Here is a 144,179-nt window from a genome sequence, read left to right on the forward strand (position 1 = left end):
TAAATAATAAGGACAACCGCTAAAGAAAAGAAAATTACTTCTTTATAAAATGAATTTAATAATTATTGGTGGACCAGCTAAAAAACACCCCAGATTTACATCCTTCACCCTTATTCATTTCTATTTTCAGATGATGTTAAGATTTGAAATAATGATTTTTTTTTGTTTTATTAGTGAACGCTCTAAAGACTAAAGTACTTTTTAATTATCCGAAAATATTTAATTTTTTTATCAAAATCCTATTATTATTATATCATTCTTGAGGAGAGAACATTTGTTCATTGATTTAAAAGAGGAACACTGAGGATTTCTTGGGGAATTATCTTCTATATTATTCAAACAAAATTGGTCTTTTAGCTAATGCCTAATTACTTCGGGTTTCATGAAAATGATAGTTCATGTAGAATACTTTTGATTCATAATATTTTTTTACTTCTGAATTCATAATCTAAAATAGTATTCATGTAACAAAATATTAAATTTTATAGACTATAAAGTATAGACATTCCTAAATCTTGGGAGAATTATAGTCAAATCTTTGGATGAGATTATGAATAAGATAAACTATTATTTACGAATAATAAAATAATTCGGAATTAAAATTTCTCAATATGTACTAGTCAAAAGAATTTGAATATTCCATTTTTACTCATTATTGGCCGTATAAAAGCGTTTGCTTCGTTGTAACTTACCCTTCTCTGAATTAAATCAAAAAATAACACATAATAATATCATATTTGTATTAAATATATCAAATATATATTTATATCCTATCAAAATCATGAAAATTATTTGATTTGTATAGATTTTACATTATTTGCATCTTAATGTTGGAATTATTTTTTATATATAAAAATAACATAAATTTTTAGTCATATTATAGTGGAAACCAGGAATTATTTACATTGACTTACATTACATTGATCTGGCTTTTTACCTCATATCAATGGGATATTTAAATGAAGAAATATTGTTCTAACTTGTCAAGCCAATTTTACAAAGCTTCTTAAAAACCAGTGATTTAGTTCAAAGAATTCCAGAAAAGTACAGAATCATTACAACGAGGAATGTGTGAACGCCTCTTTTATTGTTTAAAGCGATCCCATCTCCTATTAAATATTAATCATTTGTTTTCTTTAGTTATATTTAAATATTTTTGATAAAAATGGCTGAACCATTGGGATGAACAGGAAAAATAAAATACGTTCGAAGGTACCCTATATGTCTGGATACATTGTAAAAGGAGTAGTGTTTTTTTAATTTTAGATTGTGAATCATTGGCAAATCCATAATCTTTAATTAAAAAATATTAAAATGAAATCTACCACTTTTTTTTAAACAAATTTTGTTTATATTATAAGCTATTAAGAAACATCAGAGATTGTGCGAAAACACTACTATCAGTCTCCCTTATTCAATAGTGTAAAATTAAAATTTTATATGATGATAAAATACCATAAACTAGGCAAATTAGAATATGACATATATTATATTAACAATTTAGATTAACTATAAGTGAATTATATCATTTACAAATTGGCGATTCCTAGTTAAAAAAAATATGTACTTGTTAGATGAAAGTTAGAAAGACTGAATTAAAACGGCAATGCTCCTTTATTTATTAATATTTTACTAGTTAGAAATATTAAATGACATATATGCTAGAAAATAAATTATATGCTTTAGGCATCATTAATTTAAAGTGTACTCTATTAATATACTCTCCCTTAATATAGGCATATTTGATATCTCCCACTCTCCTTTATTAATATTTCAATGATTTTTTAACTGATGTCTTAACCACATTTTCCAAAACTTATTCATCATAAATAAGACCCTCCGTTAATTGACCTTCTTTTTATAATGCTGTTAGTGAACTTGGTACCCCGCCCCCCCCTCACCGAAAAAAAATGTATTTGATTGCATGATGAACACAAATGAGTCATTATAAATATTAAGTCATTACCTTTTTTTATTTTTAAAATAATTTTAAGGTCATGAGTTTTGAGTTTCAACAAGATACATTTTGAAATATTCATTACTCTATGGAAATTTTGCAAATCATCTTAATACCCATCATTTTTTGATGACGTTGCGTATATCGTATAAAACAATAGCCAAAATTTATTAGTTTTGTTGCCCTCGGCTTTATGTTTCATTCCTCAAATTGAAAATTATAGAAATCCATGGGAAAAATTTAGAATAAAAGTAAATTTGCTAAATTTAAATTAATTAAATCACGATTACAAATTACTTAATTTTGACGAGAGACTATCAAGATAAATAAAGCAATGCATTGAATTAGACTTAATGTTTTAAGAGCATAGTTTGCTATATTGACGGTAAAATGTAGATTCAAAGGAATAAGAATCATTTTTATAATTCTCTGATTGAATATTATTCCACTTCCCTAACGGTGGGTTAAAATAATTATAAATACAATTGTAAACCGAAATATCTATTTTGAACAGGAAAAACACCCAGATTATATACATATTTCAGACTCAATCATAGTAAATTATCCATAAAAAGTTTCATTTTATATTAACATAGTTTTAAAATTATTCCCAAATTTCATAATAACATTTTGTCAAAAATTCAGCGTTTCTCAATTGGTGGATTATAGACTGTTAATAAGAAATGCAAACAATCTAAAATTATCATCTTCGCTACTGATGAAATATTATCGTAACTTTAATTAATGTGGAAAAATTGAAATTGAATTTCAAATCACATTAATTATATCAATTGAATAATTCCGATGGTACCCGTACACTAAAAAATCCATGTGTCAGAGCAGGTTTGAAACTAATGGAGTATGTAAAGAGAGATTTCATTCTTTTTTTTTCTTTTTTTTCACAAATTCAAAGTTGGTAGGAATGTCCATATAGTATACGTTTGTGAGGGTGTCCTTTTTGAGCGTGGCCTGAAGATTTTAGAAATGTGTGATCACTAGACATAAGATTTGTGAGCCATCACTCAATTGCTCAAAAAATTGCTAATTTTGGCCTTGTTGGAAATAACTGCTCATTTATATCTTCTTGGTAAAACCGCTTATTCTAACCTTTTATCATTCAAATTGGTCATTTTAATATACTGGTATGAAAAAAATAGAGAAAATTTGGGTTTTAGTTACATAACACAACAGTTTTTGACAATTCTTTTATGTTGTTTTTGAGAAAAATCCACCTTTGAAAAACAATCCTTCATTAAGTTGTCATTTTGGAGGTAAAACTGTATATGATGTAATCAATGTTACGATTACATGATCAGATATGTTAGGGAGCAAGATTCGAATCATATCCTATGACAGGAAGGATAAATTTGGTGCAAAGTTGACAATCGAATAATCCCCCTTGAATATTGCAAGAAATGATAAATAATTTTGCGCCAAATGGCGAAATCCTGATCTTCCACTTTTGGAAAATGTTGGAATCAGGTGCGATGAGGATGGAGTGCATCCATCTACAAGATTTTTAAAGTTCCCGCCACTTCAAATTTGCTGTAACTTCTAATGTGAACCTTGAAAGGTCTTTTAGTATGTTTTAAGCTATAAATATATAATTAGCTGTTGAAAAACTTTTAAAATCTTTATTTGTCGATTTAATTAGTGAGAATTAACAACAAGTTATGGTAAATACAAAAAAATTACACAAAATACTTTAAATTATAATTATGAAAATGTATTTTTATTAAAATTCAAATTGCTCCATTTTGATACATTGGATGCTTATTTATAAAAAAAAAATTTTTTTTGCTCATTTTGTCGAGAAAAATAGATCAGAAATCCTAAGTCTAGTGATCACATATTATTTGAAATAACAATGTATCAACGAGCGTGTAGGTAAGACTCAGCATTTCATATTGAAAAAGAAATAAAAAGTCTCCTTTTGCACTCTGGCAACACCTCATGAAGTTTTCACCAGGAATTAATTATAATGATGAAATTTATGTACGAATGATTTTAATTATGTACATTGTATAAGTATGTCCACACCTCATATTTTCTTTTTCTATCTAAAAAAATGGAGAAAGCGACTGCAAATCCATATACCTTTTAATAATAAGAAAATAGCTTTGAAAGGCGAAGAATATATTATTTGATTAGAAAGGGAGAGATCTCAACTTTTTTAAGATATTCTGAGAATTTGCTCTTTTGAGAATAGTTTAAATGAATAAAAGGTCTCAATATGTGTAAGAGGTTGTCAGTTTATATCTTATGAAGTATTGAGAGTGGAGAGAAGGGATTCTGAGTTGATCCGTGGAATGAAGAATGAGACCAGAGAGGATGAAATCTTATTAAGTAAATACCTACAACCTAATCATTTATTTTTAGACTTGCGATGCTGTTTCTTTATTATTCAAAGGTTGTGAGAATTGAATTTCAACCATCTGCTGTCGCGCTCACCAATTTTGAGATAGAAAGAGAAAGGCTGACGTGTGGTCAATCTTATACATAACATGTACTCTTTTAATCAATGAGCTAATACGTTTTTTGGTTAATAATATGTTTTATTGTTTACTTTATTTAATCCAAGTGAGGATATACTTACAAGGCAGCCTCATTTGTTAGGGGGAAATTAATTTGTTAAATACTACGAGTTCTTCATTTATTAATGTATTAATTTAAATGTCAAGCTTTTAATTAAAAAAAAAAAAAAATAGGATTATGTAAAAAACTCTCAATAATATATTTTAATATAGTATTATACAAATCCATTTTGTTTGTTATTAATGGTATAAAGTAGATCCAAAATTTATTTAAAATTAAAATGGAACGTTCCACTTCAAACTCATACGATGAGTCAGTTATCTTTAAACTTTAAAAGTAGATTTTTAATTGGCAATAGAAAAGGGCTCTACTACCCCTGCGCTTGATTGCAAAAATTGCTTAAGATATTCAATAATCAATCAAGAATGAATCTAATGAATATGTTTGTACCCATAAGAGGAAAAAATTTATAAAACTCATCAAGCAGCAAGAATTAAAACACGTCGTATAAACGTAACAGTAGAAGTAAGATCATCACGTCTAAGCAATAAGAAATATAAACTGTTTCTAATAAAATCAAGTAAGTATAATTAAACTGCAAATCAACGCCTAAAAATTTAGATGCAATGTTTGACGAGAGAAAAAGCTCAAAAGCTTAATATAACTTTGAAAAATAAATTTATAATCGTACGTGGAACTTCGTCTCGAGAAGGATCGGATTAAACTGGTACTTCGATATAATGTCATTCATTTCATAGATTTTTCCAACATCTGATTCATGGCTTAATATTTATCTCTGTATTTAAACCGTAATTGATGATTGCATAGAGTATCTCCAAGTCTGAGGTACTCCAACTAATTCTCTCGAGAAATAATCAAATTTATAAAGATTTGCTATACATTAATCTGTGAAAATACTAAATGAAGGTGAGTGTAAAATATTATTGTTGGTAACTTGCTTTTCTTGAGTTAATTTCATTTTTTTATTTGCTATTTCCGTCAAATTATTTCTTAGTCTACAACTAATAAGATAACGAAAATATATTCTTGTAAAAAGATGGTCATCTGAAATCAAAATAATTCAAAGATGCACAACTTTAATCATTAATTTTACAGTAATAGCTATAATTATTTGGTTTTCTCTTCAATGTTGTAGTACTTAAGTCATTTTGTATGATATTAAACCAAGTGGATTCAATAGAGCATGGAATCGTTGCAAGGGAATTGCAGTTAGTTGAACTTTCAATCGTCTTTGAATTAATGATGAAGTTTTTTTTTAGAACAATACAATATTTCATTTAAGAAAAAAGGAAGTTTTTTCATGACCTTGATAATCTAGAAGATGTACTGTGAAGTTTCGGTTGGTAATCAATTATTTCTAACCGGCATTCATGTTTTATTGTCTAGTACTTCGAGAGTCGTTACAAAATTTATTTATTAAAAATAAATGTCATCTAAAATTCCAATGAACTACGTATATTTTCTTTTAAAAAGATAATGAAAAACTAGCTTCTTCCCCTCCCTAAAAAAACAATTATGATAATAAAATTAAGTACTTTAGTTATGAAACTGTTTATTTCCTACTGAACTCCCAATTTTTTTCTCTAAAAACAACAAAATCATCCAGGAGTATATGACTCTAATTCAGTGACCGGGGCTCCGCAGGGAATGGTATGGGGCTTTTGCAATATAAGCAATACCCTCAAGAAATTATTGTTCTAAAAATAAGTCATTAAAAATTCCACAAAAATAAAAAAATTTTAAAAATCATACAACAACAAAATGGTTTTAATTATAAAGTTATAAAGTTAGGGATCACTGCTTTAATTAACAAAGTTACATGAAAAATTTTAATTTTCCCTTTCATATATTAGTAAAAAAGATGTAAAATTTCTTAACTCTACCTATATCCAGTAATTTTGTCAACGACATAATTTACATCCATAGCCCTGCCGCTTAAGGATGAAGATTTTGCCTTTTTATGCTGATGTATCGAACAATATATGTCAAAATTTCGTTATAAAATAGAGACTGCCAGAGTTTTGGGGTAACATGATAGCGAATTCTTTCTATTGAGTTGTAAAGCAAAAAAAAAATTACGTCTCAATCCCAGATTTTGACGATTTTATTGTTTTCTACGATCCCTGTAAGGATTGTGGAAAGTTTTTTTTTGAACATTTTTCATACTTTCGCCGAGTGCCCTTGGTTTCCTTTTTATTTGTATTTGTTTTTCTTAGTAAGTGGGGAAAACGTCAACACTTGAGAGGCAACCATTTTGTTCGGCTTCATGGATCTATGATCTATGAAAGTCGTATAATAAATTTCATTCTTTTGAGTGCAAAAGTTATTATTGCCAATAATTTGAATTGTGGATAATCAATTCATAGGAAAAGCTTGAGAGCAACAATTTTGTCCTCTGGAACTAGATATGTTGCTTTATCATTAAAAATACCAAGGAGGGGTAGTGATTCCTGGTATTATACTATTGACAATCTCAAATACAATCTGTCAAATTCAGGTCGATGCATGACTAGTTTTAAACAATTATTCGGAGATATAAACGCTTTCATTAGGTGTGGCAAATGGATTGATTACTATGTTTTGAATTATTTAGTGTGTGATTCTTCAATATAATTTTGTAATCGTTTGAAAATTTGATTGTTTTTAGGTAAAAGTCTTGGCTAGGAAGTCTAATTTTAAGCTAAAAAGCTTATTAATGTTAATGTAACGCAATTTCTCCTAGCAATTTATGTTACATTATTTTATGTTTACATGTATGATATGAATAAGATAAAAAAATGCTGAATGAAATTATTTTTGTAATCTTTTGAGAGAGCCCCATTTGGGAACAACTGCTCCAGATTTTCAAAAATTGAGCAAATACGAACATGGAAGAATAAAATTAATTGGATAAATTTTATTAGTTATGTAAACGATCCTCAGCTTATATGCAGCCAAATCAATTACTTTTTATTTTATGAATAATATTTGTAACCATAGGCTTGTAAAGGATAATTTTGATGATGATTGATGTTGTATGTATACTACATTTTGGCATCACAGTTAATAAATTTTATAATTGATATAAAAAATACAACTATGCATGTGTCAAAATTTCAACATTTTTAATATGTAGCAATTTAGGAAACCAACTACAGTTCTATGTAGAGCTGTAGAACTCATTTCCAGATTATGAAACTATATGAGTTTGAATATAGCTACAAATGCTAAGGATGAGAGTGAGTAATTTGAGAGTTCATTTTGTCTTTCAGAGAAAATACATACATATTTTAAATGCTTGCATAGAATAAATCCAGTTGAATCATGTTTGACCTACATCTATGTATAAGGAATACAAAATGGATGATAAATAAATAGGTCATTATATGAATTCCCAAGTTAAGAAATACTTAAAAGATAAAATGGTTTTTCTAAATATAGAATTTTGATAACATTTCGTTGACCCTTCCCATCTTTTTTTTAATTTAATGTTCCTTCAATTGGTTAGATGGAGTTGCACTGATTAAGTATAGGTAAACATTATAGTATTACATTTACTCAATTTAACCTAGAAATATTTTGTGAAATCCACAAACAGATAACAGGTGGCCCATCTAGCGGTTGCATTTTGAACCACAATTTTTTTGACTTTTAACAGCTGCTGTAACATTCTCATTGTGTTTAATATTTTGTAAAAGATGTCCGGTTTTTGAAATGATTAAGTTTACGATCGAAAAAAATTGGGAAATACTGAAGACCTACTTCCAAAATGGAGAGTCTTGCAACGAAACTGCAAGAAAATTACGTCGGTCGAAATAAAACGCCTTCCAAGCAGTTTGTGGATAAATTTGTGAAGCGTGTGCGCGAAACTGGTTCGTTAATGGATAAAACAACGTGTTTCCGTGTTCGTCCAGTGCGCTCAATCGAAAACATTGATGCTGTTGCCCAAAGTAAAAAAACGAGAAAACGAGCAATGAGTTGCCGTTACGGTCAATGATGAGCGCTATTGGGCCATGTTGGAAGATTTTTTGTTTCCTCAAATGGAAAAGGAAGTTATCGGCGACATTTCGTTCCAACAGGATGGCGCTACGTGCCACACAGCCAACGTTTCAGTGGATCTTTTGCGCACTGTCTTCGACAATCGCATCATAAGCCGAAACGGCAACGTAAACCGACCACCTCTTAGCTGCGATTAGACTCCGTTGGACTATTTTTTTTTTGTGGGGAATCGTCAAGGATAAATGTTACGCCAACCATACAGAGACGATTTGAAACACGAAATTTGAGTTGCTATTGAAGCTCACACAATCGAAAATGTATTGAAAAATTGGGTCGACAGAATGGGCTACTAAAAGGCCAGCGACAGCGGCCATATGAATAAAGTGGTGTTTCATTATTAACCGAAATGTTGAGGCTTTCAAAAAAAGAAATTATTGAAAAATATCCATCCGTCTTTTTTTTTATAGCGATATCAAAAAGAAAAAGTTTCGTGGCCATTCTGTAGTACATTTTCTTCTCTAGGAATTACGTGGGCGCAAACTTGCGCAGTTTGTGTCCAAGAAAATAATTTCTCCGGAGCGCTTTGTCCATGAGCTACGGCAATTCCATCCAAAATTTGGACATCAGGATGAACTAGAATATTAACTTTCTATATTTGGGTGTCAATATATTGTATATATACAAAAAATCTTAAATTCCGAGCTTAACTTTGTTATCTGTTTTTTTATGATAAAGTTTACAATACAACAATGTATAAGGATTTATGAAAGTAAGGGATGATACATGCAGCAAAAGCATTAGTGAGCAGCACTCAAAATTCTTGACCAAGAGCTCCTCCCTCATCATTTTAAAAGAGCGGTAAAATAGCTCGAATTTTTGCTTCATTATGTAAATTTGTATTTCTTTCTTTGCTTCTACCACTTATCATCAACAAAATTGAAAGATGAAGAATACTTTTAAAGATTCAAAGAATAGACTGGTGAAGTTATGCCTGAACATAAGCTAAAATATTTTTCCCCATGCTGTATCTGTGATTCTTTGTTATTTTGGTCAACGAGTTTGCCTCTTTTGAAGCTGGCCATTCTAAGATGACTCAGATATCGATTTCCTCAGAAATACTACCTGCTCCTTCATGTGGGGAGATACCGCTGGAAGATAAATCTTTAATTTTTATATCCAAATTTTCTTAACTTATGTACGATCTTCTTATAATTTTATGTTGTAAATTGACAGAAGATCTCAAAATCTCGCGTTCAAAAAGTTGAGAAGTATTTGTTCAAGCTAATTTTTAGTTTTAACTGGATGATAGTGTACAAAACTTCGCCAATATATGTCCCTTAAGACAGTGGTTCCCAAACTTTTTGTTCCCAAAGCACACTAAAATACGAATAAAAATTTCTCGACACACCTACAGGGAGAGGGGATCAAATTGTCGCCTACTTTAAACCTTGATAACTTGAAGACGACATTATCAAATAAAAAACCGGTTACCAAATAGGAAAGCTATTCTCGTCAGCTGACGATACGTAGTTCAGTTAGCATCATGCCGTCATCATATGAGGAGATAAAGAGCTACAAGTGGAACGAGGAGCTATCGAGGTCCGCCGTAGTCATGGCATTGGTTAATAATGGAGGTGAAATCTCCAATTCAACGATTGCTTCAACCTTAGGAGTGAATTGACGGACTGTTCAGCGTATCCGTAAGAAGCTAGAGGACACCTGGGATGTTGATGCCACCATAAAGAGGGCACCCAAGGAGGAGGGCGCCGACAGGAAGGTCAGGGACACCGACTTTGTCGACAAGGTGAAGAGGATGGTTGAGGATGACCCTACCAGGTCCATGAAGGCCATGGCGAGGGATATTAACCCAAAAGGCAAAGGACAACAGGCTGATGAAGTCAACAAAATTGCTCAACATGCTCAAGCACCCAAAGGAGCCCGGGATGCTGTGGTTTTTCTCTGATGAAAAGAATTTCTGTCAAGATCAGAAGGTCAACAAGCAGAACAACAGGTGGATAGCCACCTGCACCAGCCATGTGAGGAAGGTAATGAAGACCAAGTTCCCTGCAATGGTCATGGTGTTCGGGGTGGTCAGCAGTGAAGGTCATGTTATGCCTCCCCACATGTTTGAAACGGGTCTAAAGGTCAATACAGAGGTCTACCTGGATCTTATGGAGAAGGTGGTTCCGCCCTGGATCCAAGGGGTGGCCGGAGACAGGCCCTGGGTGTGGCAACAGGACTCATCACCCTGCCATGTGTCCAAAATCTCCATGCAGTGGTTAACCGAGAACTGTTATGACGTCGTAATCAAGGATTTGTGGCCTCCTAACTCTCCTGACCTTAATCCTTTGGACTATTTTGTCTGTTGGTATGTGGAGATACATACCAACAGACATGAGGCCGTTATTGATGCCGGTGGTTATATCGAATGAATGGCTACTTTATAATATTTATTCATAGCACAATTTGATCCCCATCCCTGTATTTTTATTGACCCCTTTATTTGGGTCATTAAAGCTTTATCATATAATGTATGGTTGTCAAAAATTTTACGACACCCTTGAACTTACAATCAAATTCATTTTATTAACATCATAGAGAGTTCTCAAATTCAAAAAGACGTATACGAGCGAAAAAATAAGCGCTGCTCATTTTTAATGGAGCAGGATCGTACTCATTGCTTTTAAAAAAACATGAGGAAAGCTCTTACAAAATAAGTAACTGAGCAGGAGCTCACTCACGGGTTTTTCAGCGGACTAATACTCTGCATATAGCTATTGAAGTGAAATATTAGAATAATTATATTTATTAAAAGCTAAAAATATGGACTGCAAACCGCTGCAACTAATAGTCACAATATCTTTGGAGGAATACAACACTACAATGTATATAGAACTGTTAAAGCCACATATGCATAGCATGGATTAGCACTGAAAAGATTCTTAGTGTTTTCAGTTATCATATTTTCGCTTCTGAAATATTGAAAAATATTGACTTTTGGGGAAAAACAAATTTTTAATATAGGGTAACCTCTAAAAAGATATTAAACTCATTTTTTTATGTTTGCCAGTTACTATGTGTTCGCACTGGATCAACGATTTCTATTTTTCAACCAATTATTGTCAATTTTAATCAACAAGCTATTTTGATTAATCATATGCAAATTGCTTCACTTCAATAAAGGCTCTAAACTATTGAAAGTATACATTTAATTATTAAGTATCTTAAATCTTTTATGAAGTATCTTTAGCTTATTAAGTGTTTTATTTAATTTCTACCGAGGCGTAATCATTTAATCCATCATTACATCTTAAATTTCAATGCCTCCTAGGCAAAAATATTTATGAAAGAAACTACAGGTAGAAGATAACAAAGCTTGCGCGTATGTGTAGTATAAATGATGCAAATAAAATTAATCGAACAGTAAAAGAAGAGTAGCAAAGTGCATCAAAAAAGTGTCATCAGACCTCCCATTTTAAGCAAAAATGTGAAGGAGAAAATTTTGAGTTTTAATTGATTAGATCATATTCAGATAGTTCTTCATTATTTTGTAATCTGATATTATAATTTATGGGCTTGTGTGAACCTAAACAAGGGAGGACGGATAGGAAAACTCAATTCCAAGTGCGCACCATTTTGGCCCAAAAGGAGTTCAAAGTCTTGATTGTTTTAGCGAATTCTACTAAACCCATATGAGTTATTTCGTTCAACTTATATATTGTCCACAAAAAGAAGTCCTTTTTTTATCCTTAGAGCCCAAAGGTCTTCACTTTCCACCATCCTTGAAAACTGCGATAAGCTTAAGGATTTCCACAGGGATTCATTGTTAAAACAACCCAAACCGTTTCAGAAAAAAAACCCAGAAAATTCTGACCATATAATAACATATTTGGCGTTATTCAGCAAAATCATGAAATTCCCAATTATTTATCTATAAAGGAAAGTCTGTTTCACAACTGTGAGTTAAGCCACTGAAAGTAGGTCGATCACAAAATGGATTGCAACTTTACATTCCTGTTTTGTTAACTTTTCGGTTACACCTATTACGTTAAAGGTGGGTTACCAAATCTATGTCTCTATATGATTCATTTATTGTTTTTTATTTTCTTGCGATGTGTGTACAACGGTAACCACAAAATTGTAATATTTGGTAGTATTATTTTATAAAATACTGACTACCTCATCAAAAACTCATAAGTACTAATTTGATCCCCAAAATTTAAATATATTAAAAAAATATTTAATTTAAATTTTTGTCAAAAATAAAAATTTCAGGTTCTTCTATAAGATTAACAAATTACATTGCGTTGAAACCCCTGGAGTAAGAGACCATTTGAGAATCAATCCAATAAAGAAGTTAATTTAACTTTGCAAATACTATCATCCTCAATAAATTTACTTTGGTAGTTATGATATAACTTTTCTCTCTTGGGTGATGATAATCTTTCAATAACGTTGGACAATAACAAAAAATATATTATATATATATGGTGCATCAAGAAAAAAAACTAGATTATCAGTATAGTACTGCTAAAGCCAACCAAAATACAGAGTAGGGTTCCAAAAACTTTGAGTAGCTTGGTTTCATTACCAAAGGCGTAGTTTTTATTGAATCAAAAAATGAAAACTCAAACCAAATTGTGATGTGTCAAATATCTGATAAACTAAATATTTTATTCGGTATCTCTCCTTCACAAGGAATAACAGTCTCAACAGATTGGGCAGCTCTTCACGATGAAGACTGTCGTGACCATAATTTATCATGTCATGATGACAGCTTTGAGTGAATCCAAGAGATGGTGGAGATCGTACAAGCGTTGCCATGTTTGCTGTTGCTCCAACATTTTTACGCTTAGAGACATGGAATAAAAACAAAACATGTCTTTTGTTTGTTTCAGCTGTCGTTCAATTGTATAATGAAACCTTGGGATCAAAATTAATGGGGAACCAATTGAAATTAAATGCTATTGCAAGCTTTGGGCCCTTTCTCTATATATGTGATGTATCAATATAAAACCATTTTGAACAAAAATCACAAAAAGGCTAACATCCAGATTTATACATACAGCCCAATATTGAATAAACATATTTGACTAAATTATAGATACTGCCTTCAAATTTGTGGTTACCGTTAAAATACTAAAGAATGTAAACCATAGTTTAAAACCTTTATTTGATTTATAAAACTTAATTTGGCCTCCATACGGCCTTTCAAATTGGCCATTGTTTTTATTGTGACGATTTATTTTGACTACTTTAAGTGCAATTTGCAGCGTCTCCAAAGGGTTAATTATAATATGAGTTCACAGAAACTGAAGATAAGTAGTTGAAGACTACAAATGTAATTGCCATTTAATTTTGAGAACAGTACTTCTTTCTTGCTTTTGCATTGACAAACAATATATGACATTATTTTTCATCTGCATTTTATGTTTTATTTTTTCTAAAGTGAAGAAAAAATATAGGATTTAAAGTAGGAAAACTAATATATTATGATATTGATCATGAATTATCACTACTAAGGAGAGAAAAAAACGTCAAGAGAAAGATAAAAAAATACGATTTATATTAACGTTTGCCACGGTAAAATATGTGTATATCTGCGGGGGTGGTTACCATACATAGAGCATTAGATTAATACTTGTGTGCTTCTCTTTTTCAAGTCACATATCTCTCTTTCTCACTCTTTCCTTCCTTCCTCCTTTTTTTCCTCTCTATGTATGACGGTTCGAAAAATCCTTTTTAGCATAAATAACTTTTATCATGCGTGATTTTTTTTTTTCAAATGCAGACTTAGTATATTTATCTCCGCCTATGGGAGAAGGCTTGTTCTTTTTATTTTAATAAATATTCGGCTAGCACGCGTTGTGTATCGTTCTATTTATTATTGTTGGTTGTTGTTCATAGTTCATTAAATCATCATCCACCATTCATTGACGAAATAATGAAGTAGTTTCATTAATATTGTGAAGTTTTTCTTTTTTTTAAATAAAAAAATAATGAGTTTTTCACGAAGGATTTGTAAAGGCTCTCGACGATTTTTAGATCGTTTAAGACGGGGAAAACGTAAGGACTTTACAACGGAAGAGGATGATGATGACGACGAAAAAGACTCTGGGATTAAAGAAGATGAACCTATTTTGAGTGTGGAGGATCATAGGGAATTAAATGAACTTCTTAAAGAAAACATTTCAATGGATTTTATTCTGGAAATGAAGGAAGCCTTTCAGCTCTTTGATAAGGTAGGACCTTACGGATATTTATGTACCGTAATTACAAGGAATAGGAATTGTCGGGTTACTCTTTGAATCATCTTTTTTACAATTAGAGACATAAACTGACATTGTTTTAAATTAATTGTTCATTTAAGTGGCCAGATGGACTTACACTGATTAAGTATAAGTAAATACAATAATACTTCAATTACTCTATCTGACCAAGGAATCTTCTTTGAAGTCCATATACATAATGTATATTTGCTTCTCTAAGAACGAAAGTGAACGAACCTACAGGCATTGAGTCCAAGAAAATTATTCCCTCCAAACGCATTTTCCATTGAGCCATTGTTCCATAAAACTGACATCAATTATTTATAATTACATAATTTTTTTTTGAAAACAATGAATTATTTATAATTATGATGACAATTAATAAATATTTTGACAACATAATTTCATTTCTTGACTGTAACAACTCCTTTTTTAAATTTTTAACTTGAAATTTTGGGGGCCAGACCTGAATTATACCAAATAACCTTTAAAAAAATCAGAGGGATCATTTTTGGTTGATGAAGATTAACACTTGTCCTTACTTGTTAAATAGTGGAACAATCAAAGGACCTTGATGTAAGACTACGGATTCCTACCTATAGGGGTCCCAGATGAAATATATATTGTTTAATTTAATATTTAATAAGTACAACAATAATAGAACTGCATAACAAAATTAAGGTCCATCCATTATATATGGAAGTCTATTTATTACTGCAAGCAATATATATGATCCAACCCGAAATAAGTTGACTTATGAGCATCGAGAGGAAATAATTTTGTAATTGATTTTAATTGACAATTATTTACAACTAACTATAATCATAATAGATAAATTTATACTTTTTCTTGTCAAGCCCTAATTAATAAAAAGTTAAACATGAAACAAAATAGATCATTTTTTATTTGTTATTTTATACATAATATTAATAAGGAATTAGTATCCAAATCGTTCATATAGATGATATCGGAGTCAAAATCTAAAGTTCAGAGAATCTTATACAAATTCATATTCACTAAAAGGACATTATCTGATAATTATGCATAAATTATCGCAGTTGTATCAAAAGACTTCGATGAGGTTGTGACTTCCTTTTTGTTCTATTTAGGTATGAGTCACATGAAATTAATGAAACAATAAGTTGAAATAAAATTTTACTTGGATAGAAAAAATCAAATTATCTTTGATTTTTATAAGGCGCAATTTTTGATAATTGCACCTTGTCTGGCCTCATAATAATTATTGTTATCAAGCCTGAAAATATGCAAATAAAAATATATTTAAAAAAATAGTTTTCACAAATACATTGCCATTTGCACAATATATGTATAATGCCTCAAATGTTAATAAATCAGGGATTTAAAAGAAAACATGTACTTATATTCACTATATGATTATAGTTAATTTTCTGAAATACGATTTGAGAGTGGACCTTTACGTAGCTGCTAGCGATTATCTTCCACCTTGTAATTATTATAATTTTTAAGTACTTCTTAACACAAAATTGCACAAGGATCTTTCAATACAATATCAGAGATTTTGACTATTATATTTTAGTGACATTATGTAAATTACTTGAGATATTCGACAAATATACATCCTTTACATTATAAAGCCAACTAGGTTATGGTAGTGTCAAAAAATTCGGATGATTTGAAATTATAACTGTTAAAAATTTCTACAAACAAAAAATAATTCTTCTCTGGTTTTAAAATTGATCAAAAATGAAGATTTTTTGATTTTTTAATCGAGATTTTTCTGTTTTGGGTTAGACAGCCTGTTTTCTTTTAAATAAAAGAAACTTATTATTTTTGGATAAGTAAATAAAATAATCCTTTTCACTATAATTTTAAAGATTATAATAGTAATTTGTCAAAAAAACGAGTGGTTTTAGCACTTTATCGATGAGGCAATACCTTTTTTGCTACAAAGGGAGGTCATAAGTCAGAAATTTGCAATTTTTAACTCTTTATTGATTATATTTTTTACAATTGAATTTATGATTTTTGTTTATCTAAAAAACTTATTAAATTGCTCAGATGCAGTATTGCAAAAAGTTATGTTTAAATAAAATACGTATTTGTTGTTATTGGCCACAAATAATAGTCACAAAAGGGAGATCAAAAATTGTAAAAATATTCGGCAAGTATCGAAATTGTAATTAATTTTTATTGGAATAGTTATTTTGCTTTTTTGTAGAGTAAGAAAACAAAGATAATTATATACAGCAGAGAAAATATGTATTTGATTCCTTTCCCGATTTCATAAGTTTTCCCACTAACAAAAAAAAGTTTAATTTATAATTTTAATGGTAGATTTATTTTAACAATGCGATGAATTATATCAGAGATTACCAACAGTTGGTCCATGAGCCAAGTCTGGCCTGAAATTGTTGATATAGTTAGCCTAAATTGTGTTTGTAGTGCAAGACTGACATGTACTACACAATATTCTCGGGACGGGGTGAAAAAATGGACACCAAAAGCTTCGACTGGTGTCAGGTAATATCCTCATTTTCTTGTCGCACTTCTTTACATCAACACAAAACTACCTCTACACTAACTTATTCAAATCTAAAATTGATCCAACTACTCATGTCAGTGTTCTTTGGTTTGATCCTATACATATCAATTTTTTAAAGATGCAAGAATGTCTTCTCTGGGAGGAATGTGGTTAAAAATAATGATACTACTTAGATCAGGTTATGAACATTGCCACAAACAGTCTGGACGGGAACTTTAAAAAGATAGCTCAGAATTCACAAACAAATTACAGATATTAATATGTACAAAAAATAATACTGAAACGCAAATAACTTTTATCATGTTTATACTCATTTAAACTATAGGAAATGTTTCAGTACTATTACCTGCGATATGATCTTTTCGTGTCACTATGATTAACACCCAAAATCTACTTATAACCACTGCGTTATACCAGATGGTCCATTGTAGTCTGACCACGTACTAATTTAATAATTAATGAAGGTTGCGTGATTGAAATTAATTCATATTTCGATGTATTAAAACATAAAAAATTAGTTACAAAAAAAAAAAAAAAAAAACAACGCTGATCTCTCTAGCTTACTTACAAGTTGAGAAAATGACACTTGAACCTGTTCGACGAATATATTTTAGAGATTTTCCTCTTCTAAAGGGAAAGGACGACTTAAATGCTAGTATACTTAACGATTCTACGGGAAATCAAGGATAAAATCTTCTTTACGTCAGAGTAGTGGGCTGATAGTGGGCTGTGTTACGGATCTTCCTGCACGACAATGATCCATAACATAAGGCCAAGGCAAGAAAGGAGTGGTTCAACAAGAAACACATTAAGGTCATGTAGTGTTCAATTCAGTCCCTGGAATGGAATACCCAATAAAATCTTTAGTATTGTGCAAACTAAAAAAATAGTCAAGGGATCAAATACTTTTTCTCAATTTTTCTCCTTTGCTTATGTTTTTTCATACACATATTGAAACATGTATATGTTTTTTATACATACGTATTGAAACATGTGTCAGTCAAATAGGGAACGACACCAATCACTTGTGTGAATCAAAAATACTCCTAATGACGTAATATCAAATTTTTATTCAAACACACGAAGCAACATACATTGATCACTCGGTATATTATATTAATAAAAAATATGTATAATAATTTTTATTTTAGGAATTTACAAAGAAACTGTTAAACAGATCAGCTGAAGTTTGGAAAGTGAATACTTAATTCCACTATTTATAATTTGATTTTAAAAAAATTGGACCTGTTTTGCAAGCAATAAGCCCTTCAAATAACAGTATATATATTTTTAAATGTGAATCCACAATTTTATTAAATAAAGAATGAACAAATTGATAATAATAAATATAATTAACTGTTCTTTGTAGATCCAAGTAGCCCTAAGGAGGGTTTTAGAAGACAAATTAGTTTATAACAGAGTAGTCATCATAGTTTTTTAATGAAAAAAAAAAAAAAACAATTAAGATTTTAAGCAAATTTTGTTTCATTCGATATTTGATTTAGGTCCTTTTAATGGACTCGAAATTTAATAAACAAATGAAACTTTTGCCAAACTGGAGATGTTCGAATATTTATAAACATATGTATATAATAAAAACAGTGTACATTTTTAATTAATGTTCAAAAAAATATACACAGATTATTAAACGTTTTACACATGTGAATCAAACTTCTTATCAATATTTCATTTTTTAAATACATTATTTATGCTACTTGTAACATTCACTTGTTTCATTAAAAAAGTAATCATCATTCTAATTTTGATAATGTGGATACCAGGGATCACATACATACGAGGCCAGTCCAGACAAAAACAAGCTAGAAGGAGTTTTCCTAAAAATTAGAAATGGATTACATTTGTTGTCTTTGTGCAAGCTTTCGTCAATTTCTATCAATCAATTGTTTGTAGCACGGTAAAATTCCACTTTAAGTTGGTTAAATTAATAAAGTAATTAATGACAAATTGAAAAAATAAACTGGGATTTTGTCCTTTTCTTCATGTTTTTTATGAGATTGTTTTTATATTGACGTATCACATATATGTATACAAAAACAACTAAAAAAACTACACTAAATAATTCTTCAAATATGCGGTCAATCCCATATCATGTTTTAAATTATTTTAGAAATCATGATTTTTGTGTGAAATTTATTTATGACCTTTTATCGTTATGTTTGCATTTTTTTAATGATAAGGAACTGATTAAATGCCAAGATTACAGTAATTGTCAAAGGATTATTGTGTATGATGATTTTGCGCTAATTAATTGCATGTATTTGTTTATGCAATCCCTTTGTGGACTCCAACCTATTTTTGAAAAACTACTATTTGATGAAACTTATACAAATCCCTCACTAATAAACAATTTGTAGCTAGAAAGAAATATTGAAAACATTCATTCCCTAATTCCTTACATACTTGAATATTAATAACATGAATCAAAGGATATAAATTCTTGTTCATAGCAAATTTTACAAATTACATATTTTATATATATGTGATGAGTTAACACAAATCCACATTGAACAAGAATTAATTTACATTTATAAACTAGGAATTGGTGATGGGACATTTAATCAGAATTGAGATCAGCATCGGCATTGGGAGAATAATGGTTAATTTGCAATTCTATGTCTTATTTATTATTGTTATTTAACTACTAATTACTTTTCTATGTTATGAAAAAAAAACAAAAAAAAAACAAACAATTACCTTTTCCAAAATTAAGGCATTTTTATTTTCTAATAGAAATTTTCAATTTATAATTTTTTTTTTTGAAAAAATTTATTTAATTTTTTTTTGATCTTTTTACCATAAAATGCAATAATAGAAATATAATTTTCCAAATTTTTCTACAAAAATTAAAAGTTTTTGGATTTTTATTTTTAAATTCCAAAAACCAAACACCCTCCCCCTCTTAAAATACTATCCTGTAGACACTCCTGATAGCAAAATTGTATTTTTTAATCATTATTAAAAATATTAAAAATCAGAATCGCCTTCAGAAATTTTTACTAAAATCGCATTAGAATCGTCCCATCTTTTATTATATGTCTAAGGGCTGTATCTGTTGCTGTTTTTGAAATAATACCCTATCTTATGCGTTTTTATTATAGAACGGACGGACATACATCAACTATTTCAAAAAATGGAGACAGAAACAGACTTAAGACATAACAAAAAGTTGTTTAAAATTCTGAGTGAAATACCTGATCAGATCAGATTTCTGGGTTCTGGAGAACAAGTTTGTTTTTGCTAATAAGTTGATTTTTTTTAATAAATCAAAAGGATTCCCCGTGTCTCAAAGTTTAATAAGGTAGGGGTTGTACATTCAAAAGGGCACCAAAAATTAAAAAAAAACAAAAACAATAACGAATTATTGTACAAACAAAAAAAAAGAAAATGTATATTGAATAATAGGGAAAAAAAGGGAATTAGGTACAGTAATAGCAAATTAGTATTTGTATGTATCTTCTTTATGGTTGAAGGAGGAACATATTTTGAATTATGTTAGTTATAATGTTCAAAGGGATGGAAGAAATTCAAATGTTTTCGATCGACAAGTTTTACAAAATTCTGGAGTTATTTGAAGCATTAATAAAATAATGAAAAATATAATAAATAATACGGGTGCGTCCTCATAGAATTAAAATATATATATTTGAAATATACAGCTCAATAATTTCTATGAACTTGGTCAATTACGAGTTTAGTATTCAAACCTCTGGGATGCCTTGAAATATTTAAGAATATTGAATATGGCTTCGAGTTTTCATTTGATATATGAAGCTTAAATTGATCCTGATATGGTTTTAAACAGCATCTATCAATTATTGGATTATAACGATGAATTTATATTTCATTTAATTGCATATTTTGGTCATTGTCAGGCATTGAATTCAAATTTCTGATAGAAATTAAGATGCTTATAAGTGTTAAATAGAGTATAATATCTTCATTTCATTATACAACTTAGTTTGACTTTGATATGATATTTAATTAAAATCTATCAATTTTAATTATTGAATTATGATGGTAGTATTTTACTATTTTAAGTACATATCTCGATTATTTAAAGACTTTGTTTATAAATATCTAGGAGAATTAATATACCTAAGAATGTTATATATAAAGTTTAAAACTTTTATTAGATTAAAAAAAATAATTTGGCATCTATCTAGTCATTTGAAGAACTTATTATTATTTTATTAAGATGATGAAATTTTTAAACTTTAACTGCAATTTGAAACACCTCCAAAGGAAATGAACGATAATTATTCGTCCATTAAAGATGATGAACAATATTTTAGATCAATTTCGAGAAAAATCATCATAGCTTGCTTTTTTTGTGGACATGGCTCATAAATATAAATGATTATAAGCATTGTTGATCACTTAGAACAACAATAATTAATTTTATATGGTGATATCAATAAGATTTATTGATGTTATTTATAGTCGAGCTTTCTCTTCGATTTTTCAAATTATTTCATAACATTTTACTAATAGCCTCTTGGAATATAAATTCAACCTTTTCACATTATAATCCTTGTAACGAACTGTTCATTACATAATGATCCAAAATGCCACGCCAGCCTTCTCATGTGAACTTTTAATCATAGTACATACATAAAAAATAATCATAAATTCTTTGGATTATTAAATTAAGTCAACTGTGAGCTGCCTTGCTGTATTATTATTGCTTTTGGAATTAACGTTCCTAATTTATAAAATAAATAGAGCGAGATTTGTTTGTAGTAGTGATTCAGTTAATCAAATTTTCCTTGGGATGTAGACATACAAATACAATGATTATTTTTTTTCTTGCAAGCCAATAAATAAAGAATAAATAAAAAGCATTTTATAAATATACGTTTGTTTCTTTGTTAGCAAAAAAAATGTTTATTAACTTTATAAAAGAGAGAGAGAAAAATAATATTGCATTGACCTGACTAACAAACTATTAAATAAAATATTATAGTAGTAAAAAATCAAATAGAAATCTATTGTGCGTACATTTTTATAAGTGCATTTATTTTCATAGTTGAAGGTGCAACAATGAGCAAGTTTTAGTAGAATACAACCCTTATTTTTCAAACATAAAGAGAATATTCAGTCTTTGTGGATACTAATAAATTAAACGGCATTATCATTATTTTATCACGCAGCCTTACATAGGAAAATAAACAGAAAGAATACCCTGATAAATCATATTAGTAAGCAAATTCAGGACCAGTTCTTTCCAACTATAGATTTATTATTGAATAATTATTGAGAATTGTTCACAGCTTAAGAAGAAATAAGTGGAATCTAACCCATCAACGTTCAGAACACTAGTACGGGGAAAAGAAGTAGACGCATCGAAATACACTGTCTATTGTAAAGTAACACCTTGTCATATCTGTAAGGAGAGTTAAGTCTAATTAAAAATAGTTGAGAAGTGTTCATAGCTTATCAAGAGGTAATTTGAATTTAACCTATCGACGAGGGTTAGCGGGGACATCATCAGTTGACAGCTTAATAAATATATTTATGTTAGTAAATTAACGTGGTGATTAATACATAATGTATTTAAATTATAATAACTTGTCCTAAATGCTCTATTTGAGAAATTGTTTTTTATCTAAAAAATTGCACACAATGTGAAATATTGACATACTAAATATAGCATTTTTGGTATTTATTGAATATGTAGTTCTGTTGAAAATAGTTAATCTCTAACCTGGAGTAATATTACAAAACCTTTTGATTTGTCATCAATTATTCTACGTGATAACGAATCTTTTGTTTAGTGAGTATAATTAACAATCACCTTTCATAAAAAAGCCGCGAGAATGAGATAAAAATTATTAAAAAAGTTAAATATATTTCATTGCCCATATTTGAAATTGGTACTCCCTTCTGTCCAACAAATAATTTCTAATAGTGCTTCAAAAACAAAGTGTAAAGAACCAAGATTTCTCTTAAACATATTCATATAACTAGAATATAGTATAATTCACCTATTTCAAAAGTAATTTTTAATTAAATTATTTTTGCAAAAGATTTTTCCAAAGTTCCAAAGGGTAAAACTTAATAACGACTTCTTTAAGTGTATAATAGTAGCGAAATTTTTTCTATTATATGATGAAATAAAAATACAACGCGGAAAAAATGACAATATATTTAAATTGTATTGTTTGGCTAGTTTGATTTGTAAGAATGTCTGTGTGGAGTATCATGACAGTAAGTCGAAAATTGTGCAAATTAAAATCAAATACTCAACACACTGGATTTGGCAAAAATTGGTTAAAATGAGATCAACACATCAACTTTTTCTAAACCTTTACTCTCCATTAAAAATATATATCTTTAACGTCCAGCTTTATTTTATATAAGATCCTAGTATGTTTTTTTAGAGTATTTTTATTGACAATATTAATTGTATCGTAATTGAAAAAGGCTGCATCTTGGGGACTCAAAGTTACAAAATAGGAATAAACAAAGACTCAACATCCGCATTGAGTCCAATTTGATGCAATTCATTAACACTGATATTTGAATAAAATCAATGTCCTATGTACTAAAAATCCCCAAAAATCGATGAATTTGCGCAATTTTTTTTTCTTTTTAGATCGATTAGGGATGAAAAAAGTAAGGAATAAAAATATCGCATTCTTTCTATTGTAATACTTAATTTTTATCTAAAATATGAAAATACGATTGTGAAACGACGTAATAACATATTTTGAATACATTTTCACATATGATATATAATAAAACTAAGCAATAGAGGAATATTTTTTTATAGACAGGAAGGTTTATGTTCTTTTATTTGTTGGTTAACATTTTTATATCCAGTAATTCACTGATTTCCTTAATATTTATTAAAAAAAAGTTTTCAATATTTATATAGAACTTGATTGTTTGGCCAACAAAATGGCCGACATCAACACGGGAAAATACTTTGTAATGTAAACATCAAACTAACTACTAAACATATATTCAAAGATCCAATATTTTTCTTTAATGACTCAGACAGATACGGAGTGTAGGAATAAAGACAAAATTAATTTTACAAATATGGCGAATTCATGGGAATTTTCAATAGTTATTTATAACTTGATTTATTTCAAATATAATCGGTTGATTTTGTCACATGAAGTTGTATTCAATAAATACTCATTCAGTATTATTTTATTCTTTCATTTACAATCAAAATTTATAGGAATCTTCAACAATTGAATTCAATCAAAGCAAGAGGAGCTAAAAATCTTTTTGAAACTCCTAAATTAGTCATTCTTTGGTGTGGGCGGGGGGAGGGTAGAGAAGGGAATTGATTAAAGACAGGAAAAGTAGGGTAAGTTGAGAATATACCTTATTTTTTCAATTGTGATTGAAATTTACTGTCTATACTATAAAATATGAATGTACTATGATGTAATTACACATTTTAACATTTAAAATCTGATAATAGCAGTCATCGGTACCCAAAACTTGAACTAGTGTTTAATAAAGATTAATCTCTATTATTTAAAGAAAAAAAGGTTTCATTAAACCCCCAAATGACAGCTCAAACAAAATCAACCACATTTTGTTTGTATCTCATGTTTTTAATAAAAAAATGTCGCAGCAATAAAACAAAAAATGTGTGCGTGATCTCTTCTGTGCCGGTGTCAGTGACAAGAAGGCTGCAAAGACCGTTGCCATATGCATGTCGGCTGCCTAAAACATCAACAAATCCATTACAGCAACATATAAACAAAAAGAACCAAAACTTCTGCAGAATTAATATAGCTGCCTTAAGATCTAACTACATACGTCAATCCTCCAGCCCTAAACCTCAACTCCCTGGACTTTGCAATTTTAAATGTGTTAGAGAAAAATATCTGCCACACCTCTCTTCGAACTTTGTATTCCCTCCGAGCTTCCATCTTGACAGTGTGGTACGCAATGGACAAGGCCTTCATTGTCAAAGGGCTGCTAATCTGTTCACTGGCGTGTCGAGGTGGTTATTAATTGAGAAGGACATATTGAATAAAAAATATAGGATTTAAACATATAAAAAGTTGGTTTTGAGTTGTCTGTTCTTGATTACATAAAGATCTCATTTTTATTAGTTTAGTCATGCAACTGTAAGCTTTGGGTCTTCACTCTGTATACTAAATTATATAATTTTTACTTCATATAAACTATCAATTTAAGTGATTTTCCATTTCCATTCCAATACGATTCAAGGGATTTTTTTGATCTTTTTGATAATTAGTCAGATGGAGTTGCAATGATTAAGTATACGTAAACATTTACCCCATCTACTCTAGAAATGGGCTTTGAAGACCATATACAACATTAAGTATATTTCCTTCTCAAGAAACGAGAGAGACGTAAACCGACACACACTGAGTTATTTATTATAAGTCGTTCCGAGCGTGTTTTCTATTAAGCATCGTCGCTTCATTTTAAATGTTCAACGGAGATCTAATTTATTTATTATTTAGAATTATAAAACGCCCTAGCGTCTTAGCTATTTACTAATACAGGAACACTAAATCCGATTTTTTTTTTCAAATAATGACAATAAGTTTGGTTTAGAAATTAATAAAGAAAAAACTAGTATTCTTCTAATGCTGGAAGATTAACCTTATAATAAACCCATTAAAGGATGTAGGGCTATTTTTTTATATAATTCAATTAATAAATTGTTTGCACCAAAAGAGCTCAGTTACCTTTTAGATCTTGGCTTCTAGCTACAAAGGTTAAAACAACTCCAGTTTGTTCATTAGAACATTCAATAACTTTGATAACTGCTGGGGTTTATGTGTTAATTAGTTTTTATGATGGATTGATTATGGTATAGTGTATTAAGATTTAGTTTACTCGTAAGTTTTCAACAAGAGTAAAAGCAACTTTAGTAGCTATATTTCAACGACGTATAGGTCTAAAAAATTGTTACTTTATAACCAATAAAGCATAGAGGGATTATAGTGAGAACTACTTTATCTTTTGGACACTTTTTTATTGTTTCTATTTAAAAGATGACTCTATATAAGGGACATTTTCTTCTAACTGAAATATCCCTTAAATCGGAATTCGACCTTACTTAATTTTCAAAGCATTTATAATTTACTAATGAGATTCTGCTCAACGACAATTTCCTGGGAATCATGAAAAACATTATGTCAAAATAATGCAAGTAATATATGGATTAGAGATATTATGTATACTATATACGTAGATAAGTAATAATTCGTGTTTACCTACAACCCCTTAGGCCTGAATAAAAACGCATATCAAAACCATACTCGATCTTTTTGTATATTCAGTCAGAGGGATCGCTGGTGTGTCTCCCCCAATGGATCTAATTTTTTTTTTGTATATTGTAATGGTTACTTAATTTGCATGTTAATACTTGTGAACCAACAATTTTTACATCGGTACTTTGTCTTAATCTTCCTTGAAGCATTGCTTAACTTTTATACCCTCTTAATCGATTTATATATATATATATTTCTTTAATCATTAGAAATTTCAGACATTTAAGGCCAGATCTGTCACAAAGTGATTGAGTTTTTTTGAAGTTCCTTTTACATACTATGTAAATAAAAGAGTCTAAATATTGACTTAATGTCCTAATTTTCTTCATAAAAAGTTTGTATTTTATTATGTCACGTCATTACAGAGTGTAATGACGTCATTTATACATACTTTAAAAATATTTCTAAATAAATAAGGAATAAGCAAGCAAACAAAAATATGTCAACACTTCCGATGAAACAGTACTTGTCAATTGTTTTAAGGCCTTTATGATAGATGACCAACTTCCATATTACACATTGTTGTTCTAAATCAGCCATTTTGAACAGGTTAGGTTGGAAATATCATAAGGGGCGTGTAATATTAGTTAGAAATACGTATTGAACAACAATATACGTCCCGCTTCTATGTAAAATTAGAAGGAACGTGGTCTCCTTTTAATTTGAAGAATGTTTGCAAAGAGAGCAGCTTAGCTGTCATGACGTTTTATTAAAACAGCTGTGAGAAAAAGGAAATGAACACCAATCCCATTTTCAATAAAAGCAAGGACATTTCGGCAGTAATGATTCAAATGTTAATCCTTTGATGATTTGTCTTCAAAAATTAAATAATATTACAACAGCTTTTGAAAATAATGAGCATAATGTATTGACGCGTTTTCTATTTTTACATACCCAATGTTTAGACTTAAAAAAACAAAACAAAAAAAAACAAAACACGAGTATTCGATTAGTTATGCTAACTAATTCAATTAATGAACTGATTTATTTAAAAAAAATCATTTTTATTAACCTGCATTTTCCCCCATGTATTTCATTGGCTATAACAGATGCACCTTACGAATGCAAAATCCGAAATGATTGAGTCAGGAACTAAATGCGATTTTGCTGTATTCATATTCTTTATATATTTTTCTTGTATCTATGAACAAAATATGTATATATATTCACGAGATAAATTGGGAAATTAAATCTCAAAGTAGCCACCTTTGGCCTAGTCGTATTTTATATTAATTTGGTAGTACTTGAGAATTTTTTAAAAGTTAAAGCTTGGGAAAATTGGATCACTATTCTCAGGGATACGCAAAATATAAATTTAATATAGAAGAAGACTATTTATAGTCAAATAAGAAATTCCATTATTCATAACTCCTTGAAAGAGTATATTAACCACATTATTATGGATTGTAAGATATTATTTTATATTTAAAAAAAGATGTTGTCGTTATCTTTTGTTAAACACCTATAGAACTATTTTTATACCTTTACTTTTATAGTATGTTTAACAATAAGTACATAATCAATAGTTTAAAAGTGACTCTCCATAAACCATAATAACAATGCTAGTCATATGATTAGACAGAATAAACAAAAAGGTTTGATTTATATTTTTGTATTTTCAATCACATTAAAACGAGCTGGAATTTGCAAAATACCAAATATAAAACTGTTTGAATATAATTTACATTTTTTTAAATCAGAATAATGCAAATATGAAATGTGTAAATAATTAAGCTTTCAGTCATGCACTTTGTTATATTTCAGCCAGTCTTACTTTCTGGACATAGGTGAGACTTGAGACTTTTTATGTAATAGAAATGGGTCGATTAATTAGAAACAAAATTTTAATTTGGATCTTTCATGGTACTTGTAAATTAAATCTTGACCAAAATTTTAGAATATGAGAAAATGCAAAATATTTTTTTTTAAATGATTATATACATACCCCCAAATATTTGAAAGACATATTTAAGACAATATAGGGCTCATAATAAAATTTATGGTATAAGTTAATATACCCAAGAATGATGATTAGGTATAAATTACAGATTTATTTATAAAACCTATATTGGCCCTGATATTATCCTTCAAATAAAATTATTATTCTGATAATCTCTTTTGCCTACTTTTAATAGTAATTTACGATACAACCCTGGAGTTAATATGAATAATTTTTAAATAGAAATTGAAGATAATTCGTCAAAGAGTACAAATTAAACTCGATTTTGAGCAAAATTCTAGTTTTTTTTTGTGTTGACGGGCTATATCTTATATATCTTGTGCAAAAGTGGTAACTGATACATAAGGAAATTGTTCAAGTTACAACCAAAAAGTAATAATTTGCAGAACTTGTTGTATGAATAATGCAATAATGGTATAATATTTAATGGATGATCGATATATTAATGATTAGTGATGTGCCTGCGAGCTTAATTTGACTACATGAGTATTTTCGAGTTTCTAAAAAAATAGTTGAAAAAATTACGAGCTTTACTTGTTACTCGCCAAAATAATTGTTACTCGATTGAATACTCGTTACTTACCTGAACACTCGTTACTCACCCAAACACTTTTTGCTCCCTAAAAAACTCATCAGTCAAAAAAATCATATTTTTAATGGATTATTGAAACTTGCCATTCCATAATTTGTGTACTTCTCTAGAGGACTCTGTATTGGTAATTGAATATATTATATATGTGCATATAAAATGATCTTATAATAACAATAATGCAAGTACATATACCAAAAATACTATTATACATTTAATATAAGGTACTGATGCCCATACAAAATTGTTTTCGTAATTTATGTTCTACAGATTCATCTAAAAATTAGTTTAACTTATTTTGAATCGTGGTCATAAGCGTAATTCAACAGTGTATTTAGTCAATAGATCAATATTTTAATATACTCTGGTTATAACGTGATAATATATAGAAAATTAGATAGCTAAGTACATAATTCCACTAGACGTTAAAAATCAAACAAAGATTATTTTAAAAACAAACTGAGATTATGAGTACACATAATATTTACATGTTGTAATGGGCTCGAAAAAGATAACAAAAAATCCCAAGTTTTGACTAGTTTCGAGTAATACTCTGCGGTTTTTGCACATGAGCCGAGTTTTTGTGTCTTTCTTTATTTATTTCAAACAACTAGAGTACAAATTTACGAGTTATGATCTTAGCACATCACTATTAATATTGCAAATTTTTAATTTTTAATGAAAAAATACAAATTGATATTTATTCTCTGGTACATTTATAAAGTTAACATATCTATAATTATATTATTTGTGAATACGTAATTGGCAAGTAATTTTAGTTGATCAAAATGGCATCAATTAGTTGTGATAAAATTAAATTGATAAATGTTGTTATTATATAGGGAATATATGTACATTCATTTAGTACAGCCAATGTGGTAAATATTTATATTTTTAGAAATCATCAGTAGCATAACTACGGTGGCAGAGGGGGTGGTACACCCTGGGGGACACAATTTTTCGGGCGGCATTTTGGGGACCCAATATTTTATTAACTAATACATTTTTTCTCATTCTTCTAACATTTCATTATTTTTTTGCATTTGTCAAATCTCGGTATTCGAACTACTCTGAAATTCTTTAATAGTCAATAATTGCAATGCAGTACCATCATCCTTTGTACATCATGGATATTATTCTTTAGACGTTTATAGATGTAGTTTTATACAAAAAGTCATTCGATATTTTTGGTGATATATACTTTTGGTGAGCTTCACTCACCTACGAGATGTGGTTAGAACTTATTATATTTGTATGTTCTAATTGTACATCCTTAATTTCTTCCAATATTTACTGGTTTTAATCACATAAACACGTTCTTCCTTCCACAACTTTTAGTTATTCTATTATTTTGTCTTCTTTTATTCTTTAACCAATAAATTGTACATCGTATTAATTCTCCATCTATAACTAAGCTAAGACCAGGATCAACGGTATGTCAGTGTGTGGAGTTATAGAACAGGTTACATAAAATTGGGGTTTTTTATTTGATCAACGATGGCCTACAGCCGCAGAATATTTGTTATGGACAACTGTTCATAATATTAAATTATTTACTTATTAAACCTAATTTATTATTGTTAAATCAATGATTAATTTACAAATTAAAATAATTGTAGGTATTTTCAATTATTTATGTAACAAAGATTCGTGTATTTATTATTTATTTAATTTATTGTTAGTTATCACAAATAGATTACTGGAACATATCTTATTACCCCTTCACAGATGAAGTGAACGAATTAGGAGAGTGGTGCAGCATTCCGAAGAAAGATGAAAACGAGAGAAGAACAGAAAAAACGGAATGAAGGAGCCATACTTAAATTTCTCAGCTCAGCCCATGTAGACGAAACTAATATTACTGCAGAAGTTCGTGGAAATGTTATTATTGTAGTTAATGGAGATGAAGTTGGTGAAGTTCATGGAGATGATCATGATGATGTTGATTAAGTGAAACTTGAAAAGAAGATACAATATGATCATGATGTTGATGAAGCTGACCCACCACAAATTACTGAAGAACAAAACTCAAATGTTGATTTGAAAGATATGGGGATGGGGCCTGCAATGTCTAATTACATTATTCGGGAAATGCTTATACAAGAAGGATCGAAGGGTGTGCAAAATATTGACTGTGAATTCAAAAAAGTTGTACATCCAGGACAAATATCAAAACTGAAAGAGGGAACAAGAAGCCTTTCAAGAAAAGGGTTTTTTCGAACTTTACAAAACGGGGAAAAACTTGAACCCCTGGATGATATACTCTCCATCGAAAGAACCCATATTTTGTTTTTGTTGTAAGCTTTTTTTCAAAAGTTTCAAGTTCCTCCTATCGAAAGGACTGACCCTACAACAATGTGCCTTTAAATTATCAGCCAAGAATGGGATTCGAAGAAAGTGTCGATGCCACTCAAAGTTATGCATCTGAACTAAGAAGAGAAATGTTGTCAGTGATAGATCGACTAGTTACAGAAATATCTTCTAGATTCGAAAGCCTCCAGAATATTGCAAAGAAATGCATTTTTCTCAGACTCTCCAAATTGTTAGATAAGCAGTATAATTGTAATTTAGATTATCTTGATGAGAATATTCAGAGAAAAGACATCCTCAATGAGTGGGTAAGACTGTAAAATTATTTTGCAGCTGCTGAAGAAATGGAAAGGCCTTTACAATTTCTTCAGTTTATTCAAAAATATAATCTTACTGATTCAGTGCCGAATATAATAATACTTGTAAGAATCTTTCGTGGGATTTGTGTTGCTAGCTGCAAACGGTCGTTTTCGAAACAAAAACTAATTAAGAATTACCTCAGATCATCAATGAGTCAAACAAGGTTGACTGATGTACCAATACTTTATATAGAGTGTGACCTTGTAGAAAAAATTGATATTGATCAGGTCATTTACGATTTTGCGAATCGCAAGGCACATAAAATCAATTAATAAGCTTTTGTCTTTAATTAATTCACCTTCTTTTCTTCAACATAATATTATAGTTTTTTATGTATAAATATTGCAAATAAATGTAAGTGAAATACAGAGCTGCTACGTTTTTTTCTTGCTTGGCATACCTATATATCTGTATTATTCATTTTTCGGTTTTTTCAAGTTTTATTAGAATTTTTACGGCGAAATTAACATGCGCCCCCTGCAGTACATTGGCTAGTCACGCCACTGGAAACTAACAACCTCTTTTTTGTATTAGATGATTTTGTTAGAAAACATGTTCAAAACACAAATTGAGGACCTAAAACTTGCAGTAGCATAATTAATATGCGAAAAAAAGGCGATTTTTATTGAATCAAGAAAAGACAGATCAAAAACAATTTGAAAATGTTCAAATAATATAATTAGCTATAATTTAATTTTATATGTCTCCCTAACGAATTAATTAGAGCACGGACACACCGGTAAAGTGATGTACAGCTCTTGACAATAAAGGTTGTGATCTGGCGTACCACGATGTCATGATGGAAGATCGGAGCGAATCCAAATTTGGATGAGAGGTGTGGCAGACATCCTTATCCAATTGGATTGGCTTGAGATCAGGGCTTGAGGAAACCCACTAGGAGGCAAGCCAGATGTCAGTTATATTGTTGCAGCAGATTTTTTTGTCTTTATTGGTTGTATGGGGCTATCTCTTTTGCCTTATCGGCACCTTGCACAGAGGACATCGCACACGCGTTTACACTAAGAGACATATGATAAAAAAATTTTTTATAATGTTTAATTAAAAACAATGGCGATAAAACCGTACCTTAAGGAAGCTACAAGTTTTGGCCCTACTCTGTATATTGAAAAAAAATTACATATAATAGACACATTTATAAAGGCCGAAATGTTATTGAATTTGTGTCAAAATAAATAAAAATATTTTATAAGAAAATTCTAAAAATTTTAAAAAACCAAAAAATCATTTTTTTTCTTAAGAGTTTCAAAATTCAAAAAATTATGTGCACACATTACATTTTTTAGAATCTCAAATTTACGACTATATGAGATACAAATATGCACAATCATATAATACAATAATATTGTTAAACCAAAGAGATGAAGCAATAATGCAGTGAGTCAAATTTACACGATAATTAAAATGTTGAAGACATCAAAATCAATAAGATAATTGTTTAAACTCTTTAACAACGACAAGTCAATATGAAAACAATATTGAACACAAAAAAAAGAGAACACTGTAAAATATTTTTTCATTTCATACATACATACTTGGATATTTAAGTCAATTATGGGCTTTGTATTCAAATTTGTAAAGTAAGTTAAGTGAAATAAAAACTACTTTAATTTATAACTTTTATTTGATTTAAGATAATTAAAAATATTTTTTTGATTGTGGAAATTGCCGATAATTCATAGACTTCAATTTTGAAAAGGAAAAAAAAATTATAACAGCTGGCTTTCGCAGGGACAGGCTACATATCTACATAGTTCCCTCACCAATATAATCAGCAATTTTTTGAGTTACACACTTATATTGTTTTGTGTCAGCATCAAATAATATTGCACAAAAATTCAAGAAAAAGAGCAAATTCCATTTTTTTTTTTACTTCATGCATAGAAAAAGCCCAATATTTCATCAATTACATGAGTAAAATTATTATCCCATTAAGAAACTGTAATAGTCTTGTAAGACAATATTCTAATAACAAAAGAAATTAAAATATGTTTTTACTTTTTCAATTAAAGTTATAATTCAAATTAACAAAAGTAAATTAGTTTTTTTATATTTAAATAGAAATGATTACTCAATTAAGAATGTGACTAAATACATTTTTGCAAGAAATATTAAAGCCGTGTGCACAAGTTTTAATAGAAAAATAAATATATTTCTTTTTTTTTTTTGCCAAAAATTTTCTTTTATAGATAGAGTATAAAATTAATTATATACTTTTTTGTATCAAAAATTACAATTGAATTGTTCTTCTAAATAAATGCGTAAACGAGGGTGGTCTGGAAAGTATATAACCTCAATGTGAAGATGGCAACATTTGTAAATAAATTAGTTACATCTGCCTAGCATATGTGTACAGTTAATCACAATATTTTGAGCCTTTTATGTTGTTATATAATAGTCGTTTGAGTGAGTTGATATGACTTTATTTTTGTGAAAATGTACAAAATTGAGTATCAAATAGGGTTGCCCCTAAAATTAAAAATCCTTCTCAAAATCAGCATGACCTTATTTTTAGTACTGCAACTAGATAAGTAAAATACAAATACAAAATTTGTGTAAATTTGGTTAATGCTTACCTCAAGCAAATTTGCAATTTCTAAAAAAGTATGAAACAAAAAAAAATGTGTGTTATTTTAAAAACATGTTTACAATATAATATTTCTATGAACAAAAGAAAAGATTATGATATATTATAATTTGTTTGTGACTCTAATTTATTTGATTTTAGAGAGCAATAAGTTATTGCACCTCGACGGTTTATTAAATACAAGCTAAGGCTTAACCTTGGCGTTGCTCAGGCTAAGGAGGAGAGGGAAATCACATTGAAAATTGTCAAATTAATTGAGAAAATTAAAGAACTATTCAGAAAATACTTCCATATACTACATATACTAATTATTATCATATGAATGTTTCGTTGTTGTCGAAAAATATCCTGATAATTATCATTCTCTTGGATTCTTTACATGATATCAATCCGGTTAAGTAAGGTAATCTACAAAGTCTCATCATCACAACTCCTCCATCTTCCCCCAAAAAAAAAAAAGAAAAAAAAACAACTTTTATTATTTCCTATTGTAACCTTAGTAGTATTATTATGAATATAAAAAAATAATATGTTATAAACTTGAAATAACATGCCAACATATAGGCATAAAAAAAAAAATTCTAGATGAGATGTACATTTTTATTTACTTAAAAAATTACCAAATCGAAATTTATGAAGAAAATTGCAAAAAACTTTTTTATACTAATTTTGTAATAAAATAGTTAATAACATTTATTGGACTTGTAAAAGAAACACAAGCACTCCCAATATTTTTTACGTACTTGCAAAAAAAAAAATGTTATGAAGAATAATAATATCGAAAAAATAACACTTGATAACTGGCAAATGACTTAAAATAATGTAATGAAATATTCCCGAAATTGAAAATACTCCGTTGTTGATGTTGCGTCCACATTTTTTTGTACAAAAAGTCTTGTGGCATTTTTTCTTAAAAAACTGAAAATGGTAAAAAAAGGGAGAAAAAATTGAAAAATTATTCATAAAAGGACATATATCTCAGTTAAACATCTGGACGATAGATTAGAAGAAAAGAAGAAAATATCTTTCAGCTATACAAACCGTTGTCCACTAAGACTTATGTTTGAGGGGATTGTAAGGAACTGATAAGACTGGTAATTCACTACATAAGTGAGGGAAAGGATAAAGGTTTCGACCGTTCATCTAACCTGTGCCTTACACAAAGCATAGTAGATGTCTGAGCTTCGTTATGCTATAAAGATAGATCTGCTTAGTAAAAATATAGTTCAAGAATTACCTAAGGGGACTGTTTTTGTGACTGGACAACAGCAAAACTAAATTGCTTTGTATGCTTGTTTATTTTTGGTTTCCCATTTTTGGTGATTTACAGCTCAACTTTTATCTCATCCCAGTCAATCACTTGATCAGTTATATGAGGACAAGTACAACTTATGTAGATGCATCAATCTCGGCACATTTGAGTTACCTAACTGAAGAATTCGTACAAATAGAAAGATTTTTTGATCAAGATAGAAATGACATCAAAACATACATGGTGTCAAAATCACTGACTTTAAAACAAAGACTCTGCGCATGGCTCAAGATATTCCCGTCCAAATCAAAGACACAGAAAACAAACAAAATAGTTGGTGTTTAAAAATTGACAAATTATCCATGTGTTTATATTTGTAAAGTAGTTACTAATTTAATTATGATTATAAATTTATATTATTATGATATAAAGATGATAATTGGTAAAAAAGAAAATACCTAAAAAGGAAAAACTATTATTATTTTTCTTCTTCTTTTCGGAACTGAAGGTTAGTAATGTCTTTTTTATTTAATAAACGATATGGACGTGATCACTTATTGCTTGATACAATCAAAGAAAGTGAATTGACAAAAAAAAAATTTACAAGATAATCTTTATTTGATTTTATAAATATATTATTTTTCCAAATGTTTTTATTAAGCCCACAATAAAAAGTGTTGCTTCATACACGTTTAGAAACTGCAATTGTGCTAGAGGTAAACGTTTACCAAATTTGTTAAAATTTGGTAATTATGTTCTACTACATAGCTGAAGTACTCAAATTAGGTTTTGCTGATTTTGATAATGTTGAGGCAACTGCATCCCCCTCATATTGAGCTATCATTAATTTTTTTTAAATTTAAACTTTTAAATAGAATGAAAGAATCACAGATGAATAAAGGCTTATTGTGTTAAAATTTACCACTAGATAAAATTAATCTTTATTTTGTTTCCTTTCATATTTTTATGGTTATAAAGAGGTGTGTCTTTTAAACTTTCTTAATAATACTATCTATCAGTGTTTAATATTTATATAATTATTAATACATATCTGACTGTTTTTAAAAAAATGAAAGAATATTTTAATTCATTTACATTTAGATAACTTTATAAAGTATGTTAACATAAAATATAGATATTAATATGTACACATTTAAATTGAAAGTTTTGTACAGGTAAAGGTACCTATATGATACCTATACCAATATAATAAGGATACAAGCCTACTTAATATTCCTTTTGAGTAAATGATTTGACGATCTTTATATATTCATAGATTCGAATGAAATGTGTTTGATGTAGAATTGTAGCGAGCGAACATTTAATAACATATAAAATGCTGCCAAATTTATGACACAAGGCCTTGACCCGTATTGAAACGGTGTTTGAAATAATTATTCCCCTAATTAAACGGAGTTTTAAATGATTATTCATTAGATGAGCTTCAAACACCGTGACTTTTATTCATTTTTGATGTTTCAGATATGTCTTTAAAAAATGGGAATCAAACTTAGTAGCATCGATGGGTTCAAAATCGATCCAGTCATACTAGATATAACAACAAAATCTGGGGCTTTTTGATCGATCTATTCTAAATTAACATAAAATGATCATTTGCTAAGTTTAATAAAAACAAACTTGGAAGCCAGAGCTTGATGTCTTGTATTACTGTTACTATTAGGGACTTCATGGTGGTGAAGGACCTGTGTTGACCTTTCACTCAATGTAGCTCCAGATAAAGTAACCCATCAGATTTAGGCTTGGGAGAAAATATGTCAAATATACTAGCAAACTCTTTTGTAGGAGTGATCTTTGGGTCCTTCGTCTCCATTTGGGCATACCTACAAGATACAATCCTTCTCTTGTCAATGTTTGTCATCTTTGATTACAAATATCAAGATTGTTGTTCACCAAAAACATCACAACACTGCTCCTGTATTATCCCTCAGAAAATGTAAAGGCTCGAAATCTTCTGTTGTTGACTCCATAGCGGTGTTTTGGCTACTAATTGAGACGTTTATATGGATAAAGCTTGTGCAATTTTGTTATCACATGTATCGGAAAAATCCGGAAATAAGAAGTGCCAGATCTTGTGCTTCTACCGCGTTTGTTCATTCATAGTCATTGAAATAAATGTTGTTAGCTTTAATTAGGCAATATGGCGTCTCTTGTATGTATATTGAATCTTTATTTTGCAAGGATCACGTTTTTCCGGAACAAAAAAATAAGGGAATGCAGATTATGACACAAGAGTACAGACAAAAAGACGACAAATATTTGTAATATGTGAAAATCATTTGTAAAAATGTTAGAGGAAATCTTTTGAAAAAGTGTTGGCGGAAAATAATTACAATTACTTCCATAAGGATATTTTTGATTTTTGATACACTCCATCTGTTCAGGAGTTGTTGTTTTTTTTGAAAATTTATTAAAGCGAAGGTATCCATTTACATATGTACATAAATATATAAAATACACATACCTGAGTACATATTTATTTACATTAAGGAAGTTCGAATTTAGAAATCGATGATAAAATATAATGGGAAATGAATAATACTTAATGACTATTTCATAACAAACTTCAGGACAAATGAATATTTTTTTGAGGATCCTATATTCCGTTGAAACTTTATTTATTCATTTTTTTGTATATATTTTATAAATATTTATTCTATTATTAACAAATATGATTAGAAATTTGATTCCTGAAAAAAACCATTATTTTTAATATATTATAACCAAATGGGTTGTTATGTTTCGTACTTAATGAAAAAAAAAAGTCCCACAAATCACTTGATATATTAAATATCGTGCTATTTGAATCATTATGCATCAAGAGAAAAATAATAATACAGAATAATTAATAAATATGTTAAAAAAATAGGAGATTTTAAGATCGTCCTTCTACTGTACTAGAAACTAGAAAGATTATTTAATTTTCCAAAGGTGTCGTCATATTTCTTTATTCTTAAAGAGAGAACAAAAAGTATAAAGTGATAACTAGTTTGTGAAACACGAAATTTAACAACTATGCCATTTTTTTTGGAGTTATAGGTGCTAGTCCTTGTTCCACTCGGAGTAAAATTGAGGATAGATATCGATGAAAGCCTTGGCAACGTCATACGCTCAATAATCTAGTTTGGTATACGCCCGGAATGTAGGCACAGCGTACGTATTCGGAGGACATCTAAAGGATTTTTTCTTCTACAGCTTAATCATTTAAATTTGTTGAGCATACTTCTATAAACATAGATCCCAGGGTTGGCAAGATATAGGGGTCTAAACTTGTTTTGGATTTAAAATCCCTACCCTATATATTTTGATGAACTTTTAAAACCCGCTGCTCCTTTACGGTATTTGTATACACATATACAAATTTTCCCGCTAATCTGTTTTTAACATTTGAAAAAAATGTATCCCGTCCCCCCTGAAAATAACCCACCCTAATGAACTTATTATTATATGTTACCACTAAAGAATGTACGTAGGTTATGAACTTTAAAAAGAAATACACTTCTGGTTTTCTATGTATTAATGTGTCCTGTTAGTAGTCAGATAAGTAATTTGATATTTACCTTACCTTATTGTAAGATGTATTGAGCACCACGCCTAGGTTTAATTACCTACAAATTAGACCTGTGTTTTTATTATTATTCTCTCTTTTCATTTTTCTTCTTCATTCCTCACATTTATTTATCATAACAATGTGACTTTTGGTGTTATATGTATATACAAGTAGATAATAAACTCCAGGCCATTGGTGCAAACTGTATACATGCCTATATATACCTTTTCAACAATTTCAATCAATACTATTTTAACAAAGGTATTTATTTTAATGTATCATTCATTCAAAGTGCTTAGAAATGTTGTGAAATTATTCATTCCAACGTAAAGGTATGTTTCGCTAAATTAAATTAGAGAAGCCTTGAAATGATTTAACCTCATGGCAAAATTGTATTTATTCCTTGTAGTAAGGCAAACGGGTTGTTGTAACTGACTGAATAAATTCATAATCTGTTTAATTTGCCAATTAATCTGCATATTTGACTTTTAAAGATTTTTGAATGAAATTTTCAAAAAAAAATCTTTTATGGATAAAAAAAATTAGAGCCAAATTAATTTTTCAATGGGGAATATGCCTTGATAATATATATACATTAGTTTGCAGCGAAATAATATACCTCCATGAATGATAATTATATTTAATACATAGATGGCGCCATAAAAAAAATTCTTCGCATGCGCCATTTTTTTATAGAACAAGCTACAGACTCTCACACTTAATTCAAATTTGAATTATGTCCGTATAAAGAGATACTTTTAACAAAAGCTAACAGTACATTGAGTAGGGCATGAATTTGAACATCATTTTACAAATGAATGTAATATACGTATATCTATATAGTTGTAACTTTTTTTTATTTGTATATTATTTTTTGAAAGACTTTTGAAATTTCTGTTTGCAGTTTCTAAGTATGTATATTGTAACAAAAATCTACTGAATATTATGTAACAGCTTGAAACATAAATACTAGATGATGAATAATTATCCTACAACTTTTTATTTATATTTTGAGAAACATAAAATGTTCCATGAATACTACTTAATATATAACAAGAGAAATATTCAAAATGGTTTCCTTTTGCAGAAATGACACAATTAAGTTTGTTAGGGAAGACGCACTGACCACCTTAATGGGAATGCTCATGGGAATGGGGCTCATTCCCTAATTAGGGAGGCTTTAATTGCATCCAAATATGACTAGGGCTTCTTTTAAACCTGTCTCACTAAATGGGCGAGATTCCAAAAAAACACTTGAGGTCCGAGGTCATAAGCCAGAAAGATGTGTCTCTCAACACCTTTGTGTCATATGGAGCACCATCTGGTTGAAAGGTCGCTTGTTTCTCAGTGAAAAAATCTACTAATGGAAAAATAAGGTTCTCTAAGATAGCGTTCACGCACTCCAGGGTCTTAGTTTCACACTGTCATCCAATTAATCCCGGACTGTGATTTTTGGCGTACTCTAAATCCTACAAGCGAATTCAAAGCATTTTTTGGGTTAAATACCGATCATTTAGTGAAGTTTATTTTGATCTAAAGAAAAAAAATATAAGTACAAATTATGTTTTGAGATATAAACGTTTCTTGCTTCAGTTAATTATCGGTTTTCTTACTATTGTCTGAGATGATAAAAAAAGTTTTTAAGCCAACTTTTTTAAATCAATTTTTGTTACATGGTAGATAAAAAAACTATATGAGCTACATAAGTTTTTATATTTTACTCGAATAAGAGTTCCCTCTGTGTAAAGGGTACATGGAAAGTCGAGTTAAATTCACTTTCTTTTATATAATTATATGTAAGGTTGTGATGTATAATATTGAAACTATGGTTGGGTCGAAACTAGATCAAAACCAATAGTTTGGAATAAAATAACAGTTTTGCTAACTACCATGGAAGCCAAGAGAGAGGCTATAATCAAGGCATACCTGAAGTATCCCTAAAAACCTGGAGGTCAACCCCATGCTCATCCACAGAACCATTGAGAGGTACGATGAGACCCAGATCAGGCTGACCAAGGTAAAAAGGACAAGAGTCTTCTAGGCTAGGATTGTATTAATCCCAGCAGGAACCTCACCCAGATGTCCTAGGATTTCAACATGGATGCAACAACAATGAGAGACCTTATCTGAGATGACCTTGGGATGTATCCTCGCAATTGGAAGAAGCAAAAGCTCCTGTCAAGCAAAGGCAAGGCTAATAGACTTGAGAGAAGCAATGTTTTTCTTCAGAAGCTGAGGACTGGCACGGCTTCCAACATTGTGTTCACAGTAAAACAGGCTTTTAACCACCAAAATGATCAGATTCTGGCCAAAAAAGGTGAGCTGGGTTACCATGGAGTCAGCAAGATGGTGCCCCTCCCCACACACCCAGAGAGATAAAGCGGGGTGTGAGGCCAATTTGTGTGGCTTCAAAGACAAGAAAGTCTACTCCCATCAAGCCCCGACCTTAACGTCATGAATTACTCCATGTAGTCCATTTTTGAGACTGTGACTCCAACCAAGAATTTGGACGACCTGAAGGGTAAACTGGTGGTTGCCTGGGACTCCATCTCCGTGGACATGGTGCATGCAGCATACAAGTATTTTCTAAAGAGACCTCGGGCTGTGGTCAGGACTAAGTTGGATCATTTCGAAAAAAGATTATGTCACATGTTTTTGAAACTTTGTCGACCTTTATCTATAATTATATGCAAATTATGTAACTATTTATATCTATTGGTATTTTAATAAACATTTAATTGAACTTTCTACGGACCTTGTATATAATGGTAATGCAATGGAATGAAATAAAGCTTTTTGATTATAGCTAAGAACAATATCCCTTATCAAAACGACTAGGAAAGATAAAAAACTATATATCCTTACAATATTTCATTTCTGACATTATAATGAGATAAAAAGGAACAAAGATTATTCTGTAACCATGTTATTACATTCCGTGATTTTTTAGATAATCTATTTTTTTCTCTTTTTTAATTTTTGATTGATCTTAGTTTACCCTATTATGAATTATTTTAGCGGATATATATGTACATATGAAAGTATTTTTAGAACAAAGGTCTATATATGTCATTGATAACAATTCATTATGTGGTAATTATGTTTTAACCAAGAGGATTCTAATTATTTTATAAATTTAGGAGACAAATATAATTGTATTATTGTGAAACGAATAGATTTTATCCAAAAAAATTTTACAACGGAATTAAAATTAAATTAATTATACTGCATTAAAATGTTGTAGTCTGACCATTTTTAGAAATAAGCCTGTTCATCATTTTCTCTATCATCAAATCAAGTGGTTCCACTAAAATTAACCTTGTTCAGAAATATGTAGCTACATACAAAGGGGGAACAAAATATGTTATAGGATTTGATTACAAAGTTTCGTTAAGTAACCAAATGACAGCTGAAACAAAACAAAAGTCTTTATTTTATCCTATGTCTCCATGTGTAAAAAAAAAATATTCATTCTAACTGCAAACAAGATCAAGAAATCCAAAGCTTCTTCAACAACAATATGGCTGACTTTTGCTCTGACTCCAGCCCTGACCTCAACTCCCTTGGAATTTGCAGATTGAGATGTCTGAGAAAATATTGTCCGCCCTTTTCATCCAAATCATGACAGTGCGGTACGCCATGGACATATCATTCAGCGTCAAAAGCTACCAATCCTTTCAACCGCGTGTCAAGACTATTATTGGTTGTGAAGGAGGACATATTGAATAATAAATATAGCAAAATATAGTATTCAAAAAATAAATCAAAATTGTTTTTTTGTTTTTTTATTACAAAATTTAAAAGAAAATCACGTTTTTCTGGAATTAAGTCATGCTATTTCAAGTTTTGGGTTACCATTCTATACAAATAGTGTATTTAAAGACTTATAAATGTTGTAAGAGATGATATTTTTTTCATTGTATTTTTAATTTTAATTGCTATTTTTACCATGCCAACTTTTGTTTTTATATGAATAATTCCAATCAAATTAATAAAATATTTTCCTAATAATTTGGACTTGATTCATTTTTAAATGAAACTACTATTGTAAGCATTTTCAGTATGTATTTAAAAAAAAAATAGATGATAACATGTTTTGGTGGAGAGAAGCTAAGATAATATGACGTTTCATTAGACTACCGACAAGTAGCTATGATACTAAGGAAATAAAAAACAAAACTCAAATTTCCAACTGGAAAAATATCACACGTAAAAACATACTTATAATTCACAATCCTTCATATGGCCTATTATATATATGAAACATCAGGGATTCACTCAAAAATGAAGTGAAATATAGTGTTCCAATATGGGAAAAAAAGTTGTACAGTCAAAAGCAACCCTTCAGAATAGAGTACTTATTTTTTCACCTCAAGCGTTTTGTCTAAAATATTACCAATATTTGTATTGAATTGCCTTGAGTATAACATAAAGTTGCAAAAAATTGGGATTATTTGTAAGTGCCTGAGGTTTTGGAATAATATTTATATTTTATGTATAGTTTTTAAAACTTTAATTTATTAACCCATTATTAGACAACAAGGCTGACTTCAGCTATTAGATAAGTAAACGTATGTTTAGTTTTTATTGTATACAGTGTAGATAAGATAAATCTAGACTATATTGATAAATATTTAAATTGTACAAAAATATATAATCAACGATAAATATAGACCTTCATCCCTGATATTGTTTTTCCTGACTCACGAGAGTCATCATTGAGAAGGTTGGAAACTTTGTTCGCATCAAACCTAACTAAGTTTGAAAATACTTGCAGGCAAGATTTAAGGTAAATAATTATATCTGTCTCAGTAAGATATTCTGCTTTTTATCTCAAAACCCTAACCATCTATAAATTTATTCAAATGATAATTGATCTGACAATGTTGAGGTGAATAAAATAAATGATAATCACCGATGAAAAAGACCAACCCAATTCTGATAAAAAAGTCTCTTGTATCCTTTTGGAGATTATTTTTTTCTTATAAAGTATATATATATATTTGGGTATTCATCTTCATAAATTTTGGTTATGTTTGTATTTACATATGCATTGTATTTATACAATGCATAAGTATTAAGTACGTAAATATCAGTGCGGGATTTAAAGGACCTTAATACATATATATTAAGTATAATATTTTTAGATGTAAAGTGAATAAAATATGAAATATTATCATAATTTGTATTCCAAAATGAAAAATGTATCCAAAAAACTGTACATTTAGTATTGTTTTGGTACTTCTTTATTTGGTCTGGTACAGTTTAGACTTAGGACTGATACTATCGGGACTGATCTTTAGGACGTTCAGTGCTAGAACTAATTTTAAAAAAAGAAATAAAAGTGACCGAACTTAAATTTTGAATTAAAAAAATTTCCCCCTGGTGTGTTATTACATTTTTTCTTCCGTACCAAAATATTTTCTATTACAAGAAACAAAAATTACTCCATGGGGAGGGGGGCTACAAATGCATATACAAGACTGAACTGTATCGACCGAAGATAAACTACACAGTCTTCAGTTCTAAGTAAAAACTGACCCAACACTAAGTATATTAGATTAGTTCATAAAACTAGAACAGTAATTATACCAAAATGGTATCCCTCATTTCTTTAACACCAAATATGAAACGAACTATTTTTTTTATTGAGCTGCAATTTTATGACTTTTCTTATTATATATATGGTGTATGAGCATTATTCACTTAAAATAGTTTGTAAACAAAGCGGCAGATTGTTGTGGCACTGTCTTTCAGCAAAATAGTACAACTTTTTGAATGATAATATTATGTAAAATAAAGTATAGGCATTTAGTTCAAATAGAGAGGGTGCGAAGAAAAATTTATGTTACGTCCCCAAGCTACAGACTGTCCTTACAAAATAATATATATATATTAGTCTATTCATGTCCTATTACTTCCATTTTTATTAAGTGCTAACCCCAAAGACGTCATCTTAAAGATATTTAATTAAAAAGATTTTATTTATATTTAGCTTGCTTATGTTAAAATTCTGAACTAAAACTTTAAACTATATTTATATAATAGGTAAATTCCTATTGTAAGACCTCCTAATATACAACATTTTTTGTTGTTTACGTCCATTTGATGTATATATAATCAAGCCTGCGCAACCCCTTCAAATGTTTGACTCTGTGATTTATTTATTGTTATTGCCATTGCTGACTTGCCATGCTCCTTCTTCAACCATAATGGGGATTGAAGATATATCCAAAGATTAACTCACTCAACCTCTTCCTAATTCCCTTTTTTTAATTCGTATTTAAATACGTTCTGTTAGTACAATAATTCGTTTTTTGGTTTTTTTAAATTTTTAATTTATTTTGTTGCATTTTCGAATGACCAATCCATACAGTTGAAACTTTGGTGAGTAGCTATCAAGAGATGCTAAATAGATGTAACTATCTTGTATTTACAAGTGTGCAGACATCTTCAAGTTGAGATCGGAAACTTTTCAGACCACCCTCGTAAATACCAACCAAATAACTACAAGGATGCATGCACATATGCAAATTTCACGAAATATAACTAGATAAAATAGTTGTATAGGTTACCCTAAAACATGATGTTACAATTTTACTTGTGATAAATACAATTCAATAACTATTATAATAATTCGATTAATTATTCTATATTATAAAATGTTTACTAGACGTCACAAAAGTTATATAATGTATAAGGGTGGATTAGGACTCAAGTCCATAACTTGATTGTGGTACACGACTAGATAACACAATCAATCAAAGACTCCAGACTTGACTTGGACCCAAACGACGTCATTTCAATTTTTTCACTGGATAGAAAGTAATTATTTAAGTAGGGGTTCTCAACAGTTTTTGGCTGTTAACAAAAATGATATGAAAAGATCATCTCACAAATCACAATAATGAAACATCGGCTTTAATTGTAATGACACAGTAAATAATATAAACATAATAAAGTAATTGACGTTTGAATATTTTTTATTTATACATACTGCTGTTCTAATGACTCTAACTTATTAATAATTTCTGAGCTATCTTTTTAAAGTTCCCATCCAGACTATTCAAGGAATTTTGAAGCAAAGACTTGAGACTCGACTTATAGTAAAATGACTTTTTTCCACCTCATGTAAAGAGCAATAAAGATTATAAAAGTATTTATCAAAATCAATGAAAGGTATTTTAAGAGGATTTTGTACCTCAAATGAATGCACTGAGTCCATATGATTCCGAATACAAGTCCATTTCAAGCCCTCCGGTCCAGATTCGAGTACTACGCCTCTGATAATATTCAAGAGCTCTTTGTTTCATTACTTCTAATGTATCTAATGCAATGATGACATCAATTTATTGCAATCAAATAAATGGCTGGTGACATGACTTTCAATTAAACGTTATTATAGAACCAAATTACAGAGTCCTACAATCTTTTCTTGCACAAAACTCAACATAAATACGTGTATATTTAATATAAATGGCTATCCCTGGAGGGAATACCTTAACACTTAAATATTCATTAATTTTTTTATGTTTTTTATTTTATGGATTGTTTAATTGCATTTTAACACGATTTTACATTTATTATGTGTAAATATGCCTATTTTTTAGCGGAATGTAACTGTGAGGTAAAATTAGTTTTATGATGTTTTATGGCTATTTCTAATTTATTCATTTAAACCTACAGAAACAAGGCTATTTTTAACTTTCCATCATTACTCATGGGTAAATTATGAGCATTTGTTGTAAAATCCCTCATAAAATCTGTAAAACAAAGGAAGAAACAAAAATACCTAGATCTGGGCAACCACGTATCATAATTAGTTCGAATTTTGCATGATTTTCATAAGTTCATAACATCTCAATCATGTCCAGAATTTTGAATAAATAGGCATTGAGTTGACTTCTTGTAAAATTTACTGTAAAACAGTTTTGTTTTTTAAAAAAATCCCTTTTTTCGTAATTTACATATGAATTTATGTGAGGTTGGGAGTTAATAAGTTAATAACATCTCAATCATGTCCAGAATTTTGAATAAATAGGCATTGAGTTGACCTCTTGTAAAATTTACTGTAAAACAGTTTTGTTTTTAAAAAAAAACCCTTTTTTCGTAATTTACATATGAATTTATGTGAGGTTGGGAGCCTGCACACGGAAAATATTAATTTATTTTATTATTAATATATTATTTAAAACAATCCTAGTTCTAAATTTTTATATTCTTTTGCTTTTTATGTGAAAGCTTGGGAATTTAAGATTTTTGTGATATTATTTTATCTGAAGAGGTCTCCAATGGAGACTAAATCGATTAAATGTAAGTGATCTTCTAAAAAACTTCCTTTTATTGAGTTGGTCGAGTCAAGTGCGTCTTCTTCAAAAATTTAAAGAGTGTTTCACATAATTTATTTTTACTTTTGATTACCAAAAGACGTATAACCTTTTTATCTCTCAATTAAAAGAAAACTAAAACTAATAATGCCAACTGTATGGACTGAACATGTGTACCAATATTTTCTTTTTTATCAGACCTGACTTAACTAAGAAAAATTATCGTTAAGAATAGTTCATTATGTTAACAAAACATTTACAAATTAATGTGAATGTACACATGTACAAAATTGGAAACTCCTCTTCGAAAAAAAACCCTTTTCAGATGATTAAAAACTGTTTGCCTCCCCCCTCCTCCCCCCATTAAGGAAGTATTTAACATCCATGTACCGAATAGGGCGTTGTATTATTAACCAGACAAAACCAAAACACATTGACATTTTTCATGTGTGTGCCTACATACAACGTACACTTCTTCGTTAAGATGACTATTAGAAATAAATATTCCATAAGGAACAGTCGTGATAAGAGTGTAAAAAACCAATATTTCCTTTAACTCATGAACAATGTACATATGTAGGAACAAAGGTACATATTAGACTGTCCCGTTTTTGGGTTAATATTTTTCTACCCCTCCACAAATAATTTTTCTGCTTGAACCAATAAAAAAAATGACTGTAGAAAAATTTAAAAGAATTTTATGCCTTTTTTGCCGTTGTTTTAGTTAGAAAAATCATTGTTTCAAATCTAGTCATTTTAGGTCTCCTATACCGTTCCAAATATGATGTAATGAGTAAGGACAAGGTTGTTGATACAGGGTGCAGCTACATAACTTCTTAATTTATTGTGTGTGGAAATCAGCCTCTAGAAGTATAAGCAAATTGATTGTTGTTTCATTCTAGTATACGGTATTTTAAAGTTTTCTTGCAGATACGGTCAGTTGCTATCATGCCTTGAAGTTTTGAATAACGTTTATTTGCTGTCGAAAATATCCATTTATAGTTATTGAATCTAAGATTTTTCGCACGCTGTTGTGAATCAAACAAAGTATATTGGAGGAGACAACTCCTCAATCATCAGCGATGAGTTCTTCGACGGCTAAACGTGGCGAGTTTAAGCTGCAGAAAGAGGATTGAAGGTGAACAGACTTGGATTGTAGGAAAGTGAACTTTGCCACTGATTCATTTGCAATTTCTTCAACGCGGAGCCTACAACCTTATCCAAGTTCGGACAGATTAAAGGAGCGAACCGGGTTTGGTGGGAGTTTAATTGGCGTTAAAACGTTAAATATAAGTTGTATGACTCACATTCCAATTAGTATGATGACATTGGCAGGGAGAAAAAGAAATTTCGTGGAATCACCATACAGCCCAATGAATTATAAAAAAAAAAAAACGGTTGGAAATAATATTTTATATCAAAATAAGTTAACTATTTCAATTCCTACTATACAAAAAAAATCAATTTTTAATATTCATGTCCATAATTTGAAAATTGAAAAATTATTTTGATGCAAATGACATCACAGATATTAATGTTGAAGAGGTAAAGTTAATGTAATCCATCAGATTTGGAGTTATGAAAGAATTATAAATTGATGCACTCGGTTCAAATGGAGGAATTAAAACTAAAATTATTCCGAAAATACAATATTCTTAAGACTTTTGCGGAATTGCAACTTACTAATTATCAAATAAACTAATGCTGTATAAATGTGTTTATATCTAAATATATGTTGTTAATTAAATGTTGCATCTATTGCAAAACTATTCATATAAAGTCTTTACATTTGAAGAGATTAAAAAAGTGAAAAAAAATATCGGGTATTGTCATATCGAAGTTTGGTGTATGAACAATGAGGGACGTAAACCTATCTATTGTGATTTTCAAAACTGTGTACAACGAAACTTTAATTTTTTAATATTATTATGGAACAAAAATATTTTTTCTTTATGATTTATAAACCTTATTTATTTCCTCTTGGAAAAAGGATGTTGTTTTGTAAAAAGAATATAGTTTTTTTAGTATACTAATATTTTGTTTAATAAAACAAAGAAACTGTAAAACACTGAGCATGTCCTAGACCCCTTAATTTATTAGTAACAAGATGTGCAAGGTATTTTAACTGATAAACCGAAGTCTAAATATCATAAAGCCTTCATCTTTCGACTCGTAGTATCATACTATTTGGGACACTGCAAGAGGCTGAAAAATGCCCAATTTTGACTCAAAAATATAATTTTACCGACTTAAAATTGGCCATACCTCGCCAAAAATAGCCTGAGAGGCCTCTTACGCCCCCAAATAGCATTTTTTGATTGGCCCCTCCAGAGAATGTCTTTGTGCAGAAGAAGAAAAAGATAAACCCAAAAACAGGACAGTCTCATATATATCTGTTTAAAATACCTATTATCTCATAAACATACACAAGAAAAAAAAACCTCACAGAGAGAGAACATGAATAATGTTCGGTACAGGGTTATTTTAATGAAGTGGTTTTAAGAAGACGAAGGCCAAAAAAAAAAAAAAAACCCCAACAAAACAATGAATAAACAAAAAAAAATTTATTCAAGGAGTAACACAAAGGATCTTCAAAGATTAATTAAGATCCTACTTACATAAGTAGGACTTAATAAGATTATATAATCTTAAAGATACAGGGAATATAATAAATGAGCTGACAAGCTTTTCTGAAATAATGTTGGCTCTAGCTCATGTCTATAAAAGGTTTTTTATTTTATTTTACTCATTTTCTTGAATTACAAATCTATGAATGTACAAACCACAGAGACTTCTCATGTACCATCATATATTTCATGAAAAGAAGGAATGTATATTTATTAAATGAGGTCTGAGTAGGGTTATATCGGTCGGTGGGCCTTGAAATGGGTTCTCATCAGCAATAATAAAATATATAGAGGTGTTCGATGCGCAACAAAATCTACTCACAAAAAGGGTATATTATGACGTCACACATATATATTTTTTTCGACAGTAATAGAGAGTTTTCAATTTGATATCCTCCATTTGGGGGACTAAACAACCAGGTTTTATAACAATGAACCCCTTTTTTCATGAATATTAATGAAAATAGTGAACTATCGGATGTCAAATATATAAACCTTACTGTTTATAAAAATTTTTATTGCTCAATTGTCTTGTTTTATTGTATATATGACCCTAAAATCTATTAAAAATAGGTTATTACATCGTTATACAATTAAATTTCTGTGTTGTAGATAAAAAGTTAACTATTATTATGGACAGAATAGTTTTACCTAACTATCCTACTTTTTTCGTCTCTAATTTTTTTAAATTACAAACATAGCTATTGGTGGCATTTTCAGTACATATTGCTTCGATTAAATTCAAATACCACTGTTTATCAGTGGCATCAAGTAGTATTCAATATAGATGTTAAGGTTTTTTTATTATCATTAAAGCCGTTTGAATAAGTTTGACGTTTTGACGTTGAAATAATAACACAACTAAATAATAGGAGATAAAATAATATACAATAATACATTCAAATACGATTTTAATTAATTCATGCTTCGGAGGTTGTAAGTTAAAGCAGTTGATCCCAAATAAATAAAGCTTGAAATCACCAACTCTAGTAAGTTGTGAGACTCGTAATGCAAACGATTTTACTGTATCTTGATCATAACTGACGCTCATTGCTGCAGACTAAACATAATAATGACCTTGATATGCCAAACTGTCATTCCAAATCCTTTTTGTCATCTCCCTATATTTATTTCTCTATGGATCTCATCCCTATTATTGGTCCTTGAATAACGTATAGTAGGCATCATTTTGACTAATAAAAGTTTTTTAGTTTACCAATTGAATCAGTAAAGTGAAGTTTTAAGTATATTTTATTTTATTCTAAGCTTAGTCCTAATTTTATAAACATTTCTGAAAATTGATTGATGATGACATTACATGCTGATTTAAAGGAAAACGGCATTAAACAAACATTTTCCTATGATAAATTTTTTTCGCCGGATTAGGATGTGCCTTTTAAGATTTAGAATAGAACATAATGTCAAAACTGTGGGACTGAAACGCAATATGAATTTTTATTAATATAATCGAACTGGTCAAGAGTTGGCAACTGAACATGAAAGGCACTTTAAGTGCGAATTTTCATATTTATTTCTTATGGGATGAATTGCTTTGACTTATGAGTTCCGTCCATAAGCTAATTAAACTCCTATTTTACAGTATTACTATATATATTGAAACCAATAACTTTACCTCATGTTTATGCTCTTATAATATAAGTGAGAATTTTATCTTAGTTTTTACTGTTGTATCTCACCTGTGAATCAGTAGAAAAAAGTAAAATATAGAGAAAATTTAGAAGGAATATTATTTATAAGGACGTAAGAGTACAAAGTTCGGGATCATGGGTCTATTTCGAAAAGATTCATTGACTGGTGGAACCTTATTCATAGTTATGATATTGGTTGAGGATAGAAGAAATGTAAGAAACTCCCTGCATAAAAAAATATATATATTCTAACAATAAAGATTAAAAAGGAAGTTCGAGCCTAAAATTATAAAAACATAAAAAAGCGGCAAAATTACCTAGAACCTATATATACAAAATGGTGACATATTAAATGTATTCGTAGGTAAGTCCAATCAATTCATATGTTTTGCAGGTAGGTCTAATGAAAATTGCCCACATTCATTATTTTTAAATCGTTTAAAAATAAGTATAGGGAGAGCTTGTAAATTAACATTTTACGTGGGTAGAGGGACATTATTAAAAATGAAAAAAGATAAATGTAACCAGGGTTACTTTACCTTCAATCACCACACCTCTTTAAAAAATATGACCAGAAGAAACACCACATATTATGTACATTAGAGTGGGTCGAAATTCATAGTTACATGAAAACCAATGTTTGAGGACGTTTGAACGATTTTTGGATAATATCAAATTTAATTTTTTCCATTATTAACAATTCTAGTCAGAAGGTTGATTCCTGGAGAAACTTAAAAAGTATTTTGAACTTATGAGAATGAAATTTTTAAAGTTTTGTTATTATTGAAAAAAAAATGTTCCTACAAATCAAGGCTTGTATTTTCTATAAAATATTTTATTACTTTTATTTTTATTTATAAATAGTGAAAAAATACCTAATAAATAGTTATTTTCTGTGCAAATAAGTTCGGTGATTTTTCCTCAACGATGGAATTAATGATCCTCCTAAAAAAATCAATTATATAAAAAAATACATCATTTAAAAGTGAATATGTATTGGGGGAACCTCTGAAACCACCTTCCGTGTTATTAAATTATTGGTATAGACATACACAACTTTCTCAGATACCCCGATATAAAAATTCTAAAGTGTGGATCAAATCCCCTCAAAAATACCTACCTTTATATAAATAGATAAAATTAGAAATTCTACAATTATAATAATTGTTAGATACTGTTTACTTATATTACTCTGATGTATTTTTTTTTGTCTCACAGTGTGGATATAAATTGTTTAATAAACCATTGTTTTTGTTAAATACTACGACTATTTCAATATTTAATATATATTTATTAAGATTCTTAATGATATTGTAATTACGGATTCTTTAAAATAACTTTTTATATAACCTTAGACCTATTATCAACGACCTTAAATATGCGATGGGAACATATATTTAAAAATATTAGTGTTGAATTCAAATTACAAATATCAAGTTCGAGTAAAAGCATAATAAAAGGAAAATATTTTTTTTAATGAATTGATTAAATCCTTATTTCAAGATTAAATGACTTTTCCTCATGTTAGACAAATTTAAAGATATCTTCTACAACAAAGATCTCTAAACTTTTTAAGCTTTCGGACAATACGGATTAAAAGATATATGACAGAAGTTACAAGAGATAAAACTGCTTTATTTATCCTACTATTAAACTTTCCATTGTACGTTTCATTTTATAATCCTATACAAATATAATTATCGTGGGCTGGATTAAACACATTGGGATCATATTATGAATGCTAAAAATGACGGCAATATATTTTTTTCCCAAAATTAACTAAGTAGGAAAACCAGCTGACAATTAGACTTAAGAAAGAATCTCTCCCCAAAAATAGGACAACGAAATCTATAAGCACTAACTCAATAAAAATGTAAAAACAAATAAAGATGATTTTAATTTATTCTCAAATATTTCAATTTTTGATCATTCGAGCTTTAGTTGAGTGAAGTTTTCAAATAATATTTCAAGAAAATTCGAGTAATTTTCATAAAATTGTGGAATTTGGTACAGTCAATCTTTTTTAGAGTTAAAGTATTCTCTAATCATCACTAAACAATATATACCTTGAAAAATAAATATATACTTTACTCTGCCACAATTTCAATAATTATCTATTGTAAATAATGAAATTGGATGTATCCAATGGATCTGGGAACTCCTAAAGTAGATTATCAAAGAGAAGCTTTATATAAAAAGATTATTGAAATATTTATTATTTGATAAATGAGGTCATTAAGGATAGTTTGAAGGGTTTCCTTCCTTCCATAACCTAAATAAATCATTTTTATTTTTAAGGGTTTTTAAATGGTGTCAATTTGATCATTATTGTAATATTTATTGGTCACAAATAGAGTCTAATATTATTGTCTTCCATGTTACAATCTTACATACCATATACAAAAATAAACTTTTGAATCTTCCTCCCCCTCCTCCTGCTTTGTCGTTATTTCGAATACAAAATTTTTTTGTTATACAATCTACTATTCAAAATTAGAACGGAAGGGAAAATCTTATGAAAGGTGGTTGAAAAGATTTCAATCAACATTTATAAGAACTCAGCCGTTTCAATAAAGTTAAGTTAGTTTTGTGACATTGGATTGAACAGAGTTTAATTTACATAACATTAGTAAACAAAGGTTATTATGATATCCTTTGTGATAAAATAAACTTTTTTATTTTTAACTAAAAAAAGAAACATCAACAAACAAATCAAACAATATATTAATCATAAATTGGGTTTAGTAACATACTGAGTTGATTATTACCTAGAAATCTGTTGACTGTTTATTGTTACGGACTATTTGATTAACCAAACATTATTAATTTGTATCTAAGTATTTTCACTTTTAAAGTGGTTCACGTTTTCAGTCATCTTCAATGCAGGCGTAACTGTGGGAGTATTGCCGTACACAATACCCGTTCAGGAGTAATTCTGACGAACTTGTTTTTTTTTATCAAAACAAGGAGGCCACCACACAAATTTTTTAAAATAGGCTATTTTTCTGGGTTTTATTAATAAATATCTTTGTAATTTTGAGTTTTTTAATATTATTCTGGAATGAGTTAGCTATTTTTACATTCAATTTAAATAGACAAACATAAATATTAGATCACATTATTTCTTTGAATTTTTAAATTACTGGTCAGACAAAAAAATGCCTTTTATGTCCAAATGCGTCCCCCTCCCCATGCGTCCGTGGAATGGACAGGCTCATACTAGTCTGTCTTCAATTTAAAAATGAGGACTGCTTTGTTATGGCAATGAAAAAATTATACAAAGCACTTAGTTACTTATATTTGCATTATTATCTTAACTTGATTTTCAAGGTTATATTTACAAAAATAAATAAAGAGATAAATCTTTAACACAAGCCAATAAATTTTATTTTTTTGAAAAATCTTTCACTATTAAATTGTATTCAAATATTAATCTTTAATTAGTTTTTTCGTATTTAATCTATTTTTGAGATTTTTCATTTAACTTTTGTAGGTATTTTATACTTTTTATAGGTTTGAGCAAACTTTTGAATGAAAAAAAATAAAATCACCAAGTAAAATTAATTTAATTTTTGCAATGTTTTTTATTAATTTTAAAAATGTACAAAAATTTTATATACGATTATCCAATTAATAGAAAATACTATTGAAATGCTGAAAACCACCTTATTTTAAGAATTTTCTTTGATAAGGAATATTCACAAAGTTTAATTGAAGTGTCGATAATTAAAAGATTGATATGATAATATTTAATTACTCAATTAGTCACTTCTTTTTTATTAAATGTAATGAAATCAATAATGCTTCTAAACCAGACATTGTAAAACCAAATACTCTGACGGTAAGGAAACACTAATAATATTTTCCTCAAGTAAATTTCTTTGGTTTAAAAGTAATTACAAATTGAGATGCTATTCCTTGAAAACCAGATTTGATATGAAAATACTAATAACAGATTTGTAATATTAAGGTCAAATACTCTTGGGATTGAATACAGAAATTCAAAAGATTTTTTCTTGACATGGGGAATCTGATCCCCGCCAAATAGTTGATATTCAACAACAAAAAATCCCTACCGTTTGAATTTTAGTCTTTGAGTGTTTTAATATTAATTTTACTATTTAGTTAGTAGTATTGGATTCACATATTACAATCCTAGAACGGTCTAAGACCCGTTCAATTTGAATTAATTCAGCCACACTTTGGTCTTGACCGGTCTCTTAATAAAAATCGATCAAAATGGAACGACATAGTTCAGTGGACAACGCACTCGGCAGAAATTATTTTCTTGAACTCAATGTGCATACTCGTAAGTTCGATTCACGGTCGATCCTTGAGAATAAAATATACAATAGTCATTGTTATATATTGACTTCATAGACAGTTCCTACGTAAATTGAATTAAAATACTGACTAATCGATCTTAAACCCGTTCCACAAAAATGGAAAAAATTTAGCAAGGATAATTTCGGTCCAGCATTTCAAATTGCGGTAGGGTACATAGTTTTTATTTGGAGGTGAAAAAGTGCTAGTGATTTCCTTATTATAAAAAGTATTGGATCAAAATGAAAAAAAATAATGTCTATGAGATCTTTTGAGAAAAATGATAAAATACATATTGAGTATTTTTTTTCCGAAGATGTAGACTGTTTTTTTGTCTATATTGTATGTATAAATAAGTAAATCCATTAAGGAACTCATTATTAAACGAACGAACGAACCAAAATATAAAAGATTTATGAAGGTTATATTAGACACTAAGTATCTATATAATCCTTTATTTGCATATATATATTTTTACGTTGAAATCACGATCATTAAAATTTGCATACTAAGTAATAATAATTTCACAGCATACTTCAAATCGGTTTTATTTTTGTCTTCTCATCTTTTTTTAATGCTTATTTTATAAAGATAATTTTTTATAGTACGTAGTCATGACAAGAATAAATATAACCCAATTTATTGATTGACTCTCTTCTTTTATAAAAATACAAAGAAATCAATAAAGATATTTAAGACATCGTTTATTCAAGTCAAAGCAATCTGTCTTAGAGCTTTTATAAGCTCAATTTGTAAGTCAATCAATTATTATCTATCTTTTTGTTGAGTAAGATGATTGTAAAAATCAATTCTTTGTGGCTATTTGGAAGACTAAATAGAGTTCCATTTTTAGTGATTTACTTTTAATGAAAAGACGGTGGCTTTGTGAAATAGATATCTTCTTTTTTCTTACAATTAGAATACACAACTAATCTATGTTTTGAGTATTCGAATAACCGGCTTCCACGTTTTTAAATTAAGAACATTTGCACAAATGATAAATAAGCTAATAACTCTTCGGCCTAAAAAAATAAAAATCTGATGGAAAAAATTTATTGAAATTAAATCTTTATAACCTTTTCTTTTAGAAAATGCTTACATTTTGTGATTTATAAATCTTTTTCAGTAGTTTAGCGAACTTAAAGTTTATTTGAGTTTCATAAATATTATAAGATGTTGGTGAAAGTTATATTTTTAAAATAACATTTTAAAAATAAATTCGCGATAAAATCAAAAAATCAAATTGAAAATGATTACTTATGAAGCTACGCCACCAATTTTTAATTTTAAATTTATTTTTTAGAATATATATTTTTTTAAACTAACATTACGAAATATCAATATTAATTTATTAGACTATTTTGGTGAATGAAGAATATCAATTCTATAATTTGAATGAAATATTCGAAATTAATAAAATATTAATTATTAACTTCTGTAATCTGCTCACCCAAAGTTTGATTGACCTCTTTTAATTTTTATAGACTTTTATTCAATTAATTGCATTTCTCCATATTAATATTTTATAAATTGTTAGTACACCCGACAGACTACAATATCCTTGTAATATTTTGTGTCTAAGATATGTTTGCTTCATCTTCAATATAAAACCTTTATTTATCATATAAATTGCGTATCCAAATGTTTTCTGAGTTAGTAAAAAATTATGGAATTATTTATCAGGTTTTATATAATGTATTTAATGGATTATTATTATATATTCACTCTCACATTGAATATGAAAAAAGAGATGAAAGGGAATGGTAAATTTCTAATTCTGAAAAAAACATTTGTTGTTGGATAATTATGTAATAATTTAAAAATAATTCATTAGAATAATTATAAATTTTATTTTGTCACAACTATTTTCGATAGAGAATTCAGAGGTATAAAATCGAATGGTTTATAAAAATATTCAATTTACTGATACTAATACATCATATTTACCAGATTATTAAGGGTAAACAAAGTTTAACATTACTAAAATATCCATTTTGATGCGTAGGTGGTTAAAACTCAGAGAATCACTTAACTTAGAAGAGGGTTTCTCAACAGTTTTTGAATCTTACCAAAATAAATAAAAAGATCCTCGCGCTGGCCGTAGCAATTACACATGGTTGTAATTTTACTCGGATATTAAATTATATAAACATAATAAAGTCATTTAATATTTGTAATTATACATATTATAGCTTTAATAACGGTATTTTTTAGTAAGTTCTGAGCTATTTTTTTAAAGTTCACACCTAGACTGGCTGTGATACTTCTCATTATCGGATCCAAGTGCTCATGAATGAGTTTTGTATGATATTTATTTTTCATCTCATAAAAAATAAACTTGCACAACCTAGTTGATCCGAACATTCCAATAACAGAACGATAGTTTTTGAAGCTCAAATTCTGATAGGAATCAAATTCAGAATTATTTAGTAAAACATGACACCTGGAATACATTCTCCATTTCATCTCTTAATTGCAGGTTAATCAACTCGATTTGCAGTCCAAAAATTTTAGCATTTTTATAAACTTTTCCATCCTGCATTCCATTTGACAGACCGTACGAAAATGAGTACTTAACCAGTTGAAATACACCATCAATATTATGAAAGATTTGAAATGTTTGATCAAAATTTCTGATCTCACAAGCATATTTTTGTAATTTTTTTAATTATTATTATATTTTTGATATTAAATAATTTACGCGGACTGTATGAAATGCACTCATGTTCCGGACTTGGCACGTGGACCACCTGTTAAAAATCCCTGAGTTTGGAAGTGACAGAGGGAATATTAATTTAACCTTGTTACTGTTCAGACTCACTGATGCATAAACAAGAAGCTTAAACGATATAAGCATATATATATTTAAATATAATGAGTACAATAAACTTATAGGATATGCTTTGTGTTGTAAGCTAGCCATATTTTTGAGTTTTTCTTTCAACTCTTGATTGGCGTTACAGCAGGATACATTTGTGTATAGACTTCCTTCTCTTGGCATATGTCACTCAACTCATATTTAAAATATGTTCTCTTTTTTTAAAAAGTGACATAGTCATGTATAGTCAGGATTTACAAAAATATAAGTTTTATGATAAGTTGTTAAGAAACATTTAATATATAAATATATATGTGGGCGAGACCGGGGAGGTTTTTGACTAGAGATAAGACGAGTTTTGGATCCGGATCCGATATAACAAGTTACAGCATCAATAAATTGTAGTATTAAAAAAGATCTAAGACCCAAAACGGCTTCGGGTACTCGAGCTTTTACGGTTCTTCAAAAGATTAATAAATAATCTTAGTTTAAAAAAAAAAACTTTATCATCTATTTCAAAAGTAGCATCTCTATTTATCTTGGAGTGGTTATTCCATGCTGTGTTACCTCACTGATACAACAATATATACTATATTTGATTGTCAGCTGTAGATATTTCTTCTTCTTTTCCTTTAATTCTTATCATTAATTTTTTATATTATTAAAGTAACAAAAAATAAATTAATAACAATGGGGGTTTCTCCAGTTATTTATAAGATCATGAAAGATTTAAAAGTTGTTAAAAGATGGGGACAAGTCCTCTTTATACAATAAAAATATAAAATGTATTACAGTTTAAAAGTCAATTGAGCTTATAAATCTCATGATTGCTGTCTTTGGCCCTTCAGGAAGAGAAGTCCTTATTGATCTTCAAGCATGAATTATTGTAAGAGTCTTTGCTTTTATTGCCTTCATTCTAAAGTAATTTTCTTCTCTCATTGTCAGAGCAATGAGCTAATTTGACACTTTGAGGCTTATATCAAACCTTGTCAGTAATGATACTCTACACCATAGAGATCACAAAATTAAAACAAACAGAACGAACATTCCACTTCTTATTTGTAGAAAAAACATATACAGTCTGCTTTATTTGACTTGCTAGTATATACCGAGGATGTTGCCAACCTGTACCGATACCACTTATGTGACCATGTAGTAAAAGGGATTGAATGTATTATTTATGGGTTCATAGCTTCTTTTTCCATATTAAGGTTCTTCAAGCGCTTTACCACCAAAAAATTTGGAATTGATTTTGTTGTATTTTTTCCTTTCCACCGAACCCATTCCTATAAAAAAGGGGATTGGCAGGCTTTATAATAGGAAATTAGCAGTACGAGTAGAGCAAGTGCCCTTGCATGAAGAATCCAATTGACAATGTTTCTGTGAATTTTTTCATCTCGCCTGAATTATTAATTAATTGTATGGAGCGTTCTGTCGTTATGCTGGGATAATATAAGAAAGGGGAGCAAGTCTACTCAACTCCTTGCTAAATATGCTCCGTGGGAGAACTGCCTAAGGTAGAAATAATTGGAGGGGCATCACGAGCTACCTTCTCAAACTTCTTCAGAAACCTCTATCTAATTCTACGATAAGGTTAAAAGAGATAACTATTGATTGGCCAAACTCGGAGCCCTTCAACATAGATGGAGGGACTCTGTTTGTACCAGGCCGGACCAATGAACTGAATCTTGTTGACCTTATTAGTTTACCAAATTTTCTTAATTTCAAACTCAAACTCAATTCTTTGTAACTGCTACAGTTATTTTTTACTACGGAGACAGTTGTGTCATTTGAGGAGTCACATAAATATGCAATTTGGGAAAAACTAATAATTGGTATGATCATTAAATAGATTTAAAAAATGTAAACATATGTAGCTATAAATTATAAAAATTTATTGAGTCTAATTCCATGCAACTCTGAGTAATATAGACGAAAACCATAATTATCCGTCTTCGGTCTACTTTAATATTAGGGAGAAAAAAATAACAACATTCGTTTATGTACGTGTAAAAAAATATGAATTTGAAAGAGAAAACTATCTGCAAAGAATATTATCTACTGAATTACTTTTTTGAAGGAAACATATTTTTCCAATTTAAATTTCCCAAAAATGAAGTAATTGCAAAATTAGAATTTGTTTGCATTGTAATTATGTATATACAAAGAATATTTAAATATAAATGAACATTAAAAGGTGGGTTAATGACACGAGTTTTTTAAATGTAGATTTAATAAGCCCTAGTTCGACCTTTGAAAAAATAGTAATTATGCATAATTGAATGACTGCTAACACAAATAACAATTATGCGGTTTTAACTATAAACCAACATCCTTATAATTGCTTTGAGTATATAAATATCTTATATTCTTTTAGGCTGTTTACTTGAGTCTATGCAAAAAAACAACACAATATATTTAACTTTTGAAATACATGTAAATAATTATAGGTAAAAAAACCGATAATATTTGTTTAGTAGTTTTACATTAGATAACCTCATTAAGTTAATTAGTATCCATAATCAATTACATAATGTAACAACATTTTTTCTTACAGGCTGAAACACATATTTATTATTGTTATTTGAGCCGTAGAGCCCGAAAAAGACCATTCACACTTTTAACCTTAAAAGTCTTTTTTTTAAATCAAGTTTTTATATTATTACTACGATTCAGTGCCACATTTTGACATGAAGTAACTATATAGATGAATATTAAACAAAATAAAAAATGAATACAAACATTTTAGCATTTAAAAAATTAATTATTTATTTCTTTATCTTGATTATAAATAATAAAAATGTACATAATCACCAAAAAATCAAGTAAAATGAAGTACCTTACTTAGAAGTGAATATCTTTTATTTTATCTTCAAATGCCTTATATCTTAGCTGAAGTTATATAATAGACCTGCATTTAAATTAAAAAAAAGTTAAAACCTCGTAAAAAATTAATTTTTTAGTCGGAATTCAACGCAACATAACAAGTTTATGAAAATTCCTCAATAAATATTAAAAACTAAATTTACCAAAATTCAATCAAAAATGACATTTTTGAAAAGCATTTCCCAAAAAATTGAAATGTAAGGTCTATTCTATATCTTCAGCTAAAATATAAAGAACTTTAAGAATAAATAAAACTCATATATTAGCTTCTAAGTAAGGTCCTTCATTTTACTCGATTTTTTTGTGGTAATATACATTTTTTATTAATTTTAATCAAGACAAGGTAGTAAATAGTTTGTTTTCATTTGCTCTTGTTTTTGCATTAATTTTTTATTTCCTTTGATTTTCATCTATATAATTATTTCATTTCAAAATATGGCTCTGAATTGAAATTGTATCTTAAAAAGTTGATTTAAAAATGAAAGTCTTAATGGTCATTTTCGTGGTCCACGGCTTAAATAATGAAAATAAGCCTGCGTTTCAACCTGCAGCCGCTCCAAGACCTTCATTTTGTTGCACAGTGTAATTATATATGTAGACTTTAGATTACTACATATTTATATTCAGTAATGCTAATTGAAAGTATTTTGGACATGTTAAAAAAAGAAAACGAAAATTAACATGGTAACTCTGATAATTTAAACAATATTTTGTATGAGAGAAGCTTAGCTGTCATGACGTCTCCCTAGATCGTCTACAATCAGCTGTGACGAAGAGGAGAAGGAAATGAACAAAAAGGACTCCGATATTGATCTTAAATTCTACTCCGGGTCCTACACGGAGTTATAAGTATCACTCTGTATCTAATATTCAGCGTTATTATCCGTCTTTTATGAGCACACGTAAATGTTTTACCATGAGCAGTTGACCGGAATATGTTTAATTCTGTGCAAATCTCGCCTACTTTGGCATTAATACACAGCATGTCTGATTTTATTTGGCATCTAGAGAAAATGTGTTGATATATATTAACACTTTTTTTATTTGTAAACGTACAATAATAGGAAAATGAATATAATAGTTATTTTCATAACTTTTAGAGACTTATAAATCATTGAAAAATATGTGTTGGAATTAAATTTACACAAAGTCATTATGCATAATTAGAGACTTTAGTGTTACGACTCTATCACACTTGGAGGAAAAAAATCCATATATATATATAGAAAGTCATTATAGTAATTATGGTATTTGTACAAAATATCAATTAAGTCATTAAGACCACAAGTAAAAAAAACTATTTTGGTTTTAATTCTGCATTTGTATACATATTTAATGATTTAAAGAGAGATGTATTTTTTAAAGAAGTGATATGAAAAGGAATAAGATGTCCTTGGATGTCATATTTTCTTCCAATAAACAACTGTTAAGTATTTGTAGAAAAATGTTATCTTTTTCCGTTTATTGTACATTAATTAATCACATTTATATAAATAATGTAGATAGAATACATATATATATGTGTATTTACAGGAAACTAATCTATTGAATGGATTTCCAAAATACACACATTAGGGTGGAGCAAAATGTTGAAATTGTAAGGTTTTAAAATATTTTCTTTTTTTTAACAGGAAACAGAAAAATATGAATCCAATTCTGTTTTACTTTCATAGGAGACCGGCGATCCTATGCACTTAAAACGATTTTATTATAATCATGTTTAAAGTACATGGAGTTTTAGACTGTAATAATCTGACAACGGTATTTTTACAAGATTAATCGGACAATGGTTTTTTTAAGTGTGGAGTAATCTGACAATGTCGGTTATGAGTAAAATAATTAATGTAAGTTGTAATTTGTAACTTTTTAAATTTATAAAATAAACCTTAAACTTTACGAAAATATATACAAAACAGCTGAAACAGAATAAACAAGTTTAATAATAGAAGAAAACATTTTATGCAGAGGACCACATTACATTTTGAACGTTCTTTTCAAATTGTTTTTTTTATTGTCCCTTACACCTTCTCCGACTACTTTCTTGAACAAGATGGCCAACATTGTCAAATCTAAAATCATTTTCTCCTGGTATAGATGTAGATTTTCTCCCATATCTTTTTGCATTACATTGGTATCTTCTTAAGTAACTCATTGCAACAGATATACGAAATTCTAATTGGCCTTCTTTTGATCCTTTTTTCCTTCCTATTATCCGTGAATTTTGATTGGAGGCATCTATCATCCAAGTGAACAAACTCCACCAACATTTCTTTCCTTTAACTCCAATTCTATAACAATTAATATTTTGATCCATTCTATCTGTTCCACCCATTGACTTGTTATACTCTTTGATTCCTGATAGCACGTCAATTTCGATAAATTTCTTTGCTTTTTCACCATCTCTTCACTTAACCGGTAGGATGCTGGCCAAAAACCGTTGAAGCAACAGTTATCTTTCATACGACTAATTTTCACTTTCAAATCTTTCGATAATCCTGCAGCACATTCCGAATATCCCCTTTCTTCATTTATAAATAATTTGGGAAAGGATATTGGGCATTTTTTGTCATTCTGTTTGATCTAATGGTGCCCGTTCCTTCATATCCTCGTTTCTTAAGCTCTTCTAATAAAGGAATTGTTGTAAAAAGATTATCGGGGAAGAGATGATAAGGTAGTGATTTTTTATCATCTGTATAGTTATTCAAAAGTTGAAGAACGGTTGCAGCACATTTTCCTAATTGATTTTCAAGATCTTCATCTTCAGTGTGTGATTGTCCTTGGTAAGGATCAAATGCAATTAAATATCAGAGAACTTTGTTTCGGCACCAAATTTTGTACCCAAAATGAATGGGTTTGTTGCGTATAGACTGCTTGCAGCAATGTTTTCCGAAATATTTTACCATAGCCTCATCATTAGATATTATTTTTTCAAGAATGAATTGTTCGAGGAATTTTTCTTGAAAATGCTTGATAAGAGGCCACAATTTATGGTATTTATCTTTCTTATTTGAATTTTCAGGAGAATTGAAATGCATGCTTCTCATTATTTCTTCAAATTTGTCCCTACATATAGTGTTGCTTATGGTTTCATTTTGAACGTCAGGGTCTTTGGATCAATCAGGCATTTTACGAGGTAAATCAATATATCCACACACAATTAAAATTCCAATATAAACTTTCAATTCTTCTTTTGATGCTTTAACATCATTCCGATTTCTAAAAAGACAATATTTGCTCATTTCTTTGAATATCCATTCCAGAATAGCTTTATCAAAAAAACTTTAAGAAGGTCAGTATTTGAAAAGTGACTATATCTAGCATAATCTCCTTGTAAAAATTATTTTGGTAAAATTTCATCATCATTCTTGGCCGTAACTTGACTTAATTTACTAATTTTCTTTCTTTTCCTTAGTGGTAAATCATTTTCGATGTGATAATCTTTATATTTTCTTTTCCGTGAGCGATATTCGCCTGATGCAAGAAGTTGATTTCGAGATAGACTTGAGGGACCCAACTCCGTTCCTTCTTCCTCGTTTCCTGAATCCTCATGTGAAATATTGTCTTGATCAGGTGGTTCAATAAATATATCATACTGACCATCATCATCGTCTTGTAAAATATCAAGAATTTTCGTCACAGTAAGATCTTTTTTCTTACATAAATAAAATGTATATATACTCATATATGCTTAGTGTGTTCATATGACTACGCTAAATTGAAAGTAAAAATTCAAGAAGAATAAATTAATTTTACTCAAGTGTTTAATTACATTAAGAAGTACTAGAGTCTCAAAAATACAGGGTTTTTTTTTTCGTTTGGCTAAAATGTTTTTCAAATTTTCAAATAGAATCAACTACCTTCCACAAGAATCCATAGCCCGTTTTTGTTGTTTGAAGGTGCACCTCAATAAGGGTATGAAAACCAAATCAGTGATTTTTTTTGTCAAGTGTTGTAAACAAAAAGAATGAAGAAATATCCAAATTACATAATCTATACAAGTTTATTCAGAATTATCTTGTTAATACGAATTCAAACATAAAAACGTGTACAGTGATCATATTAACACACTTGGCGTTAATGGGCTAACAAACTTAATTCCATATTGTTGTACTAAGCATCAAAATACAGCAAACTACTTTGAGAACCTTAAATTTTGAAAAGCTTTTAAAATAAGGTTCACCCTAACAGTATACATATTATCTAATTTTGAGCAAAACAACTTTGTGTTAATATTTAGAGCTTATGATTATGTTAAATATAACATAAAATGATTTATTAATCCATTTAACACATTAGTCCCATTTACAATATTAGTATTATTACTATCTATTAAAAGTTTTTGAGACAAGAGTAAATATGACAATGGTGGATATGAGATTGAATTAATATGATATTTGTATGTTTATAAAAACAATGTCTGTGATTTTATCAATTTATTTAGTTGTTCCTTTCCATTATGAAACAAAATAATAATTTTTTTATGATAAAATATGTATTAATCCTCTGTTACTTCTCTTTAAATCCTAAGGCCAATACTTAACCATGAAATTGATATTTTAGCGATATTTAACATTATTTGCCCTTAATAATTGTTACATATGGTGATATACGTATTGATAATTTTTTTTTACCTTTATATTTTATACATGTATAGTGTCTTTACATAATCTTAAGGACTATTTAGGGAATAAAATATGGGTACACTCTATAAGTTGGCCCGTTTGATCTTTCTTCCTCGAAATTGGAGACAACGACTGGAGAAAGATGAAATTCAATTATCGAAACTTTTTAATAGTAAGGCCAAGTTAAGCAAAGTTACATGACACTAAAAAAACTCAACTTTTTCTATATATTTAGACAATTAGTATTTTGGAGGATCATGAAAGAGGGAGGAGAGAGACTCAGATTCTATCCGTTGACTAAGGGATGAGGCCATGATACAAGAATAAGTCATAGTGTCTTGTATAATGAGATGTGATCATATCTGGCCATATCCACAAGTCCACATCTAGTCCCTCACTTCTTATTCCAAGATATTCTATTTAAACATTTTTTTTTCTTCAAATAAACCAAGTAGAATTTAATAATACATAATTTTGCTGAGTCAACATAAAAACTATTTTTTTTAAATCAAGAAAAAATTAAATAACCAATATATTTTTTTTTATTATCTATATAAATATATAAACTAGGTGGGTGTCCTTTATGGCTGCCTACACAATTGGACCTAAAAGGTTGAAATTTTTTTATGGGTACCTCTTTTAAACTTGGTTAGACTAAACGGAGCAGGGGGGGGGGAAGTCTTCTATGGGGGATTATTCTATATCCAAAGCATAATAATTCTGTTTTTGGAGCACAAGGAGACTAGATAAATAAAAAAACAACAATAAAAATTAAAATGTTCTGTAAATTTATTCAAATTCAAAAAGTTATAAGGAAAATAAGAAATTGGTAAGAATTGCACTATAGAGTTTGAATTGTCAATGGAAGATTGTATTCTTAGATAAAATAAAGTTCAAATAAATTTCTCTGGAAATTTGCTTCTATATAAATTTAACATACATAAATTGATGTTGAAAGGAAATATTTGTCATTTTTTTTAATTTTTAAGAAGAAATGCCAAAAAACGATGCATTTTTACAAAAAGTTGAACAAATCAAAACTAAAATTTATAATTTTCAAATTTCAGAACACTTAATCACATCATTTTTGCAATATTTGCAAAAATCAGCAAGTTATCAATGGAAAATTTCTCGAAAATATTATTTTCCATAACTTTTTTTGTTCTTAGAAGTATAAAAAAATCTTTGAAGATGTGTGTTTCTCTATTTCATGCCAATAAATACTTATAACTACTTTTTTGCAAAAATTTTGTTAAATAATTTTCTGAATAACTTTTCCATTTTTTTCTCTTTTTTTTCATCTAAAGTCGATTTTGCATTTTAAGAAGAAAGGCCACAAAACGATGCATTTTGTACGTTAAAACCAAAATTTTGAATTTTCATAATATTTTATTACATAGTTTTTGTTATTTTTACAAAACAGTTATTGATGCTTATTTTTAGATAACATTATTCAACAGGTTCCTTTTGTTTCGAGAAGTATAAATAAATCTTTGAAGGTTTGTGTTTCTCTATTCAATGCAAATAAATACGTATTACTAGTTGTTTTTTTTACAAAATTAGTACTAAGTAATTTTTGCAATTTTCTTTGCGAAAATCGATTTGACAATTTTTTATCAAAAATAAAAGACGTAATTCTCATATAGATTTTTTGTTTCATGCATACGTTGGTATGTTATTTGAAGTTTATTAAATAATTTTGTTAATTAATAATAATACTTATTTTTTACATCTTTAAACATTAAGAAGAAATATTATTGACCATTGTCAATGTGATTTTCCAGTCCGTCCTTGGCCTGATCAACACCGGATAAACCTTTGCTGGTATAAATATGAAATTTTCAATTCTGTAATAGAAAAAGAAAATAACTTGCTGGCAGTCTTATACAATGTACCCCCTGGAAATATAAATGTGTTATTTTTATTACAAACATAAGGTATAGGTAGAATGTATATAATATTATTTTTCTTTGTATTATAGAATCACCAATTATCATTTTTCCAATCAAACAAGACTAACAAATAATAATAAAATGATTTGGCAAATTTAAAATCATTTTTGCAGCAGGGGCCTCCATTTCTCCTGGAAATAAATCAAGTATTTATGAAAATATTTCCGTAATTTTTATTTCCCCAAAATTGCCTGAAATTTATAAATGTTATATTGTACGCATATTTGAAGAGTTATGAATAGTCTCCAAAATAGAGATAGGACGGGTATTGAACCCAGATCTAAAGTACTCGGGTACAGTATAAGTTAACTTGTATTATTCAAAAAGATCTGAGCCCAGATCTAAAGTCGGTCGGGTGCAGTATTTATTGTCCAAAAGATCTGAGACAATTTCGGTGTTGTTTATTTGAAATTTACAGATCTTAAAATTTTTATGGGTATTGTTCAATAATTAATCTTATTTAAAAGAAAAAGGATACTATTTATATCGATCGTAGTATTCCTATTTAACTTGATTATTACTCTATATAAAAAAATTTATTTTTTGTTTTTCCTAAGTTATTATAACAATAATTACTAGGTCTTATGTTCTAATAGTAATGACATTGAGTTTTGCATTATTTTGCCATTTGCAAAAATGTAACATTAATCCTGATTCTATTTTATTTAGCTCTGAAATTGTATAAAAATCCCCATAAAATTCAAGCCAAGTATCCGGTTATTTTTAGTTTTGGATCTGGATTCCACAGTTTGGGTACTCAAATATTTGTGTATATAAAATGATAGTAACTGACCTGAATCCGTTCAATGTTTACTCCAAAACAATTGGACTTAAAATAGGGGGAATAAATTCTGCTTCATCTACTATGCTGTCTTTTAAGTGCCAAAAATATACATATACTTTTGTTCAATTTTTGCATATTTGTTACTATTTAGCTTATTCAAAAATGTTTTTTTTAGATCTAGGATTAGGTCCTAGAAAATAAAAATAAAATTTTTAACTTTAAAAATAAGTTCACTTGGAGTTTATATAAATATATTGGCTTTATAAAAAGGAATTCATGGCAAAATAGAGCAATTAAATGGATTATATCATAAACTAAAAATTGTCCACCCTATATGGGCAAACAACGAATACCACTGTTGTTTTCCTCTTAAGTACCAGTTTATATGACTAACTTTTTTATGCAACAACCCAAGAGTCTTGAATAAAGTTGCATAACAACTAATTTTTCAAGAAAAATTATTTGGGTTGAAGCAAACAATTGAAAGTAGTGGCCTATTTCAAGCACATTAACAAAAATTATGAAATAATAAAAGAAAATAATTTAATTATTTTTTTTTAATTAAAATTGAAAGGTCTTTATAACTAAACGTGATATTTAAAAAACTAACTGCATAAAAGTAATTAGTTAATCAAAGCATCATTATTTATTTTCATGACTTGTAAAACTCATTAACAATTTATTTATATAATAAATGCGAATGTCTGTGGGTGTGTGGTTGGGACAAAGTAATGAATGGATTTTGCTCAAATGTTCTGTTATCATTAATATTTAATGTTTGAGGAGTGAACTTCCTTTTAAGTTACATACAATACATATATGGTGGATATAAACGAAACCGAATTGCACATATGGAGAGCTTATAAAAAATGGAGAGTAACTCGGAGGATTGGTTATGGAATCCTAATTGTAAGCCTTTGTTTAACTTAGACTATTGAGGATCAACATTGGAGTAATTCTTATTCATGACCTCGCTTATTTCCATCTCCCCATTGTTACAGCTGCTTGTAGCTGATTTAATGAAACGTCACGACAGTGAAGCTGTTTTGTTCCAAAACATGTTTAGTTAATTGTGAGTGTTGCATTGTTGAATTACCAATTTGTTTTTTAACATGGCCAAAATGATCCCAATTAGCATCACTGGGCATATGTATGATGACTAGGATTGTAACTTTTGAACACACCTGCAACTGGTATATGGTTCTTCTGATTCATTTTATGATTTACTATTGTTCAATAGTAAGACTGATTAAATTTATAAAACAAAGTGGTGAAAAAAAACTTAGATACCTTGTCAAGTTAACATCCTTTTCTCACGAAAGATGTCGCTTTTTATTGTACCTTAGATGACGTCAATATATCATTTACGGTAATAACATATGCATTTATTTCTTCCCTTCGCAGAATTCATCTCAATATGCCAGTTTAAAAATGTGAACTCACAGAGTTAGCGTAAATACTTATAAAGTAATATTTAAGTGGAAAAAAGTTATTGCGTTGATAATCACGTGCTCTTTGTTTCGCCACTTGGTGTATAACTTTGCAACTGAAATTCCTACTAATTGATACTTTTTCTTTCTTCCCTCAAACTCAACAAAAAACTTCACTATTGACTATGAGACTACTTTCAATTTATTTTTTAATGAGGTACATATATAAGTAAACTATCTTCATTATCCTATGTTCACAATAAGAGGCAGTTTAATAAATATGAGATTAAATTGAATATTATGTAATATGAGTTTACACTTCTTTGTTTCTTACAAAGGTATTTAAACATCATTTGCTATTTAAAGCGTATTAATTATTTTTGTAATAGCAAAGAATGACATTTTTTTTTCAAAAAAGCACGCAACACATTTTGTTGTAAGTTGATTATTATAAAATATCCTTCTAATTGTATGATTAAATTTCAAGTAGTGTTATATATCAACTCGAATTCATAAACTAAAACAAGAAAAAATATATATAAAAAGAATTGAGCCTTTTACACCTACTTCAATATTTTCAAAATAAAACATCTAAACATTTAGTGTGTCTGGTGTTGTTCGATACAAGGATAAAACAGTAATGAAGAGTGGGGACCCAAAACTTGCAGTATCATGACTATGAAAACCTGATTTTAATTTAATTTGTGATATATTTAAATGCTATATTTTTTATTCAAAAATGTTTTGTTTAACATGTAATGACAACTTTGACACGCACGCGAACATATTGGCAGCCCTTGACGATGTGGCCTTGTTTATGGGGTACCATGGAGTTTTGATGGGAGCTCAGAGGGAATCCAAATTTGGATGAGGTGTATGCCAGACATTTTTCTCCAAGACGACTTAATTTGCAAAGTCTGGATGGGAAGGGCTAGAGGTAGGCCAGACATCAGCCAAATTGTTTCTACACAATAATAGACCTTAGCCCTCACCCCGATTTATAACCCAAAAATATTTTCATGTATTGCCGGTCCCAAAAAGGATGAAACCCACCACTGTCAGATAAGTTACCTTCAAAGGCCACATCCAACACTTTCTGGCGGCACCCCAACACAGCTCAAACATTTTGGGTCTAAATAAGAGGTTGTGAGGGGCTCGAAGTGGTTGCTTAAATATTGGTGTTGGGTTTCTTCCCAATTTTGGGATCCTGCCTGTACTCAAAAACAACCCTATCATTTTGGGTCTAAATAAGAGGTCGTGAGGGGCTCTAAGTGGTTGCTTAAAGAATGGTGGTGGGTTTAATCTCATTTTGGGACACGACAGTACCCAAAAACAGCTTAACAGCTTATAAGTTATAAAGGATATTTGGAGGAGCCTCTTATTTTATATTGTAAGGTCGATATTCCGTTAGTTGACTTTTTATCCGCTATACGTTTAGTCTATTCGACGTTTTGACGGTCAATGTTTTGTCCATGCAGCTTATTTTACATCCATGTTTAATAAACGTAATTTATTCCTTACTGGTAAAATTTTTGATGATCATAGTTATTGATGTAAATCCTGTGATTTTTTAAGCTGGCCCATTTTCTTAGAATTGTACATCTCAAGGATTAATTTTCTTTTCCTTAGCAGTTGTCATTATTATTTAATTCCCGAGTAGGGAACATCCTTTCCCTATTAGATACAATTATATTCAAAACCTGATTGAATATTCATGTGTTCTATTAAATGGTGGAGTGTAACTTTGAAGACTTCATGCAGAGTTATAATTGTAAGTCCTTGTTGACTTAGATTATAATTGGCAGTTGACATTGGAGTAATTCTTACCAATTTCTTTGTTTATTTCCTTCTCCCTCGCCTCTTGTCACAGCTTATCATAGCTGATCTCCTCCAAAACATTCCTCAAATTGTTAGGTTACCATGTTGTTTTTAGGTTTACTTTTCTTTATCAAGCCTATTCTAATTCATCATTACTAATCACAGTAGTCAAGTGTGTTTTAGAGAAGAAGAGAGAAGAACAGACTACAGGTTGACAGATGCTCGACTTTTTGTTAGACAATTACAAGTTTGGATTAAATAATAATAATAAAAAGGAATATAAACTATTTATAATTATGATGTACATTTCTCGAAACAAAATTTGTTTTAGCACGTCATCTTAAAGTGTTGATAATAATCAGGCTTGTTAATCGGAGTTTTTTCTGATCGGCGATGAATTGCAATATGTCAATATTATTCGCTGAGCGAAGTATTGCAATGGGTTCTAATTTTATATCGCTATATCGCAACAGAAATAGAAAAAAAAATTGTATCCATTTGTACAAAATAAATATCATGTAATAGTGTTGTTGTTCTCGAGACTGGTCTTTGTCTTGTGACTCTAGTCTGCTTTTCAATAGTTTCAGCCTCGTCTTGGTCTCGACATATCAAAGTCTTGCTATTGATTATAATAAACTCGGTCTTTGTCTTCGTCTCGAACAAAAAATACAGCTCTTGGTCTCGGTCTTGATTTTGTTTTCAATTATTATATATGTTTTGGGAACTGATTTCGGCCGATATTTACAAAGATAATTTTTGGGCACTCAAAATACTGAAGAGTAACGTCTTTACCAAATGTCCTAAAAGATTGATACGACCAAGTAGGAAGTAGAAATATACTTGGCTGATGACTTTGAAGGTCTGGAAATGATCTTGGCCTCAAAAAGGTATTTCAAAGATACAATGTCGTCCTTCTCAAAAGTACCTACAGCTAGTATTTGTTTTCCGAGGCCAAACCGATCCTGAGGAGGACTAGACAGAGGTTGAGAGACAAGCACGTCGAGAAACAGCTTCTGTTAATGTTAAATAAAATGCTAGAGGAGAAATAATTTATGAAGATATTTTATTATTCGCCGGCAGACTATATTTTAGTTTTTTCTATTTATATTTTACTTTTTATTATAGTAAAATGTTATAATTAAGTATAAATATATATAAATAGTTCATTTAAGTTAAAAAGGTATAAATATATAGGTTTAATGATAGGTTTAAAGAAATTGTATATTAAAATATGATCACAATTTAACTGATCAGATTGCTGTTCACAAATGTCCCTGATCGTTATATCGCAGTGAATTTCTGATCACCATTTTTTCCCTGATCGCTTACATGCCTGCTAATGATATGCATTTTATTACTTTATGGGTAGTAATAATATTAAAAAAGGAAGGCAAAAAGTTGAATAATTATAGAGGAATATCAGATCTATCCATTGAATTAGTTAATTTATTGCATCTCCATTCAAATAAGATTATATATTGATGTTAAAATATTTTTTTTAAATACATATTAGGATTTGAAATATAATTTATCAAGACATGAGTGATATATTTTTGATTGACAGTAGCGATTTAAGTCATGTTATTTATTTTTCCCATCTTGGAAACCAAATACAAAGATTTAATTAATCATTTTTCATTATGATAAACTTTGATTGTTGAGGCTCCCAAAAAGGACAACAATTACAATGTTGACGTAACATTAAAACACTCTATAAGAGATATTCAAAGGATTGAGGAATTTGGCAGTATCCTGTAATTATTGTTACATCCATAATTTAGGAACTATGGTTCGTTAAATATGGTAGAAAAGTCAAAATGTCGACAGACAAAACGTTGACCAACAGGAAATTGACCGACAAAATGTCAAATGGATAAAATATTGAATAGACAAAAAGTCGACCTTACAATAAGTCGACGGCAGAAAATTGACCGCAAAATATTATATTTCAAAATAGTAAAAACAGTTTTTACAACATTTCACTCCAGACGTTTCCAGCCCGAGATATTTACCCCACTACCCCTACATAAACGAATATTAAGGAACCCTCACAAACCTCCATTTATATTTCCAAATTTGAGGTACCGCCAGGCCCAAAAATGAGATGAACCCCACTGATGTTTATTAAACTACTTTAAAGGACACCTTCCAACACCCCAATTTATTTCACGAAAGTTATTAGTTTTAATGTTAATAAATATTTAATATTTAGTTTTTTGATTATTATTTCCTTATACTTATAAAATAAACACTACTTGCATTAACTACAGTAATAGCCCCTCAACTGTTTCACATACCACCCATTGCAAAAACACGATACAACACAAATTAAGGGACACCTTTGGGGGTAAATGTAAGTAGTGAAGGTGGGTTTCATTCCACTTTGGGGCTAGACAGCAACCTAAAAAAGCCCTAACATTTGTGGGTGTAAATTAGAGGCGGTGAAAGGCTCTTAGTGGTTGCTTAAATAGTGGTGGTGGTTTTCATTCCATTTTTGGGCCAGGTTGTACTCAACAACATCCCAACATTTAAGAGTAAATAGGGGTTATGAGGGGTCCTTACTGGTAGTAAAAATAGGAGTGTGGTTGTAGGTAAATGTTTCAAGCGAGAAATGTCTGAATAGGAAATTCAACACCACATAAAGGAGCCCCTTTTTTTTTATTATCTACGGTTAACGTTCTCTATGTCGACATTATGTATATAGGCAGTATTATATCCATTTTGTCCATGAACTATAAAATTAGTTGTTTATTTAATTTTTCTCCTACACCTCTCATTGAAAAGTAATTGAAAGTGATAAAAAAAATTTCGAAAATCACGGGGTATTAAAGTATTAATAAAAACTTGAAATAATTATAATCATAATGAAATCAAAATATTTTATTTATTTTTACTTATTTTATTGCCGTCTGAGAAAAGAAATTTATGTTGTTGCACTCTTAATAAGAACATTAACGATTCAAACTTCACAATTAAAAAAAAGTAGGAGGTCCGATCTTATTGTAAATGATCAGAAAATAAAATATACTTTGAAGCAAAAATCTGGAGACTTAAACTTTGAATTAACTATCATAATTAGTGAGGAAGATTGAGTGTTTAAATATCAAATCCAATTCAAAATAATGAGTCCACTTGAAATGGATTTTCAATTTAAAAATTGAGTAGAGTAAAAAAATGAACGACTCATTTTGAGTTGGATCAGTAATTTTACAAAATTATGTTGAATAAATTCCTTAAAAGGAAATATTTTTTTTAGACCAACTGAAGGTGATTTTTTTTTTTTTTTAACTAGAAGAATAGTAGTTAAATGAAAGAGATAATTGAATTAAACCATTCGTGTAATGAATGTTTTAAGGAATTAAAAGATTTTTTTATTAATTATTATTCTGATAATTTAAAACATAAAGATTGATCCACAAATATGTGGTATATCTTTTTCTTTTCTTAAGACACGATTATTTTCTTTCCAATTTCTTCCTATATTTCCTAATTATTCCGCTCTAAAAAACACCCTTATTTTTACCAACAACATAGAAGGAAAATACAAACATTAAGAGAATTCCTCGCCTTACCTATTTAGTGGCCAATGTTCATTATTGGGATCCCGATTTGAAACTTTTTATTTATCCATGTAAGTAATTTAGTTTTGAAAAACAATTTCCTGTCGTTACATTTACCAAGTTGTACTGAACATTCAAATCTGAACACTTTAAATCTTAACATTAAGATAAGATATAATTTATTAATTAACAATAGAATTTTTACAAAATTAATACTATAAATAGATGTGTGTTTTAGCCCTCTTAATCATTAATATACCTGCCCTTAGTAGCAATGATGGATTCCAGGTGGTAATGGAAGGCCTGGAACCCACTGCAGATGTAGTCCTCTTTCCCGACGTCCCAGTATGGGCTAATAGTGGCTTTGATGGCCTCGGTGTTTTGATGAAGGACACTGGATCTTGTAGTGAATGTCGAGGGAGGTTGGCATAGGGGGGATGAAAATGTCAACAATAAATACTACATTTTCTGTGCCTTGGCGATTGAAAATTTAGAGTGCCTGTGGAGCAATTAATTAACAGAGTGGAGAAGAAGGTTAAAAAACAATGGTCTAGACACCAAGAAAAGTTCAAAATAGAAGCATAAATACTGTCTCTCATGAACGTAGCAAGAACTAATGAAAGGACAATACCTCGAGGGATGGAGATGTTGGTCAAAAGGTCAATATCAATGATGGAGAGTTTTGATGATAATGGACTACTGGTTAAATATATATATATATATTACTAGAAGAGCAAAGTGTCTTCCACATGAAAGGAGGGAGAAAAAGAAAATAATGCTATAGTGTGTTGAAATTTGTGTATTAAACTTTTTTTTATTTTAACATAAATTTTAAATAAAGATACTATTTTCTTAGTTGAAATGTTAATTGCTGTTCATTAAATTAATGACATTATGGTTGGATGATTATGTAATACGTATTATTTTAATCTATAATGTTTATTTTAAGCAAATAAATTTAAGCTAAAAAAGAGAGCCAAAACTTATGTAACAACATTATAGCTGACTTTTGAACTGTATCCATGTAGCCCTTCTTTAGCCTTGACCTCAACCTTCTGTAATTTGCAGTTTAGGGGTCTTGGCGAAGTATACCTGACTCACTTCTCATAAAAATTTAGAATAGCGCCGAGCTGCCATCATGACAATATGGTTCTGCATTGTCACGGCCTTTTTTGTTAAGTGCCGCCAATCTGTATGCCAGGATGTAGTAGGGCCTGATATTTCTTGTAATTGAGGACATCTATCATAAAATATAGTTTTTAAATACATCACAAATTGATTTTTAGTTGTCTTTTCCATAAAAATCACTTTTTTTCCTAATTAAGTAACACTATTACAAGTTCTAGGTCCCCACTCAGTATAATAACGGCCTTTCCCAAACATTTTTCAATTTCATGTCTTATACCAGCTCGTTTTTAAGTTTTGGGACGGATCAGAGAGTAAATGTTGGAACTATACACATTTCTAATTTTGAGACAACAGACACAAGAATGTATTTGTCTTAAAGCAATACCCTAAAAGACCCTTTGTGACTATTATTTGAATAAGAAGAGGATGACAAGCAAAATAATGAAATATTAAAATATTTGCAAATCTTTTTATTCCATTATTAATAGCCTGTATAACGTCTTGAAGGCAATTGTCTATGTACATACATTAATTTTTTTATCAATTAAACAATTATGTATCTAAGATATTATGTGATATTTAAAGGTGAAATAATTAAATGTCTTATATTATATTCCAGAATGGAGATGGCTACATCAGTGCCAAAGAATTGGGTGTGCTAATGCGTACTATGGGTCGTAATCCTACAGAGGATGAAATTTTAAATATGATGAATGAAATAGACATAGATCATAATGGAAAATTAGACTTTGCTGAATTCACTATCATGATGCATGAAAGGCTCCGAGGGGACGATATGGAGCAAGAAATCAAACAGGCATTTAGGTAACAATATTGATTGATATTCAATGCATTAGAGAGTACACTTAAAATTTTTGAACGAGAGTGAGACTCTGCTCATTATTTTGAATAACGAGCGCGACTGGGATGGTGCTCTTCATTTTAGACAAAAAATAAAATTGCTTAAATTGTCTCTCATATGTATAAACTTGTATTACTTTTTCTGTTTCTACCTCTTATGAGATAACATCATTTAAATTTGAGAATTAAAGAATAATTTGAAAGATTACAAGGAAAGAAGGTTGAAGTTATGTCTCAAAATAAGATAACATCTTTTTTCTATTCTGTATTTGTGGTTCAAATTAACTATCAAGTTTTAACTGAATAATAGTGCACAAAATCTTGTAATAACATGTGGTCTAAAGCAGTGGCTTCCAAGCATTTAGTGCCAAGGCACATCAAAAGACAAATTAAAATTTCTTAATACACCTATTTTAATAAAATGAATTATTTAGATTATTATAAGTTATTGTAAATAATGTATGGATGTCACAAATCGTGAGGCACACTTAAACTTTCTTCAATGACCCCTATTTGGGTACCACTACCCATTATCACTTAATATTTTCTGATTTTCATATACTAATATAAACTGGGGTGCATTCATTTGAGCAATATTTATTTTAGGGAGAGTCATCTTAGCAACATTCATTTGAGCAAGTATTCATTTGGGCAGGCTTCATTTGAGAAACGTTAATTTCAGCGACATTTTCATGTTATTGTAAATATTATGAAATAGATTACGTCATTATTATACGTCATCTCTCATCACCCACCAGTGTTGTGTTCAAAATCAAATGGGAGAAGTCTCGAAGGAGTAACTGAGGCTCTTATATGATTTCGTCTAAACTCCGTAAGGTTATGTGGAGGGATGAATTTACAAAAGATATTGACTTTGATCGATGGGTCCTCTAGAAGTAGGATCATTAAAAAAGGATGTGTATTCTCTGATCATTTTCTTTCTCCAATATTATAACAGTAAACCTTTGATTTATGAACCATTTTTGACTTGATTAAAAAATATATTACTTGTATTTAGTTTTTTTTAGGAAAAGGCTTCACAAGAGTTGGGACGGATCTTTTTGGGTGCTCTTTCATCACTCTGCTAGCTTCATTGAATGCATAAATATTCATTATTTTTAAAGGAAGAAATAAACTATAGATAGTCTCTATTGAAGGCTCTGTTTTTTTACCAACAAACACTAAATTTTCCTATTTTCTATTTAGTATCAATTAATAAAATACGAATAACCAATTAAATATCCCTCTTGGAAGAGGGAGAAATTCCAAATGTTATGTTGGAACATAATCTCATTCCTACTCCTGAAAAAGTACTGGTAAAAAAACTAAAATGAAATATTAAAAGTATGGGTTTTTCCTCGGTAGAGCCTCCGAGAGCTCTTATAAGGTGTACTCTTCAATATTGGCGATGAAGCTTCCATTATCATTAGGAAAAATTTTAATTTAGCAAAAATCACAAGACAAATAAGGAGAAATAAAAGTGCTCCTCCATTGCCAGCGTCTAGGTGTGAATTTGAAATCCCATCCAACCTTAGATTTTCAAACTCAAGATAATCAATTTTATTATTTGATTCTGAATCGAAAATCGAATAATTATTTATTCAATTAAAGAATGCTTAGAAATAATGAGCAGATACCAACATTGGTTTCTGGATGGAACTTTTAAAGTTAGTCCGATTATATTTTACCAATTATTTACAGTAGACGTACTAGTCATGGCCACAGTAATTTCATGTGTATATGCACTTCTTCCAAACAAAAGCCGTGACACATACAGCAGATTTTGGGATGGATTAATGAAGCACACATACGGAATTACATTTAATCCTATCAGTGTATTAGCTGATTTTGAAATAAATACGATATACGATACAACAAAGGAGGTGTTTCCTTTGACTAAAGTTGTTAGATGTTTTTTTTCATTTGGGCCAATCGTTGTGGACGCAGGTTCAGAAGGCAGGACTACGACAAATTTATATTGAAAATGGGGATATACGAAATAAAATAAAGAGTCTTATTGCATTGGCTTTCCTACCTCCTGATAGAATTATCAATGCTTTTGAGATCCTCACAGAAACCTTTCCTGAGGATCTCAGAGTCTTTGCCGATTATTTTGAAGACAATTACATCGGTCGATATATGGGAAGAACTGGGAGAGAGCCACGATATCCACTAGCTTTATGGAATATACGATCAGAAGAAGGTTTGCCTAGAATAAATAACTCTATAGAATCTTGGCATATGGTTTTCCAGCATTCCATGCAGTGCAAGCACCCTTCACTTTGGAAGTTTCTCCAAACCATCATTAAGGAAAATGGGTTACAAGAAGTTATCTTCCAACAAATTATATCAGGATAAGTTCCGTTGCCAAAAAAAAAAATTATAAAAGAATAAATGAGATACTAAATAATTTAATTCAAAATACTAATAATTGACCAATTCTTGATTTTTTGCATGGATGCACGCTAAATATAGAAATGAATATATAATTTGAAAAAAGAATTTGTCTTGAATTATTTTAATATATAATACCACAAAAGAACTTGGAGGTAAATATCAGGAGTTGTTACCTAGAAATGGGGGGGTCGTTGTGGACGAAAGTAAATCAAAAGATGGAGGTCTAAACACATGAAAGATGTATTATTATTGCCGAGATCCCTCTGCACACTAAAAAGGTAAAAGGGTACGTACAAAATGATAGATAAATAAAATTACTATATTTACAAGTTGCAATTAATATTAATATGCCATGATATACATATATCCAAGTAAAAATACTTAACATCAGCTATTATTGATTAATATTAGACCTTTAACCATTAAATGTTTTTTATTGGACACATGAAACATATCAACCAAACCCCTATTTGATATAATATTCAACCAGATTGTGTCAAACTGAAACACCATGTTGGTAAGTGTGAGTAGATATTTGTATGATATTGATGTTGCATCAGCACACACGCTAAATAGTTAATTAGTCAATGATAAAAAAAAACATTTTAGGGTAAAAGAATTTTTTTATATCAAATTCAGAATAAGTGTGACAATTTATTTTATTCTATAATTCGTAACTTCTATAAATACCAATCCACATTATAGTCAATTAAAGAACATCATCATTTGGAACAATAATTTAACAATCATCCACGAATAATCAAGTTTCAAGAATCAAGACTGTCTATGGTTTATTTCTTCATTTAACAATGATGAATATTTTTGCATTCAATGAAGCTAGCAGAGTGATGAAAGAGCACACAAAACAACCTGTCCCAACTCCCGTGAAGCCTTCTCCTAACAACAACTAAATGCAAGTAATATAGTTTTGAACCAAGCCAAAAATGGCTCATAAATCAAAGGTTCATTATCATAACATTGGACAACGAAAATGATCGGAGGTCCTTTTTTAAGGATCTTATTCCTAGAGGACCCATCGATCGAAGTGTTTGAGAGCCATCCCACTCAATATCTTTTGTAAATTCATCCCTCCACATAAGCTTAAGGAGTTAAGACAAAATCCAATAAGAGCCTCAGTTGCTCCTTCGAGACTTCTCCCATTTGATTTTGAAAAAACTCTGGTGGGTGATGAGAGATGACGTATAATAATGACGTAATCTATTTCATAATATTTACAATAACATGAAAATGTTGCTGAAATTAACATTTCTCAATTCAAGCATGCCCGAATGAATACTTGCTTAAATGAAGCACATATATTCCTTTCTGATTTATACACTGGTGTCATCAACTACTATTGTGAGAGTATTTTCTAAAGGAGTTGAAATATTTTATCTAGCGGGAGCGCACTCAGGATTTCTTCATCAACTAATGTTCTGTTTCTATTGTTTTTTTTACTGAATTGGTAGAGGATATGCTAAACAGTACTACATTGAACAGGCAAAAGAAATCAAAGAAAATAACAAATTGATATAAACATTTCAGTATTTGAAAAATTGATTATTTATTATTTTATCTTGATTACAATTAATAAAAAAATGAATATAACCCCTAATAAATCGAGTAAAATGGAGGACCTTACATAGAAGCTAATGTCTTTTTATTTTCTCTTCAAAAGCTTTATATTCTACCTGAAGTTATACGATATACCCTTTAGTTTAATATACAAAAAATTGCCTATAAAAAATGTCATTTTTGATGGATTTCTGGTCAATTTAGTTTTTCAAATTTATTTAGAAATTTAATATAATAAGCTGGTTAGGTTGTGTAAATATAAATAACAATAATATTCCGGGAAAAATTGAATCGTTTATTAGTTTATAACTATCAATAAATCAATTATTTTGATTATGAAGCATCCATAAACTTATTTATCCTCTTATATCTAAATTCTTAATTTAGATAGTGTAAATTTCTTAATAAATATTAAAACTATAGTCACCAAAAATCAATCAAAATTTACCCCTTTTTAATGTAATTTTTTATTAAACTGAAATATTAGATCTATTCATTAACTTCAGCTGGGATATTAAAGTACTTTAATAAGAAATAAACAAATCTTAACTTTTATGTTAGGTTTAATTTTTTCGATTTTTTGTTAGTTATACACATTTAATATAAATTATATTCAAGATAAAGTAATAAATAAGTCATTTTTTAAATGTTGAAAGGTTTGTATATAATTGTTAGTTAATTTTATTTTTATATAGTTGTCTAATGTTGAAATATGGCAATGAATCGTACTTATACAATAAAAACGTGAATTTAAATTAAAAAAAGGCTTTAAAGGCCAAATGTTTTGAGGTAGAAAGTTTTAATGGTCATATTCGTGTTCTACAGCTTAAATAACAATAATAAGTGTGAGTGTCAGTGTGCGGGGGCTCCATGACCTTTATTTTGTTGCATAGTGTAATTTATGTCTGTTATAACTACTAAATTTATAAAAGATTTATACTAGATCGTACATTGTTGCAGGCAAAATATCTTAAATTCACTCTATTCAGGCTAAATGTTTACAGCATTAAGACTCAAAAATTAGAATCATCTTCGAGGCCATGTAGCCTCAGTTCTAAAAGTATATAAATTTCTACTTCGCACCATTGAAAAGAATTGACAAAACGCTACTATTTGATGTTTGTTTTGTTTTTGTGCGATCAAAAATGTCCGAGCAACAAGCAAAACGGCAGAGGGTGTGCGATCTCATCCACGCACAAGTCGACAAGTGAACACTGTTCTGAACGGGGAAAATGATCCAGTCATGGCTGACTCAAGCATACATCGAGTGAACTTTCAAGACCAAACATCCAGCTTAGGTCATGGTCCTCGGCGTTGTGGCATCTGACGGCACCAAGATTCCTCCATGCTTCTTCCAGGCCAACGAAAAAGTCATCACGGACGTCTAATACAAGTTCCTTAGGTACCATGTCTTGTCATTATTGATGACTACCTTCCCCAGGGACAGCTATGTGTTTACATAAGACGGCGCTCCGACACACACGTCCAAGAAGGTGCAGCATTTCTGCCAGGAGAACATGGCTCCCTTCTGGACCGTAGACTTCTTCCTTTTGCCTATAGCCGACGTGAACCCCCTGAACTTAGTTGTTTGGTGTGTGTCTCGGAGGGCAAGACGAATACAACTTCTCACACGAATGTTGATGCCCTGAAGGCCGTGATCATGGAGGAGTGCTTCTGTTAGTCTCCGTATTGAAGCCATCATTCAGATTGGAAGGGGATATATCAAATAAAAAGTGTAGAAAATTGTTAAATTACCAATTCAAAAAGTTTGTCATGAAAATGGGACAAAATAAAAATATGTAAAAGTGAAAACGGTTTTTAAAATTGTCTAATTTTTGAGTCATCACCCTGTACCCTCGAGCGTGTTGGCCCAAGACAAAAAAAAAGGTGGTAGTCACTTGATTCAGATTCGGACTGTAGGTTCGATGCATCGAACCCCATCCCATCGAAGCTCCCAGAGCTTATGCCGCGTCATTCTTTTTTTATCCAGCTTTCTATAAATGGTTCAAAGAGTTATATGATCAATTTTCAGCTCCTGTACGATGCTACGACTACTAACGTGACATTTTATCTCGATATTTCCATAATTTTATCCACATTTTCGACGGCAGGCCTCCAAGTGCGTGGTACATATTTCTTTTCCATTTCACTTGATTGAAATTGCTTGTACTACTGTTGTGCAATACAAACCGAAAGAGTATTGGCTGTGTATACATCACAAACATTCTTGGTCGCTTCGATGCATTTTTCTCTTTCAGATAGTAAATTTTTCCGAAGTTCTTCTATATAAAATCTCTATACTCGACACACGATAATTCACGATTGAACTCGCCAAACACTAAACTGTTCAAAAAAAAATTAGAGTATACACTCACACCTTCACAACAATATCGTATGATCCGATGTGATCAATAATGATTAAGATATACTTAATAAACTAAAAAAAAGGTCAAAATATGAATTTACTTTTTTCCCCAACTATTACATTTATTTTATTAGACATTTTGAAAATATTTACACAAAAGATAGGCGAGGATCACCAAACTTGAATTTTTTTTTTAGTTGGTGCCAAAATAATATAATGATGACGTCTTCAAGGGCGGTTGCAGTTTTTATTTTTTGGGGGAGTACACCTTTTTGATATTTTTTTTTCTTTTTTTTTTCAAATACCATATTTTGAAGTATCAATTTTTTTTTTTTCATTTTAGAGTTAAAATTATTCAGAAAAACTAAATTAAAAGGAAGAACAATTTTTACTTTTTTTGAACATTAGGAATTTTTTTATTGTCATAATTATACAATTTCCACCAATTTTCCATCATGATCACTCTGCTCCTATTGTTCTGACACTACTACGGAGAATGCTTACTTCAGAGGGAGAAATTAATACGACGACAACTTATTAAGTAATAAACAAAAAAGAAGAAAGATTACACGCACCAACTGTTTTTCCTTTTCTATTTCTAAACTCATTACAAAAATGTCAACTCTGATCTCTCCCATCTCCATACATTTGGATCTGCCTACTTATACATTTATTTTAATTTTTCATAATTATCCTTCAACTCTTATCACACATAATGGTTTATTTGGTATTTATCCCCCCCCCCCAATTCTTTCATATATTTTTCTAATGTGATATTTAGGCAAAAAGTGCATTTGAGTATCGATGAATATATATTTATTTATAAACTTGGAATGTCTGGTATGCGAATATAATATTCAATATATTAGGTAAGAAAAACAAGCATATATAAAAGTGAAAAAAAGGGCAGAAATTCTTCACAGTCAAGTTATACTGATAGTTAAAATAATAAAAAATATAAAAATACGACAACTACAAAGGAATGAAGAACTACTGTATGCTATTAAAGTAGTGTATATTAAGGGTTATCTCCCAGGAAACCGGGAGTTCTCGGGAAATCACAAATTGAATTATTTCATTATGATTCTTTTAACTATTATAATTGTATGTGTTTACATACAAAATCAGGGGCGTCTGCATGGGGTGGGATTGAGGGATAATAGGTCCCTCCCCCCCCCAAAAAAAAAGAATTCTTGCTTTAATTTTTCAAAAAAAAATTCCATAAAAGTTTATTAATTTAAATTTTCAAATTTTTTTCAAAAAAATTAATTCATTTAATTTTTCAAAATATTTTCCAATAAAATTAATTCTTTTAATTTTATAATTTTTTCCCAGAAAATAAATTAATTTTATTTTTTAAATTTTTTTCAAAAAAAAAAGTTTTTGTAAAAAAACTATTTGTTTAAGAAATTTTTGTGAACAACCTTAAATTTTTTGGAATTTTTTTCCTAAAAATTGAATTTTTTGGAACTTTTTTAAATGATCATATGAAGACAATTATAATGCATGGGTTACACTAAGGTTATACCCTTACGCGTGTGCGACTGATTTTTAACTGCCACGACGCTTTTTAATCTTGATGTCACGGTGTATGAGTAGTTGTGTGTTTTGTAAAAATCTCTCTTTCTTACCCAATAGTTGGTATGATACATCAAATTGAAAATTGTAGCAATAGTGATGGCATAGACTATGATTCATTGCGTGTTTTCTAAATATCTGTCTGTCTTACTCAGCAGTCGGTACGATACATCAAATTGAAAATTCTAGCATGGTCAATCACGTGATGGCCCAACCATGTATTTCTATTTTGGGTAATACTAGATAGAAATTTAATCAAAATATAGTTTTAATATATAAAAATTAATATTTAAATATCTTAGTGTGTACTTAGATAGTACTTTAGTCTCCAAAGCACTACCAGGATAAGCTTTAGTAACACACACTAGATGCTATATTCAAAATCCCTGTAGAACGTCATTAATTTGACTACATTTTTATTTCTATGATCAAAAATATGAATAAATTATATTTCAGGATCACTATATTAATGCTCTTTGTATACACGCTTGATACTACATGCAAAAAACCTCCAAGATTTTATTAATATGAATATATAGTTATTTCTTAGGTCATAAAGGACTATTGCTCATCCGCATATACATACAGATTAACTTTGTTCCATTAATATAGACTAACGTTATTCTGTTATTTCCTAGCAACCCGCTCAACGATAAATTCCCGGGAAATGAGAAACCTTTGTACGAGTATGTAGGTATAAAAATATAATATACAATGCAACACAATTCAAAGTTCAATTATGCTCATAAGTGTACACAAGTGTTTTTACTCAATATATAACAAGTATATAAGAACGTTTAATATATGTAGGACTATTATTAGATGCATATATATGTATGTGACGATGTCCTTTCTTGTGGTTTAATATCAATTGGTATCTTTGTAATGGTTTGATTCACAACTACTATTTATTTTTACTATGAAAGATAATTGTTGAGGCTTAAAGTTCATAATGTACATAGAATAATATATTGTTCATTTGTCCGCTTAAAATTATTGATCGTTGTATACTTTCCGTTTTCAGGACGCCATCTTGAGGGCTCAAAGTTGATATTTTTCCATAATTTAACATGGACAATTTTCCAATAGATCTTGATGAAATTCAATCAAATGACTTTATGAATAAAAAAAGTCTAACCATTTACATAGAATCATACTTAACGACAAAGATAAACAGTGATATTTGAATATGACCAAAGAAATATGTACTGAAACCCCCTGTGAAATGTCTTAATTGGTACACTTATTTTTTTTTTTTTTTTTTTGATCGATTAGTGACAAGAAAAGTAGAATGATAACAAACAACTTATTCTTTAGATTGTAATTGTTAATTTTTATCTCAAATATGGAAAAAAGTAAAAATATTATTTTAAAACATTTAAGGTTCAATATATACACATAATAAGACTAGGTATAAAATATATATATTTGTATTGAAGAGTGTGGTTTTGGTCTTATTATTTGTTGGTCCTATTTTGATATTCAATAGCTCACTATTTTTCTTAATATTAATTAAAAACAAAGGGGTTCATTGTTCTAAAATTTGGTTGTTTAGGTCCCCAAAATGACAGACATTAACAATATTGACGTCATGTAAAAACGCTTCTTATTTGTTCAATGGTTGGCGATTTCCATGTTTTATCAAATATAAGGTTTTGCAATGATTGATAAAAGAGGGAAACTGTGAATTAATGAGTACATCATAGTACAAGAATGTCCAACCTTTGAAAATAATAGGCCATATTGTCACTTGAAATATTTTAACAGGCCACAAAACCTATTATTATTTTTTAATGTCCCTTTAATTTTTCTTTCGAATTCAGTATTTACATAAAGTATTATTTTTATCCAGTGAAATTTTCCTTCAATTTACATAAAATTAAAATTAAAATTCATGAAAAATGGCTTTATAATACAAACCAATTTCATACATACTTATTTCAAATTCAGGCCAAATATAAAAAAAAGACTACATATAATTTTTCGAGGTCAAAATTCTTCAAAAAAGGCCAATCTGGCAACTCTGTTCAGGAGCGTCTGTAAGATTATATTTGGGGAAGGGGCTTGTTTCTGTTCATTTTTTAATATTAATTTCCTTGCATGATTTGATCGAATGACCTTTTTTTTTAGAAAAAAAAAATCCTACCTCTAGGATGGGATATACTCCTTCCAGTCTCTCACCCTATGGACACAGCTCCTTTTAGAGTCTCAGGAAACAAGAGATAACGTCAAATAATTTCCAAAGTTTGTACTTATTTTGTGCTTTCTACATGTTTTGAAAGCATTGTGACAATTTTGCTAAAAATATACTACTTGAATTAAGAGTTAGTAGTGAGGAACACTTAAGCATTTAGTGGGGCAAAATGTGACCCTTGGGCTATAGCCTGGACATTCCTTTCCTAGACTTCTTAAATGATTACACACAAGTATTAAATTTTTTTTACTAAAAAAAACTAAATACCAAAAAATATGGAAAGCGCAATTTTTGAATCATAGCATCATATTCGGGAAGGTTGTACAAAAGGCATAAAAGTGGCCTATTTTAAATCAAAAATCGAATTTTATTCAATCAAAAATGGTCTAAGAGACCTCAAACATTACCAAACTCCGGTTCTATAATTGTCATCAGCAGAAAACCTTTTTTTGTCTGGGCAGAAAATAAAACATGAAAACAAAACTCGTTCGTAAACGTTCGATAAATGTGGAAACTGTGGCACCAGAACCAAAGGATACATTGCCCGCTACTTTACATAACTTTTATAGTTATCAACAAAAAAAAATCCTCTTGAAATTGTCAAAAATCCCTCCCCCTGTGGTATCTGGAAGATCACCTACATCGAATTTCTTACAGTAACGAAATTTAATTCCAGTTCAAACAATCACCACATAAAACAAAAATTATCTAGAAGAGAAAAAGTATATATCTTGATATTAGTGATAGGATACTTTATTTGATTTTAAAGCTATGCTACATTCAGAGAGCCACATTCAATGAATATTGCCTTGATTAAAACATGTCCATCATTAGTAAATAACTTTTTCCATAGTGTTATTATTATTTTAGTGGGGATCTGATAAAAATTATATATACTAAAAGAGATATGTATCAAAAATATAAATAAATTAGACTTGAATGCCACAATAATGCTCCTATTCATGGATTATAATCAAATTTGTTTTCTTTTGAAGTAACTGCTCAATAAAGATTAAATACATTGATTGAAATGCGGTCTATGGCATTCGTTGATTTTAACTACATGTACCTAATAATTATTATATTTTACCAAAAAAACCAACTACTATAATATATTATAAGTAGAATGAGACTATGTATAAAAAAATTTTAAATTATAAATACAATCTATAACAATGTAAAAAACATTACTTGTATATGAATATATTGTACAAGTTGTGAATTGTAAAAGGGTCGTCATTGATTAGAAATTTTTCATTTTCAAACATTTTAAATTATAGATTAGAGTGAAAGTATTATAGATTTTGGAGATGTGAGAGGTTTTATCTAGTTCATATAAATAAATTTAATTGATAAAACTTCATATTAAATGGGTTCTAGAAGTGTAATGCTTATAAAAAATTTGAAATCTTCGAGTTATACTGAATGAGGGATGGCATAATTTTGTAGTTTTATTTATTTTTTGGTTTATTAACACAAGCAATGGTTTCGTTAAAGCATTATTTTGAATAAGAAATATATTAAAACATAAACTAATTATGATAATGAATATTACACCTGAATTAATTTAACATTATAAGGTTTCGACATAAATCCAAATTCCTACGCTACAGATTGGTGACAACGTCTGTTTTTTTAATGTCTGGAAATGCCGGATCTTGTAATATAAGAAAATAAAGATATTTTTTGATTTTGTGCCCCCTTTCGCTTATTTTCTGTATTTTTTTAAAATATACTTATTTAATATATATATATATATTTTTAAAAAAACCTTTTTCATGGGATATATTTTCCTTCTATTTAATATTTTTTTTACTTTTAAAAAATGACTTTTTTTTTAATTGACTTTTATGACCTTTCAAAATGATTGACCATTACTACAAACGTCATTTCAAGGAAAATCATTTTTATAAACAATTTACATTATATGATATTTTTTTCTAAATTTCAATTTTGCCATTCTCTAAAATATTCCTCACCAAAGGGGAAATGAAGGGGAGTACATGACACCGTGGCTCTCCCTGCCACTGATCCACCGATTAGGACAAAGAATAAATATTAAGCTACGTATCTTAGTAGTGACGCAGTCGGATGAAATTATACTCTTGAACTCAGTTTATGTAGGTTTGATTGACGGTAGGCTCTAAAAAAGGAAATATATATACTGTAAGTCTTATTGAGTAATTGAATAATAATAATGTTACCTTATACTTAGAATTGACATATTTGTAGAAAAAAACACTACGTTAAGGAAAAAAAACCCCCAAAAAATGGGTTTTGCGTGTACTCTTTCTTCTTTGTAATTCAATACTTAATTGATCGTTGTGATGTTAACTTATCCCTCTGAATTAAGCCTTCTCACGTATCTTTCATGTAAATTGTTTAAGAAAATGCATAATAAACTAAATATATATGTTATAATTTTTACCCTACACTATTGCTATTTTAAATGTAGACGGTTCTCCTTTTTATATCAGTAATTCATTCTCACACTTAAGTCAGATAAAAAATAGCTAATATTTACAAAGGTCTTATGTAGTAGTATCATATGTATTGGTCCTACCTGCTCCTTGCGTTTTTTGTTTTTTTTCATAAGAAAAATGTTAATAACTCATCATCAATACACCAATAAAGACTACTACTACTACTAAAAGCATCATGAGGGCCATATTGGTAATTAATAAAGCGTATTCTGTGGCACATCATAAATTTCTTGCCCACTATTATATTACTCATAAATACATGATAAATAAGTAATTTGAACGGATCAAAATGAAATAATGTTATCAATGAATAGTTAGTTATTACAATGACTCATGTTATAATCAAAAAAATCTTATGAGACATACAAATTTTGCCTTGTACACAACAAATAGACCACATCAGTTTCTTTAAACTAGTAATAATTATCTTGGAGGCACTCAAATAATATCTATAATATATATGATAACATCAAATTTATCATGATTTGCAAAATGGATGTACAAATAAAGCCCATTGATTTACTGAAGAGTCAGTCGTTTTATATTTTATCTGTAATCTATCAATTATTTTAAAGAAGGACTGTACTTTTTAATTTTACTAAGCTTTTTAATTTGCCGGTAATATCTGGCATAAAAAGTATCACAGTGAGATGATCATCTAAATGAGGAAGTGCTAACGCCCCTATGAATGTTTCCGGTTTTATTATTATCCATATTTATATTATATTTTTATTGTTTTGTTTAAAGAACATTTACATTGGGATGAAATTAAAAAAAATATATATTAATATGAAAATTATCATCAATACAAACAATGCTTTAATCAGATAAATTATTTACGAACAACAAAATTATTACAAAAATTCAAAGAAAACCGATCTACAAAAGGACGAAACACAACGTTTTGTCCTTTTGTAGAATTACAAAAAAGTATTGATTTATTGTACAGTGATATCCTACTCATTTAAAAAAAATGTATCTCGGCCACAGTCTGACATAGCTGTATAAACGTTATTCACTCAAAAACTTTTTTTTTTTTCACGGTCTACATTACGGAAATGCTTAACTTTGTGTAAGGAAAACAGGGATAATTTAAAAAAAAAGTATTTTAGGGACTAAAATGGTTTTTTAAGTAATTTGCAAATTTATTTATCCGTCATTTTTTTCATTTTATCCATTTTTTAGTTTATTTCTTACTTGAACGCAATTTTTGTAACTATTAGAACATTTGGGAAGTGACTTTAGTCGAAAACTACTAACTCTTACAATTTACATATATATTAAATAATAGTAAACGCACATACCTCTGTTGTTGTAATTTTTTGGCAAGCATTAGTTTGAAGCAGCACCGAGTAATTGAGACAAATAGAATGTCTCCTGTCTACCTTACTATTTATATTAATTCGTAGATTTTTTTAAAATATCTACATATGTTTCACCTTTTATAATACTATGTAAAAAAAATAATTATTACCGGGATTTAAAGGTTATGTTATATTTGCTTTTGTCTTGAAAAATACGAATATGCATATTTAAGGTTGACTATTTTTCTATTGTGTTAAGTTAATTGTTTAATACATATAATAGATTCAAACTAAGATTTTTAATATGTACTAAAAAAAATCAATGAAAATAATGTCAAATATAAGTTTTTGAAACTTTTGTCAAAATTTTGTATTTAGTTTTTAAACTTGAATAAATTGTTTGAACACAGATGAATAAAGTATGACCATATTTTCCAATAACTTATTTTTTTTAAAGCAATCCTCACGAGTATATATAAAGAAATATATCTATTTCTTTTTCTTTTGAGAAAAAATAATTCCGCTGACATACTGAGATATCTTTATAAACTATTGTTAGAGCTGTAAACTCTAACCATTTTTGAAAATCAATAGTTATTCTGCCCATTTGAAGAATGTTTGAGAGAAGAACAGCTTAGCTGTCATTAGATTTCATTGACAGCCATGGCGGGGGTTGAGGAGAGAGGAAATGAATTAAAATCCTTCTCTGTAACTATCAAGGACATGGGTAGGAATTATTTTGATGTCGATCCTCAATCTACTACTTACCCATCAAATACCTGCACTCATCCATAATTGAAGAATAGTTATGACAGCTTAGGAAAAAACTAAACTTCACAAGTTCCCAACAACAACAACAAAATTAGCACGCTAATAAATGCTTAGAATTTTTCAACTTTAACGATAGTTCTCTTTGCTTGCTAATATCTTTTAATTTTTAAAATAGGGAGGAATAATTATTAATTTCTAGGGTTGCAAATCGTAAGCACTTTCAGTATGTTTAAATAAAACGAAAAATTAATAAGGTAACGTTGACAGTTGAGAACTAATGCTTCAATAATTACTTTATACTTAAATGTTATTTCCTAAGAATAAATGAATAGTGATAATACCTTTAGAAGAAGAAAAAAAACACGGTTCAAGCTGTCAACTAAAAATACCAGTACGTTAAAAAAAGTTGCAGCTTTTGCAATAAATACTAATCTATGGAATTGTAGAAAATATGATTTACGGTTGTGCTAAAAAAATAAACCAACAATAAGAAACATTGTGATTCAGACTATTTGAAAAGTGTTTTGATGAAAAAAATGTAATCTTCATGACTAGGGATGTAAAATGTTCTAAATCCTTTTAAATGTAAATTAAAGAGAAAAGTACATGTTGGTTACTTTGGTGGGTGGTAAATTTTCTGGCAAGGAACCTCAGGGATGCTAATTGCTTGTATTTTGTAGCTCTTCCGTTTATAAGGTGTTGTCGACCTAAAAAGTGAATTTTGTTTTTCTAAGATGCTATCATTTTTTCTTTAATTTCTGAGGAGTTAACTTCATGGTTCAACTAAATACATTCAATGATATACATATACAAAATTGAAATAAACATTTGTTTGTCCTCATAAAAGAAGAAGAGTCACCCTGTTGATTTGTTCCAGAGTTATAATTGTAAGTCCTTGTTAGACTCATTGTAGAATTGCATATCGATATCCGAGTATTTATTTGTTTATTTCCTTCTTCCCGTACCCTTTCGTCACAACTGATATAATTAAACGTAAATAAATTTAAGTTGCATGTTACTTCTTTTTAACATGCCCAAAATTCTGAAAACGATAGTGATCCTTAAAAGGTATCACAAGAACAAAAAAAATCAACATTATTTTACACAACCTACTAAAAAAATTACATATTAGTAGAATTTTCTCCTTATCATAAGGGATTTTTATCTTTTTTCGTCTATTCCCTTACTAAATACGGGAGCGTGCAAGATTTATAGGCCTCTAGAAGTGACAAGCTGGACTTAATAAATATATACCATATAAAAAACATAGTCATTGTGGTAAATAAGTTAAGTTTTTTTATTTATGACAAAAAAAAAAGAATTTACTTTATTAGATTTATTTTTTCTTTATACACAAGCTTTTCAGGGCAAACTCATTCTTGTTGCAATGATTATATAAAAAAGGTGACACTTTTTAGATGCCTCAGCCCGTCTTAGCTCACTTTTTAGTTCCTGTGATACCTCTTAGTGATCTTTCTTCATATTATGTTTTTATTGTCAAAATAGGACAAATAATTAATGATTGCATGTTGCCCGCATATGCCTTTTTTTTTTTAAATGTTGATCATGAGAAAAAATGTCGAGGATTTAACTATTACCATTAAAGCATATAAATAGAATAAAGTTCAATTTTTGTAAGAATGTATAATTTAATAAGGGATCATTAGCATTTGTTATTTTACCTATTACACTTTCTTACAAAAATATATGAGTTTATTTTTTGACAAAAAGTGATTGATGTACCAGGGGAAACACAAGTATATGAAATGTTCCATGAAATACTTTTACGTTAAAATATCGAATTTTTGTTTCTCCGTTTATTATACGTAGAGAGCTATTATGTATGTAGATTGGCAGCCAAGTAGAAATATTTTAAAATTATAGGTATATAAATTGTTTGAATATTTACATTTCTTGAATATAACTCATAAGTTATATTTACGTACATTGATATATTTCCCAAATGACCATAGATGAAGAATTTTTCTCTCATATTAAATTACAATTTTTTCATGTTGCTTTTTATCTTTTATACTCTGTCTTTTTACAAATAAATTGTCGTCTGTCAGACTAATAATCAAGTATTAGTCAGAAATTGAATACACACCTTGTCATTAGCCGCAGCTTATACATATTGAACTTTTTTAAATCATAAAACGTACATAAATTGCATCATAATTGAAGGAGACACACTTCGGGGGCTCATAGTTGATATTTTACTTCTTAAAATAAACAAACATCCCATAAGTCCTGATAAAACTTCATCACTTGGGTTTAAGAATAAAAAAAGACTCATATGGATCTCATATGTTCATGTATATATTAAAACTAGCTTTAAGAGATAGTGGTTTGATAGAGAGTAAAGTTGTAAGTCCTTTTATTTATTTGTCCCATTTTGATATACAAATGTATATAAATATTATAATATTCCCTTATTAAAAAAGGGTTTTATTTATGAAACTTGGTTATTTAAGCCCCCAAAAGGACGGCGGACATTCACAATACTGACGTCACTTAATAACGTTCTGTAAGATGATTAAGCAATAGGGGTGTTATGAAAACTAAGGCAAGTGCTTCATATATTACAATATATCTTTTGGGGTCATCGCTTATTCAAACGACCCATGTATCAAAACACACACAAATATTCTTTAATGACCTTATTGTAAATTTGCCCTTTTTAGGTCAAAGTATAAATGTAAACATAATTGAATTAAATTCGATGAATACAATACAAAGCACTATGAAACTTTTCAAAAGCTTAGTTTTATCTCTTCAATCTATAAATTTTAATTTGTAGGTGAAAAAAATTGAAAATTTTACAGTTTAATATCTTCATAATTCAATCACTATATAATGGGGGAAAATCTATTGTAACGACTAAAAAAAAGCAGGGTTTTTCATTATGATATATAGATACGTAGTAAATATTTTGTGGAAAAAAAAACCAAGTACTTACGACATAATAAGCAGGCTTATAACTATTCAAATTGAGTGGTTTTTTTTAGATATGTGTCGTTTAAATCGATGATTCCCAAAAAAGATAAAACGTAAAATATGAAGCATTTTCCTTATTTTTGTAATGTCTAATGCACGTTTTTAAATTATGCATTAAAAGTAATGAAATAATGCTACTTCAATCTTTTTATAAATATTTTTCGGATAAATATAACCATTATTTTTTTCCTTTGTAAAATTAAAAAGACCTATCTAAGTATATCTTCGCAACAACTATTCAAAATGAGTCCAAATCTAGAAGAATTCCTTATTCTAATTAGATCTCAAATATTCTCATTAAATTCAGAAATTAATATTATTAAAGATACTTGAATCACAAGCTGTGATACTTTTACATAGACTGAGTGATCCTCACATAACTTTATCCTTGAAGGGCACTTATAATAAAATACTTGCATTTTCTTGCAAAACCTCGATCAGACAGAGTCAAAATAGTTAAGAATTGATAATAAATCTTTCAATAATAATAATAATAAAAGTAGATATCAAATAGTAAAGATGAATCAAGAGTTTACTATAAGAAAGAACAAAAACGTTATGAAAAAAGGAAAGAAAAAACCGGAGAAAGTAATAAAAGACTAAAAATAAAAGATTTATCCCATCACTAACAATACATTGTCAAAAGAGAAATGAATGTCGTTAATATAAGTAAGGACAAAAAATCTTTATCTGTACAGAGTGGGAACCCAAAACATATTGCAATACATATTATTTATTTTATTTTGAATACTTTTTTATACAATAACTTAAAGCACTATCAACCAAGTGGCGAAACGAACGTGATCGTTTTTTTTATTTGTTTCTTTGTTTTAAGACTTTATTAGTTCAGAAATTTTACGTATAAAATATATATTAATAAATAAAGACACTAGTTTAAAATCAATTCCCTAAACCAAAGTCAAACATGTTGAAAAATGGCTATATATGTCGTAAGTTATATATACACTTTCAACACAACGTTCCTTCTATAAAATTAGACGATAAATAAATAAACAGAACAAAGCAGAAAATAGCTACATTTTATTAAAAAAGAATGAGTAGTAGTTACGTAATATTTAAAAAATAAAATAAAAGGATAAAGTAATAGTTATTCTGAATATCCGGAATATCTTTTAAATTTCTTATTATTGTGTCTAAAACGGCGCAAGAATTTTACGTTTTTATCTGACAGTTAGTGGTAGTAGTGTAATATGTTCCAAACATAGTTCCATGAAGATTTATACCCCCTTGAAATCCTAACGGAGAAGACAGAATATCGAACTGCGGCTGCTACCAGAATAGCTCTGATTTCTTCGACTCTGATACTGTCTGTCAACTTCTCTGCAATCATGCCTTCACAGGTTGATAAGGCAAACTCCATAGCTTTTGTTTTTGTAGGAGCACTTTGGATATTCTAGGAGAGGCCAAATAAAACTAAAGCCATTATAAATTTTTCTGTAATTTCACCTATGTTTAGTGTGATAAAATATCTCAAAATTTGTAGTGCCGGGCAACTCGCAAACGCATATATAACTGTTTTGAAAATTTTGCCGTAGTACTTACAGGGAGTATTAAAACATAAACAACCCGAGAATATCTGAAATTGAGCAATAAATCGCTTTCCATCCCTGATTTTAGATATGTGACTCTTGATCCTCTCCTTCCATATTTTAGGTAGATTCAAACAATTCCAATATCCATCAAAGATTTTATCCACTTGTTCTTCAGAGTTAGAGAGAAAATTCATTCTTAAGTGCCACGGAATTGGAGTGAGATGGATGAAAGCAGCTCTTTACAGTGGGGAAGAAAACTTTCCACTATTGAAGAAAGAATTATGTTCAAGATCATGAACCGTGATTCTATTCTCGTAAAACTTTGTCCATTGCAACTTTTTTGGGTCAATGAGGTGTTTATAGAAAAACTTCTTATTAATATTCTGACACACAATGTCAATAGTAGAAGAGGATAAAAAGACTGGTGAACCTTTCCAAATGATCCTCTGCACAGCAGCCCAAGAATGAAAGAATTAATCAATTCTGTCATTAATAAAATCAGTTTCTAGCATTAACCAATTGTAGGCAGAATGGGACGAAATAAATGCACGCCACTCAGACTCTGAGTTTCTTGAAAGGTCAAGTAGAATCTTTCGATAAATTTTCTGAATCATTCTAGAGAGAAAAGACAACCCTCCTCCCAACTGACTTTTGGGTCTTTTTAAGGAATGTAAATAGCTTCGATTAAAAAGCTTATTGAGCCCGCAACTTTCTTCGTCAATGACCTTCTTGTCTAACCATGGAATAAACGTTGTCTCATAAAGAGTAGCAGGAACAATTTGGTTGTTAAAGAGGGCAATTCTTTTTTTTGAGATTAAATTTCTTCCATTTGTGAATCTAAGAATTAATAAAAAAGTTTAGATCCGTCCAGTTTGTATAGGAGGCTCATTTTCTTTCCCACTTAATTCCTAAAATATGGACACTCTTTTTGATAGAGCAATAAGCTATTCTAAGTCCTTCAAATGGGTCCCACTTTCCCAGAGGGAGAATTACTGTCTTTTTTTGTTAATCTTCGATCCAGACTTTTTTCATATTTAATGAAGTACTTTATTAAAACTTCAATCCTCTTTGATAATTGGATTTCTGCCGTTGCCTCCAATATCAAAGTGAAAACGTCAGCATACATATCAATAATATGCTCTGACGTTCCAAAATACACTCCAAAACCCCCAAACATATTTCTTATGGTATCCCTAATATCTTTGATCCCTGAAGCGAAAAGTAGCGGAGCTGAAGGACAACCCTGGCGACAACTTTTTTTTAAAACTATTAGATCACTTTCCAAATCCCCTAATGCAATAGTCGACGTACCGTTGTATGAAAGAGCTCTAAATGGGTTGAAAATCTTCTAGGAAGGAGTTTATTTATTGGTCTCAAAATATGTCTACGTAAAAAGGTATCAAAGGCCTTATAGAAGTAAATTGCAATTACTGCACCAAATCTCCCCTTATTTTGTATACTCTCAATTCCATTTTGAATATTTCTTGCTATGTCGGAAATTATCCTCCGCTTCAGGAATCATTTGTTCAAAGTTGTTGTCTATGCAGTACATTTTTTGTCCACCAGTGGCGTTGAGATACCATAAGTATTACTCTATATAACTAACTATTCAACTACCATGAATTCCCTCTTTTAAGTTAAATACTTTCTTACCTTTATATATGTGAATATATAATCTAAAAATGATTGGAGAAAATAATTCTACATATTGTAAACTGTAGAGAAAAGGTTATTTCTATATTAATAAATTCTTAGCACACAATACTTGTCCCTTCTAGAATAAAACATGTCACACTTCCAACTCATATTGTGTTTTCATAATTATCGTTAGAGTAGAACTGGACATGGGAGGATATACTTGAATGAATGGTGTTTTGGTCAAAATTCCTAATTCTATTCAGAAGAGAAAAGCTAGCTGAGATTAAAGTCATATTTATTTGAAGATTGTGATGTGAATCATCACTAACTATAATTAAAGATGTTTGGAGAATCATACAATCAACTGAAGGGCAGGCGTGTAAGAGTTTTCATAATCAAAATCCTTCGGGAAAATTATTTTCTTGCTGTGTGATTACGAGTACTCCAGAATTAGGCATAACTTTCCAAAACCCATTGTAAAGGAGTAATTTATTTCTTCTCACATCAAAAAGTAAACTAAATAAGCATGCAGTTGTCGTAAAGCTGCATAATTGTTTGTATGCAGTCAAGATAATTGGTGCATCTATACTAAAAATACGAATAAATTATTTAGAAATTTTAATAAACTAGAGTTTCAAGATATTTTAATAATCATTTTATTATTTGTGAATAATTTATTTGATTAATAAAATTTTAAGTACTTTTATTTTTAATATCTTGTTACTATTTGACTTATAAAATAAATTAATACTGATTAAAAAAATAAATAGAAATAGATAATAAACATTCTTTAAAACCTCGATAATAATTAAATTCATAATTTGTTACTAACTCAGAAACTAATGAATTACTATCACAATTGAATACGGGAAGAATTTGATAAATTAAGAATTGGCATATATAAAGTATTGCAATGATAGAAACACGATAGTAAAAGAATATTTCACTCTACGGGTTGTAAAAATACCCCATAGAAATAACATAGTGTGAAACAGTAAGGCCTCTTACTTAGTATTAACTATTCATACAAAAAATGTTATTTTCATGAATTTTTGTACTCACAAGAGTCAAATAAATTTATATTTAAACAAACACTCGTCTCCAAAAAAAAAAATCTTCCCGAATAAATATTAATTCATTAGTAATGTAAATAGTTGAAGATGTACTTCCAGTTCTTTTTCAACTCCATTGTTCCACCGCCCCCCTTCCTTCTTACTACGTCTTTAAATATTAATAGTAAGCTTTGGAGTTAGTTAAATTATTTGATAAATGATTATGTCTACAAAATGTACGTAATATGCTGTTTATTACCAAAAAGGAAACAACACATTATAATTTTATAAGCATATTTTATTCATAGGTGTAGGAGGATTAATAACCCTTCATTCTCATAACTCATGTGATAAATATTATATGTAGGGTAGATCGAGGGAATTTGTATTAATCATGGAACTCTAGATATTTGGAATAAAAACAACCGTTTTCCTTTTCCCAAAAGAGTCATTTTTTAAATATGAAATACAGTTATACAATATATTGGAGTAAAATAAATCCTACTATAGTATGTGTAAGAAAATCGTACCGTTTTTGATACTAGATATAAATCAACTTTATAAAAAAAACATGTAATTTTTTACAATTATTGTACTTTATATTATCAACAATTATTTATCAAAATGTACACCTTCTGTAACCAGCATGATGCTTTGTCTGGGCTTGAAGGCCTTGAATATCTTGACGACGTAGTCATTTGTCATATGATCCAACTCCTTATCATTAAATGCATTCAAGGAATCAATATTGCTGTGAGGGGCATTGCAGGCAGTGTTGTTTACGAAACCCCATATTCCATAGTCCAGTGATGAGGGGCACAAGTTCGAAGGGCAGAAATCGGTGAGGTTTTCTATGTGCCAAGCGTCAGTGGATATAGCTTTATAACAAGGTGCTGAGTCTTGTTGCCAACATGTATCCCATTCAGAGTAGTCGGGATTCAACCAGAGATTAACAACCTTTTGATTACCTCCTGGTACTCCTTGGTCCTAATCCTGAGCTTCTTGAAGTCAAGATTCTTCAGTTACAATCTTGTTGTGTCCTCCACTTCTTGTCTTCCTGGAGACGCCCTTGGCCCTGCTAATTAGCCTCCTGACCTTACAGACAAGCTTAACAGATCAATTCACAATTTCCCGCTATAGAGAGTGATGTGTTTGTAGAAGATCTGTAATCCTTTGTCTTTTGAATCGATTGTCATTGTTTGTCGTTTGTATTGCAACACAATTATGGTATAGGAAAACTGATAAAGTTTGGAGCAATTTATTTTTGATAACCCAACATCGATAGTAAGTAATAATGGCTTTATGGACCTCTAATTGCTGTAGTACGCTTTACTAACGTACACTGTATATTGTATTTAACATTTTTCAGATGCAAAACCACAAATTTTAGTTTGTCTCCCTCGTATTTTTTAATTACAAGATTTTATCTTATCAATTATTTTTGACGAAAAGCTTAAATTTAGAAAACTTTACATCTTTTAATCTTAACTTACGATGGATATCGTTAAATATGTTTATTTCTAAACACTTAGAAAGGAAAAATGTATCTGGATACAAATTATGCACTAATAACTTTAAGTATATATAAGAAGATGGACTCAAGTGGAGGGGAAAAGGAAAAGAAAATAAATAATATATTTCTTTGTATCTGGAAATCTATGTATCACTTTTCTAACTGGCTCAAAATCCTCCCTGATGTAAGGTGTAAATATACAAAATAAAAAGAATACTAAATTATCCAAAGAAAATGCAGCACTTGTTCCAACTATCCCGTTTGTACTGAGTGTTATAATTAGTGATGGGACACGTCGTTACCTATATGGTTTGACGAAACCTTTCCTCAAAAAAGAAACAGAAAAAAAAGCCAAAAATCACCTGGCAGTTAGCCAAATAAGTTAACCATACCAACAGCCATTTATAACTTTTGTACTCCTAGACTATCACTGTCATATTATTTCTTGACCATTTTTAAAATGAATTACATGTTATTAAAATCTACTTAGTTTTTTATTCAATACTCTATATTTTATAATATTACATAGTAAAATTTTTATTTAAATAGTAGTTTTACATTTTTATTTGTGTAAGACATCCCAAATTTCTTCATAGAAATGATAAAATAACCATTATATATATTATATAAACGACGAGGGATCAACAAGAAATGGTATTCCTGTCCTTTTGAAAACGGATCATAAGTATAGAATAAATTATTACTTTGTGTCTTAATGAAAAATAATACATTATGAAATAGCCATGACGTATCAAGCAAGAGGAGAGAATTGACAGCTGACAACAAAATACATGTGTTATAATTTGTGTTTTGAGGTAACTTTAAATTTAAACAATATATAATTTATTAATTAACAATCGAATTTGAGCAAAATTAATATTATATAGATGTTTATCTCCCTCTCTTAATCATTAATGTAGTTAGTAATTATTAGTGTTAATGATGGCTTCTAGGCAGCAGCAGCGGAAGGTCTGGAATCTTCTATTGATTTCGTCCTCTGTCATGGCGTCGCAGTGTTGGCTGACAGTTGCTTTGAGAGCCTTGGTGTTTGGATGACGGACACTGCATGCCTTCCCCTCAAAATGCACACTAAAGGTGTAGTCGGGGGGTCAGGCTGTAGGGAGGCCAACAGTGTAAAAAAAGAGTTGAAAAGACTCATTCTAAAGATTCTTGCAACGGAAGAGATGGGTTTCTTTCATTATTGGAGTCAAAAGTGGTCTCTCCACCCTCATAACGCTCTTTCTATCTACTTTTATGATAGCTTTATCGACAGTCAGGTGAGAAACCCCGAGGTTTCTGGCATTGACCCTCATTGACTTGAGGGATTGGTCTGGGCTGTTTTCTTTAAGTCCTCCGGTCCAATTTGGAATTTTTGACAGAGCTTATCTTTCTCTCTAACGTTTCAAACTTGCTGAAGGCGTAGGTTCGCGTCACGGTAGTTCCTAGAGAAGGAAATATATTTGATGAAAATGGACTTTAAAAAACAATTCCTAAGTCGGATGGAGTAAATGTTATACTACAATGTTTACTTTTTTGAATCAGTGCAACTCCATCCGGCCAATAAAAGGAAAATCAAATGATATCAGTTATAGGATAAACAAACTACTTTATTAGAAAAAATTATTGATCCTCACAAAAAAAAAAAAAAAAAAAAGACTTCTACCCCTCAAAACAATTTTTATTCAATATCACATAGAAAAGCTTGCAAAAACTAATGAACTTTTTTTTTTACAATAATCTGCATTATATTATAAATTATTATGTCAAATTTGGGACTGATGCGTTTTTAATATTAGAGAAAAGGGACTTTTAGGAACCCTCCCATTTTGAGCCTGTCCCCCTTATATTATTACAAAAGTTGCCTTTGAATGCAGGTTTTATTTAGAATTAAAATATATATAACTGCTTTAAAAAGTGTATAGTATAAATATGCATTGGTATTCAAAACTCAAGGACACTTGAGAAAGAGCATAGACAATTTTCAAAAAAATAGAAAAAAGGCCATCAAAAGAAAAAAAAAAAATTTCCTCTCTGATCAATTGTTAGATATAAACACTGCCGAATACCTTTATGACTCTGAAAGGTGTTTTTATGTCCTGTTTTGTTTCGTCCTTTTGTTAAGTAAATAATTGTAAGTTTATGAATAGTTTATAAGTTTGCTTTTATTCTTCCCCTACGTGGACTTTACAAATAATTATAGTTAATGAAAATTATAACAAGCTGTCAAATGTTTGATTAAAAAAACACTTCAAATGTTTACAAACATAATTGAGTACTTTATATAGTGTTGCCCATAATTAGAGTCCAATCAAAAAAAAAATTCTCAGAAATCATGATTTGTATTAAAATATAAATCATTACTTTTATTCAGATGTGATATTATTCTACCAATAACCAATATGTCCTTTAATGCTGTAGCCCTTGTTCTGAACAACTTGAAGGAGACGCCTTGTTACTGAGGATCAGCTTGTACACACAATATCTTCAGACAATTTTCGACCCGTTGCCTCTGCGGCTGCAATCAAGTAGTCTATTTATAGAATAGAAACTGCATATCCTTCTCCCTATCCTATTTTAAATTACGAAATCAAGGGGTTAATATTTAGGATTTCTTAGCGGGGATCCCATTTTCTTGGGATTTCTTGGGGTTTTACACGTATAGAAAATGACTCGGAGATAATTCTTTTCTCAGGAAATCCTGCATAAAATTGTTTCATTATATAAGTTCAATTAAAATATATAGCTCATTTAATTAAACTAGAAATCAACCAAAAATTTACTGTTACCTCAAGTGAATGATTTAGAAACTATTTTCATATCGGAGAAACTTTCTGTATTTGAAACATAAGATGTATTTTTGGAAGTAGTATGCTGTATGAGAGGAGACACTCTAGAGTGTGAATTTAGACCAAGCTTAGGAACGAACTAAAGTACTACCTTGCACATTAAATCATATTAATTTTTCTTCTGAAGCTGTCCTTATTATTCTTTTATTCTTGTGGAGATAACATCTTAGTATTGAGTATCCACGTTTGAGTGCAGTCATAAAAAACGGAGACTAACACTGCCAATTTGTTGGGTATTTATCATTTATATTATTTAAACAAAGTTTGTCTGTTTGTCGACGGTTAAAGACTCCAGGCAATGCTGTGTACTACTGCTGGAATTTTTATAAATGATTTAGGTGGATTCTAATGATGTGCAACTGGATATTTAGGCCGCTCCCACCTTTACAGTTCATTACTCACTATTTGATTTTTGTGTGTACAGGTGAGCTCTGATATTGTAATTCCAAAAACTGGTACCTAGTGCTTCTAAAAAGCAACCGTACAATGCTATTAGTGATATCGATAAAAATGGCAATTAAGAATTTATGAACTTAGGACTCGCTTAAAATATATTCTTTCTTTTTTATATAGAAACAGATGTAAACAAGTATATACCGGGTGGAAATTTGAAACTTACACACTAGTATTATATTGATTTGAGAGGTTCTGTGAGAGGAAATTAGAATTGTCTGAAATTTGATAGTTCGCCATGGATCTCAAGCACTTGCTGCTCTTTGAATTTTTAAATAGGATGAGAAATGTAATTGCAGCAAAATTCAAGGGTTAGATCATCAACTCTTCATTGAGCGGATCACACTCCTACAGAGGTCCTATTTTCGCCGTAATGGCCATTGTGTCAGCTTTGGGGAAATAATTAAGGACTTTCGAACAGTGACCACAGTGAACACCCAGTATCAGCCATGGCACTAGGCATCGTTACCTCCAACGGCATTGTGGCGTCTATGATCTGGTTCCCGGAGGTTATGAACTATGATATAACTTCATGGAGTCAAATAAAGTAGTTAGTAGTAACTATGTAATTTAAACTGTTGTATGACCGGTCCAAGGACTGACAAATTTAATTATTGCATACTGATAGTACTGCAGTCTTTTGTGTTTTTTTTTATACCGATCCAACACTAAGCCTGGTACATCAAATCATATTTTAAAAATTCATCAAGGTGTTACTATTTTTTTTTTTTTTTTTTTTTTTGAGGAGAAAACGTCTTAGGCATGAGTGATAGTCTACGAGTGAGTATACTAATAAAAAACAAAAACTAACCCCAATGATGGGAGATATCTTCTATATTCAATATTTATTTATTCGTCGACGCCTAATTTACTACGTCTAGTGATTTATAACGAAGTCATTTAGTACCTGTGTTTGCAATTTTGAATATTTAAATCATAAATGTATATTTATAGTTTGGAAGAATTGGCTACCTACCCATTAATATTTTTTCCTTTATATTCAAACACTTAATAATATGTTTAACTTTAGTTCTATTATTTTACAACTTAGAAGGATAATGAATTCAAGATTAATTTCTTTTTTTATAAGCGCTTATGAAATTGAAAAGAATAATCTTTGTTTCTGATTTACAGTGTCTTTGTAAAACTGGAATAAATAAGGCTCTTTTTTCTAAATAGAAAAAAGCTTAAACTTTGATTTCATCTTCTTAAGAGTGTAGACAGTAATAGAGGCGATTTGTTAGTAAGGTTATTATTTATTAAATTAACAGTACCCACGGTGTTACAGGATTTTATGCAAAAAATAACTGTAAACTTTTTTTTCTAATTCCAAAAAATTTATATTTTTAATTTTAATTTTTTTTTCTAAATAATTTAATTTTTGATTTTTTTTTTTAAATTTTTCTAAATATTTAATTTCCTGTGAATAATTATGTATTTTTGAAATTTTTCTCCCAAAAATTAAATATTTGAAATTGAATTGAATATGATGAATGTTTGAACATTACAAGCATTAAGAAAACTAACGTAAATTAAAAACACGTTTTTCAAATTTTGAAATGGTTGTATCTTATTCTTAGGCTTTTAGTACTAATCCTAAATATTAAAATGCATAAATATTCACATACACTTCCATGTAAAGTGTATAACTTGTAGACCTTGTAATTAATACTTTGAAGTACATGTCTGCATATGTATGTACATAGTTTGCATTCCAAATGCATGAAACTAGGATATATAAAAATCGGGACCTGAAACTCTTTTTGATTTTCCTGTTATTTCCCAGAGTTAAAAATAAGCATAAAAATATTCAAATAAATGTTTTACATCTATAATTATACGCTTTCAAATAAAAAATGGTAAATTAAGAGTTCAATAACTAGGTTGTGAAAGTAGTTTCCCTGAGGTGCAATGACAGCTTAAATTAAGAGCAAGCTGAGGCAATCTATCAATGCACAAGACCTTGGTGCTGTTAAACTTGATCTCCACGGTGTTCTACCAAGAATAGTCCGGAGGGACTGCGGTTCCGGAGATGAAGAAGAAAAAGGACTTTTTTAATTAGGAAATTTGAATCTTGGAATTCATTTTTCAGGCTATCTGAACGAAAGTTAGGAAAATAAAGAAAAATGAGGATACTCTATTAGTAATGAAACTGAAAAAAATGTCATAAATTAGTATCAAATTCATTTCAGTTTATTGTTGGCCACACTTTACACGTTAGAAATAATACAAATTGTCTTCATACATATACCAGTGTTTGAATCTATTTAGAGATGATTCATGTAAGCAGTTTCTCCACAAACTACAACTTAATGCAACCAGTTTTCCAATGTTGCTACTTTTCCTGGATCCAGAAAATATGATTTCAAAATCAGAAACTATCATTATGGATGTAGAAAATAAAACTCAAGAAATGTCATAGAGTGACAATAAAATTTACAACTGTAATTTATTGGTTCAAAAATATTGTACATGTCTTAACACCTCCTTATATTCTAAGAACTTTTTAATTGCAAAAAAATTGTTATATAAATCTCAAAATATATACACATACTCCCAAACTACTTGAACCAACAAAAACATGAACAAACGTTAAAAAAAAAAATAAATAGGAAAAAGTATTATTTTGTTTATAAGCACGCCATTTTTGCATTGAATCCAATAAATCTCTTTCGCATCCAGGAAACACTGGTGTCTAATAAATTTAATTCTGGTTACTCCCCTTTGTTATTAAACATTTGTTAAATAGCTAAGATATCAATCTATGGTTCATAATTACTCATCAAATGTGAGTTTGAATATTTTGTAAAATAATGGATACTATCATTTTTCCAGTTTTGAAAAAAAAAATCCTTAATAACTTTATTATTTTTAGTGAAAAAAATCTGTTTATCAAATATATGTTTTTATATGTATTGCAGCATCTTTATTAAAAATATTGTTTAGTTCTAATGTGTAATTATTCATATTGGAATTCTTTGGAACACTGGTATCTCTCTGGATATGTAGATATTTTTTTAATCAATGTATCACTGGTCTATTATAATTTTCTTTTAAATAATATCCTTAGTTGTGCTGATCATGTTTAAATACATTCAGTTGAATTTAATATAGATTATGGAAAAACAAGACACTTTAATACATTTTCAAATTATTGATATTGTGCAAAACAAGATAAATGAAATATAATTGCTTGTAATGTACCTTTTAGTGTACAAAGTTATAGAGATTCCTTCCAAAAATGTGGATGTAAAAATTTTCTATAATTTTTTATAAAAAATAGTATAAATATTTGACTTTTTATGCCAAATTATTACAAATAGTATGCATTAGTATATTTTATAGATTTTTTTCAAACTATCTTTGTTAGTTTTTTAATCGTTGGTGTATTGGAATGGATAACTTAGCAATATTATTAAAAATACAAATGTCAAGCAGTCGAAAAAATGACGTAATTTTATAAGTGTTAGATAATTTTAGGTATCATTTTATTTCACTTTTTGAAAAAAAGGTTAAGAGTTGCTTCGTAAAATATTACAATGTGTTTTCATTCCAACTGTTTTAATCCATCAACATAAAGAAAAATTATTACTCCTTACTTAAAAATAAACCGAAAAGTGTTGTTCAGTATAATGGTATCAGTTCTTATGTCTTAAAAATATTGGCCCACTGATTACATCATAAAAAAAATGAAAATTGTCTATTATCATGCCAATTTATACTGTGCTTGGTTGTCAACTGTGGACAGTGTCTTCGTCTTTTCCTCTTATCCGTATTCTGAGCGTTGATAGGGCGATATCATATTCAATCTTGTTAAGCAATGAACAGTTACTAAGAATTCACCTTAATCAGTTTACTATCTCAGGTGCCAGAATGTACTTGCAAGTGGGGAAGGGGCCAAACTATATATCATGGTTACGTAATCAGGAGATTTTGTATGTTTTTTTGGGCGGGCGGTTGGATTTTTTGTATTTTTTTTTTCTCGGAGGGACAATAACTTTTATAGTTAAATTTTGGGATGAAACTATATTTGAATATAACCCTCTTTTTTTAGAGAAAGATGGCAAATTGATTTATTTATTTATGCCAAAGTTTTGACTTTTCAATTTTTTAGCGAACTTATTTTGGGCCTTTTTTTTCAGAGGTAGATTGTAATATACATTCAAGGTAACGATGTAGTATAAAAATATCTTTACTAGCATGAATAAATAACTTGCGAATGAGCCAGTAAATAAATTTAATTTGCTCTTCACTCCAGTTAAATATTTTATAGTTTTAGTCACAAAAGTGTGGATAAGTATCAAAATATTGATCCAAATTTTGGTATCAGATCCAATTCAAAATATTTGGTTTTGTGACAATCTAATAAAAAATAAATAGTTCTCTCAAAAGATTCAGAATATACGGGGTCCGTCAAAAAAGATAAGTAGAACCTTTTTATTCGTCCCATTTATATATTTTTTTATTTTACATCAATAACACTTGCACCAGGGCAAATTATATAATTGGTGTATGTATAATTTTTGGGTGGGCTGTGACTAGGATTTTTCACTTGTATGTGTGTGTGGGGGGTGGGGGGGGGGAGAAAGGAAGCTTTTTTAATTATAAACACCAAATTTGAGACAAAAAAAACCTTAAATATTTTTAGATTAATTGAAACCAATAATCTTTTTTCATAAAAGACAAATATTAAATAAATAAATAAATTAGCAAAGGAAAATACATATTTTTTTATTAATGTTAGTATGAAATGCCTCTAAAATTGTGGGGGAAGCAATGGACCTTTAACTCCTTACATTCCGGTGCAACGGGTGCCCACTATGTTAATACATAATTAGAATTTTTGATTTTTTCAAATAAAAATCTTCTTTTTTTTTTTTTTTTTTGAACGATTCGTTCAAAATTGAAATTTATTTATTTTTCATATCGGGATTTTTTGTGTTGTTGGTTAGAAATTTTATCATTTTTGAATATTTAAAATAACTATTTGACTTTTTTTAATGATGTATATACGGAAATTAAGATTTTTTAATTTAAACCTCTTAAAAAAGGAACTATGAAACTTATCAAAAAACTTGTCATTTTATGAATTTTTCTAAATGGCAAATCATTTTCAATAATAAGGAAAGGATATTAAGTAATAAATTTGAGTATCTGTTAAATGAACTGTTGATTATATATTTGCAATTGCAATTAGAAAGTTTTTTATCTCAAAAATCGTCAACCTTCACAAATTGAGGATTCCAAAACTTATGTATAAATACGTATGTCATAATAGAATTATTCATGTGGTGCCCTTTTTTATATTTAATTGCTTGCTTTAAACACTTGTCTGCAAACTCCCCCCTCACTTATAAAAATGCTTATAACCTTTTTGATTATAAATTAAACAAATATTTGCTGAAGTCCATTCTTCATACGAACAAAAAGGCGTAAAAACACCTTATCAAACAAGTATTTCACATTAGTCGAAGGTCGACAATCATTCTATTATATATTGAAGAGAAAAACACATAAGTAGACCTTTTAGATATTTACCTTACAAGGTCTTAGCATACAAAAAATAATGAGTATTTTAACGCTTCTTTCCTTCCAATCTCAACTGTATTATAGTATTAGGTGGAACAAAGATATCCTGCGCTTCAAATTTCCGAATTTTTGCGGGATTTATGATTACAAAATTGATGAATGTTTTTTTTTTCTTGTGGTGAAATTTATTTATAAACGTTTCACTTAGTAGCTAAAACACCAGCAGGGAGTGAACAAAAAAAGATTTGAAGCCTATCACATATTCAAAGGCTGAATGCAGGCCCGCTGTTGTAATGATTTTTGTTAACTACGATCTGGATATTAGCAATTTTGTGGTCTCAAAGATGAAAAGGATACACATGACAAGGGTTGCAGAATTGGAGAAGTCCTTGTGTTGTCCGTGTTGTGTCTTGACGAGGTTGAGGAGACACAAACTATTTAAAGGTGGAGAGATCCAGGACGACCGAGTGAAGTGAGGAGAAGGAAAGGCGTGGAGAAATAATACAAAGGTGTCTTTATAGGAACTTCTTTAAACCTAAAACCTACTCTGATAAATACATAAAATACAAGACTATTTTTACTTAAAACGAGGTAAAAGACTGTATTTTATACATTTATATATTTACAAGAAAATAAGAGAAGAGAACAAGGGGGAAGAAAACACTAATACATTACACCCCCCACCCCAAGTACCAAATTAATGCCGGTGCTTAACCAGGTTCCGCTGCATTAATAGAAGCTAATTGATATTCTCCATTCATAACCAGGCGCGGACAAACCATTTGCTCTTGTATAAATAAAATTTATCTCCATAGACTCTCAGCACGCGCACCGGAGAAAGGAGAACACTACTCCTCATAGAAGTTTTAGAAGTGCGAGCACACTGCCCGTTCCTGGGAGAAATATCATTCACCCTTATAGAGGTTTTAGGGACACAAGCACCCTGCTCGTTCCTGGGAGACATATCCTTCCCTTTTATAGATGTTAAAGGCACGCGAGCACCCTGCTCGTTCCTAGGAGAAACATCGTTCACCCTTATAGAGGTTTTAGGGACACAAGTACCCTGCTTGTCCCTGGGAGACATATCAATCTCACTCGATGAACCCTCATCCAACTTGGGATGATCCAGAGGAGAAACCATTGCACATTCATAACCCAATGAGGTGAACGGGAGAGTAGGAACAGCGGAGAACCAGAACTTCAGGGGATGAAATCCACTTTGAATGACGTGGACCCTGACACGGACACACACTTCACTTCCTGTAAGTGACCATGGTTCTCATCCTTCCTCCACGAGGCCCAAACTGAGGCACAGCCCGTATTGCCCCGCCTTCCGTAGACGAAAGAGCGTTCTCTCTGTCGACGAAAAGGGGCTACCCAACTCCAGCAGGGCTAGCTTCGCCGAATATCCCACATCAGGGAGGTCACATGATCCTGATCCCATCCTCTTCGCCAATGTTGTGTCTTGACGAGGTTGAGGAGACACAAACTATTTAAAGGTGGAGAGATCCAGGACGACCGAGAGAAGTGAGGAGAAGGAAACGCGTGAAGGAATAATAGAAAGGTTTGTTTATAGGACATCTTTATTATTAGTTAAACAAAAACCTACTCTGATAAATGTATAAAATACAAGACTATTTATACTTAAAACGATGTAAAAGTCTGTACTTTTATATATATATATATATACAAGAAAATAAGAGAAGAGAACAAGGGGGAAGAAAAACCAAAATACATTACAGTCCTAAACAGCTCAACATTGTCTCCAAAAGCACTGCTATGACTAGGTATCTAAGAAAATTTGCCATTTAGCTACCTCAAATTGAATCTGATGTATTATTTTGTCTTGAGTTATCTTGAGTCAAAGGACAACAGAGGGCATCACACCAACAATGTAACGTCCATTGACCACAATAGCACCCTATATTCAGGTCCTGATCAACTCCATTGTCCTGGAATGCAAGAATAAAGATCGAATTCTAGTTTCCAGGGTCTGTGCACGGTTCAGGACCTGAATGGATACCGTTATTGTGGTCAACGGAGGCTACACTGAGCGAGATATATATGCACAATAATTGTTATGGTGGCTTAGTTTTTGTTTTTTTGAGGAAATCTAAAATATGACAATTTTATGGAATAAAGGAAATTCATCACAAGCACGGGACTTTGTTAATTTATATACACTGTAAGTTAAATGATGCAACATTTCAAATTTTTTGGATTGTTGTTGAATTATTAATATTGTAAAACTCCTCAGGTATTTTATGATGAAAATAATAAAATAAATAAATAATATTTTATTGTTTATAAATTGGTTTTTATAAAAGGATTATTTATTATTATTGTTAGCATTAATATTTTTTTCTAACCTTACAATCATAGGATTTTTAAATAAATTGATTAAGGTTTATGAAAGATAATATCAAAATATGTGTAGAAAGAGTTGGGAGACCAAAAGGAGTTGCAATATGAAGATTAAAAAATCACTCATTGGTGAGAAAGAAGTATCTTCTATCAATAATACTGATATTAATATATGTAAATCTTATTATTCAGAGGATGCGCAACAGAGAAGCGAGGGGGGATGGGCAAATTGTTATGAAAATGTAACTATCTCTAAACATAAGTTTGATTTAATGATATATAATCTCTCAAAAAATAGTTTTTTTATCACTTACTATTTAATTATTTGTTTGTAAGTCGGATCAGGAGATATTATTAAAAAAACTGGAACAATGATAAAGTAATAAAGATTAAAATAAATTAGTATTGAGAATATATGATGGGAGAAACTAACTTAAAATTAATTATTTATTCTTAAAATATAAAAAGAAACACTTACACTTGTCGTAGAAGTCATGATTTGTCAACGGGAATTCAAAAATTTGTATAACCGTTAATGAGAAATCCACATTGGTTAGGTATCATAATCTTTGGCGTATATAAACAGTGATGCTAGTCGGGAGCATTTATGGCATGTTAAAAAAACACCAAAAATCAACATGGTAACCATGAGAATTTGAAGAATATTTTGAATGATAGCATCTTAGCTGTTTTGACGTATCATTAGATACAAACTGCTGTGATGAGAAGTGTGTAGTAAGTAAACAAGTTCATAAAAACAAATTACTCCAATATCGATCCTTAATTCTACTCTGAGTCCAACATCTATAACTCCTTATAAAATGATTAGTTTTACTTTATTTTTTTTTATGTGCATATGCAAATGTTAAATATGTTATCGTAAATATCAAGCTTGTATAAAGCAGAAAAAGAAATTTACTCTACAAGAATGAAATGATAATGACAACAGCATAGGACAAGAAAATGTACTCCTTAATTTACCAACTTTCAAAAACTGGAAAGCACATATATGCCCCAGATTTTATAACGACTCTTAGCAATTAATCCACTATCAAAAAATGTTATAACTGTCACCAGTCTTCCCTGCGCATATTTTTCCACGTAATACAAACATATGTACCAAAAAGAGTTATATATAATAAATTGTGATATAATTTGCAAATAAATTATTTTTACTCTATGTATTTAATTTGTGTTTATACCCATGAGTTTTGAACAGTCTTAATTTACTCTTACACGGTAACTTTTTTATTGATCAAACAAAACATTTACTTAATACAAATATCTACCTACATACATTGTACAATATACACACATGTTTACCTTTTAATAAATGATTATATTAATACTTTGGTATACGAGAGTAAAACCTCGATGAACAAACTTAATCCGTTTGCTACTTCAGTTCAAAGTCAAAATTTTGTCGAAATGGTTTGGCAAATGCAATTTACAATTGGGCAAACTACTGGATTATATGCTCATACAGGGGCAATTCTTAGTATGGACAACTTTCCATGTCAGAATTTGTATGAGTGTCCATCAATTATTTACATTTTTTTCCACTGGTTTGGTATAGTTCATATACATGTCAATTTAAAGTCATTTTCAAACAGACAAAAGTGTCACTTACCACATTTTTTAATTTTTTGTAATAAAAAAAAAAAAAAGATGGAGTATGGTTTTTAAACTAATTTAGAAAACTACGATAAAATATTATTAAGGGACCAATAAAAAGTATATTTAACCTATAACTCACGTATTTAAAATCGTGTATAATATTTTTTCCCTTTTTTAAATATTGTTAAATAAGTATATACAACTTTTGTCAATTCATAAGTACTACGAAATTTAAAAAAAAATTGTATAGAAATGGTGTGAAATATTAAATACGCTATAGGTCGAGTTTTTGGTGGGGCAATGAGCAAAGTAGAACTATGTCTTATTGCGGTACTCAGAAAACTGCCTTGGGAAAATTGACCAGAAGAAAATTGCCTATGAGGAAAATTGCCCGTATTTTTTTCAAACTTCATAATAAATAACACATTATAAATTTTCTTAGTATTATTTATAACAAATATCTAAACATATTTGTTTGTTCCAGACCCCAAGGGAGTACCGTCAAGGTGTAGTAATATTATTGCGATACAATTTCCTAGTATTTTTTAAAAATTCAATCCAATCTTCCAATAAATGGATCGAGAGGATTTGTAAGGAGGGATGGGGAAGAATAAATAGTTTAAGGCCTCTTAAAAGACAGTTAAATAGCCTCCGCCCTCAGATTGGCCCAGGGGTAGTGTGGGATTGCTTAAACCCATCGCTAATTTATCCAATAGATCCAAGGAACCCCTCTAATACCAAAAAAATAGTTCCAAGCCCTCGGGTCACAAGGGGTACTTGGGGATACTTCTGGATCATTAAAAACAACCGCCAATTCATGCAATATCCATCTAGTTTACCACCACATTTTAAGAGGCCCTAACTTATTTATCCTCCCCTCCTTACTAATCTTCTCGCTTCATTCTTAGAATATTGGATTGAATTTAAAAAAATTGCAAGGAAATTGTATTACAATAATATTACAGATGGAACAAACAAATATATTTAGATATTTGTCAAAAATAATATTAAGTGAATTTATAATGTGTTATTATTCAACATGAAGTTTAAATAAAATACGGGCAATATTCTACCGGTTAATTTTCCTAATACTGTCATTTTTCCTCCATGGCAATCTTCCACGGGCAGTTTTCTGCGCACGTTTATTGCCCTATAGACGCATCCTATTGTCATTGTCTGAATCGTTTTTTTTTTTTTTTTTTTTTTTTATTTGATAAAATATGAATTCTCCGTTTACTTTGTCTCTTTCCTAATACTCCACCACAAATTGAACAAAAGACCAAACAACACACGATACAATCAATTGGGAAGGATCCATAGGCTAATGATGCATAGTTCATTTATGCCCGATTCTCTACCAAATCCAATATTCAAATTTGACAACAACTTTTTTTAATGGGACGTGATAACCGTAACGATCCAAGCATACGCTATTTTTTTTTTTTTTTAAGTAATAAAAATTAAGTTATAATAATTTTTTTAAATTATTTAGTAGTGTAACACTAACGATGTTTACATATATGAGTGATTATATAGATTTGAGTAATATACGAATCCATCATGGCAATAACTTCAAAATTTGCTTCTCTGCGAGTTTGAAAAGAAATACCCTACTATTTTTTATTGTTTTTGTATATTTGATTATCTGTAATTCAGACTACTTTTTAGTTTTTAATGATTTGTTAGTGTCAATGTTGTGTTCCTCTCGAAAAAATTATGGGGTGTTCGTGTTCCACTGGGTGTAAAAATAGTTTTTTTGTTCCTTCAAAAATTTAAGCTCATTTATTCATTTTATTACCTTTTTTTCATTCATATACTATTTGAATATACAATTATATATCATACAAATTTATACCATTTGTAGTAATTTGGCATAAAAAGCCAAATATTTCAAAAAAAATTATTGATAACTTTTACAGGCCATATTTTTTCAAGCAATTTTTCAATCATTTCGTACACAAAAAGGTATTTGAAAAGCCGTACATATAACAAAATTTATATTTTATTTATCTTCTCTCGCACAGTACACACATTTCGATCGGGTTTATTGTTAAGTTTTTTGGGTTAACCATCATTAATTTGACAATATATTGTAATGGCTCGTTTTTCCAGAATCGATACTTAACTCAAATGAATGTATTTAAATATGATCAGTACAAAAAAGGATTTTATGCTGAAGAAAACAGTAATGTATAACCTTTAATAACAGGGTTTTTTGAGACTTTCCATATTTGTAGTATTATAGTTTCTCATTTTTAACACTAGAAAAGTTTTTTTTCATATTTTATATAGAAAGGTGTCACAGGAGGAAAAACAATTAAAGCCTGATATTTTTGAATGATATGCTATTGATTTTTTAAAATATTAATTAAAAAAATTATGATTATTAATATACAAAGGTATTTCAAAAAAAAATTTAATTTTTTAGTCCAGCAGAGTTGTTTTTTTCGAGTTCCTGTTATACTAAAATACAACACTTTAAATAATTATTTCAAATCAATTTGATAAAACAACAATTTGACATATTAATATATATATATTTTTTTTTCTGATCAAATTTCAGAGTATTTGATCGAAATGGTGATGGCTTTATTAGTAAGTCGGAATTCAAACATTGCATGATGCATTTTGGAGAGCGCTTTACGGACGATGAAGTTGAAGAAATGATTTCCGAGGCAGACTCCAACAATGACGGTAAAATTGACTATACAGAGTTTTCACAAATGATTCTGAAAGAACTTAATATGGATAATGCTAGCAATAGCGTTTCTTCAACGTCGAAAGGACTGAAAAAACATTCCATTTAATATTATTATGTAATTAGTATAACTTTTTTGTGTTCATTTGTTGATATACAGTTTATGTACTATTATTATTGTTGTGTATGTGATGTTAAGAGCTGTATATCAGACAAATAAATCACAATTCTTTAATTTGAGAGCTTTTGTTGGATATTTGATAGAGTGTAACGATTTTTTTTAAATATTATTATATATTTTTTTTTTCAAGTTGTCTTAATTTCATTTTTGCGTGTATATATATATATAAATATTATCCGCAAAAAATCCTTATTAAAAATTATTTTGAACCATGTTTGTATATGTAATGTTATATTGTGCTTTAGAGCCTTGTTTTTATTTGCAAATTGTAATTTTTTAGTACTTGATGAAAGAGAATAATACGCGTGGAACGAATAAAAAAAGATAATTTTCTCTTTAAAAAAAGATATGTCCTACGCAAATCTTTAATCTTCAAAATATACCCGTTGATATTTTTTAGAGACATTGAATTTTTCATTAGAGTTATTTATTATATTAAATACTTAATAAATAGGAAAATGAAAATAATGCATTTTAAAGCCAAGTTGCAAACAAGGTAATGCATTGCATTAGTAAAAAATGTATTTAAAAAACAATGTAAATTCTAATTTATTATATGACCAAATGATTTTTATTTAAATTGCAATCTAAAAAACCTGAATTTTCTATTTCAATATCCTCGTATAAAAAAAAGAAGCAATTATTCGTACGCAGAGGTTGGTGCCTAAGATTGAGCCCTTGAAATCTACTATTTCAGCATCAATAAGTTGAGGATGGAGTATGATATTTTTTTTTTTGTAAGTCTTAAAATATATATTTCAAAGATAAAAACCGACAAATTTAATTTAATCTAACTACCGTCTCCAGGCTTGGAAAAATTTTAAGCAGTTAGTCTTGATAAATTTTGATTCTCAACTGGACAATGTCTCGTAGATTGCTGATTTGAGCATTGTGTTGGTTGTGAAATTTATCCAAAAATACATTCATTTTAACTATTTAAAGCCAGCAAAGTCAAGGAAGCGCATATCTTGGCTGCATTGATGCCAATAATATTTATGAAAGAAAGCTAAGGTATTGTTCTTCATGTGGCCTATCTTCATCCAGTTGTCAGTTCCATGTTGTCCCCAACCAATCATAATTAGTACATGAAAAGATCTTAATTACAAGGATACTTGGCACTTTTCAGCCTTTTCAGGGGTAGAAACCGTCATTTTTCCATTTTTTTTTCTAAAATGAAACTCTCAAGAGACCTTTCAAGACCACTCATCGAATTATTTTTGTCTTTGATCTTCTCAGAGGTGCAACAAATTTAATAGCCGAAGTCACAGTATTTCAAGAACAATCTAATTTTTTCTTCATCTCAGTGATACTACTGCCACAGACAGACAGTTCATTATTGTTAATTTTGCAATACGTAATTCGCAAGAAATACAGCAAACTCCACAATGCAAATTATAAAGTAAAACTCTAAATTTAAGGGGAAAAATGCAGAAAATTCTAAAGGCCCAACTTCTGTATATAATTTTTTTATGGCTGTTTCTCCATTTATATTTGAGCACGCAAATTGTTGGAAAATAAATCTAGTCAAATGAAATAGTAACATTTTAATATCTTAAGTGACTCAATATTACATTTAAAAAATAAAAGTATTTCAATTTGTTATTAAGTTACTAAAGAATACGGTCTTCCGGTATTTCAAATAAACCAACCCAATATTCCGATACCTATAAGCTATTAAAAATAATTATTGTTCAAACTATTCTAACTCAGATTTTTCTCTTTCATCAAGATTTAAAAAATATCAAATAATTTTATTTTATTTTATAATTCTCTGTTGAATTTTACAAGGTTTTTTTTCCTTGGTGCTACTTGCTATTTTCTTTATTTTTATACATTTTATTGATGACATATTTACGATGCAAGGGTATGAAATACGTCAATTCAACATCATTGGACATTGAATCAATGCTCTGTTGTATACTTTTGCATAAAATTGTAGTTTGTGCTAAAAAAAATTGAATGTACGATAATTATAAGCTTTAAATGAAAATTAAAAAATATTATTAATACCAAGATTTTGTTTAATTAATGCGTTTTAATCAAAAAAATATTTAAATTTGTGTTTTAACATAAATTAGCGTTATTCAGTATGTGTAAAAAAACTTATAATTAGAACAATATATAATAAATAATGATATAATATACAGAAAATTTAACAATAGAAAGGCTTGAGTTGTGTACTACTAGGACATAACTTTAAAAAAATAAATAACATAAGTAATGTCACAATTATATTCTTGGCTGTCCTGGGTGTTAATGTGAATTGTCCGGTTTTCTATCATCCTAAACTAGTTAGTGGTTTAATTTATATAATTGGTGACATAAAAAAAGTCAATATAAATAAATATTCATTTATTTAGTGGACCTGAAAGAAACCAAAATGTTATTTTAATAAATATATATTAGTAAGTAACGACTCTAAAGAACAAATTAAAATATATTATCAGTCGCACAGACTGAACCAATTTAAAAAAATCATGGAACAAACTATTTTAAAGGAGAAAACGCGCAGGAAAAATAATTTTCTTGAACTCAATGTGCGTAGGTTCGATATTCGGTCTTTCCATGAAAAAGCAATTTTCTAAATGTATACTGACTTAAAATGCAACTCATAGGTTTTACAATAGTAGAATATTTACTTATGCTTAATGAGTGACCGATTAAAGGAAATTTAAAAGTAAAAACAATTTATTTTGGTGCCAGCTATCAATTTTTTGTTTCTTTCCTCTTTATCAGTTTTCTGATCATTTAGTCCGATAACCTGTCATGGAAGACTTCACCCCATAAGGTACAGAAGTTTTGACCTACGTGAATTTACTTATATCACCTACAACATTGTATTTTTGTTTGTAAGCCTAATACCAACTTCTGGGTCTGGCCCTCAGACCTCTCTGAAATAGACTTCAATCGATTGAATCATAAGATAAATGGGCAAAATTTGCACCAATATATAAAACTAAGTCAGTACATCATAAAAAAAGAAGATTGACAGAAAAATTCGGTTGGAAACTTGAGGTCAAACCCCCTAATGGTATTAATTAGATAATTGATGCACCATAGCTTCCGTTGGTGTTTTGATTTGTATATTGTTGTTGAGCTCTATTATATATATATATCCATTTTTAACATTCTAGACAAAAACTGTAGAGGATTTCTCTTTTTATAAATAATATTACATGTAAAGTAATACATACAAAATATTTACTTAGGGAATAAGTAAAAAATAGATAGGGCACCAATTTCTTATTTGTTTTTCTCTCCTTGTGAATGTGAATATTTATTTGATGAAAAAAAACTGTGACATTGTAATTGTAAAATTAGTTTAATATATATGTTCTAGAATTACAATTTATATACAGGGTTCGGAAGAAAACGTGGATTGAATGACTGATTTTAGAAAAATTTCAATAATTTTATTTTTGGAAAAATAATTTTGAAATTTTTTAACAAAACTTTGAGACACGAGCTTTTTGAACAAGTTTACTCAATATGTCCGCCCTTAGCAGCAATCACAGCCTCTACACCGCGGAAAAAAGCCGTGCGGGAGCTGATGATGAACTTCTCGGTCAAGTTGTTCCACTCCTTCACAATGGCGGCCTTTAGGGAGTCCCCGTTTGGCTGAGATGTTTGGTTAGTCTCCCTCTCCAAAGTGCCCCACACAGCAAAGTCGAACGAGTTCCAATCTGCCGAAGATGATGGCCACATGTCCTTGGGTTACAAATCAGCAATGTAGTCGGCGTAGAACTTCTGGCATTTGACCGATGTGTGTGAGGGTGCACCATCTTGGGTCGACACGTAGTTGTCCTCTGAGTAGGTGGCATTGAGCCATGGCAGTACTGTGAACCTTAGCACCTTTTAGTATTCTTCATAATGGGCCTGATGTTATGTACGGACCACCCCCTTGACCTCCTCAGTGGATCTCCCAAGCCAACGGTCGCTCCGACGGTTGTTGACCTGGTCCAGGGTGAAAGTCTTCTTTTTACTGTCGATTCATTTACCTTGCTTCATGCACGAACTTTTTTATACTTCTGCAGTCTCCTTTCCTTCAGAGTGGCGTGGGGTCCTTATGTCAGAGGATAACACCCATTCCTCCATCACAGCCCTCCTGATTGTCCCCTCGTCAACGTTAGAGATGCGATTCATGGATTTTGTGGGGTCTTTCTTGATCTTCTTCTTCAGGTACCCCAGAAGCTCAGAATCCATTTTCAAGTTGTGTCCATCAACTTCCTTCTTTCCTTGATAGGTATTTTCCATCCTTTTTTCATCTTGGTCACCTTGAAAATGAGGCTCCTGGAGCACTTTACAATGTCAATAACCTCTACCACCTCAATTTTGGAATCCAGAAGGTCTGAGATCCTCTGCCTTTTTACTTCTTGCTAACTCATGATGAAAGATTTGAGAAATGTTTATGATTGTTTCCTTATGCAAAAAGGACAGGAGATTCGGAATATGCACGAAAAAATCACAAACCCTCTCTATTTTAATTACATAATTTGCATTTATTAACAGTCCACATTTTGCTTCCAAACTCTGTACATCTTTAGAACAAATAAATAGTTGATGAACACAGTATGAGCTTTGTCAATACACATTTTAAATATTTGTGCACAAATATTCTATAAGATTTTCAATATACCGTTACCCTCACATTTTGAAGAGACAAAACAACAGTTGATACATATTTAGATGTGAAAAAAAATATATCAAAATCAAGTTGTTAATTTTATTGTATTACGTAACGTATCCTCCAAAAAGAAATAGAAAACATAGACAAAATCAATTGGTAGTTTGCCAACTTTTCCCAATAATGAAATTGTTATTCAATAATTATTGGAAATTGTTTACAGATTAATTAAAACCAATTATAATTTGACCATTGAGCGTTCAGAATACTGATTAGGAGATTAAAAAATTCTGAGTTAACAATAAATATTGTTAACAAATACAATGAATACTTTTGTAATAGCAAGGTAACGCAATCAAATAGCTTATAGTTAATTGTGGACTCTACATTAATTTCCAAACTACTTCATTGTTCCTATTAATAAAGAAAAAACGAATATAATTGATAAATTATTTATAGCTATTGTCAGAAATTATTCGTCATTCAATGTGCAAATATATATACATATATACTTAATTGGCTGAATGAAAACTAGAAGGGCTTGAATATTGAATATAACTCAAAAAAGATGAATAAATAATGCGCAAAACATTTTATTATAAAATGTAAAGTTATATTTATATTTTGACATAATATTTTGACATAATGTATGGGTTGTTTGCAGTTTAACTAATTAGCATTTTGATTTGTTATTAAAGAATCGGTTTCAAAACTATGACGTTCCGTCCTAAATCTTAATTACATGTCCAAATTGGACGCATGATCCGTTTAATATAACAAGTTATGCTAAATAAAGCCATTTTAGATATAATTTAGTAACGTCATTATCAATCAATCTTCACCTGTATGTGTAAGAACAATTAATTCTTTAATTATGCATGAATGAAAAAAAATGGCAAATTATTCTTATTAGTTAAAGAATGTTCAAAGTTTTGCTAAACTAAATCTAGTATGATACGGCTGTACTTTACTATAAAACAGCATTACTTCCATTTAAACATTAAATTTAGTCTATAAATGTGCTCATATCTCGAAACAATTTCACGTATACTAAAATTGAGGAACGTTGGCATAAGTAAACAATAATATGTCAAGAATTTGTTCGTATCTAGAAGTAACATTAGGGTTGTTTACCAGCTCGTATCTCATAACGATTGTAATTAGAGGTATCACTGTGTTAGTGAATATGATTATTTGTCGAATGTCTGTTCTAGCTTCAATTTTCATGAATTTAACAAAGTTTTCTCCAGTTTTCCGTATATATATGAGGGTTATCAAATACGGACAATCCACATTTGATTATTTCATATGATAAGCTTAATTTAATGATAAATAATCGATGATAAATTATTACCAATAAAGTACCAGAATGTAAGTAATGATGGAACTCTACAGCATGTCCCAGAATGTAACCTTGAAAAGTTGTCATTGATTTACTAAATAATTTACCGATTCTTCTCGATAATATCAATTAATAAAACTGGTAAATCAATAAAAACAAAACATTCTTGTAAAGCAAATCTCTTCATCAGATTAAGGACAAATCTCAAAACTGATATGAAGAAAACTTGGCAAATTTATCGCCCTGCTCAACCTTTTTTTTGACTGACTATAACCCTTTTAACTATGGTATCTGGGAACTATATAGAGGAGATACTACCCCACCTTCTAGGCTGTCGTTGTGAAAGAGTAAACTGACATATCGGAGGAATAAGTGAAGAGAACTACAAGATTTTCAGACATAAGGTAGAAGCCATGTAAGGGTGCCAGTTTGAAAATTAATTATTTACATACAGTAAAATAAATAACTAAAGTCTCACTGTCTTAATTTTTTATATTCTTAATAAAGCTGAGCTTTGGAAAATTCGTTCAAGATTCAGAGGGACACACTGTACATAAATAACAATACTAAACGTACCTCTAGAACGAATCAAAAGGATGTGACTGATTATTAATTCTCCATTAAAGATTAACAACCCTAATCGTTATTTGAAATAGTTACTTTAATGGAAAAGTTGGAAAGAGTTCTAAGGTATTGTATCTATAAAACAATGACATAAATACTTAATTTTTATTACTTGATATGATATAGTTATATGATCTAAATAGCTACATATATATAATAAAATGATCTAGCATATAATAGTAACTCACACCTTTTGAACGAAAACGCCCTTCTGCTATAGTAAATTAAAATGTATAATAAATATATTAAAACATCCGATGATCACTTTTTAATAATACATAATCATGTGTAATAATAGTAAAAGTATAAATTGTTTGCCACATGTTGTTCTCCGGAGAAAATGAAAAAAGAGTATCATTATACATAAATATATTAGTTGAACATCTGTATGGGCATAATATGATATAATGAAAACTAATTTATGTACAAGCGAAGAGAATTAATTTACAGAATCCCAAAAAAAACATTGGGATTTCGTTAATAAATAATAAATGGAATTAAATTTGAATATTTTATTTGACATTTTTAAAAAGTAAAAAACAAGCTAATTTTTTAACTTTGTTGTTCAATTATGAAATTCACCACATAACCAATCACTAAAATACATTGAAACTCTTTTAATAAAAGAATGTGATTTTTTAATTGGTTACATGTCATCTTGATTTAAAAACGCATATTTTTAAAGTATGGAAATTCAGTTTAAATCATTTACCAGGATCATAAATAATTAGTGAGTTTTTGAGTTGATTTTTATCCTTTAATTCCTTATTTCAAGTGCATTATATGTAAATGTACTTGAATATATTTATTAGGTCTGCTAATAAGCTCGTAGGGTGACACATAGAATTAAATCATATTATTAGTCAAAACGCTGCTTGTAGAAATGTGTAACCTGTCTGTAAATGGGATCTTGAGATATAGCATCATTGTGAGTGAACCAACATTTGTAATTGTTTAAAAAAATGCATATTAAATAATTTTGTGTGCTATTTAAGTATTGTTTGTGACGAAAAAAGTACTATCTAAGACAATTCTTCCCATGACGGAGATCAAATATTTCCAGAATTTGAATTAAAACCTGATACAACTGATATACTATATGCAAGGTTGAAAATTTCCCAATCTTGTGATTTAACTATAGAGACGAAAAGATAAACAGAGCTGTTAGAGTCACATAGGTCATCAACTTGACCATTACTTAACTCATCATTTAAAATCTCAATGATCAATTTATTATTATTATTTATCGAATATAAATACATATGAATAATTCTAACCAATAAATTATTTCAAGATGTTACTACTATTTAAACAAAGAGAAAATGATACTTACGAAGTTAATACCTTAATTATAAAATGTAGCAAGAGGAATGGGGATTCTTAAATGTTTAATTCTAAATTTCAAAAGAAACATCTAAAGAATTTCTACCTATCAGAGTGAAAATCAGATTTGAACATTCGAATTGATGTTTAATAGCGGTCCCTCCCTCATGTATTTTGAAATATTCATTAATCTATATTAATAAGGACAATTTTGTCGTATGTCTATTTATCTTAGGAAGACTTATGCGTGTTTGCTTGATAAACTGCGCAATTCCATGCAATGTCGAGTACTTCCGCTGGAATTAAAACATTCAAACAAATATTACTTTTCAAACGAACTGCGATTAGGAGTACACATTTCACAAAAGTCAACATGGTGTTGCCTCTGGGAAAACATAAATTCTAAATTTGACAGAGAAATTATTACAGTCTAGGAAGAATTCATGTTATAATATCCTCGACAAAGAAAAATAGAAAATTCAAGTTCAGACAAGCTCCAAGGTTTCAACGGGTTACGGTTTTTCGTTGAGTTCCGAGCTTTTGAGGATTGTCGAGTAACACTTGGCTTTTTATCCTCACTGACCGAGTGTTTTGTGTCTTTTTTTATTTCTTTATAATACTCGAGTATCAATTACAAGTTTTACTTGTGACACATCGCTATACAAAATAGTCTTGAAATATATTACTGCAACTATAGAAAACCCTGCATTTACCTAGGTAGTTATATATTTTAAAAAAACCACAACGTTTTAAATTAACTTTAATGATATTAATCAATGTGATGAGGTCCCCACTTTTAATCGACAAATCTCAAATAATATTAAAAAAAAATAACATAAATATAAGTCAAAGCTATAAAACTGATTAAAAAAAAGAAAAAAATCATGATTTCTAAATCGATATAATATATAATTATAAAAAGAACATTAATTTATCTTGATATAAAAAGATTGTAAAAGTTTTACATCTATTTTTTTATTTCATACAGGTCATCTAATGATCAATTCCTACATTTAAAATATCAATAGTTAGTTGTCATAAAAGTTTTAATTTTATTTTAGTTTTTGTAATTTAAACTTTATAACTCTAATACTAGATAGATTTATTCATTTTGTTATATTTTGACAGTATTTTACGTCTTATAAAAAGTTTAATTGCCAAATAAATAATTTGAAAATGATCCCGAGAGAGAATCTCAATTTGGGGAAGATAAATAATATAGCCGTATAAAAATATTCTCTCAAAACTCGATAATTAATCATGAAAGTGATTAATAACTCAGAAACTAATGAAGTACAATCCTCCAAAATTTGAAACTGAATGTATGTTATAAATCTAAAGAGAAAGTGAAGTAAAAATTTGATACACACAGGATATTACAAAGGATATTTGATCCCCTGGAGTGGATAAATAATCACAAGAAGTAAAAGAGGCTTAACTAATTCCATGTCTTCTGTTTCTCTAGTTCTGGAGAAGATGATATTAAGAGATGTAGTGAGTATTTAAAAAAATAAACCCCTCATTTTTTGCTCCTCTCACTCTGTACATAAAGGAGCTGTAAAATTAAATCTAGGTTATTCTATACTATAATCTTTAACTCCGTTGATTCTCAATGTGTGGAGTTGAATCTTGAACTCTCTCTTTGGATCCACCTCATCTATGAGTTGATTATTATAATATCAAATCAATGAGAAATTGTATTTAGCAATAACGGAGTTGTAAATTGGAAGTTGTTAGTTCCTTAATTGGGGGGTGTGGGGGTGGGGGGCAACAGCCATTTAAGTCTTCCCCCTACGGGCACCCCTAATTTACCTAGCTAGTCAATACAAAAGCAAGATTGAATTATTTTTCTCTAAACATGGAGCCTCGATTAAATTTGTATTCTTCCGTCGAAGATTATCTTGTTACGTGTACATTAAAGTGATTAGAAAATAAAAACAAAAAAAATTCCATTTTTTTTCTTCATCTTCTCCCTTCTTGTTGTGCCTTTAACACAACTAAAAATTAAACCAATTAGCGAAACGAGGGCCCACGTGATGAACAGCTGAAAAATGTCATGGTGCACATTTTTTTTGTCCGCTAGAGGGACTGTTTAGTTATTGCTCAGAAAGATAATTAAGAAGAGTTAATATGATGTGGAATGTATTTTACTTTTTAGAAGATGTTCATTGAAGGTTCGGAAGACGGAAATTGAATTGTTGAGTATAAGGGGAAAGATATCATGGGTTGACATGGACCTGAATGAGAACCCTTAACTTCTTCTTGGAGGAGCTCAAATTAAAGTATCAAGTATGCCTCAAACTGTTGAGAGTTTCGTGATAAGAATGAGCCGCATAGTATGAGTATGATAAATAATTTACTCTTTATTTTTTGTTATATTTTCAGATTCATTCATAATATATTTATTAGTCTTATCCCTTACTCAAGACATACTTTGAACTCAGGAAATTATTACTGGATTAGTTTCTTCAGATTCCTTTATTTATGGGAGGATACTCATATCATACATATATCGCCATCAGAGAGAATCGTCTCATGTATAACCCGCACACTATGTACAAGATCTCTAACTCATCAATCTCAAATGATAATAAATAAATAAATCAAAATTTGTCAATTTTAATTTATTTCTTAAGTGGTTTCAGTCAACTACTAATGATGTTTTCATTTAGTTTTTATTAACTTGGGATATATCATGCATCACTATTTAGTACTTACTGGATCTATTATGAATGTATGCATATTAAAACATTATACGATCAAATGTATCACGAGCTACTGGTATAATATGTAGTCTATAAGGGATACTTTGAGTACACCATTAATCAAATTCCTGAAGCACACCGTGGAAAAAGAACTAATAATTTTGATCCTCAGTCTGAAACTCTTTTAGACCATGATGATGGTCTTTATCTGAACTGAAGGAAAAACTGGATTTAAATTGCGTTCAAAAAGTAATTTCAGTTATTTGGCTTGAAAATGAAGGTCAATTTTTGTTCATAAATATAAACTATACGGTAATTATGTCTTGTTATAAATAATAATAGTAGAAATTCAAAAATGAAATATATTTATTACTATACAATGACTATCAAACACAACCAACAAGAAGTTTAAAATATATTATAGCTTTTAAAAATTGTATTACCAAAGTATAAAGAAAAAAATCAAAAACCATTAAGCTCATTTCTGAAGTCAATAAATTTTAATAACTTTACACTATCCTTTTAAATCTTATTTAGCTTATTATAAACCGTTTATATAATAATTTTATTGCATGTTCAATAATTGAATTCAGTTTTATCATATGAATTAATATAAATTCAAAATTTGAATATCAAATTTTGAGGTAATTAATTACTTTGATTCATGTGCTGAAGTATTTTTTCTTTTTGAAGTCAAAATATGAAAACAATATAAATTAAGATGAAATATTATGTATTTATAGTTATATTGATATTATAAATGGATTTGCACAAGAAATACAGGAAGACAAGATTTTAGAAAAAAGCTAAAGGTGGCCACTCTGGATCCAAATCATCTACTATATTCTTATAGTATGTTATCAGTTTATTTTCTTTGGTAAAAAAATAAACTCCCCTATTATAATAATATATATCCCCATATTTCCGTACGCTTATGCTGATAGTGATAACTCTTCTTCGAAAACCTCAGCATGCTTGATTATAAGGACATTGTAGTGACTAGTATTCTTTATGGTAAATCCCGCGTATTATGAAATTAGGAAAACTAGTGTCCTAGTAATCTTGGAGTCAGAAAGGTCATTTCAATAGATGATGGTTTTGTTTGGTATTTTTCATCTTCCTCTCACGAAAGTCCTTGGTCTAGGAGGGGAATATCTAGCATCCTACACCACTCTAAGGAAAAACAGTTACTGTCTCGGAGAAAAATTTAACACCTTGAATTCTATATGACGACAATGAAGTAAATACTTATCCGTCTCGTAATTTGACGAAGAAATAAGGACTCATGGCGACTTACTGCTGTTCATAAATATACATATTTAATTTTTGTGATATTTGTGAGGGTCGGTGGCAGGGAAATGACAAGCGACATCTCGCAAAAAAATTGTAACGCTGCACCATTCTTTCTCCTCAGGCTAACGGTGGCGTTTCGCTACTTGGTGTAATGCTTTAATCACAACCACTACGTACGTACGCACACGCTGAATAGGGGCGTTTGGATGACGGGAAGCGGAGAGGGAAAGAAGAATAGGAAACACCCCCTACTTACTTATATAAAAAGTCAGAAAGAAGTTTACGTACGCCAACTTTAAATGTTGATTAGATGATTAGATTGTAATAAACATGCTATCATCTTGAAAAAAAAAAAAATGTTTTATATATAGACCATTAAATTTTGATTTTTTAGAAACACCTTCAAACTTCAAAATCTCTCTTACTTCATTGGTTTTTGTTTGGAAGGGTTATATTGTGGAAACTGTGTTTAAAAAAGAAAGTATGATCCGCAACGGTACAAGTATTTCTAAGCTGTGTGAGGAGAAAAAAGAGAATGATATTTATTTATTCCTGAAGTGTACTTAATCAAAAAATGGAAGAACAAGAATTAGGCAATATTTGGGAATTGTTAAAAAGGTGGATATCTACCTTTCATCGGACTTAATAAAAGCAATCATTTTTACACTTAAATTTGTGTCTACAATTTAAAGTCTATTTTAAGGAATATACTAATTTTAGATATATAAATACTTTATTTTGTCATTTTAAAATCATATTAATTCAAGTGCGTTGTATATATTTATTTGCTCAGGGTAATAATCTGGAAAAAAAAATCACATTTTAACAGAAAAAAAGATGACGTACAATTGTAAAAATTGACCAAAATTTTCATTTATATTCATACATTGATCTGAAATATCTTATAAAATAAATCCTTTCGAATATGTTTATGTTTTTTTGTGTTCGGTTGTAAAAACTTCAGGAAAGTACTGAGTAAACTATTTATAATCTAAAATAAGAGAGCGTGTCCCACTGAATCGTGAATGAATTATATCATTTTTTTTTCTTGATAAAATCAATTGGGAGATCAATAAAAATAAACAATTCTCAAGAAGCAAATTTCTTCATCAGACCAAGGACGACTGAGATGGAGGTCAAAATAAATCTTGTATCACCGTTAACTGACCAGGGAATGATGGATGATGAGATCTCTTGTATCGTTTCTTGTTCCAAGGGGTTCGATACCAAGAATCAAAAAGCGGAAAGACAACAATAAGAGCCTTGAGAGGAATCCTGGACTTCCTAGACTTTTTTTAATTCCAAAGGGCCTCAGGATTAGTGAAGATTAGTGTACTTGGAGGTCATGGAGACAGTGGTATTTCGTAGTTTGAAGAACAACTACCCTAGGGGCAATTATGTTCTCCAGCAAGACTTTGCCTGCGGCCACATACCCAAAAGTAGTATGATGATAACTTGTCGAATTTTTGCGAATCCTTGGCCATCTGGCCTAGGATCTACGCCATGATGGAGACCAACAATGACCACTTTGAGATTTACTTACTGAAAATAGATTATGTTTCGTTTTTCTATTTTGGAAGGAAGGGTTGAGAGATTTAATGAAGATTTAAAATGTGAAAATTATATAAATTTAAAAAAATAATTTAGTTGTGTTTCACCTTCCTTTTTTTCTGTATTTTTGCTCAATTAAATTTAATTATTTTTTATTTCTTGAACAATTTTCTAAACGTAATTTTCAATCAAATCATAAAAAAATATTGATTTTTACAGAGAAGATAAAGTTTTTTTTTCTATAAGTAGGAACATTATTATCTACAATCTATGTTATATAACATACTTATAATCTTTTTACGTCTCCTTCTTCAAATAAATTAATTACTGAACATGATTTCTAAGAAGATTGTGTAATTATGAAATAAGTTGCTTTTCCTCGAATTTTTTATATTGATTCATGCTATTCGAAATTATTTGAATCACTGCGATAATTTCTAAACACAAAAAACTACACTGTATTTCGTTTTCATCTGTCATTTTTTCTGCTTCTTTTTTCTCATAATCAATGTTTCACATCAAAAAAGGCAATTAATACATATAGATCCCTTATATATATATTAAATTATATATTGACCTTTTTGCAATAATAAGTTGAGATAAATGTTTTTTTTAATGATAAAATGGTGTATTAATATAATACAATGCGTCCCTACGAATCGTGAATGAATCTTCCAATGCCCAACTTTTCTCAAAAGTACAAGTAGAAGATACTTAATATATATTTATTTTTCCTATATAAACAATGAAATCTCATTTTGGACACCTTTTTCTCCTTTTTCCCTACAACCCTTAGGACATCCACATTCATATAGTAGGTTGCACATGTCTTCTTATCGATTATACCTGAGACCACTTAGTCAAAATATTGCAGTCTGGTGTGAACAAATGATATACTAACTTAAAAATCAGTATATTAAATTGATAGACAATTGTTTAAACTCAGAACACAACCCTGTCCACTTGTTTTTCTATGTGCATCGGACTTTTATGCTCAATCCTGTTATCACAAGGCAATGGTTTAAAGTTGAAGGAACGCTTGGTAATGCTTAAATTTATATTTCAATGTTACAACACTGAACATGCCTTACACTGTTTGATTTACATAATGAATCATGACTATGATCACAAGTCTTGCGTATTTGATACCCGTATTTTACCAAAATTAAATAGGCTAGTCAGTCTCAAAGATAAAAAATTCATTCGTTTGACACTGACATGTGCTATTGTTCTGTAACACATAAAAGATGTTGCATCTTTTCTTTTTAAGTATGAAGATGTAACTAGTCAGCTTGGTTGTATAGTAAGATGCTTCATCAACTTTGAATTTCTGAAAGTTATATTTTTTTGTATGTACCGTTAATGGACTACATATGGTTGAGTCTTTCCTTTCATTCACTACATCGGGTAAAACAACTAAGAGTAAAATATTTCACTATTCCAAAATTTATACAAGGAATTATGAAATATAGATCCTTTACTTGTAGCAAGTATATATACTCCTGTACTAATTTAGATGCTACTTTCTGAATTTGCAAGAGGATTTTGAGCATGGGCGAGTATGATGAGTCTGTTTGGCACTCAGTCATTCGTATGAACCCTAACAGATAGGAAAACACACAGGGTAGGATTAATCAACTATGAACAATACAGAAGTTAAGCTAAGTAACTGATTCGTGCATTATCATCTCAAGTTAAAGCCATATCAACATATTTAATTGATGAAAGATGGTGAGGGTATTTTAGGAACTGTTGAAAACTGGTGATAAAAGTCAAAAGAATACCTGAAATTATGCTAACAATTTGAAAGAAAACAAACTTTAAAATAATAATGCTAGATAATATATTTATAATTTAATATAATATTAAAAAAGATTATTTTTTTATGCATGCAGATGTGAAAATTGTAGTTTTTTTTTTACTACAGATTTTATGAAATGGGCTAAGCCCCAAAAGATTAAACAACACCGTAATTTAATTATTTATATAAATAGGTTTATTTTATATATTTGATAATAATTATTCATTTTTTTCTTAAGGAAGAAGGGGACAATACCCCTCTCGCGACTCACCCAAAGGAGCTAGTGACACCACTGGTGATCGTTTTATAATTATATATATTTAGAAAAGTAAACGTTCTCTTGGTGAGAAGACATTCAATGTTTACTTTTAACATATTTTTTAATAATAAAAATAGATAGCTACTCGCAATCGCGTTTAAATTATATACTTCTTCTTCTACTAATATAAATATGTATAACCTTTTTTCCCCTTCAATCCATGTCACAATCGTACACTTCGCACACGACCATGTAATTTATTTTTTCTCACCCCACCCCTCCACCCCCACCAAAACAGAGGAGAGAGAGAAAAAAAAGAACAAGATCAATGTAAAAAGGGACACACAAGATCAACAGGACTTTTGATTCCTCCTCTCGTCATCAATGATGAGTATATGTATCTAGAATCCGATTTTGGATTAAACTTTAGTTAGAATATCAACATTTTTATTTATTGAAATACGTGTTTATTCTAAGAATCTATATATCGAACTGACTCACAATATAACAACAAATAATAATAATAATAACGAGGAAAACAAAAGAAAATTAAATAGACTCCAAAACATGATCTCAACTAGTATGTATAAATAATTCTAATTACAAGCACCACATGTATAGTGGGGGTTAGCCGGGTTCATACAAGAATGTTTAGTATTTTTGGAATCAGATAGACTGATTCCATTTCTTGAAAGGGATCTCCAACAAAAATGGAATTAATACTTCAACTTTTTTTCCATTACAAATTTTAATCTCAACAATTATTTTTGACAAACATTTTCATTTTTTTAAATGTTATATAAAAAAATTAATATCTACCATGGACATCATTTAATATGTTTATTTCCAAAGAACTACCAAGAAAAATGAATCTAAATACAAATTAAGAATTATAAGTGTATCATATACCCGTAGATACAATAAGATGGATGCATGACTCTAGTGGAAAAAAGGGAAACAAAATGACTTCTATGTATCTAGAATTCAATGGCTCAGCTTGCATTAACTGACGTCAAAATACTCCTGAAGACGTTGTGCCAAATATCTGCAAGTCAATGAGTAGTTGTCTCCGCCACATTGTTCAAAATCAAGGCAACCACATTTAATAAGATATTAATCAATGGTACATAAGACAATATTAAACTTGTTAATTATACATATTCTTAGACAGTTTTTTTGATAGGCCTATAATTCTGGATCACCCTGTACATGAAGTAGAATAAATCTTTATAATGATATAATTAAATATGAAAATATTTAATGAAGAAAATAAAGTATACCTAAATCATTCCATCCAAATGGCGTGATAATTATTTTGATAATTACAACGAAGAAGGGATGGTTTATTTCCCTTTTTTTCTGGAAATGACATAAAATCATTAAAATGTGCTGCTGAGATCCTCAACTCATAATTAAAAACCATTATTTGTTATGTACCATCATAAAATACCATTATTTGTTGATAAAAAACGGTACTTTTATTATGTTAATCTGTTTAAAATGCTATCACAATCGAATTCAAAAAGAAAAATCTATGAATTTAAAAATATATATATATCAATATCAAAATTTTTTATTAGGAAAAAAAAGATACAATTTGGTAAAAAAGGTCGCTGAAAAATAAACAACAAAAAAGGACCAACATATTAATTTATAAATAAGTGACCTATTTAAAAAAAAAATGTTTTTACAATAGTTAAGAAACGTTTTTATGCTTTAATTTTTGAATGAGATGTCGTTTTGAAATGTGCAGAATCAAAATGGACATGAACTTTATTTGGTTGGTTACTCAAAGGATTTTCTAGATTTATGGGTAATTTACCTCAAAGAAAATTCACCAATGTTACATGTTTTTCGTGAAGAATATTTTGGGACTAAGAAAGTTATGTATACCTTTTTTCAGTATAAATTAGTTCAATAAAAATCCACCGTTTTTACTCCAAATTAAAATTTAAAATTATATATTATCTGTAAGGTGGTGTGACTCACTATAGCTTGAGCTAATATAAGTTAGATTGCTTGAGGGTGCTAGTGTAGCTGAAGAGTACGCAGACTTTTGTGTGCCCTCGCTGTTTGCTTGAGTTATTATAACTTTGAAGAATGATTGGTATACTATTATAAATATCATTTACTAAAAATATGTAATATTTGTAACATGTAAATTTTTTATTATAATTTATAAATATGTCATCGTCATATATTGTGCCTGGGTGCAGATTACTCTGAGACGAGAAGACGTTAATGGTTCGCTTGGGTGGCCATCGACATACTCTATGTTATGCGAACAACACTTGTTGGTAACTTGAATGTGGATCTGGACAAGGAGGATAGATACTACCCAAATAAGCTCAGTAGATTTTATGAAAGTCACATCTTCAGAAGAAACCGTTTCTTGGAGGAGGGGCTACATTCCTCAAGAATTGATCATGCCCTCGTTTTACTTTCATTTTTTTCAAGAATTAAGACTGCCATGTATCGTCCGGTATACATTACAGGTAATAAAATAATTGAAATGGAATTCTACTGACTTTTGGGAAATCAAAGTTTCAAAATCCCAAAAGGGATTCTTAAAGAAGAAGGGTTTCCTGGGAACATAAAAATTAGACTCGTCAACTCTTTTGATTGAAGTGTTTTTGCCGAGGAACCTACTAAAATGTTTAACAAGGTTATTAAATTATTTTCATATAAATACGTTAGAGACACAAGGGCTGCATTAATGCAGTTTTAAATAGATGTAGATGATATTTTAGATAATGTGTCCCTTTTTTTAAGAAGCTAAACGTCAGAGCTAATTAATACTTATCGAATATCAGAAATTTCGGAAGATGATATGAAGAAGATGGTTTTGAAAGTAAATAACCACGCTCAGAGTATAAAAAACTTAAAGAGGAAAGAAAACATAGCAATTAGCAAAATTACATATAATGATAATTGTTTTATGTATAACGGCAGGCATCCTTAATGGATTTCACAATTCTTTCCTATTCTTAGTTGGTATAAAGGGTCCGAAAATTCAATTTAAAAAAAAGGAATAAATAATTCAGATGTCAGATCTGCTGATATAAATGAATGTATCAAAAAATTCTAGAAGGGTAATAAAGCCTCAGGTCCCGATAGAGTGGGAGGTTTATTATTAAAATTTTTTGGAAGAGAAATAACTCCCTTCTTATTGAAAATGTTAATCTTAATTCCAATAATTCTGATTAACCACATTTATCATTTATATCCGTTTCTTTCATTTGTGGACCTCAAAAAGTTAGTAGACTATGCCCCATGCTCTATATTTAAGTTTACACTGAAGATGGGGTTTTCAAACGTTATTAAAAACTTGTTCGTGAAGACAGTGGGAGAAATTCCATTTCATTTAGGATTGTTTCTTGGGCTACAAATAACTTTTTATAGACCTACACGGACGTCTGGCTGATTCTGAGGACATTGCCATGTCAGTTTGGGTCTTCTCGCCTCGTAACATTTCCAGAAAAAGAATTACTCTGCCTTACATTTTGTCGTCCTTGAAATTACAGCCAATATTTATAAATAAAATATAATAAAATAACACAACTTCAATTTTGTATAAATTCCAATAATAAAAAAAAAGGAGCTGTGAGCATTTCTTTAAATGTAAACTTAAACATGACACGTTGGGTATATATAGATACACAACAGGCACAGTTTATAGAAAATAAACATGCCCTTCTCCATAAGTTTTGTAACCCCAAAATCTGATATTTAAGATTTACAACATTTATCTAGTGACACCCCTGAATTGCCACCACTAACAGAGTTTAAATATATATATATATAGTAAATATCTACATATATATATACTAGAGTAAGTTTTTCTTAAATTAATTAAGAATTCTATTACTTTATATAAATCAAAAATATAGACTGTAAAATTTTAAAAATCCTTCTTATTTTGAATTTACGAGGATGAGTATACTAATATATAGTTTCACGCAATGATGAAGTAGTTGCTTTATTCTGGGTCTGACGCCGAACTCATAGTCTTGCATGCCGCTTCCCTTCAAGGAAACCTCCTAATATCCCAAAATAAAACCTGGGTCTCAGAGGGTGCAGTTGACGTGCTGGGTCAAAATACAGTTTAACTCTACTGTCAACGTGTTTCTAGGCACTTAGGAACCCTTTCAAATAATGTTTTGTTTTCTTCAACTAACGGGCTGTTCAGGTGAACTACTGTGCCCGAGGCAAGTTAAATTTCTCCGCTGCCCATTCCCCGAGAATAAAGGAACCCTTCTAACATCCCAAAATAAACCCAGCCTCTCAGGTCGTACAGGTGAAGTACTGGGCCTCAAGGTAGTTTAAACTGCATCACTGCCGCATTTATAAGAACCCCTTCTACTATGCTATAATACACCCCTGTATATGGGTTGTGTAGGTGAAGTGCTTCTCCTAGAGTCAGGTTACATTCTTCCACCACTCCTTCCCTGAGCATCAAAGAACCTGTTTAATAACCAAAATACAACCTAGTCCTCGGGTTGTACCACTGAGGTGCCAAAAAATGTTATTTAAAGGCCACCATGGCTCCAAAGACAAAAAAAATGTTACTAGAACAGTTTCTGGAGCGTTAAGAACCTACATGAAAAATTTCAGCAAAATGCAATCGTTGGTTTGGGTGTGACTGAAGAACATACACAGAAACACATTCACATTTAATATATGTGTCGCGATACCATAAAAGCAAGCTGGGTTACTATTTCTCAATATTGCGACAGTATGATATATAGTATATATCACTTGATATGAGTACTATAATTTATATATATTCAAAAAAGTGATAAAGTCCTTAGGAGCCGCGGTTTTTAAGGATAATTAAACCGGATAAAAATATATTATTTGGTAACACTGATCATTAAAGATACTGAGACGTCATAATGTGAAAATTATTTTTAAAGAAAAGTGTATAACTACTCACGTTGAGATAATAACAGAAAGACAGGGATTAGCTGGTTAGGAACAAACGTCACCAAACGAAATTGATGAAATCAAAATTCGATTTCAAGTTAAAATACCGCACTATCAAATTGACTGAATTTGTGTATAATATGTTCATGTTAAAATTTTAAAGTTATAATTTTTACCCTGATATATGGTTATGCACACATAATATGCATATTCAAAGTGTCAGAGATTTCATTTTCTAACTTTGATTATAGTAATTGGTATCAACCAACAAATAAATGAATTAAATTTGTAAAATTGGTACCTAACATCAGTCACAGTACCGTTGCACTGGAAAAATCGACAGAGTAACTTTATTATATACAAATGTAGGAGGTATATGGAAGATAAAAATAATGAGTATTCGGGCGTTCACTTTGCTTTAAGAATCAAGTTTACGTAACCAGAGTTTTTACTCACACAAATGAGTCTGTCGACGCATGATGAATCTTCGCATCCAACGCCTCTTCTTATGTCGTATTTTAAACCCACCTTAATTTGGTAACATTATGGTACCAGTATACCTAACAGTATTAATTTGTATCCATAAAAACCAATTCTACGAGTATATTATCAAATACTTTAAATTATTGATGAATAATTTACATACATTTTCTTCCCAAATATTTGTTGATCTCATAATTTTATTATCAATACTGTATAAAACATTGAATTCCCTGGTTTTGCCTTGAAGATCTCACAATACCTATTTTATGACTACTATATGCAAAAAAAATAGTAAAATTAGCTAAACGACGTATTTAGGATTATTAACGGTTCACTGTTTATGACAGATTGACATATGATAACATTTCTTCAACAATATCAATATATACATGATGGTTTTGTAAAGTGCAGCTTCCTAATAGTGTTCGTCAAAATGGCACTAAAATGACATGTAAAGCTATTAGCTCAATTGTAACTCAACAAAAAACAGTAAAGTTACTGGAAAAGAAGTGTGCGATGGTTTTTGACTACGCGGGTTGTTTGGTACCAAATTCAAATACAGTCTAATCCATATATAACAAATGGGACATTATAAAAATATGATTATATTTCTTTGAGATACGAATTTTCTATTCCATAAAATACTTCGGATGGAAGAAATATGTAGTAAAAATCTCAAAATGATTTTGACTTTTTTTTAGCTACAAATTGTAAACTGGTGGCAGCATTTTTGCTGTGTCTGTATCTATAAAAAAAATAATACTATTCAGTTCTGAATTTGTTATAGCTTATTCTCAACTTGATTTGAGATACAACTCTTTGTTTTTTCCTTTCTTTAATTATTCCTTTAAATAAAAGAATACATTATATAACTAATTGTCGACTATGTATTATGTTAACATTCGTTTAATATTAGGGAAACATTTTACATCAGTTCACTAATTACGTATATTTGTAGGATGTTCCCTAACAAGGGGTTAATACATTTATTATAAATTTTATTTGAACTAATAAACCATCGACTTTTTTTAAGAAAAATTCCAAATACATACAATGAAGGACTGGTCCGAAAGATCGACAGTCTTAAGGACGGATTCCAAATCCTATGACTGGATTAGACAGACATAACACTGGTGCTAGTCCTCTACAAAAATGAGATGATTTGATTCTTTTTAAATATCATGACTATGTTATGTCTTTATTCTTGGTTCTTAAAAAGTTATAATTTTTTTTATTATTTAAGGCTTAATTTTTTTTTATTCACATAAAAATTAATTCCTCCCAGATTCATTATATAGATTGATATTGAGTAGAAATATGCAAAAGATTGAAATCCTGGCTAGCGTAAGTTAAAAAAAATAAACCGACGATATATTAGTGCTCCTATAAATATTATAATCTCATTTAAAATTTTAAATATATTAGTAGTTGAAGAGTACCGTGGTGATAATCAAAGCTATAAGCCATGGAGTGAAAATTAAGTTGACTAACGGAGTACTTTTTTATCCACTTAAGGAAGCTTAGGGCGCATGAAATTACACATTAACTAACAATGCAGTCATTACGAAATATATCAAAACCATTCAAAAGTTCGTGGTTCGATGGGTTCCTACCCAATTGGAACTCCACACCCTGGTGAATTTCTTGTAATAAATACTTCTGGGAGCTGCAGTCTCTGAAATTATGCAATACTTTTTTTTTACAGTACATTCTTTGCAGATTGTCCTCTCCTCCTTGAAGCCCCCCTATGTGAATAAGACTCCAGACAAGATAAAATATTTCAAGATTTGGTGTGAAGATAGTATCTCAAACACACTTGAAGAATTCCTCTATCTGTTTCACTCAAAGCCTCCTTAAATTTGTCTTTGTAGTTTTGGCAAAAGATTTTTTCTCTGCTTATGGATGAGGCAACATTGAAGGGGTCTCCGCCTGTGCCCCTTTTCAATGATTGAATGAGTATTGCTGGAGTTGATTATTCACCATCACTAATAGAGAATATTTTATAATACATCTCCCACTGTGACTCACCCAAATTATTTTTAACTTTTTCAGGAAGATATACTCGTATGGTGATCACTTCATTTCATTCGATTGAGCCCCTTAGCCTATAGTTAGCTAGTATGCTTTTCACGTTTTAATAGGAATGCCCTTCATTTATCTCATCGGCGACTGTTATTTTTACCTTCAGCTGCTATTTTCGCCTTTTTCAACTGGAACCCTAAATGTGGAGCCCTACTCATAATCGTAAGCATATGAAATTTAAATACATTCACCCTTAAAAAATATATTTCTTCGAATATTTCCAAGACACATGGCAGTCAATGTTGCAACCACTACGAATGACAGTTCCATCATCTATATAAAAAATGGATTGTCACTTTTTCCCCTCCAATAACTGCAGAGTGAATATAACAGGGGAAAAAATTACTTCATGGAGAAAAAAGTAGCATCTTACGGGTTAGGGAGAGTTTTCTAAAAGTCAAAGAAATCGCCTCAAGTTAACAGGCGTGTTTTGTCAAGTTGTTTATAGCTGTTGTGATCTCTGTAAGATATAAATTGTCTCTGATAGTGATATTGTATATAACATTCGCTGAGAAGTGTATATGGTTAATAGGGGTTCAACCTTTTCCCACATGTATAGTGATGATGACGTCCTTCTGAAAAATTTGTTCTATAAGACGGATTTTATGTCCGATTGGGCCGTTCTTTTAAGATTTACACTACAAACCTAATTATTTTTCACATTCGAAAATACTTTGAGCCTTATTGATTAGATTAAGGCCGATATTCAAACTTCCCCAACTATGGCATTTTTAAAGAAACATTTTTTACACATACTCGGGCAAACAAATCCATTCCTAAAATGTTTTTCCTTGTGAAAAATGTTTATAAGCTAATGCTTTATTCGATATGATCATCATTTTAGTTAGATACTTTTGTGTAAAGATCCCTTATGAAAGAAGTTAAATAAATTATCAAGAAATAAAGAACCTTGAACGGTTTCAGCCCCAAAATATTTCTATAAATTACGCTCTCAAAATTGTTTAGGGTTCAGTGTATTTAAAATATACGTTTATGTCCGTGTTGATATACCATTAAATGTAAAAGGTTGTGAAATTAATGAAAACAGACAAAAATATTTTATTGATTGATAATTCTTTTCAAGTTTAGAATTAATAAAAAATACAAATAATTTCTGGAATAAGAGTTTATAATCACATAAGTTTTGTTCAGCAATTTGTCTAATCATTGTTTTAGTAATAAGAAAACATTTAATTTTATTAATGACTAGTTGATGTACTTACCAAACTTGTTTGGTTTTTAAGATTTGTGACCCATTTTGAGGACAAAAAAAGCCCCAAATCAAATATTGGAAGAGACGAAAATTATTTGGAATACTAATTTCCTTAGGGGGGGGGGTCGGATATAAAATTTAGGTTTGTTATAACGTTGACCTAGTTTTCAATATTTGGGTGACTATATTTGCGCCAATATTGAAGCTAGGAGTTTCAAATTTTGCTATCATATTTTGTATTACCTATTTATTATATTGTCGCTTTATTTCATAATTTATGCCTTTTATAAAAACCAACAGCAGCCAAATGGTAGTTTAAAACAGGGTTTCCCAAACTTTTTCATACTGGCGCCCCCTTGGCTTCCAAATAAACTTGTAGCGCCCCCTTCCCATAGACATTCTTATTACTGATTTTTTTTTTTTAATTCCCCGATTTTCCGCTTCAGCTACCCCCCTGCGGACGCCCCTGCACATATAACCTTTTCTTCAAAAATTAAAACAACAAATTTATGAATCAAACACCAAATATATTTAAAAAAAAAAAAAAAAATAGTTTTTCACAATTCCTTCTAATGGGATGGGTGTACTTGGTGTAAGGATATTAGTTTATCCACATCAGGTTGAAACTTACTAAGAAGAAGATGTAGATCCCCACGTTCGGTAATTCTAAGTTTGTTCCTTTGTTTGGAAAGAAGCATAGTAACTACACTGAAGGCCCGTTCTACCAGATATGACGTTGGAAAAGCAATCAAATATATCTTGACCTTGTTCCATAATACTGGATAGAGGTCAGATATTTTTTTGTAGCCAAAAATCTTGATAGGATATCTTGAACTTTGGACTTAGCTCAATGTCGTTTTTGATTGAAACTAATTCTTCTTCTACCTCTCTTATTACCTCACTACTGACTTCTAGTAATGGATTGATAACCCAGTTTGGTATTTTTAGCCCTAATATATCCTGATATCTTTCAGTCATGTCTCTTTGCAACTCTTCTATATGAGCACAATACACTTGAAGGTCATCATCAGATATTTTCTTTTCTTTATCCAATTCACAAAGGCATGGAAATTGGTAAAGTTCATGACGTGCTAAATTTCGTTTGAATAATTTACACTTAGACAGGAAAGTGGAGATAACAGATTTGACTTTTATAAGATTGGCATCATTTCCTTGCAATTGCAAATTAATTTCATTGAATTTTAGGAATATATCTAACAATTAGGCAATATCATTCTTGATTTTTTTAAATCATGACATAGCCCAATATTAGATTCTTGGAAAAATTCAACAACTGTATCAAACAAAGAATAGAATTGTTTGAGGCAGTTTCCTTTGATAGCCATCTAACTTATGTGTGTAGCAATAAACGATCAAACTCTTCAACATTATCAATGCAAAGCTGTCTAAACAGTCTGGAATTAAGGGAATGTGCCTTGATCTTATTTACTGATGTGATAACAGTATTAATTGATTTGTGAAGTCGACCACTATGGTGTTTTGCTACCAGATGCTGCCTGTGAATTACACAGTGCACTGTAAGTACACCAGGTATATCTTTCTTCAAGAAACTGATGAAGCCACGATAACGACCTATCATGGATGGTGCACCATCTGTTGCACACGCCAGAATATTAGTAAGTGGGATTTTTTTCTCTTTGAAAAAATTATCAACGATATCAAATACCGACTCTCCTTTAGTGATTGTTATAAGTTGTCTAGCAAATAACAGTTCTTGTACCAATTTTTCATCTTTGACGAAACGAACATAAGCAAGAAGCAAGGATTCATTTCCTGGTAAAGTGGACTCATCTAATTGCAAACTAAATTCGGTTGCGGCAAGAATGTTGCACAATTTATCTTCTACGTTTTCAGCCATTTCATCTATTCTTCTTTGAACTGAATTATTACTGAGAGATATAGATTTCATAATTTGGTCCAGGGACTTATGTACAACAGTGTACAGAACCTCTCTTACTGCAGGCAGAATAAGCTCCTCCCCAATTGTGTGAGGCTTACCAGATCTAGCAATCATCAAAGATATGTTGTATGAAGCACGCAAACCGTCAGTGGATTGTTCTGAAGTGCTCGAAAACATATTTTTAATAGTTTTTTGTGCCTTGAATTTTTCTCGAAGCGACTGGAAATATGCTATATTTTTTTCTGTTTTATCAGAGTGCATTGTTCTCAAATGTTCCGAAAGTCTGGAGGGTTTCATGGCTTCGTTTGAAAACACTTTCTCACACAGCAGACACATAGGTTGATGTTGATTCAGTGGTGCTGATAAAAATCCATATTTCAAATATTCTACACTATACTGCCTACACTTCTTTTTTGCTTGTTGATGGGTTGCCATTCTTTATTCTGGAAAAATATATAAGATACGACTATAACTATTGTCATTTAGGGTTGGAAATGGGTGAAAAAATTTAGAAAGTTTTTACGGAAACATCGCTTCGGGAATTTTCAAATGAGTAAGTTATGTGAGTTTGAAATGTTGCTGCAGTAAGAAGATGGATAAATCTCAAGGTCTTATGGTTCAAATAATTGAGAAATAAATATATAGAGACAAGTTATTTTTGATGGCAGTTTAGTATTGAGCAAAACAATATCCAAAAAGGAAGAAAAAAAATAACTCCCTACTGGGTTGGTTAACTGGTTAATATTGTAACTGTATTTTCTTGTCTAACTTTTCTCAACTACAACCAAGTGTTTAACAGCAGAAATGTAGATCAAGATTTGTCAATGGTCCAAATAGTTAAAGAAATAAAAGCTAATTGATGCAAAAAAGAATTCTTCATAAAGTTTTATAATTACTTGACCTCCTTGAAGTCCT

At 29.7% G+C, this 144,179-nt stretch overlaps 1 protein-coding gene and 1 pseudogene across 1 annotated transcript; one reads left to right on the forward strand and one right to left on the reverse strand.

Annotated features, from left to right (window-relative positions):
- Positions 1-14,119: 14,119 nt before the first annotated feature.
- On the forward strand, positions 14,120-119,130 carry LOC121129436 (neo-calmodulin). Its single transcript, XM_040725163.2, has 3 exons — positions 14,120-14,733; positions 77,768-77,973; positions 116,802-119,130. Exons 1-3 carry the CDS (start codon positions 14,491-14,493, stop codon positions 117,043-117,045), a joined length of 693 nt encoding a protein of 230 aa, XP_040581097.1. The 5' UTR covers positions 14,120-14,490; the 3' UTR covers positions 117,046-119,130.
- Positions 119,131-141,912: 22,782 nt separating this feature from the next.
- LOC121129268 (zinc finger MYM-type protein 6-like) lies at positions 141,913-143,997 on the reverse strand (annotated as a pseudogene).
- Positions 143,998-144,179: the final 182 nt, after the last annotated feature.

The sequence above is a fragment of the Lepeophtheirus salmonis genome, chromosome 14 (genome assembly GCF_016086655.4).
Source record: "Lepeophtheirus salmonis chromosome 14, UVic_Lsal_1.4, whole genome shotgun sequence".
NCBI classification, from domain to species: domain Eukaryota; kingdom Metazoa; phylum Arthropoda; class Copepoda; order Siphonostomatoida; family Caligidae; genus Lepeophtheirus; species Lepeophtheirus salmonis.

Coding starts and splice junctions, on each gene's coding strand:
- LOC121129436 (XM_040725163.2), top strand. CDS start 14,491: ATGAGTTTTTCACGAAGGATTTGTAAAGGCTCTCGACGATTTTTAGAT. Junction 14,734..77,767: donor CCTTTCAGCTCTTTGATAAG/GTAGGACCTTAC, acceptor ATTATATTCCAG/AATGGAGATGGCTACATCAG. Junction 77,974..116,801: donor GAAATCAAACAGGCATTTAG/GTAACAATATTG, acceptor ATCAAATTTCAG/AGTATTTGATCGAAATGGTG.